Source organism: Carettochelys insculpta, chromosome 30 (assembly GCF_033958435.1).
Source record: "Carettochelys insculpta isolate YL-2023 chromosome 30, ASM3395843v1, whole genome shotgun sequence".
Taxonomy (NCBI): domain Eukaryota; kingdom Metazoa; phylum Chordata; order Testudines; family Carettochelyidae; genus Carettochelys; species Carettochelys insculpta.
In genome coordinates, this window is record NC_134166.1 from 10,556,711 (window position 1) to 10,695,314 (window position 138,604).

At 56.6% G+C, this 138,604-nt stretch overlaps 4 protein-coding genes across 10 annotated transcripts; all 4 read right to left on the minus strand.

Annotated features, from left to right (window-relative positions):
- Window positions 1-205: 205 nt before the first annotated feature.
- CFAP45 (cilia and flagella associated protein 45) lies at window positions 206-30,305 on the minus strand. 3 transcript variants are annotated; one of them, XM_074981149.1, is made up of 12 exons: window positions 30,261-30,305; window positions 29,602-29,727; window positions 20,283-20,419; window positions 14,444-14,588; window positions 13,353-13,520; window positions 12,570-12,748; window positions 12,258-12,387; window positions 11,720-11,866; window positions 10,991-11,104; window positions 7,562-7,755; window positions 6,673-6,897; window positions 206-5,209 (listed from the first exon to the last, which is right to left on the minus strand). In XM_074981149.1, exons 1-12 carry the CDS (start codon window positions 30,261-30,263, stop codon window positions 5,134-5,136), a joined length of 1,644 nt encoding a protein of 547 aa, XP_074837250.1. In that variant the 5' UTR covers window positions 30,264-30,305; the 3' UTR covers window positions 206-5,133. The 3 variants fall into 3 exon arrangements, with proteins under 3 accessions (XP_074837250.1, XP_074837251.1, XP_074837252.1); XM_074981150.1 differs by having other exon boundaries at window positions 29,602-29,723; window positions 30,261-30,281; XM_074981151.1 differs by having other exon boundaries at window positions 29,602-29,677; window positions 30,261-30,279.
- Window positions 30,306-41,068: 10,763 nt separating this feature from the next.
- TAGLN2 (transgelin 2) lies at window positions 41,069-54,807 on the minus strand. Its single transcript, XM_074980617.1, has 5 exons — window positions 54,667-54,807; window positions 43,981-44,176; window positions 43,374-43,548; window positions 42,619-42,721; window positions 41,069-42,122 (listed from the first exon to the last, which is right to left on the minus strand). Exons 2-5 carry the CDS (start codon window positions 44,158-44,160, stop codon window positions 41,981-41,983), a joined length of 600 nt encoding a protein of 199 aa, XP_074836718.1. The 5' UTR covers window positions 44,161-44,176; window positions 54,667-54,807; the 3' UTR covers window positions 41,069-41,980.
- Window positions 54,808-61,447: 6,640 nt separating this feature from the next.
- IGSF9 (immunoglobulin superfamily member 9) lies at window positions 61,448-105,902 on the minus strand. 4 transcript variants are annotated; one of them, XM_074980698.1, is made up of 21 exons: window positions 105,852-105,902; window positions 104,278-104,653; window positions 102,980-103,171; window positions 88,417-88,569; window positions 83,994-84,145; window positions 81,369-81,486; window positions 80,811-80,952; window positions 79,518-79,663; window positions 78,947-79,089; window positions 78,715-78,855; window positions 73,983-74,099; window positions 72,433-72,583; window positions 71,351-71,474; window positions 70,802-70,977; window positions 69,032-69,282; window positions 68,178-68,262; window positions 67,726-67,896; window positions 66,763-66,808; window positions 64,921-66,405; window positions 63,119-63,264; window positions 61,448-62,211 (listed from the first exon to the last, which is right to left on the minus strand). In XM_074980698.1, exons 2-21 carry the CDS (start codon window positions 104,333-104,335, stop codon window positions 61,982-61,984), a joined length of 4,227 nt encoding a protein of 1,408 aa, XP_074836799.1. In that variant the 5' UTR covers window positions 104,336-104,653; window positions 105,852-105,902; the 3' UTR covers window positions 61,448-61,981. The 4 variants fall into 4 exon arrangements, with proteins under 4 accessions (XP_074836799.1, XP_074836796.1, XP_074836797.1 ...); XM_074980695.1 differs by having other exon boundaries at window positions 63,119-63,267; XM_074980696.1 differs by lacking the exon at window positions 105,852-105,902 and adding an exon at window positions 105,421-105,557 and having other exon boundaries at window positions 63,119-63,267.
- Window positions 105,903-123,657: 17,755 nt separating this feature from the next.
- On the minus strand, window positions 123,658-130,127 carry DUSP23 (dual specificity phosphatase 23). 2 transcript variants are annotated; one of them, XM_074981039.1, is made up of 3 exons: window positions 129,973-130,127; window positions 125,820-126,094; window positions 123,658-124,303 (listed from the first exon to the last, which is right to left on the minus strand). In XM_074981039.1, exons 2-3 carry the CDS (start codon window positions 126,087-126,089, stop codon window positions 124,118-124,120), a joined length of 456 nt encoding a protein of 151 aa, XP_074837140.1. In that variant the 5' UTR covers window positions 126,090-126,094; window positions 129,973-130,127; the 3' UTR covers window positions 123,658-124,117. The 2 variants fall into 2 exon arrangements, with proteins under 2 accessions (XP_074837140.1, XP_074837141.1); XM_074981040.1 differs by lacking the exon at window positions 129,973-130,127 and adding an exon at window positions 126,777-126,799.
- Window positions 130,128-138,604: the final 8,477 nt, after the last annotated feature.

Consider the following 138,604-nt stretch of genomic DNA (forward strand, 5'->3'; position numbering starts at 1 on the left):
AAACACAGTGGCTGTACAGGATTTCAGCGTGCTCTAAGTCTGGGGGAAGTGGAGGAGTTGGCGTTACTCTGTTAAGATCCCTGCAAACAGGAAAGGGCTGGCGTAGGAGATGCAAAATCTTAGAGCAGAAGTTCCTGAGCTGCGGGTCTGCAAGGGTATTGCAGGGGCTCCGTGAGAAAGAAAAGCTAAATAAAAGTGATCACAGAAAATAATCTTTAAATGCTTTGGAAAGGTACAATCTATTATTTCTAAATTAAAATATCTTCCACTAATGGTATTAGTGGCGGTTCAAAAATCTACTTTGTGGTTTCCTTTTTCAATGAATGATGCATGTGCAGCTGCTAGAACTGGCTTTGAGTGGGGTCTGCAAACGGTTTGCGGGGGCACGACGGGGGGGCTGCAACAGTGCAAAGGTTGGGAACCACTGTCGCCAAGGATCCATTTTAATTAGTTTTCACTCAACTAGTTAACCGATCCCGGTACGTACGCAGACCCGCCATGCAATGCTCACACCCACACGGCCGGGGTGGAGGCTAACTGGCATTTGTCGCCCTTCTGCTGTAAGTGTGTAGCACAACACAAACCTGTGCTGCCTGAGGCTGAGTTTGGGTGCTGGCGAGTGAACAGTGCTGCTAGTGGTTGGGCTGAGACCTCCCTCTGCCTCCCCTCCCTCTGGTTCATGCCAAGCCTGGTGCAGAGCCATGTGACTTGCGCTCTCCTCTCCCTTAGCCCCAGGCTGTCCCATTTCCAGAGTTCTCTACCAGCTCCGCCTGCACATAGACATATCTTCTTGGAGAAAAGCCAGCGACCAGCCTCACAGCACCTGCTTCCTCCCATTCTCAGCAAGCCATCTACAGGGCACAATAGGCTGCGTGTCTGCTCCAGTTAGCAGGTGGTGGCCAGCCGGGAAGGGAGCTCTGGGTTCCTTTGAGAATGCTGGGTGCACAGCCTCTGAGGCGAGATCTGTAGCTGCAGGGATTTTTTGCGGTCAGTTCCACCGGTGAGAGAGAAACACAGGTGTCAGAGAGTAGGTCCAGGTTATTTCAGAAAAACTATCCTCATGTCTACACAACACAACTGCTATTTTGAAATAATTTCAAAATAGCGGTTGGTTTATTTTTGAAATAGGTAAACCTCATTCTATATAGAATAGTGCCTATTTGAAGAAGGGGCTGTGTAGACCGGGAATAGAGTCAATTTTGAAATAAGCCCTAATGCGTCCAGCGGTTCTGTTTCAAAACAGGGTCCATCATGTGTAGATGCTCTCTTCTGAAATGGCTAAATGCTATTTCAACATGTATTTGGCATGTAGCAGTGTTATTTCAAAATAAACTGTTCTGGAATAGCCCTTGTGGAATAGTTTATTTCAAAATAACACTGCTGTGTAGATGTAGCCTTAGGCTACATCTACGCTACAGATATCTTTTGAAAGAAGTTCTTCTGGAAAATCTCTTCTTTCAAAAGCGCGCGTCCACACACACAAAAGAGGATCAAAAAAGAGAGTGATCTACACATTCGAAAGAGAGTGTCTACACAGCCTTCGCTCTTTTGAAAGAACAGCCCAGGGATCGAGACTGAAGCCTGCTCTTTCGAAAGAAGGGCCCTGCGGAGCGTCTACGCACATTTTCTTTCAAAAGAGGCTTTTGAAAGGGGGTGCTCGTCCTGAAACAGGAAAGGAAGAGTGATTTCGAAAGGAGCATCGCATTCTTTCAATTTACTTTAGAAAGAACGCTTTTTGTGTGTAGACGCTCCGCAGGCTCTTTCGAAAGAGCCCCCTTCTTCCGAAAAATCTTTCGAAAGAACTTGCTAGTGTAGACGCAGCCTTAGGGCTTACATTTGCAGCACTTCCATCGCTGCTGAGAGCGGTGCTGGAGGGCAGCTACCTCACAGGGCAGCTCTTAAGTTCTACAATAGGGCTTGTGGGAATGGGAATGCGTGTTCACGAGACTTCCTGAGTCCCTGCCCAGTGCCCTCTGGCCAAACACCCCTCAGTTTCAGTAGCTCAACATTGCTGCAAGCAGGGGATCATTTGATCTGCGGAGCAGCCACTGTCACCTGGCCAGATGATATGGGAGCACTTGCCCAAAAAAAAACGGGATCGGGAAGGGGGTGTTTCAGAGCTCTGCAGGCTTTCCTGGGGGCAGGGCAAACATCTGTTTCTTGGCATCAGAGCAGCAGAGCTGCTGGGTAGAGTGATCACCTCGGCATTGTGGAACATCCTGCAGGGACTAAAAGCTCTAAAACAGCATGAATGGCTCCTCCCTGACCCATGGCCAGGAAGAGCTGGATGCCTCCTGTGGAGGTACTTTGCTTTTCATGGGCACCTGCAAAAAGGCATTGGCAAGTGTAGATGCTCCCACCGTTTCTGCGCAAAAAAGGGGCTTTTTCTGCTTTAAATGGCAAGCAGAGACCTGCCCGGAGGGTCTGGCCTTGACTTCTCCAAAAACATATAGGGCTGAGGGTCTTGCCCACTGAGGTGTTAACTGATGCACATTTCCTGCTGGGGAGAGCCTGCTAGCACGCAGGTATGGCGCCTGTGGCTGTTGAGCCACAAATGTTCCTGGAAAAGCACTCAGGATTCCTAAGAGATGATGAATCAACACCCTGCACTACACAACATCCTCAAAAGTCACAAACCTGCCACTGACAGAGCCTCTTCTGTCACACCCACTCTCTGCCCAGACAACTCAACACTTTCCGCTGTGTGGCTGGCAGTCGGACTGTACACCCCGTCTTGTTATAACAGACAAGTCTGGGACACTGGGGGCTCTGGGAGGAGCAGCCCTGCCTCACCCAGCAGGGGATTCACACTGTGCTCCAGGGACACATTGTCCCCACTAAGCTATGCAAAAGCCTGGATCTCCTAGCCCTGTGTCCCACCTCCAGAATACCTGGGACATGGGGTGCTCAGGGACAAAGGACATGGCCTAGTGAGTCCTGCGCCCCAGCTAATCTCTGCTGCCACCAACGCTTAGAGAGCCTATTACTTAGGGCAGCTCTCAGGCTGCTCTAGCCTTTGCTAATCTGTTTCCATCTGCCTCAGCATGGGAGAGGTGCCCTGAGGCTGTAGATTTTCACATGCTCACTGATCTGTCCCATCACTCTGCTTGGAATTATTCAGCATAACAAGCCCTGAGCTCCAGGACCCAGGAGCGGGAGGGGTGGCCCAGTAGCCAAGACCTCAGCCCACACTGAAGCCATCTACACAAACAGGCTGCTGGGGCTGCATCTCCCTTGACCAAAGCCCCCATGGGTGACTTCTTGCCTTTCAGTTCCCTGCTCACTGGCTCTCCTCCTCCCAGCCCCAGCCTCTCAGTAGCAGCAAGTGCTTATCACCTGGGGAAGCAGCAGATGTTGTGGAATGAGCTGGAAGGCGCAGCTGGAGAACCTTCTGTCCCTGGGACATGGGGGCCTGGAACGCTGAGTCAGGCAAAGCTTCCCACTCCAACCCTCCTTCTGGAGCAAGGTCCTCCATGCAGTAAGCCTGAGATGCTGGCTCCTGGCACTCCTGCTGTGACACAGCTGGGAGCAGCCTATCTGCACGCAGGGCTTTTGCTATTGCTATCCGGGTGCCAGTCTGTGTTCCCCATGCAACGGGACTCCTCCCTGGATGGACGATCTCAGCGTATACAAAAAAGTGTTTACTCCGCAAAACACCAACGGCAGAACAGAACTGGACAACTGCAGAGGAAAATCCAACTGCACTGTTAACTCTGTGGCTGCTCTCACACCAATTCCTGCAGCCCGACAGAGCCAATGCTGTCCCTGAGGGTGGGGGGCTGGGCAGGAACCTGTCAGCCATCCAAGAGGGAAGCAGGAGCCAAAGACATAGTGTACTGGGAGAACTAACAGGCCAAGAGCTCCTGAGGGGGATCTGGCTGTTGCTACATGGTTTGTACAGCTTTAATGACAAGGACTGTTAAAGCCAGGGAGTGTGCTCAATGCCAGGGGACCTGGAATGGCGCAGAGAGCCAGCCAGTCACCATCACGCCAGGGAAGGGGCCCACCTGTGCTGCATCAAACTCTGCCCATGGGACTGTTTGGGCTGATGTTCCAACATGGATTTCTACCTTGGAGCCAATATTGTCCAGAGGGCAGGGGCCAGAGCTGACACAGACAAAAAGGAAGGGGCCCAGGAGGGGCCAGAGCTCATGCAGGCTGGCGGGCAAGGGCCCAGTGAGGGCTGGAGCTTACATGGGCCGCAGGAAAGGGTTGGGGAGGGAAAGCTCAGTGGTTTGAGCATTAGCCTTGTAAATCCAGGGGGGTGAGCTCAATCCTTGAGGAGGCCACTGAGAGGCCTGGAGAAAATAGATTTAAAAATATATATATGTCAGGGATGGTGCTTCGTCCTGCCAAGGGGACAGGGGACTGGACTCGATGACCTCTAAAGGTCCCTTCCACCCCTGAGATACGTATGCTGCACGATTTCCAGGACTGCATTAGGAGCGTGCAGAGCTCAGGCATGAGAGCAGAACTTCAGCCTTTCCCATTCTCTGCTGATGGATGTGGGGATATGGGAAGGGATCTAGCTCCGGGGGCCTGGTGGGAGGGTCCTTCCCAGCTCCCAGGGACTGGCCAGACTGGCTTTGGCCACAAACCAGCTGAGAAGCCCCTTGTAACAGAGCTGAAAATGTTCATCAGCTCCAGACCCTGCTGGGCCTCAGCTCCTCATCCGGCATCAGCTTTGGATCCTGCTAAGCCTCTGCCCTCCCGCCCGCACCGTGAAGAAAATGCCCATGTATCTTGCCCACAGTAACCGAGGAAGCATGCAGAGGAACTGGGCCTACCTGTGTGCCAGTCCCGGACCTGACACAAGCTCCTCCATGAAAGTGGAAGGGAGGTCTCATTGCTTTGGTACCATTCAGGTACCCCTCTTGCCTGGGGAGCATGGGTGAGCCTCTCTCCGCAGCCCAGGGCAGGGCCGAGCTGGAGGCTGTTGCTCCCACCTTCACTGATGGGGCTGACTCAGGGACACAGAAAACAACGGCTGCCAAAATCTCCATAAATATCTCTGTTCATCAAATGCTCTCCGAATCTAACAAAATATACACTCTAGCCCTGGCGAGGCTGGGCTGGGATTCCTTGCCATGCGCTGGAGCCAGGTCAGGCTGAGCTAGGCTGCCCTGGGGACCCTCAGTGCACAGGGGCTGGTTCAATGACGGCTCGGCGCTCCACCTGGGCACAGTACTTCTCAGGCAGGCCAGCAGCTCTAGAAAGAAAGGCAACAAAGGAAGGGATGTCACCTGCTGCAGGGGTGAAAGGAGCAGAATGTGGAGCCACCACTTCCAGGAGCCCAGTGCCCTGTGCCGGCAGCTCTTCCGGGCCAGCTGTCCCGCCCCCAATCCTGCCCACTGAGACAAACACCAGGCTCACCAGCACACCCCTGGGCAGGAGGCACAAACAGCTGCATGGACAGGATGTAGGCAGGGTTGGGGGCAAGGCAGGGGGGCAGTGCAGCCATGCAATGGGAACTGGTAGCACAGGTTTCCATGTTCTGCTCCTTTTCCTCCTGTGCTTTGGGAGAGCCCTGCAGTTCCACACACACCGATTTAACATCTGCGGGGATAAATTTGTATCCGCACAGGACCCTGACTATATATTAAAGTCTATGTTTGAACAAAGTAGAATCCTAGTGAAGCCGGAGACCAGGGCCAAGGGGACTGCCATTCTCGGTTATGGTAAGCAGATCCATCAAGGCTCAGGAGCTGGGGAGTCAGTAGTGATCATAAACTACTACACATTCATTTGTCTACTACACTCCCGGTCAGCCTGAGACAATGATGGTGCACTTAATGAAAGGTGACAAAGCCACGCGGTGAGCAAGGGGAAGAGGTAGTGACTCAGCTCAAGCTGATGGAGACAGCACGCCCAGGAAGCCTTTGCATTTGCTGAAGCAGGATCAATGTGCTTGGAAAGGGATGCTTTTCCAAGGGTTGCTGGATCATAAAGAGAGGAGCAGTGAACCACTGAGTTATCCTTCATCTGAGGTGCACGGACCGGCAACTGGTACTCCTGGGTGTCCTGACTGAAGGACAGGCAGCCATGCTGGGCCAGGAGTCAGTGATGCTTTCTTCAGCAAACGCTGTGACTTGCTAGATTAACTATGAGTCTTCTAGATGTTCAATAGGATTTATTGTGACCTTTTCTTCCTTTATCTCTCTCACTTAACCTGTGGCCTGTTGCTAATAAACTGCTAATATTATTTTAATCTAAACCAGTCCAGCACTGTGTCTGCAGTGAAGGGCAGATGGCTTTGGGGAAGTTAGGGCCCAGATGTGTGTTGGGATCATCTTACCAGGTGTAACTGTAGTGGATGGGGGCTGTTGTGTTACGGACACACTGCTGAGGTCTGACATGCTGGCCCAGGGCTGCACAGCACACAGACACTCTGAATACTGCCAGTGTCTGCTGACTGTTTTGTGTCCACGCTGTGAGCCACAACAAAACATTTAAGGCCCTCAGGATGAGCAATGACAAGTACTGGTGTGGACTGCACCCCAAAACTTAACGGGATGTCCTGCTGTACAGTGTCACATGAGCAGTGACCCTCTGAGCCCTTCCCACATCTCTTGGCCTTGCCCAGCTCTGGGAATGGGCTGATGTCATGCCAACCCCTGCCCAGGAGCATGGACTCCCAAAGCACAGGCCTCCTGCTTGGACCTGCAAGCTCACCGGAGCTCCTCCATCTTCTTCCTCTTGATCTCACTGATGCGCTCGCTGCGTCGGCGGGCCTCTTCCTTCAGCCGCTTGCCCTCCTCGAAGATGGCGATTCGCTCCTGCACCTGCTTCTGCTGGTGCTCACGCACCTGGCGCCGCACCTCGTTGGCGTGGCTCAGCTGCAGGGCTGCGCGCTGCTCCTGCTCCTTCCGCTCCTTCTCAATCTGCTCCCGCTGGGCTCTGCACAGAGACAATGTGTGGCATGACCTCTGTGCTCAAACCGCTGCCCATGGGAAGGGCCAATAACCCTCCTACCAGGGATCAGCCTCAGGCCATGCTAAGAACTCTTCCATGCAAACAAGGATGTCTTTGTGCCTGCTGCTGGCTGCCCTGGGTGCACGCTCCATGTCACGGCTATATGTCCGGGAAAGCTGGGCTCCCCGGACATATCTCTAATGGGCAGGCTCCCAGGGCAGTCTGACCAGGCAGCTCAGGCCCAGCAATTTGGCTGATGTGCCCATGCCAGCATTACCTGCATCTCCTGGGCTGAGCAGCCAGAGAGCAGAGTGAACCTGGCATACAGGGAGATCTTCCACAGAACTCTGCTCCCAAGGCTGCTCGAATCTGGAGGGGCAGAAATGACAGTGCATGCTGGGTAAAATTTGCTGATCACATGATGAAAGATACACAAAACCCATTGTGCACCTACAGAAAATCCCGGGTCTGAGATGCACCCAAAGGAAGCCCTAGTGCTGAGGGAGCAGGAGATCAGCCCCCCCATGCCTTCTGCACTGGCTGGGACAGAGGGAAGGTGCACAACCAGGGGTGCTTTGCATCATGGCCAGGAACTTAGTCGCTGGACTACCGGGCTCATCAGTGACCCCACCAGTGCTACCCCTCCTACCTGAGGATTCTCTCAAACTCATTGCGGTCGCGCTGCACCTCCACGGCCAGACTGTGCTCCTTGTGGGCGATCTGCTCCAGCCGGCTCTGCTTCAGCATGGCCTCTGTCTCTGCCTTCCTCTGCGCAGCTTCCTTCTCCTTCCGGCGCCACTCACGCTCAGCGGCCTCCTGGTTCCGCTTGGCCCTCAGGGCGTCCTGCCAGGAAGGAAGAATGCTGACTCCCACTGTGAGCAGAGCAGGGCGCTAGCTCCACAGGTCTGACCCCGGGCCCAGGACAGATAGCTCCTGCTGCTGCTGCTCCTCAGGCCCCCGGGCTTGCTTTGTCTGAGTGGCAGAGGAGCCAGCTGGGTTCCGACCTGCCTCCTGGCCTTAGCACAGCACCCAGCTATTTCCACATTCCTACGGCTGATGCAGGAAGGGCTCAGCTGCAGCTGCTGAGCATGGCCACAGCCAGCAGTGCTGAACATCACAGAACTTCCACTCGACTTGGAATCTGAGCTGAACAGAGAGAAGATACAGCACAATGGGTTGGCACCACCTACGAGTGACGCTGGCACTCAGCTCACAGCCTCAGGGTCCTTCAGAGCCAGTGACCATCTGTTGGAGGCTGCGGCCATTCCTCTAATGCTGAGCCTCTGTAGCCACCTCCTGAGCCAGGCAGGCTGCTGGAGGTGTGTAATGGTAGGTTCCTGTGGGTCCACCAAGGGGCTGGCGAGATCTTCACAGCCATGGCCTGCGAGACCTGTTTCTCATCCCATCACAGCAGCAAGGGTCTGGATCTGGTCTCAAGGTGGCTTCTCCAAGACAAGGAGCAGAAATCTCTCAGCCGAGGGCCCTCGCCCTGCAACAGCCCAGGTTAGAGTCCTCTGGACAAAGGTTTCTCATGTCTCCCTTGCTTTGCTGTCAGACTCCACGAGATGTGTGTGATGGCAGCCAGGGCAAGGGCAAGGGTGAGATCTTCTCCCAAGTATGCGGACGGGAAGGCCGCTCAGTCTCTGGTGCCTCACCAGAGCGTTACAACTGGTTTAACAAGGTCCAATCCTCTGTGTCCCCCACTGAACTATCCCACTCCTCACAGCAGCAAGAGTGGACTTAGGGGCTCCCACAGCTCCTGGAAGGACAGCCAGCAGAGAAATGCCAGCTGCTCCAACTTAGGCTGCCCCAGTAGCCCTTGCTAGCCCCTTGCCAGCCCCAGAAAAGGGGAGAGACACCATGTGTCAAGGGAAGCTGTTATTTCCTTGGAATGGGGGAGAGAGTTTGCTTCTGGGAACATGCTGCTGAGCTCCTGGATGCAAGTCTGTTGGATCACCCTTGGCCCCTTGTTTGGCTCCTCCACCCACTGGATCTGGAAAGTGCACATATAATGCACTCTGACCTATGCTGTGGCCAGTGGGTGCGTGCTACCTATGCACCCTACCCCAACAGGGCTCAAGGGACTGGGCTGGCAAGAGGAACCGTTCCCCTGCTGCTCATATTGGTTAGTGGGGGGCTTGACTTTCAAGAGTACTGAGGGAATTGGCAAATGTCATTGCAGATCCTTTGGCCATTGTCTTTGAAAACTCATGGAGATCAGGAGAGGTCCCACATGATTGGAAAAAAGGCAAATGTAGCACCCATCTTTAACAAAGGATGGAAGGACATCCAGGGAATAGTCAACATGGATTCATCAAGGGCAAGTCCTGCCTGACCAGTCCGATTAGCTGCTATGGGCCATGTCTACACATGCCCCATACTTCGAAATGCCCACGCAAATGGCCATTTCGAAGTTTACTAATGAAGTGCTGAAATCCATATTCAGCGCTTCGTTAGCATGCGGGTGGCAGCGGCACTTTGAAATTGACGCGGCTTGCTGCCGCGCGTCTTGTCCAGATGGGGCTCCTTTTCAAAAGGACCCCACCTACTTCAAAGTCCCCTTATTCCCATCAGCTCATGGGAATAAGGGGACTTCGAAGTAGGCGGGGTCCTTTCGAAAAGGAGCCCCGTCTGGACGAGATGCGCGGCGACAAGCCGCGTCAATTTTGAAGTGCCGCTGCAGCCCGCATGCTAACGAAGCGCTGAATATGCATTTCAGTGCTTCATTAGTAAACTTCGAAATGGCCATTTGCGTGGCCATTTCGAAGTTTGGGGCACGTGTAGACGTAGCCATGATGAGGTAACTGGCTCTGCAGACACGGGGAAGTCAATAGATGTTATACACCTTGACTTGAGCAAAGTTTTTGATACAGTCTCCTACAATATTCTTGCCTGCAAGTTAAGGAAGTATGAATTGGATAAAAGGACTGTAAGATGGATAGAAAGCTGTCTAGATGGTCGGACCCAGTGGGTAACAATCAATGGCTCAATGGCTGGTCAGCAGTAAGTTTCAAGTGGAGTGCCCCAAGGGTTGGTTCTAGGACTGGTGTTCAACATCTTTATTAATGACCTGGATGAGGGTTTGGATTGCACCCTCAGCAAATTTGCTGATGACACTAAGCTGGGGGCACAGATAGATATGTTGGAGGGTAGGGATAGGGGTCTAGAGTGACCTAGATAAATTGGAGGATTGGGCCAAAATAAATCTGATGAGGTTCAACAAGGACAAGTGCAGAGTCCTGCCCTTAGAATGGAAGAATCCCAAGCATTGTTACAGGCTGGGGACTGACTGGCTAAGTAGCCGTGCAGCAGAAAAGGACACGGGGACTACAATGGATGAGAGGCTGCATATGAGTCAACAGTGTGCCCTTGTAGCCAAGAAGGCTAATGGAATATTGGGGTATATTAGAAGGAGCATTTCCAGCAGGTCTAGAGAAGTTATTATTCCCCTCTATTGGCACTGGTGAGGCCACATCTGGAGTATTATATGCAGTTCTGGGCCCTCCAGTACAGAAAGGATGTGGGCGCATTGGAGCGGGTTCAGCGGAGGGAAACCAAAATGATTAGGGAGCTGGACCACATGACGTATGAGGAGAGGCTGAGGGATCTGGGATTGCTTAGTTTGCAGAAGAGAAGAGTGAGGGGGGATTTGATAGCAGTCTTCAACTTCTTGAAGAGGTCTCTAAAGAGGATGGAGAGAGGCTGTTCTCAGTAGTGACAGATGGCAGAACAAGGAGCAGTGGTCTCAAGTTACAGAGGAGGAGTGTATGTTGGATATTAGGTAAAACTATTTCACCAGAAGGGTGGTGAAGCACTGGAATGCATTACCTAGGTGGGTGGTGGAATATCCATCCCTAGAGCTTTTTAAGTCTGGGCTTGACAGAGTTCTGGTTGGGACGATTTGGTTAGGGTTCATCCTGCTTTGGGCAGAGGGCTGGACTCTATGTCTTCCTTAGGTCCCTTCCAACCCTAGGCTTCTATGTTTCTATGACTTGGCTGGGTTGGAAGCAGGGCAGGAGGGGCAGGGAGTGAGATGGACTGGCAAGGGGGCACAGGGCAGTCTTTGCAAGCACGTTACCTGCTCTGCTTGGTAATCCTGGGCCTTTTCCTGCAATGCCCTCAAACGTGCCGTTTCCATCTCCTTCTCCCGGCGGATTTTCTCTTGTTCAGCTTCAAACTCCTCTTCCCTTGCCTGGCCCAGGCAAACAGCACCGAGTCAGTGAGCTGCACCCAGACAGTTAATGGTAGCCCTTCTCCACCACGCACCCAGTCCCATAGAATCACTCACATCCAGGAGCCCTCTGGCTGTTGCCCACTCTGACCTCCAGAATAAAGGGGTCCAGAGAACTTCCCCCATCTAATTCCTAAAGCAGGTCTCTCAGCTACACATCCAGTCTTGGCAGTGATGGTGAATCCACCTTGACCTTTGGTAAACTGTTCTCCCGCAGTCTGGCCTACGTCTAGGAGGCAGGAGCTAGCCAGCCAGCCATCCTCCTTCTATTCTCAGTGCAACAATGCTCATGTAGCACAAACAGATGTGTGTTGGCCTGTGGGATATGTGCGTCTCCGCAGGCATGGTTCTCTCCAATCAATTCACAGATGTTGAACCCAGAAGGGACCAGTATCATGATATACTCTCACTTCCTGCATCGCACAACCCACAGCTGCTTGGCCCTCTCTAGTACTTCCTGCATCAGGCCCCGAACTCCAAGCTGAAGTGGGGCAGAACTTTCTTGGTGCCCAGCTGCCCCAATGTACTGGGCAGGAATGCCGCCCAGTCCCTTGTACCTCTTCCCATAGCACGTACCATTTTCTGCTTCTGGTACTCCAGTACCTGCTGGTCAGCCATCCTCTCCTGCGCCAGCTGCTCCTCCTTCTGCCGCTGGGTCTCATCATTGATACGTTTAATTTCAGCCTGCATTCTTATCTTCTGCTCATGTTTGTGCTCCATGTCCTGAACAAGGTATGAGGCAAGGTGGGTTTGAGAGGCACTCAGGGAGGCAGCCACAGCACAGACCCCTTCCTAGACCACTCTCGCTTTGGCATTCACCTGCAGGGATGGGGGCAGCTACTGGGCTGGGGCTGAAGAAGGGCCCAGTCGCTTGCTATTCAGGTGGGCCCCTTGTTTGACCTCAACTGTGAGATTAGCTAGGTTTGGGCTGCCCCTTCCCCTGGGCTCCAGAGGATATTAGAGTGCCACAGTCTGAGACCCCTCTGACAAGTGCAGGAAGGCAGCAGCATACAACAGAGGTCCTTCCCACTTGCACTGCTGGGAGCAAGAGGAGAGTGGCTGAAGGAGCTCAGAAATCACCTCAGACACCTCCCGCCACCTATCTTTCTCTTACCCTCAGGTCCTCCATCTGCAGCTGCTCCAGATAATCCAGCATCTCCTGGGCCTCCTGGTCCCGCTGCTCCGCCTTCAGAGCCCTCTCTTCCTCGTTCTTCTCTATCTGCTTGATGAGATGCTGCCTCCCTCTGGGAACAGGACACCCCAGTGTCTCTCGCGTGACCCAGGCATGGTCCCTGGCACAAACACCTGCTGGGCTGGACTGCCTGCTGCCCACGCTCTATGGCCATAAAGGCAGGTATCCCCAGGTACCAGGCACCCTGCATTGGGTTTCCATGGATTGTGCCGGGAGATGGACATTCCTGCTCACCTGATCAACTCCTGCTTCCTCTTCTGTTCCAGCCCCTCCTGCATCTTGGTGGCTTTCTGCCTCTCCACCTCCATCATCTGGTCCAGGCGCTTCTCCTCCTCCCCGAACTCCTTCTCAATCAGCTGCTTCTCCAGAATCTGCGCATCACGGATCGCCTGGCACTTTGCATTCAGGATCATCTGTGGGGGCAATGAACTGCTCTGGCTCAACCGTGTGAGTGAGGGGAGAGGGAGAGGGCCTGGGGTGGGGAGGAAGACAGTCCAAGGAGAAAGAAACAGAGATCATGATGTAGGAGTTAGAAGAAAGAGTTAACGCTATTCCCAGCTCTGCCACTGACTCTGGTCACTGCCTTGCTGCAACTGGGTTTCCTCATGTCAGAGTACAGCCAGGACTGCACAGTGCAGGAGGCAGGTAATGCACAAAGGGCTTCCCCGCTGCTACGCACGGGCCAGATCCAATCCAGCCCAGGCAGTAGTGACTGCGCATCCTGCTGTCAGGGGGCTGCCAGCCATCCCTGCAGAATGAGTCCTGGTCCCAGTCCTTGTGGACATTTGCACCGTCACAGCAGGCACCTTTGCTGACAGCCATCTCACAGGGGCCAAGACAACTTCGTTCCCTCTCCCCGCACAGCGTCCCTCCTGGGCAGGGCTGGACTTGCTTTGCTTTGGGTAAACCTGGCTCAGAGGGCCATGGATCAGTGGGTACAATGCTGACCTGCTTGGCAGAGGGGCTCAGTTACTGGGGAGAGGGGCAGATTGCAGAGCAGAGACACCAAGATCCCACCTCACTGAGCTCCTTGACCTCCTCCTCCTGCTCCATGCGCATCCTGGTAGCCCGCTGCAGCAGGTACTGGGCTCGCTCCTTGGCCTCCTCTTCCAGGTCGCTCAGCTTCTCCTTCTTCTGAGTAATCCCCTTCAGCTTCATGGCATTCTTGCGCTCATTCACGCTGGCCTGGAGGGGAAAGGCAGGCTGCTGACATCCGTGTTCCTGGCCCTGAGGAGTCCTGCCTGACTCAGAGTGCTGCCACAGGCCAGATCAGCACCACCATGACACAATTTTGGCGGGGGGGGGTTGACAAGCACTTCAGGAACACTGGGTCTGCACAGGGGATGCTGCAGGGAGGCTGCACTGCTCCTTAGGGAGATGCTCAGCTCCTATTGTGCCCGAGACAGGAGAGCTGCCTTGAACCATGGCCCCTGTGATATGTCCCCCAGCCCGTGTCCTGCAACCAGTGGCTTTGTGCAGCAGGTTCCATCCTGAGTTTGGTACCACCCACCCACTCTTTCCACTGCCAGAACTCCCTGACGTGGTCACATTGCTGTCTCTCACGGGGGTGAGGAGTCTTGCTGGGATGTGAACCATGGGAGCTGTGTGATCTCTTTGCCCCTCTGAGAGCCTGGGCTGGCCTCTGTGGGCCACAGGGGCAAGCCCATGGGTCACAATGTAGAGTGCATGTTCCTGGTCTCTACTGCTGACAGCATTTGGGTGGAGAGCTCTTTCCAGAGTTCTGCCAATTGCTATGAGCTGTCCTGAGTCACTGTGGAGCAGCGTGGCCCCTCTCCTCTGACAGAGATGCAGTTTGGGGATAGCAGCATGAACAGTTCCTTGGCCCACAGACATGAGCTTATCCAGGGGCTTCCTCTGTAAAGCTCTATCTGGCTGCTCCAAGCCCCACTCTCTCCCAATGGTCTGCACCCAAGTCCCCATCTCTCTAGCCAGAGCTGGACCCAGCACACCAGGAACATGTGGGGTAGCTGCTGTAGCCCCTTTGGTGGCCCTTCCCCGTAAAGTCAACCCTGCACGGCCATTTCAGACAGCACCATGGAATTTGCCTACAAGCCAGCCAACAAAAGGAAGTGAGAAGAGACACATACTATGAGAGCTTCTTTCTCTGCCTTGAGGGCTGCTATGCTGGCCTCGCGCTCCTCCTTGGTGGGGACTAGGGATGCTGCCTTAATGCGCTGGAAATCCTCTGGACTCATAATGAGGGATTCTCCTGATGGGTCCTCCGCAGGAACGCTGGCAGAACAAGTGAGCAGGGCACAGAGAGATGACATGGATTCTCCCTACCCCTCACCTCTCTCACACTTTCTCATAACCATGTGTCAGCCTGGGAAATGCCTGGTGGCTTCCTGCCTGGAGATCAGACCCTATGGTGGTGCCTGCAAGAGGGGAAGGATTGTGTGAGGTCCTGAGCTAGTCCGCAAAGAGGAATAAGGAGGGCCCTGTTCCACAGTGGGACGGAGGCATTGTCAGGCTAAGCACAGCAAGGCCTAACATGTGGCGCCTGCCACCCAGTGGAACCCACAAAGCCTGAGTGAGGTGCCTGGGCTCTCTACAAGGTGAAGGAGGGGAGATAGCTACTAGAAAACGGGACCCACCAAAGCTAGCAGCACACTAGGTGGGGAGCTGCCTCAACCAGCCATCACAAACACTGACAGCAGGGACATGACCTAAGCCCTGCTCCTCTCTGGGATTTTGGCTCCTTGACCCGGACTAATGGGAGACATCTAATTCTGCCTGCAAGCCACCGCCAAGATACCTCTCCTGGAGTCAGGTGCCTAAACCATTTGCTTCAAAAAGAGTGGCACATGCCACGCCCCACACAGAATGGGAGGGGAAGGAGGCCTCCCTTGCAATCTTTAGCTGCCCTGTGCCAGAGGTGAAAAAGGGGTCTGGGTGTAAACTTATTGGCTCTGCTGTTGGCCTTGGCCCAATAACTCATTTGTTACTCATGCAAAGTGGAACGCTTTCATCTGGAGATACGAACAGCCCTGTGCCAGAGCACCCCAGGGCCTGGTGATTAGGGTGTTCAGGTGAGAGGTGGGAACCCCCTGTTCAAATCTGTTCTCCTCATGGAGCAAAGGGGAACCTGAATGTGGATCTCACACCCTAGGTGGGTACCTAACTGCCTTGACCCCTCCCCCTGGCCAATTTGGGCTTCCTCAGGGCACACTGATCAGTGCAGGCCCAGCAGGCAAGATAGGTTTGAGGATGACAGTAGAAAACAGGCAGGCATCCAGACCACTTATGGAAGCCATGTGCAGGTCCACACACAGAAACTTAGGCACCTCGGGGACTTGTACTGTGAACATGTAAAGAGTAACAGAGAGTAAGCCATGCTAGTCTATACACTATCAAAACAAAAAGCAGTCAAGTAGCACTTTAATGACTAGCAAAATAGTTTATTAGGGCTACGTCTACACATGAAGCCTACATCGAAGTAGCTTATTTCGATGTAGCAACATCGAAATAGGCTATTTCGATGAATAACGTCTACACGTCCTCCAGGGCTGGTAACGTCGATGTTCAACTTCGACGTTGCACAGCACCACATCGAAATAGGCGCTGCGAGGGAACGTCTACACGCCAAAGTAGCACACGTCGAAATAAGGGTGCCCGGCACAGCTGCAGACAGGATCACAGGGCGGACTCAACAGCAAGCCGCTCCCTTAAAGGGCCCCTCCCAGACACAGTTGCACTAAACAACACAAAATCCACAGAGCCGACAACTGGTTGCAGACCCTGTGCATGCAGCGTGGATCCCCAGCTGCCGCAGCAGCAGCCAGAAGCCCTGGGGTAAGGGCTGCTGCATACGGTGACCATAGAGCCCCGCAGGGGCTGGAGAGAGAGCGTCTCTCAACCCCTCAGCTGATGGCCGCCATGGAGGACCCCGCTATTTCGAAGTTGCGGGACGCGCAATGACTACACGGTCCCTACTTCGACATTGAACGTCGAAGTAGGGCGCTATCCCCATCTCCTGATGAGGATAGCGACTTCGACGTCTCGCCGCCTAACGTTGAAGTTAACTTCGAAATAGCGCCCGACGCGTGTAGCCGTGACGGGCGCTATTTCGAAGTTAGTGCCGCTACTTCGAAGTAGCGTGCACGTGTAGACACAGCTTAGGTGAGCTTTCGTGGGACAGACCCACTTCTTCAGACCATAGCCAGACCAGAACAGACTCAATATTTAAGACACAGAGAACCAAAAACAGTAAGCAAGGAGGACAAATCAGAAAAAGATAATCAAGGTGAGCAAATCAGAGAGTGGAGGGGTGGGGGGGAAGGTTAAGAATTAGACTGAGCCAAGTATGCAGACGAGCCCCTCCAGTGACTCAGAAAGTTCCCATCACGATTTAAACCATATGTTAATGTGCTGAATTTGAATATAAAAGTCAGCTTGTCCACTTCTCTTTCTAAAACGGTGCGATAATTTCTCTTCATTAATGGAATGGGGCATTCTGTCAATGACCTAAAGGTATGTGTGTTACAGAAAAGGAATTATCGCTCCATTTTGGAAAGAGAAACATCTGAGCTGGCTTTTATATTCAAATTCGGCACATTAACACATGGTTTAAATCGTGATGGGAACTTTCTGAGTCACTATAGGGGCTCGTCTGCATACTTGGCTCAATCTAATTCTTGACCTTCCCCCCCACCCCTCCACTCTCTGATTTGCTCACCTTGACTATCTTTTTCTGATTTGTCCTCCTTGCTTACTGTTTTTGGTTCTCTGTGTCTTAAATATTGAGTCTGTTCTGGTCTGGCTATGGTCTGAAGAAGTGGGTCTGTCCCACGAAAGCTCACCTAATAAATTATTTTGCTAGTCTTTAAAATGCTACTTGACTGCTTTTTGTTTTGATTGTGAACACGTAAGTGTCTATGGCAGGAGGTGGCAGCTGTGCAGGGATTTGGTGAATTAGTGCCCAAATCTGAACCTTTGTGTATCTGGGCCAAAGTGCCTGGACCTAGTCTAGTGTGGGGAGTTGGCAATGGTGCTTCAGGAGGAGCCCTGTCTGTTTGTGGGGATGGGAGAGCCCAAGACCAAGCGAGAGCAACATGATGCTGTTACCCACTAGGCAAACTGCCCTCACTCCAACAGCAACAGTGGTTCGACCTCTCGAGGGATGCTGTGTAAATGGGAGAAGTCAAACTCCCCTTCGTGCAACTGCAGTGAGAACATTGAATGCATCATCACGTGGAGTCCAAGGACGGCATCAGAGGGGAATGGGATGATATCCACAACGTCCTAGAGGACGCCTTCAAACGTCTGATTGACCTGTAATGTTGCTCTGCAGATGCCATACATATGCATCAAGGTGACAGCATCTGCCTAAGCCCACAGTCTATAAGGCGGCGTGTCTCCTGATTCACATGGAGCTTGGGCAGAACCACATGGTACCAAACAGTACAAGATGCACCCAAGCATTTCCTGTGGACTCTCCACACGTGTGACTGGAATCACAAAACACAGAGCGTGGAGTTCTACTCCCAGTAAAGACATTCAAAACATTTCAGTCTCACACTTGAATTTCCCGACTTTCTTGTGAACGCGGCTGTTATCCTGGTCCTTTCACCAGTTTCCATGGGAGACGATACTCTTCACTGCCTGGCCCCAACAAGAGGTCACCACTGCTGAGCAGTGTCACACTGCTGTTTGGCCTCCACCCCAGAGACGTTTGCATTTCAGCAATGGATGGTGTCATCCATATGCCTAGTTTTATGACAGGTTGTTGAAATTGCCGTGTACTGAGTCTCTAGGGAGAGAAGACACCAGAGAAACACAAGGACACTGTCCTAACCAGGAATCCATTAGTGTATGGCAAACAAGGCTGCTGCTACTAATGCTGGTGTCCTATGTAGCCCAGCACAACCTCCTCACTCTGCAGGGAGAGCAGCGGCTCTGCAGGGGCAGAAGCTGTCGGGGGGTCAGGATCAGGGTTGCCAAGCCTCCCAATCACATGGCATTGTTGCAAATGGCGTAAGGTCTGTCCAGTCAGGAGAGCTGGCAACCATCGGCAGGAGCAGGGCAGCGTGGGAGGCTCACCTCACAAACTCAGAGGAGGCGCGGGGGACAGCGAGCATCATGAGCATATGCCAGAGGAGCAGAAGGCAGCTGCACAGCCAGCCAGAGAGAAGCAGTGCACTGAAGGGGAAACCATTACTTTTCTCCAGCTACCAGCTTTGTGGTCACCCTCTGCTCTTCCTGAGTCCTTTGACCTTGCCTGGGGAGCAAGGACTGCGCACAGCCTCCGGGGGGTCGGGGGGCAGCCAGGGTATGTGGGCCACCAGAGACCATACAGGGCACCCAACTGCATAAGGCAATGTGAAATGTGGGGCAATTTGGAGCCCCACATTTCAAGGTGCCCCACACATCTGGGTATTCCCGTGTTTTGGCAGGGATGGCCCTGATGGCAAAGGGGAACAGAAACCATCTGTGTGCCAAACACATTGCTGACAGGTGACCCTTAAAGGGTTAATATCGCTACATAAGGCAATGTCCTTAAATGGAATGAGCACAGAATGAAGAAACAGGAGCTGCTGAGTTCTAGACCCAGTTCTGCAGCTGACTCACAGCGTGACCCAGAGGAAGCCGATGGTGCCCTCATCTTCCCAGTCATAAAATCTGGCTAATATGGGCCTATTTCCCAGGGGAATTCTATGAAATAAATGACTCTGTATTACTCAGAGACCAGGGTGATGGGTGCGGTATAAGAACCTGAAGAGAAGGGAAGGTGGAAAGCACTTTGAAGATGTTCAGTGCAAAGGATTTAATAATTATTATTAGTAATATTATATGTTGCCTTTCATCCGCCCACATAAACATTGACACCTGCTGAATGATTAAAGACAGCAGCAGGAGCAGCTTGGATTCCAGAAACACTTCAAAGAATGGTTAATAGTAATAATAATATCACTGCTGTACACAGAACATTTCATCCCAAATGATCCGGAAAAGCCACCTTGTAAAATGAGACATTCTCCGGAGGTGCCTCAGTGTTTGGGTGCCCAGCCTAAAACAGCTTGGGTCTGACTTTCAGGAGCTCCCATTGGCTTCTGTTGGTGCTCTCATTGTTTAGTGTCTCTAGAAGCCAGCTTTGAGGGGTCAACATCAGTGGCCACCCTTGAAAATGTTGGTTAACCAAAACAAAAAAGAAATTCAGAAGCACTTTAAAAACTAACAAATAAATTATTTTGTTAGTCTTTGAAGTGCTACTGAACTGCTTTTTTGTTTTGATAGAATATAGACTAACACGGCAATCTCTCTGTTGGTTAACCAGAGTGCCTGGGACCATTTCACCTACTACAATAAAGAACCCCCCTCTAGAGTGGGACACAATGGTTGTTTAACAAGGCACAGCAACACCACACAACATTTTCAAGCCAGGAGGTGAAGAAAGACTCCCACACAGGGTTAAAAATGCAGGGAAAACTTAGGGAGGCGGAAAGTAATTGAGGTGGTATCTGGGCAGGCCAATATCCATATTTTTGCAAAGTGCTGTGGGTTCAAGGCCCTCATCTTACATTTCAGTCCTGCTTAGCAAATGTTCCTGGAGCAATCCACAGCCCTGTCTGCTGTGTGTGGAAGATGCACTATTTTCTGTAGGGAAGCTGCCTTTCACAGGTACAGGGACACGTTGGGCAGCGTCTGAACAATCAGGAAAATCCTTGCTTATGTTTTGTGCTGCTCCTGCCCTTCATATACTATTGACTAGACAAGAAGGGCTTGTAATGGGTTCTCGGACCGGCTCTCACAAGTCACTCCCCTCTACTCATTTCACACCCCACACCAGGCATTGCAGGGGGTTGCCCCTTACTTATCGCCAGGATACAACACAGCAAGTCTAGCACTTTGGCACTTCCACCAGTCAGGCACACAGACTCACAGGGTCCCTGACACACCCTCAAAGCAAAGGCTCACATTCTGGCTTACACAAGATTGCGGATGAGATCCCTGGTGATGAGGCGGATGGTCTCGGGTTTGTGGCCACAGGCCGAGGGTGATTTTGGGACAGTCTGCACATCCTGAAGGATCACGAGGGGGCTGTCAGAGCATGATTGTGGCAGGTTCTGAAAGAAAGAAAGAAAGAAGGAAAGAAGCATAATTTTCTCAGCGTTCCCCATTGCTCCCTCAACAACACACACCGTTGGAACCCAGATGTGCCTCTCCTGCAGCTCCTATGCATGACTGTACTACTGGGAGACCACTGATTGCAGATATGCAGGATCTCACTGACCATCAAGTGCTAACTTACCACAGAACATTCATGACCCTTTCTGGCAAACATCCTGACAGGCTGCTGGGTCTGGGTCAACACCAGCCTCTGTTTAGCTCCAGCCACCAGAACCTGAAGGATACTCTCTGCTAAAAGTCGATTAGGTGCCAGCATCTGCCCTGGCCCATGAACATTTGGTTGAAATGAGTTGACATTGTTCACAAAGCTCCTGCCCAATGCCCCTGAATGGCCTTACTTACTTTGGGGAGGTTGGTGGTCTATCCCCGTCTCTTGCTCGGTAGGGGGCCTGGCAGAAGCATGAAGCCAGAATCAGAAAGGAGCAAGGATGAGTGGGCCCAGGTCTCCCAAAGGGAGACAGTGAGTAGGAGGGGTAATGGGAGAGCCTATGGACATTTAGATTCTGTTGGAGTCAAGTACTCATCCCCTGTCATAGGCCCTGGATCCTGCCGAATAGATTTACTCAGCCCCAGAAATGAACTTTCCCTGAAGCTGATCCAGTCTCCACTCATTTGAGCTCACATTGCCACCTAGTGAACAATCCAAAACACTCCACAGGCGATTCAGCTCCAGCCACCTGAAGGCACTTATGCTGTCTTCTAAGACAAAAGCACAGATCAAAGCAAGAGGTATGTTAATGCACCATGGCTGTAAAAAGTTCAAGTGCTTGAAACCAAGAAACTGAAAGGGGACAGTCTCCATAAGTATTAACTGAGCCACACTGCACATAATGACTCTTGGGAATCAGAAACAGACAGGTGTTGGGATAGCCTGAGCCCCCATCTACCCAGTGCAGAATGGATCCAGTGGTAAATGCAGAGTACTGAACGATGCTGCATTTATAGCACCTCAGAACTCTTTGCAAAACCCATTTGCGGCAACCATTATTATGTCCATTTTATAGATGGAGAAAGAGGCCAGAGAGGTCATACTGGGTCCTGTAGTACTTGCCCACCTGCACAGTGGCTATGCTAATGCTGCTCTGGGAGTTTTAACTTTGGATCATCCTGACTTTTCTGTGGTCTAAATTCTCAAGATTAGTCTAAACTCCTTGTCAATACAGAGCCTAAGCAGTCAATGTGAAGTAACAAGTTTAACTCTGAACTACCTACCCTTTGACACAAGAAAGAAAACAGTTCCTTTATTCCAACCTGCATCTGAGCCAGCCACTCCCAGCTTCTAGCTCCCATGAGTGGGGCCCTCAATTAACATTCCATTGATTGTTACAATAAATGCTCCAACGATAAGGAACATAGCCTGGAAGCTTGTGCGATATCAGATCGTAAACCTGTTGAGGGCTCTTCTGTCTAGCAGTGCCTTTAAGGTTCTAATCTGGCCTAAATCCCAGACTTCAGGCCTATGCTCACTCCCCAGATAAAGCCAGACTTCTTGTGGACCAGCCCCCTAAGAAGCCTGATATATGAAAGGGAAGTTACTGTTCATTTACCCACATTACCTACCTCTGCTTTCCTAACCCAGAAATGGCCAAAAGGGTTTTTTATGTGGTTTGTCACTTAAAGAATCATTTTGGGGGCATTTCACGTTCCCCCTAATTTTTCGCACCCAAATGGAATGAATTTTGTTATGTGCACCAATATGGAGGTGATGATGTCATGGAGGTGACATGTGATAGATAAGTGATACATAAGGGAGATGACTGCCTGTTGTGCTCAGCACTGGTGAGGCTTCAACTGGAGAACTGTGTGCCACAGAGTAGGAAAGATGTGGACAAATTGGAGTGCCCATAAGAGACCAACAAAAATAATAAAAGGTTCAGAAAACTGGACCTCTGAGTAGTGTTAAAAACTGGGCACCTTTAGACTTGAGAAAATGGGGTCCTGATAACAGCTTTCAAGTATATTATGGGCTATTATGAAACAAATTTGTAATCAATTGTTCTCTGGGTCCACTGAAGGTAAGGACAGGTAATGGGATTAATGCCACAAGGGAGACTTAGATTAGATATTGCAAAAAAACATTCTATCCCAAAGGTTTCCAAGACAGGTAATAACTGGTTGGATAAACACCTATCAGGGATGATCCAGGGTTACTTGGTCCTGCCTTCGTACTGGAGACTGGATTTGATAACTTCTCAAGACCCCTTCTAGCCCTGTGCACCAGCGCCTGATGAAATGCATCCTAGAATCCTCAAGGAGCTGATAGAAGAGATATCTGAGCCTTTAGCAATCATTTTTGGAAAATCATGGGAGACAGGAGAGATTCCAGAAGACTGGAAAAGGGCAAATATAATACCCATTTATAAAAAGGGAAACAAGAATAACCTGGGAAACTACAGGCCAGTCAGCTTAACTTCTGTGCCAGGAAAGATAATGGAGCAGGTCATTAAAGAAATCATCTGCAAGCAATTGGAAGGTGGTAAGGTGATAGGGAACAGCCAGCATGGTTTTGTTAAAAACAGATCATGTCAAACCAATCTAATAGCTTTCTTTGATAGACTAACGAGCTTTGTGGATAAGGGAGAAGTGGTGGATGTGGTATACCTAGACTTCAGTAAAGCATTTGACACAGTCTCACATAATATATTTATCAATAAACTACTCAAATACAACTTAGATGGGGCTACTATAAGGTGGGTGAACAACTGGCTGCAAAACCGTACCCAGAGAGTAGTTATTAATGGCTTTCAATCCTGCTGGAAAAGTATAATTAGTGGGGTTCCACAGGGGTCTGTTTTAGGACGGGTTCTGTTCAATATCTTCATTAACGATTTAGATATTGACATAGAAAGTACACTTATTAAGTTTGCTGATGATACCAAGCTGGGAGGGGTTGCAACTTCTTTGGAGAATAGGGTCATAATTCAAAAGGATCTGGATAAACTGGAGAAATGGGCTGAGGTAAACAGGATGAAGTTTAATAAGGACAAATGCAAAGTGCTCCACTTAGGAAGGAACAATCAGTGTCACACATACAGAATGGGAAAGGACTGCCTAGGAATGAGTACAGCAGAAACGGATCTAGGGGTTATAGTGGACCACAAGTTAAATATGAGTCAACAGTGTGATGCTGTTGCAAAAAAAGCAAACATGATTCTAGGATGCATTAACAGGTGTGTTGTGAACAAGACACGAGAAGTCATTCTCCCGCTCTACTCTGCGCTGGTTAGGCCTCAGCTGGAGTATTGTGTCCAGTTCTGGGCACCGCAGTTCAGGGAGGATGTGGAGAAATTGGAGAGGGTCCAGAGGAGAGCAACAAGAATGATCAAAGGTCTAGAGAACATGACCTATGAAGGAAGGCTGAGAGAATTGGGCTTGTTTAGTTTGGAAAAGAGAAGATTGAGGGGGGACATGATAGCAGTTTTCAGGTATCTAAAAGGGTGTCATAAGGCAGAGGGAGGAAACTTGTTCTTCCTTGCCTCTGAGGATAGAACAAGAGGCAATGGACTTAAATTGCAGCAGGGGAGGTTCAGGTTGGACATTAGGAAAAAGTTCCTAACTGGCAGGGTGATCAAACACTGGAACGAATTGCCAAGGGAGGTGGTAGAATCTCCATCACTGGAGATATTTAAGAAGAGGTTAGATAGATGGCTTTCAGGGGTGGTCTAGAAAGTGCTTGGTCCTGCCGTGGGGGCAGGGGGCTGGACTCGATAGCCTCTCGAGGTCCCTTCCAGTCCTACTATTCTATGATTCTACGAATATGTAATTATTGATAAATACTCTATTATTCAATTACAATAGAACTAGCTCACCGGAAGAGATGGAGAAATCCACATCAGAATATCCCATTGTTTAATGGCTAGGATGCTCGCCTGAAAGGTGAAATTTCTTCTCTTTATATCTACCACTTTCTGCATGGATGCCCTAACCACCAGTCTATAAAGCTATTCCCTCTCTTTGCCCCCAGAGCGGTCCCATCCTTCAGATGGTTTGGGGCGGTTGCACAGGCCCCATGCTTTGAGCCAGGCCCAGATCTTCAGGGGTATGGACAGCGTAAGGGGCAAGCACAAGAGTGACTGGACAGGCTCCACTTCACTCCACCCCACATCATTTCATTCTCTTATGCTCCACCTTGCCGTCAAGGGCAGGGACTTGGAGTAAGGACCGGAATGAGGACAGGGCAATGCAGGGGCAAGAAGAAGCAGGATGGGGCTGTCTCACCCTGCACCTCACTGCTCCAGGAGTATTTAATCCAAAGTGGAATGGCTTTAACAGGACAGATTGAGTCCCCTCTCACCCCCACCACATAGCCTAGTGGTTAGGGAACTATTTTGAGAAGCCTGGGATACCACTCCTCAGCCTCAGCCCCCTTTCAGACCCTTTCTGTCCATCAGACACAGGGAGAAATTGAACTAGGGTCTCCTACATCCTAGGTGAGTGCTCCAATTACTGGGCTAAAGTAACAAGGGAAGAGAAAGGCAGCAGCACCACCACCTACACTGCCTGATGTCAGGAGAGAGATGCCCATTCATGCACAGCTAAACAGACTTAGGAGCTTCCTTGGAGCCTAGATATACACTATGAGGTGGGGTTTAGGACACAGTGGCTACGTCTACACTAGCCCCAAACTTCGAAATGGCCACGCAAATGGCCATTTCAAAGTTTACTAATGAAGCACTGAAATGCATATTCAGTGCTTCATTAGCATGCGGGTGGCCGCAGTGCTTCGAAATTGACGCGGCTCGTCCCGACGGGGCTCCTTTTCGAAAGCACCCCGCCTACTTCGAAGTCCCCTTATTCCCATCTGCTCATGGGACTAAGGGGACTTCGAAGTAGGCGGGGTCCTTTTGAAAAGGAGCCCCGTTGGGAAGATCCGCGCGGCGGCAAGCTGCGTCAATTTCGAAGCGCCACGGCCACCCGCATGCTAATGAAGTGCTGAATATGCATTTCAGCGCTTCATTAGTAAACTTCGAAATGGCCATTTGCGTGGCCATTTCGAAGTTTGGGGCTAGTGTAGACACGGCCAGTCTGTCACTGGCTGGCTTAGGAGTCTTAACACCTAGAGTGTCGGGAGCCTGGGGCCTCACACAGGCTTTGTGGATCCCTTTGTTGTTCCAGTGTTTCTAGGCAGCTAACTGGCATTGCAATTGTATCTTTGGAGATCTGGCTCTCGGAGCCAAAGTGGATCTGGGCCAAAGTGCCTTGTCTTCACACTATTTTAACCCTGCAAAAGTAACGAGGGGTCCTGTGGCACCTTACAGACTAACAGAAATGTATGAGCATAAGCTTTTGTGAGCAAAGACCCACTTTGTCAGATGCAGGCCTTTTAACCCTGGGATAGTTCACCTGAATTAGTTAGACTGCACTCTAAAAAAGCGAAGACAAAAAACACTCAAACCTTTTTAATGGTGAAAACAAGAGTTTGGAAGCAATACAGCCCAGATACAAGACAAGATTTAGGCACTGCAAGGCTGACACTGTAAGTGCTCAGCAAATCACTGAAACGATCCACAGGATCTACAAAGCCTGAGTTAGGTGCCAGGAATGGGGAGAGACAGAAACCTGAAAATGTGAGCCACAAAAGTGAGCAGGATACACAAGGAGCCACCAAAGCTAACCAATGCCAGATGCCAATGAGAGGGATGTGACCTAAGCACTGCCTCTCACCATGCACCAAGCACTTCCCTCCTCGCCATGGCTGCAGGGAAACATGTGACATAGAGCTGAAGTCAGGTTGCTTAACCTCCTGAACAATGTTGTACGAGTTAGCAGTGTTACAACTCTTAGCACAGTGACTAGCACACTCGCCAGGCTGTGAGAGACTCAGATTCAACTCCTCCCTCTGTTGGGTTGCATGACGGGATTAGAACAGGGGCCTCTCTCTCAGGAAACTGCCTTAACCAGTGCTTTTTTTGTAACAAAAGAGGTGCCAGTACTCAGCTGGCTTCCCACACCCCCGTCTGCAGCCTATCCCATGGCTGAGGCTGCAGAGGTACCAGTACTGGCAAGTACAAGCACAAAAAATACACTGGCCCTTACCAATGGGCTACCTGATATTCTGATGTGAAGATTTTTCAGCCTCACCCACTGATACTATTCTATTTTAGATTAATTATCTAACCATTAGGCCAGAGTGAAACTGAGTGAGGATGACTCTGTACCCTAGTACCCTTTGGACCCAGGAGGTGGGAAACCCAAGATCCTGTTCCCCTACTCCAGTAACTCTTTAGTCATCCTAAGTAGAACAGCTTCAGCAGGAGAGACCGAGAGTCATGGACAGTGGGTATCATAGTCAGGGGAAGGCAACATCTCCCCAAACTGCCTTACCTGTTGCTACCCATGCTCCGCTGGGGGCTGCCCCACAGTCCAACAACTCCCCAGATCTCTGTACACAGGGGAGGCTGTAGTTGTGCTGCCTGCTGGCCCGTAACTCAAGGGCCAGGGAGGCTAAAATCACACTGTCCGCTGCCTGCCTGGAGCTCCAGGGCCAGGGAGGCTGCATCTGCAGCCTCTGTGTGGAGGTCCAGGGCCGGCTGCAGCTACCCCCACCTGCTGTCTGCACGGAGCTCCAGGAGTGGGGGCCCATAACCACATTGTTTGTGGGGGAAAGAGGGAGGGCTGGGAAGAGGCCACTAGTCAGAGTTGGAGGTGGGGCCTCAGAGGCTGGGTGAGCCTGGGAGTACTTGTCTCCCCCAACCCTGGCGAGACACACTGCTTATGCTGAGGTGCATCCCATCACCATCAAAGAGGAGAATTAAACCATAGTGAGCACTCGAATCACTGCTTCCTCTTCCCCCTAGATTTTGTATGGTGCCTGATGTGGCAGGCTTGTTCTGAGCAGGACTACTGGGTCAGGCAGGCTGAGTGGAGACGCAACTATCTTCCCCTGTTTTTTGGTTCAAAATGGGGCTCAGGCATCCAGATGCCTATAATAAACAGGACTATCCTGTGGGTAGGGATGGGGGGGCAGGACCTATGGCAATTCCCAACCTCCTGTGCAGAAAGCATGGGGCCCTGTCCCTCCTTGGCTCTACCTCTGCCCTGTCCCTTATCCCTCCCCACAGGCAAGGGGGCAAGGGAGTTACTTGGAACCAAAAGCTGTGGCAGCTGTGGCATCAGGAATCATCTTTCATTCCCCTACACTCATGACATGGGTGGTGGGAGCAGCAGCCTGTTCTGCCCTGCTCCACTACACCACCCTCCTGACCTGCTGTGCCTCGCTTCTCTGCAGGCCACAGGAACTGGAGAGGGGCTCTGCTTCCCACTGCTGTGAAGAAGTGAGGCACAGAAGACTGGGAGGGTGGCATGGCACTGCGCAGCAGGGTGGAGTAGGTTGCCGCTTGTAGCCAGACATGAACCCCCCATTAGGCCTTTTCTTCTTCTCCCCCCCCCCCCACTCGGAGAGACAGAGAGAGAAACAAGCAAGGGAGACAGGTAGCCTTTGATGTCCTGGGAACGCAGGTGTGCTGTCTCACCCAGCCTCTCTACTATACACAAAAAACAGACAGTGAATGGGCTAGCTAATGGCCGCCCTTCTGGCTGATCTCGGTGATTGACACGCCTGATCACTACCCCAGGAAGAACGGGGAATCTCCGCCCATCACCTCCAAAGGTGCCCAATTGTCCACAATTCACAGGTGCAAATTGAGCCTTGCACCTTCCCTGGGAAACCTGGGGTTCAAAACACATTCCTCCCGATTGGCCACTTGAGACCAGGAAGAAGCCTACGTGACAAAAGGGGTATAAGAGGGGTTTGGCAGCCCACCCCCCTTTCAGTTTCAATCACCTACACCTGCTGGCCAGGTCTGGAATTAACTCCCGAGACTGGGGACGCCTGGTTTGTATCTACTTCTTCCCAAGGGACTGAGAGAAAGATTCTGGGTCACACCGGATCTAGGACGCAGGGTAAGAATTACACCTGTATTACACTTCTTTCCTATAGGAATTGAGGGAAAGACTCTGGTTCCACCAGGTCTAAGAGGCAGGGGTGAAAATCACACCTGCAACGTGCCTTTCTTGTGTACACATTACTTGTATTAGTGTAAGCTAGCTAGTTTGTCTAAAACTTTTCTTAAGTTAAATTGTGTTGTTTCCCCTTTAAAAACCACGAGTACTAACTTGTACTTTAATCATTTGTCTTAGTTAAATTGTTTCTATCTTTGTATAAATAAAAAGTAACTGTTAAAGCCTCTAAGTGTAATTTTCCTCTTGCTGCTGTACCCGAACTAAACACAAACCAAAGAACCCAACCTGCCCTGGCTGCTTGGTGTAGCTGCTGATGTGGCATCACCCCCTTTGCCCCACCAGACCCTTAGCTGCCACCTGGGCATCGGCTCACACCACTCCCACAACCCAGCTGGTGAGTGCATAGGGCAGGGGAAGTGACTCTTCTGCCTCTGCCACCCAGCCTTTGGCCCCTGGTAACCCCATCTCTCCTGTCCATAGCGCAGTTGGGGTGGCTCTCAAAAGCACAGGGCCTGCGGTAGCTGCCGCAGTTCATCCTATGGACAGGATGGAAGTGAGAATGAAGCAGCAATGCGCATGCCCAGATGTCAAGGGAGTTGACATGTCTTCAGGGTTAGACAGCAGCTGAGCAGGTGTTCTGTAGATCACAGTGGTGCCTAACAGTGAGACACCGACACTTAAATCTGGGGCTAAGGCATCTCATTCCCTTTGTTACTTTGGACCTAAGAGACTAGAAGACAGCTGGATTTACTTAGGAACAACTGATTCTTTGAAGCCGGATTGGAGTAGAGCCACAAATGCAAGCTATAAGCCACCTGTGGGCTGACTGCCCCTGCCTACAGGCTCTAAAAGTCCTCTCCTGTGTCTTATCAATAAAGGATGTGGAGTCGGTGCTTTAGTGGAGCTCTTTTCTTGCCAGGGAAAGAAGGGAGTTGAGGGAGGTATGTTCATTTTTGTTTCTTTCTGGGGTATTTAGAGCTGTGCTTTTGAAACACTGTGTTGTGTAGTGCAGGGGTGGGCAAATTATGGCCAGCTGACTGCATCTGGCCCATTGGACCATTTTGTCTAGCCCTCGAGCCCAGCCGTAGCGTAAAGGATCAATACCAGCACAGGCTGAAAGAGTGGGGCAGTTGCCCACACAAGCTCCTTTCCTTACCTTGGCTATTCCAAACAGGCTCTCATCCACCTCCGAGTTCAAGGCCTTGGTCCTGTAACGAGGGCGGGCCCGTGACCTGTTGGATGCACTGGATGAAGCGCTCATTGAGCCAGGCATGCTGGCTGGCTGGGGAGCAGGGAGAGAACCCAGTCCCTGGTTAGTGACAGCTGGTCCCAGGAAGGGGCAAACACAAGCCTAGAAGCCAGAGGCAGCTGCAGCCTCCAAGGCTGCCATTCCCCTGCCCTCGGGGTGACCCAGAACAAGGGCAGGCGGCGGGCAGCCTGTTCCCAAATCACCCGGCAACCCCGCCGGGCACCTCCCCTGCCCTGAGCGCACCAGAGCGCTGCTGCCAGCCCCGGAGGCAGGAGACGGGCAGGGAGCGGGGACAGGCGCTCCACGGCAGGAGGCGGCAGGGCCGGGCCCGCGGGGAGAGCGGCGCTGGCTGGCGGGGGGAGGCGGGGACTGAGCAAACCCTCCCCGGGCCAGCAGGACGGGGCTCGGCGCGCTGCGGGAGAGGGCGGGGGGTGGGGGAGACTCGCTGCGGGGAGCGGGGAAAGGCCAGGCTGGGGCGGGGGGGGGCGGACCGGGGGGAGGGACGGGGGTGGTGGAGGACCGGACCGGGGGGCGGGGGGGGGGGCAGGCCGGGGCCGGGTTCTCACCATCTTTGCCCCGTTCCCGGCTCGGCGCCGACTCTGTTCCCGGCTGTTGACCGGTCGCCATGGCGACCACGGCCGTTCTCCTAGGCAACCGGAGTCACGCGGTCGGAACGTGGCGGGGCGCGCGCGCGCGCGCCCTTCCCCCTCCCCCAGCGCCGCTGTGACGGCAGGCGGAAGCGCCCTGCGCAGAGACCATAGAGGCGGGGGCGGAGCTAGAGCGGCGCGGCTCTTCCTGCCCTCTCCCGCCTGCATGTGCCCCCGGCCTGCGGCCTTGCGCCCTGCACTGCACTGCGCTGACGCGGGCCGGGCCCACCTGTTCACGGCTCCGGGGCCGCCCGGCCGCTTCGGCTCTTCCTTGTCCCCCCTCCCCAGTCCCTGGGGCAGGCCCCACCGCCGCCAGCGATTGGAAGTGGGTCCTTCCCCCCCTCCGCGCGCGGGCCCAGCCCCTGCACGCCCCAGCACTTACACCCTTCCCCGGTCCTCTGCCCGCCTTTCCAGCTCTCCGCAGCTTCCCTGCTGGGTCTGAGCTCGCCCGGGATTTCTGCGCTAAGCCAAGCGGGGCCCCCGCCAGAGCTGCTTCTCACTACGCATTGGGATGGGGTGTTCCAGCATCGTCTGTAGCTTCTGCATCCCACGGAAGCTGATGCTCCAAAATCTTTGGCGGTCGATAAGGTGCCACAGGACTTCTCGTTGGTCTCGAGGGTACAGACCGACACGGCTCCCTCTCTGATGCTCATCTTCTGCACGGCTTCTTTAAAACACAGCCAGCTTTTCTGGATGCCTTTTAGCCTCATGTTAGTATCCCGGGGCATCCTGCCCAGCCATTTCCCGAGGGAGTCAAAGTCAGCTTTTCTTAAGTCCATGGGCCATATTCTGCTGCTCTTTTCCTCCTTTGGTCGGGACTGTGAACTCAACCATCTCATGATCACTGCTGCCCTGGTGGCCACCCACGTTTATTTCCCTTACCCATTCCTCTGTGTTTGTGAGCAGCAGGTCAAGTTGATCCTGGCCCCTGGCTGGTTCCTTCAGCACTTGTGCCAGGAAGTTGTCTCCAGCATTGTCCAAAAACTTCCTGGATTGTCTGGGCGCTGCTCAGTTGGTCTCCCAACAGATGTCAGGGTGATTGAAGTCCCCCGTGAGAACCAGGGACTGTGATCTGGCAGCTTCCATTAATTGTCTCAAGAAAACCTTGCCGACTTCATCCACCTGATCCAGTGGTCTGTAGTAGACAACCACCACAGCATTACTTTTGTTACTTCCACTTCCAATCTTAACCCAAAGACTCTAAACAGGCTTTTCTCCTGTTTTAATATTGGAGCTCTGAGCAATCATATTGCTCTCTAACATACAGTGCAACTCCTTCACCTGTTCTCCTCTACCTTTCTTTCCATAACTGTTACACCCTTTCAGGACAGTGCTCCAATCATGTGAGTTGTGCCACAAAGTCTTTGTTATTCCACGAGCCCCAAGTTTCCTTCCCTGCTGGGTCCTGAAGTTTTTGTGGCATCTTGAGGGGGCTTCAGCAAGAAAAAGGCTGAGAGCCCTGCAGTATTATTTACTACCCAAAGGGTTTCTCCTCCAACCTTGACAGGAAAAAGCCTCTGAGCAGCTTTATTTACCAAGATGTTGGCCACTCCCTGACAGTCACATGCCTCAGTGCCTCTTGCAGGACAGTGTGAAAAATGTGTGTACAGGTGAGAAGAGGTTAGACTGGGAGGAGAGTCTCCTTCAGCTCAATGCTTGAGAAGAGGGTTGTGGTTCTCTGCCCCTGTGGGTAAAGCCTATGTAAGAAGCTACAGCAAGAGCTGAGGGGTCGCCAGCTCTGGTTTCTTGGGAAAGCAGCAGTACTGGGTTTATAGTGGCATTGTGGTGCTGAGGCCATAATCCATTCCCTGGAACTGAGGGTAAAGAGGGAAAGGTCGGGTCAGGTATGTAATGAGAGGCTGGGGGCAGCTAAGGGATGTCTGTCTGTCCTCAGGTGAAGGTGGCGCGTGTCAGTGTCTGACACCAACTCAATGGCTTGAGGGCACAGCAGACCTGCCACACCAAGCCTGCACTGTGCAGAGGCAGCGAGTGGGAAGTGATGTGGTGTCTGGCCTGACTTCCTCACAGCCACTCAAACTGTTACTTTTCTCACTGGTGTCCAGAAGGCTAGGCCCCCACATGGCACCAGTGCACAGATCGGACGGCTGCTGCCCAGCCTGGGGCAGTGCTGGCATGAGAGTGTTGCACACATGGGTCCTCCATGCATCCACCCTGGCCCTGCCATTATTCAAATGTGGAAGCCAGGACAGGCAAGAGGGAAGAGAGAAATCCTGGACCATGCTGGGCAGGAGGCGCAGTGGCAGTGCCTGACCCTGGCGGACACAGATCCCAACCTGTGGGTGCTCATTGCACATGAGTCTGCTCCGATTTGGCACAGATGGTCCTGATCCTAATCTCTGTGTCTCTCTGCTTGTCTTCAAAACTTGCATGAATACTAGTGCTGTCAATAAAGCGTATTAATGTTTTTCAGAGTTATTTTTAAAATTGTTTAAACAGTTTTAAGCCTGCCCAAATGTCATGCAAATCAGGCCCTGGAAATTCCCCTGAAAAATGTGCAGCTGAGACAGTGGGATGGGTCCCCTTTTGTGGGTGCAGCACATGGCTGAGGTTTGTCCAGCTTTGGCTTTTTTTAGCTGCTTTTACCCACTGTGTTTTCTTTCACATTTTTCTTTTATATTATATCTGACCTCATGTACACTTGTGTGTGTTTGTTTTGCTCTGGGGCATCATGGCTGGGTCCCTATTGGCAGTCACCTCCATCAGCAACATCAGCTCGTAAGTACTGTAAATAAAACCTGTGCAGCTGGGTGAAAGAAAACTTCTACGTCTCTGTCCTTGTTGTTTACAATTGTTCCCCATGAGGGCTCACAATATGTTTGGCACCAGGCCCACAAAAAATTAATCTAATCTAGTTTTGGAGAGCTTAATCCCCGACTCCCTAGATCTCTGCAGCTTTACCTGGTGACAGCTAATCTTACTCATGCAGATGGTAACACAGCTGGGTCTCACTGGTATACTGGGAGAGAGAGAGAAATGGGTATGAGGGAGCCAGCAGCTGAACCCTAAAGGGCTTCAGGAATCCAAACAAATATCTGGACAGGAGGGAGTGGCAGAGCAGACTCAGGATCCTCAAAGGTTGATGTGCTTAAGGAGAGAGGACGGGTTTGTGGTTAAGTTCCTTGTCTGGGTTCAGATCCAGACTTTCAGAAGTGTTAGGGGGTGCCTGACCTTTGCTTCTGCCCCAGGCCTTGCCTCCAAGCCACTCCTTCCCACAAGGTCCCACCCTCTTCCTGCCTCTTTCCACCCAGTTCTGCCCCCTCTGTGTGTGCCACACCTTCACACCTCCACTCCCGCACAGTGCCTCCGGAATGCTGTGAAATTGCTGATTGTGGCCAGCAGGAAGCACAGAGGGAGGAGGAGGTGCTGATCCACGGGGCACACTGGTCCGCTGGAGACCCTAGGAGAAGGGGGAGCTGATGGGTCTACTGGGGGTGCTCAGTGTCCACCAGTTTTTCCCTGTAGGTGCCCCAGCCCCAGAGACAGTTCCCATGGTTCCAATCACACACACGCCACACCTTCCCTTCAGAGAGGAGAATTTAGGACACTCAAGCTGCAATCTGTCCATCTGGACAGGTCTGCAGAGATGTCAGCATGACCTGTGCTAGGTTACAGACAGCTTAGCAACACACCTACTCAGAGCCATCTTCCAGAGACCTCCCCTCAACTTCCACACTCATGGCATACATCAGCTGCAGGGACCAGAAGGGGTAGAGAAGTAGCCAGAGGTAAGAGAGGAAGGAGCTTGGACAGTGTGTTCCCAGAGTGAACAGGGCCTCCCTGGAACAGACTTCATTCTCCTTGCATGAAACAGCTGTGCTGGGGTCTTGCTGCTGCCAACATCAGTCCTGATTGCAACATCGCAGCCCCCTAACTGAGCAGTTTTGGACTGTGACAGGGTCTGTCAGATGGAGCAGGGCTGCCAAAACCATAAGTGAGTGTCCTGGTGCTGGGATGGAAATCCCCATTCTCTGGCATGTGCAGCCCAGGCTCTGCTCCTAGCTCAGCCGCTTAACTGGCCACTTGATTACAGTCTCCTAGTACCTACATGAGGAGCAGGGCCATCCCTAGAGGGGTGCAGGACAAGGACAACTCACGCTGCCATCTCTCTTCTCACCCTTGCTCTGCCCCTGCTTGGCCCCCTCTCCTAGGCCCTGTCCCTGCTCTGCTCCCTCCTGCTCCCCCTTATATCTCTTCTTTGAAGACCCATACCCCAGGCTACATGGTCCAGAGGATTACTGGGTCGTCATCTCTGTGGAGAGTAATTCCATGCTCTAATAATTAGAATATAGCAGTAGGGATATATAACTGACCACTGGACCAGGCTGGCGATAGTGACTGTGAAATGCAAACAGAGATAAGAGAGAGACTATAAAAATAAAAATAAAGCTCAATAATAATGATGGGTTTCAACTCTCCCCATGTTAATGGGGGCAATGTGAGCTCAAGATGAGATGCAGAGAAAAAGTCTCTGTACATCTTTAATGTCTGCTTCTTGGAACAGCTGATTCTACAACCCACAAGGGGAGAGGCAGTTCTTGATTTAGTCCTAATAGGAGCACAAGATCTGGTCCAGAAGCTTGAATGTAGCTGGTCTGCTTGGAAATAGTGAATTAATTAAATTTAACACAACATCCCTGTAGTGGGAAACGTGCCACAGCAGCTCCGCACCGTGGCATTCAATTTCAGAAAGGTGAACTACACAAAATGAGCAGATTAGTTAAACAGAAATTAAAACGTACGGTGTCAAAAGTGAAATCCCTGCAAGCTGCATGGAAACTCTTCAAAGACGCCATAATAAAGGCTCAGCTTACATGCACGACCCCAAATTAAAACAGACATAGGAAGAGAACCAAAAAAATGCCATCATGGCGCAACAACGGAGTAAAAGAAGAAGTGAGAAATAAAAGGCATTGTTTAAAGTGGAAGTTAAATTTTAGTGAGGAAAATAGGAGCATAATCTCTGTTAAATGAAGTGTAAAAATATAATTAGGAAGACTGAAAAACAATTTGAAGATCTGCAAGCCAAGAACTCAGAATGTTATAGCTCCTACCTCAGAAGCAGGAAGACTCCCAGAGCCTTAAGCAGGTGTGTGGGTTGGGGAGGGGAGTAGGATAGGAGGGGGGCTTTGGTCCTGAGCATTCTGGGCACCACCAGCATTTCTTCAAATCACCCACCTCTCTGGAGGGGTGCCCTGACCCCAATCAGTTGCTTTTTCATAGGCATCCCAGCCACCGATTTGCTGGTCTGGCTTTCCCCTGTGAATGTGCCAGATTCATAGGGCTAGTCAGATCAGTGACTAGGGCCTGCACAAAATGCTGCTAGTTAAAGAAGCCAAAGAAATCTCAGCCCAAGCCAGGAAAATTCCTTGCTGGTCCTTGTCACAGTTCAGCAGGCTCTGCGAAATCCCCCACTGCAACTAGATCTAGCTTCTGAAAGTCTAGAATACCTAAAAGCAGCATCAGGTGTGAAGAGCTAGCACCCGTTTCTGGCCAGTGCAATCAGTGGCACTGTGCTGAGGGGAAGGGCTACACTGCAGTAAAAATAATCTGCAGCACTGAATCTCATAGCCTGGACTGCAATGGCTAAAATAGCAGCATAGGTGCTGGGCTGATGCCTGGGCTTTGAGACCATCCTGGGTCAGGCTCCAGTGGAGGCCTAACATCTTCCCTGCAGCTTTATAGCCCTCCAGGGCTGAGTCAGATGACCCAGGCCAGCTGCAGCTTTGTGGTGGGTTTCTTATTGCAGTGTAGAGTGTGCCAGGGGGACCGCAGTGTAATGGAAGACCCAGCACAACTGAGAATGGCTCAACCCTCTGCCGGGAGGCAGAGCTGGTTTGTTAAGATGAGGCCCTCTTCCTTCCTGGGGACAGAGGCTGGCTCAGCTCTTCTCCGGGTTCCTCCAGAGAATGCTAGATGGATGCACACATGAGCACAGGCGTACAAGCTGGAGCTGTGTCCTTATAAATGCTCCTCCTCCACCCCGCCCCTGTGGGCTGCACGCTGGGAATGTCTCATGCACTTCCGTACCCTCGAGTGCCTCTGGTCTCAGGGCCCGCCCTGCACACAGCCCTTTGACAATGATTTTCCACTACGTGAATAAAGGGAAATGACTCACAGGGATATTGTGTCACCTCATTGTCGCTGCTCCCAGCCCCCCATCCATCACAGACGTTAGTCCACTGCCAACCAGGGGCTCTTTAGACAAGGTTAGGAGCCAGCCGTCTTGTCTGGCCAATGTATGTATGTGAGCTGATGTGCACCAATGATACAGTAGAGCAAACACACAGGCTGACACCCCCAATGTGCACACAAGCACACACACCCTGAGTGCAAACACCCAGCCCCGATTTCAGACTCCCTCACACCCCCAGCCTATCCCTTCCAGCGCTACTCACTTCCTATCAGCAGGTCCAGGAGTTAGAGGATGGGCAGAGCCATCCCATCCATAGTATGGTTCAGAGCAGCCACTAGAGGCCCTATAGCAGCCACTTCAACCAGCCTACGGGTGGGACTCATGGTTCCCCAGACAACCCTGGGGATTACCTGGGGGACTTGGCATGAGGGTCACATTGGGCCCCCCTGCACCCACTGTGGTAGCAGGAGCTGGAGGAACCCAGCAGTCTGCTCTGCCATGCTGTACGACCTGTCTCCCAGCCCCAGCCCCCAGAGCAGGGGGGAGCCAGGCCCCCCAGGCAATCCCCTCGATCATGTAGTTCAGGGGAGGGGGCTTTGAGAAAGGGGTACAACAGGGAAGGAGCAGGGGTGGGAAGAGGCAGGGCAGGGCCTAGGGTAGAGAGGGGCCCCAGGCCCACACCTCCCCCGGGGTTGTCGTTGTCAGGGCCTAGGGTCTTTACAGTCTGTGGGTTGGTGAGGTTCTTCACCAGTGAAAGCACTTTACACAAAAATATCCACTTAACCTCTATTTATTAACAGTCATCAAAACCAGAATGCCCATGCTAAGGATTCAATGAACTTGTCTTGATGACCAGTCAAAATCAGGTCCACCTGGGGGACACAGCACCATGGGCACAGGGTTGAGGTCTGGCAGCCCTGATCTTGGAGCCGTGTCCTCAAAAGCATTTTCTTTTAGGCCCCAGTTTATATAGTGAAATTTGAGTCCTGCTTAGCTATACCATAACCAGTGATTAGACTAACATTTTGATAACCAATCCTAACATACTGTAACAGACTTACCTAACCACTCAGCCCCACCACCTTAACTGATTTACACCTAGCAAAATGAATTATACAGCAGTCACAAAACATTAAAGAGCCAAGTATCAGAGGTAGTCAAGTTAGTCTGTATCTTCAAAACCAACATGAAGTTCTGTGGCACATTATAGACTAACAGATATTTTGGAGCATAAGCATTCGTGGGCAAAGACTCATGCATCTGATGAAGCGCATCCTCTGCCTGAAAACATGTTAGTCTTTAAGGTGCCACAGAACTTCGTGTTGTTATTAAAGGGCCAGAGATCATACAAGGAATAGGGGAGTGAGGACCACACTGGTAGAAAAACAGAGACATGAGGATTAAAGCTCTAAATTCTTTAACCATCTTTTGATGTGTTTCTTTACTGGTGTTATCAGGTGCCATCAGGCCAGGATCTCCCTACCAGCCTGGTAGTACAGGTGTGAGGAGGGGCTGTGACTACCTGTTTGTCAGCTCAGAGTGCTGCTCTTTCAGTCTTGCTGCTGATGAAGGCTGTAGGCTTTAGACCTTCCAGCATGGCTACACTTTGACAGCACACAGCCCTTCGCTCCAGGATGGCTGTGTCCACACCAGGATCTGACCTGGTCCAATGGTGCTCGGTTCAACATGCTAGAGTTGAAGTGACACAAATCCTGCATTGCCCTTTGCCATCACCCTGTCTGCTGCAGCCCAGCGCTCTGCTTGAGCCTGTCACTGTCGTCCCACCTGCCCCACACATGCGCACCAGGTGCAGTCTGCCAGCCTAGATGCTGCAGCACAAGCCCCATGTTGGCACAAGTCCCTGACACCAAAGACTTACAGTGCAGGGGGAGAAGCTGCACCTAGAGCCTACGTTCCACACCCACCAAAGGCTGCCAGGTCAGCAGGGTGATGCTTTGCACACCCTTGGCATGGAGGTGAATGACAACGAGGGCAGGGCATCAGGCCCATATGCTACTGTCCTGCCTGACTTACTGCACAGCAATGGCCTGGCCCCGGGTGAGGCTGCTTGCTTGATCCAAACCGATGGAGCCAGAATGGTTTAAATCTGGGACTGATCCTCACTCTGGCCCAGCAGAGGAGGGGGTTGAACGGTGCTAACTCAGAGCAAGCCTCCCCCACAGCTGAGGGTGCCTTGCCCTGGGGCAGCACCCAGTGGCAGAGCCTTCCACCCAGGATTCATGCTCAGCTAAACTGGGTGGTGGCCACCGGGATCCTGGCCCAGGCAGGTCAGTTGTTAGGGCAGCACCACAGCAACACAGTAAATATTTGCTCTGGGAGGCGGTTCCATGCTCAGCCTCTGTGGTTGGGGAGGGCTGCGAATGCCTTTGGTAGCAGAATCTGCCATTAACCAGCACAAGTAGGGCAGTGCAGTGCTGCAGAATCAGCCTGGCTGCAGGAGTGATGCTAGGGAGCAGGGGGTACACTCCCCCCTACACGCTGGTGCTGTTTACCCAGATCCAGCAATCTGGAACACAGCTGTGTGGTGGTGGTGGGGGGGGGGGGGCACAGCCAGCTTGACTCAGGGTTCAGGTGAGCCCACTGCAGCTCCTCGGTAGGGTGGGCTGTCTGCACCTCATGCTCATTGCTGCTTGTGAGGTCCCAGCGTGCGCCCACTGTATCTGAGCATGGGCCATGCTGCCTGCTCTGGCTCAGAGTGGAGTGCTGTCGACTACAGTCAGGCCGAGTGGTGCCTGGCTGAGGGCTCAGGGAGCTCTTGGGCTGCCTGGACACATGTTGGTGGGGCAAAGGGACTGCTGGGCTAGGCTCAGGTTGGCCTGGCTCCAAGCGGAGAGAGCATGGCCAGGAGCTGGCCCGTGTTATTGTGCAGTGCACACCAATTTGTTAAAGGCAAATGCTTCTTAGGGGACAGGGTGCAACTTAGCACAGCACTTTGCTTGTTAGAATTCAGACCAGCCCCCAGGGCCTGCAGCAGATAGAGAACCCAGCTGCCAGCTTGTGCCAGGGCCCCTGCTACCAACTCATCTGCAGGCAGCAAGGCACAACTTTGACTTCAAGGTGGCTCTTTGCAGAGTGACTCCCTCCACCCTTGCTGTCATGGCTACTGCTCAATGTACCAGCATCTCGCTGCTGGCCGATATCCAGGGCCAGCCTGTCCGTTGGGAGATGAGCCATTGTACCAAACCCAGCCTGTGGAGGATGGAAAGCAGGGCAGGGGCTGGTCTGAGCTGAGGAGGGTAAGGGGGCTGCAGGCCTGCAGGGGCCCAGTTTATCCTCACTGAGTGCTAGGAGCTCAGGTTAGCCCCTGGCCCAGAGAGATCACTAGGCAGAGTTGGGCTCTCAGCTCCAGTGGTCTTATCAGAGCAGGATCTTGGCAGAGAGCTGGGCCTGAGCTGCAGCTGCAGAACAAGCTGTGCTCCCGCCTGAGCTGGGGGGCGAGCAGCAGCTCTGCTACCAGCCTTCACCTTCCACTACTCAATGGCAGGGGCTAGCCTGGGGCCCGGCTCCAGCAATGCTGACGTTTTTCCTGGGTCAGTACTGCCTCCAACATACAGTGGCAGAATGAGGCAAGACTTGGCACCTTCCCTCTGTGGCTGCCCTGGCTCATAAGGTAGCTAGGGTAGGGTAGACTCTGGGCCCCATGCTGCTCCCAGTCCAATCCAGGGGCATGGCAGAGCCAGAGCCATTGTCCCTGCTGCCCAAGGCAGCACTGCTGGCCTCTGCTCAGAGCTGCCCATTGCAACCACAACAGCTGCTTTAGCTCCACTGCTCCTCCCAATTCTGCAACCCCCAACCAGGGCCCAGAGGGACCCATGGACAGAACAGCCTGTTCCTCCACCCCCAGGCCTGAGGTGAGCAGCTCCCCCTAAAAGGCAAGGCAGCCCCACAAACACCACATCTGTCTACCAAGAGGGTCACCTAGGACCCATAGGTAAAAGCATTGGTGGGGGACAGAAGGACAGGCCCAGGGACTGTGCCCTCCCCTACTCCAGCAGCACAGCTGGTAGCCCTTACATCATACTCACGTTTCCCACCTTCTCACCTGGGAGATTTCTTCCTCTGGTGTAGCTTGCACTCTGTAGTACAGCCAAGGCACAAGCGCCCCCCAGTGTGCCTGCTCCAAGGTGGCTGTTCAGCTGGGGCATGGCTCCTTCACAGATTGCCCTGACCACACAAGTCCATGTTCAGCAGGGCAAGGCAGGCAGGCCTAGCAGCAGCAGGCTACTCCCATCAGCAAGGGTCTGGCCTCACTCCTGTCCAGGGGCCCCTGGTGCAGCCTTCCACAGGGGAAGCTGGGCCCAACAGGAGAGGCTGGCTGGTCTCCACCATGTTCCCTTCAGCACAGCAAGGCCCTAGGGTGAGCACTGTCCAGGCACTAACACCTCCCATGTGCTCCCCTCTCCCACCCGCAGGCAGCACACCAGGCAGGCGTGACCATCCATGTGAGGCTCAGCCCCCGAACAACCCTGCAGGAGCCGCTCAGGCACCAGTGCCCCCGCAGTGCTCTGCGCTGGGCTTCCCCCATCATGCACAAGGACACAGGGTTACAAAGAAGAGTTGGGTGACCTTTATTCTGATTGGTGACCTCAGATACATTCCACAGTGATCAGAGCACAGGGGACAGCACAGGGGACTGGGCGTGCTGCACTGCTGGAGCAGCAAGGGCTGGGCACAAGGTTGCCAGGAGCACTAAGGGTTACAGGTGCTCTGGACCTGCCAAACACACTTCCTAGCTCCTCCAGCCCCGGGCAGGGTGCAGCACACAGCTGTTCCTAACCCAGGGAGGGCAGGACAAGGCCCTGTCCCTAGCCCCTTGGGACAAAGGAGACAGGTACTGCAGCCCTTTTGCCACGACCTCAGCTGCTGGAGCCTGGGCCATGTTGCAGTCGGAGGCAATGCAGACAGCTCTGCAGCACAAGCGCAGGGTTAGACGGGGCAGCTGCTAGCAGTGCTTGCAGCTGACTGGCTAGACAGAGCCCCGCAAGCACAATCTTTGGTCCCAAGATTACTGACAGTTCAGCAAAGCCATTGCCAAATGGAATGGAAGAGGTGGGTTTGCCACTTGAGACAGAGCCCCAAGCCCTGGGGAGGAGAGAGCTGGCTTTGACACTTGGCTTTGAGGGTTGGGTGGGAGGGGGCAGCCTGATTGGTCCCAGCCTCAGTCTAGGCTGTCAATTGGTCCTTAAGACGATGGAGTTTGGTCCCTACAGAGCTAGGCCTTAAGGCAGTTTGGGGAAGTTGCAGGTCTTGCGCCCCATGCGTAACACGAGAGACAAGGTGCTGGAATGGGGAGCTCTGAGTGCAGATTTGGCACACGAGGCCCTTGCAGGTTTCACTGGGCAGGTTTGTTTGCAGGGGATAGTCAAGGCTCCAGACCCAAATTTTCTAGACTGTAGACAAATATATTAAACCCTAGTGGGGAGGGGAAGAGGCGGTGGCGAGCAAGCCCTGACGGGTGGGCTGATCAGAGGATCTGGCGCGGCATCCCATAGCCCGTCATGCCCGCCTGTGACGCACCCCGGTTGGTGCCCATCTGCAGCCCAATCACATTCTGCCCCTCCTTCAGCTTGTCCTCAGAGAATTCACGGCGGTTCTCCCTGGATTTCCTGGGTGGAGAAGAGAGCTGTTACAGGAGAGAGGGGCTGGGGGCAGCATTGTATGCACTGCAGAGGGGAGACCTAGTGGGGCACAGTGGCTGGGGCTGCTCTGCTTCCACGGCGCTGGCTACAGGGCCCAGTCAGACTGCATGAGCAGATATCCAGCCAGTCTACAGAGGGGTCTACAGACCCAAGTCCCCTGGCCAGCCAGAGACAGAGCCCCAGAGTGGGTACAGGCAACAGCAGGGCGTCGGAAGGTGCTTGCACCCCTTCTAGCCCCCGCTGAGCACAGGGAGGCTCAGCCCAACCCCTGCCTAGACAGGAGAATCCCACATCCAGGGGCTCCAAGTCAGCTCCAGACAAGCAATGCCAAACCCTGACCGCACCTAGGGCTGGGCCATACCTGCACGGCCTGACACCCTCCTCCCCACCCCACCTCTGTCCCTGGCTGCCCTGGGCCTGAGAGCCTGGCTCTATTACTTCCAGAAGGTGAAGAACCACTTACTTGGGGAACCAGTTGGGGTCTCCAACAAAGAGTCCATCTTCCCTTGTAACAGCCAGGCCCCCCAGGTTCATCAGCGTCCTCTGCACACAGGCCATGTTCTTCCCTGGGAGGACAGAGAGCCTGTGAGTGAAACTGAGGTTTGACCTAGGTGCACTCAGCAACAGGTGCAGGCTCTTCAGAGAGCCCAGGAAGCACTTGGGGGCCTGGTAACCCAACCCTACCTCCCACAGGGCCCTGCAGCTCATCTCAATTCACACTCCAGACCAGCAGGCCACATGTAGAGCCCTGAGCAGGGTTCCAGGGTAAATGGTATGTCGAGAGAAGGGTGGTAATACACCACCTCCAGACCAATTCTCCCAGGCCCAAGCCTGGCCCTTGGCTGGGCCAGACCGGCTGCATTTGGCAAAAGGTCAAGCAGGCGCTACTAACACAGCGAGACAGCAGACCCCATGCACCTCTCCCCCACCCCCAGAGACACGAGAGGCAGGCAAAGATCTAGCAGGTGAGCTGAGTCACCACAAGGAGGATCCCCAGCAGAAGCAGAGCCAGCGGAGGAAGCCTTGGGCTAGTGAAGCAAGATCCCACCCGAGCGAGGCGTTTGGATTTCTGCAGCACACCAGGGCTGGATCAAAAGTGGGCAGCTCATAGACTCTGCCTCCTCCAGGTCTTCCAACCCACAGGCTCCCTGCTCATCCCCAGGCCAGCCCTAACCAACCTTGACATCCTGTGCCAACCTCCCCCGCAGCTCTCCCTACCTTCCCAGAGGTCCACGGTCTGGAAGATGTCAGTGGGCACAATGCCGTAACGCTCAGCAGCCTGTAGGAACTGGGCGATCTGTTCCATCTGCTTGAAGGCCATGTTTGAGGCCTGGATCTTGGTGACAGGCTCCTGACCCTTTGGGTAGAGGCTGTTGATAAGCTTGCAGAGGACCTGAACAGGAAGAAGGACAAGGTTAATCCCAGGACTCAGCTAGTGCCCTGGGCTGCTCCCCGTAGCAGCCTCCAGAGCCCCCTGTATCGGGGACAGGGCTGTCAGCAAGGGATACTGCAGCGCAGAACCCCCTGCTGGTTAGCGCTGTGTAGCCAGCATGTGCCCTGGTGCGCTCCAGACCTGCTGAGGGAGACGCAAAGGGCAGCAGAGGGGACCTGGCATCTCTGGTTTCGAGAGCTCTGCTGAAAAACTTTCCTGACCAGATGCCACTGCCACGAATGGCATCTGGTCAGGAAAGCCGGTGACCCGAGACACCTGGAGGATGCTGCCCATCCCTGAGATGGGGATGCCCAGGGCCCAGCTCTCCAGAAGGGAAGGGCCACCCCAGCTGCTAGGGCACAAGGAGGATCCTCCCACCCCAGCTGTACTCACTATGCCGTCTTTCAGCCACTCCTGGAATTTCTCTCGCCCAGGCTCTGGCGCCTGGACGCCTGAACCGCACTGTGCCAGGATCCACTGGGTAAGGATCTGCTCCAGCTCCGGGTCATACTGACGGTCAATCCTCTGCTGCACCTCCCGGCTGAGTCCGTAGGCTGGTCCCTTGTTTGCCATGACAACGGTGTGGTTTCTGCAGGGCCAACAAAGATGAGGCAGGTGAATGAGGCGCCACTGCCATCCGATCCATGAGGCAGCAGCCAACGCGCACCCAGGGAGCGGCAGAGTTGATCTGGGCTGGCTCTGGCTCAGACTGCCCTGGGGACACCTGCTTGAAATCTGGGGTATCTACAAGGGTGAGGCACCGCTGCCAGAGACAGACCTCCCCTCCCACAGGCCAGCTCCACAAGCCCTGGGCACCAGCAATGGCAAGGAGGGGTCTGTGTTTGCTTCACTCTGCACAGACCTAGCCGCCCAGGCTAGCAGAGGGACACTCGGCCCATTTCCTGTTGTCTCCTACCCAACTCAAGAATGCATCAAACCAGTGGGGAGATCATGGGCTCAGCTATTTGAGCCCTGGCTGCCCTTGTCCCCAGTCCAGCCTCCTGCATGCACCCCACACCCCGTTCCCCTCCCAGTGGAGTGGCCAGCAGAACTCCTCCTGCCCCAGCTGAGGCAGAGCCCTAGGGCAAGTGTTGGCCTTGATGAAGTTGTGCTGGTGCCAGGCTGTGTCCTTGCACCATTGCCCAGGCTCTGCAAAGGGCATGTACCAAGACAGGGCTGGGCCCTACCTGGTGCTGCCTTGCAGACAGAGGGAGCTGTCTTCCTGCCCTGGCAGCAGTAAGAGCTGGGGTCAGTTCACCCACACTCAATCCCGTATCCAGGCAGAGCTGGGGCAGAGGAAAAGCCCAGCACCCAGGCTACCAGAGAGTCAAAGTCTTCACTGCCCACATGGGACCAGGGACTCAGGAACTGCCTGTGCTGGCCCTCACTGCAGGGGGTTCCACAGCCCACACCCGCTTCCCCCAGCCTCAGTGCCCATCACCAGCACCCTGCTGCAGAGTGAACCGCTCCCCACAGCATGGGACATGGACTCCCTGCTGCCACTGGCTTGTACCATTCCCAGGGCTGGCTAAGTCAGTGTCCGGCACCATTTCCCTGCCCACCTGGGGCGACTGGCTGGTGGGGGTGTTGGTTTGAGCCTGCCTGCCCATAAGATGCAGAGCACAGGGTGGTGTCCCTGTGGGAGCATGACTCAATACAGCCTCTCCCCTAGCCCGGCGGCTGCCATTTCACAAGGCCCTGGCCCCAGGGGAAGGAAGGAGGCTTTGCTGGAATTTCCTCTGCTGTGAGGGATGGTCAGACCTCCCCAGCTGTGTGGGGCTGGGCTCCAGACAGGGCTTCCCTCACCCACCTCAGCTCCTTTGGCAGTGCTGTACGGTCAGTTCTAGGCAGGGGTCCCTCAGAGCCCAGTTCACAGCCCCCAAACCCTCCGGGCCAAACCCACTCGACAAGGCCAGGGCAGCAGAGACGAGAACATGGTCACTCAGGGTTGGGAGGGAAGCTGCTACTGCCTTGGCTGTGCACAGGCCCAGGCTCTCTCCGGGGCTGGGAAAGTGCCTGCCCCAGAGCCTGTCTTTCCCACCCGCCCCATGCGCTGGATGCTGTATCAGGAAAGTCAATAGCCCTGGCGTCTAGGCACATTCCAGCTCTAATCTTTGGAACGCAGCTGTGTGCTGAGGCCAAGCAAGACATGCCAGGACCTTGGCCCATTCCCAGGCTGCTGAGGCGGCTGGGAGCTGGGAGAGCCACCCAGCCCCACACGCTGCGTGGAGCCTTAGGGGAGCCAGGGCCCCAGGACAGAAGCAGCCTTGCCAGGGCAGAGCCTCTGGCTGGTGCTGCCAGTCCAGCCTTTGGCTGGCTGTTCAGCTCACAGCTGAGACCACATGTGAAGGAATGTCTTCCTCCCCCCACCCCATTCTCACCCCCCGCAGGGCAGTGGGCAGGCAGTCGTGCCACGAGTGCTGGGCTAGGCAGCGACAGGTGCCAGGAGACAGAGACCACACAGAGTATCACCCACCAAGGCTGGGCCAGCCAAGGGCCTGGAGGGACATGGGCTCCCAACTTCCCAACGTGGGAGCGAGACCAGCTGCCCCTGGCGCAGGCTGCAAACGGAGCAGCTGCCGGAGCCCAGCATGGGAACCAGGTTTCTGTGGCACGAGGGAGGCAGAGGGGGCCATGCCCAGGAGCTGCAGAGGGGAAGGCAGGGCTTTGGCAAGGGCAGCTGGATAGGCAGAGCTGTGCCAGGGCTGCCATGGCAGGCGCCGGCAGGGCTGGTGAACAAGGACAGCTCTGCTGTGGCTCCCGGATGGCATTGGATGTGCTGAGCCTGGGAACCCATCTGTGCCTGCAGGGCAGCGCTGTCAGAGTCATGGGGAGAGGGTGTCCAGGTGCCAACAGCGCCTGACCTTTCAGGAACCTGTGGCCCATGCTGGACACCGGGCCCCCCCCGCAGGCACAGGATGACCAGCACCCTCTAGGTCAAGCCCCAGAACAATAAGGGATCCTGCCTGGCCAAGCCCTTGCACCAGACTCCAGGCAAGGCTGAGGCAACGGCCCTCCTCATGACACTGCACCAGCACTTCCTGGCCAGCAACTTATCACCCTTGCAGGGAACTTCCTACCCAAGCACCTCACCCCCGCCCACGTGCCCAGCAGGCCCCACTCACAAGCATCACCCTGCAGCAGGAAGTGGTGTGTGTTGGGGGGGGGGGGTTCAGCCCCACCCCCAAGCTGCTCTGCAGAGAGGCCCCAAGGGTGTCAGCTGGGAAGGAAATAATCAGCATTTGCTGCTCCCTGCTCTGGTGCCAGGCTAGGATTCCCCCTTATTTATAAAGCCCTCCACCTCTCTGACCACACTGCTCCCTTCCCACTTCCCCTGCCAGTTCTTAACCCTGATCCTCAGCTGGCCAACAGGGGCACCTGGCCACCCAGCAGGCTGGCTCCCCACAGCACTGACCCCCCGGCAAGGCCCCAGGTAGACCCAGCACCCACCTGTCCCGTGGAATGTTTCCAGGGTTGAGAAACCCTCTGCAAAAGATGGGAGGGGAGGAGGGGATCACTGTTGAGCAAGTGGGTGACTTAATCATGTCTGGAGCTTGGGAGAGGAGGAGAGGAAATGCTGGAGGGAGCCGGGGACACCCCTTGAGACTAGCCCAGGAGTTCTCAAGCTGGGGATCATGACCCTTCAGGGCTCAGGAGGTCAGCGGGGGACTGGGATTATTGGGGCATTTGTAATAGCGCTAAATAGACATTTAAACTCTTTTCCTGAGGGAAGAGGTCAGGCAGAGGCGGCTGGGTGCTGCTCAGGGCATGCACAGCTCTGGCAGCTGAGGCAGGAGGCTGCAGGTCTGAGCACTGTGCCCAGCCCAGCTGCCAGCGTGGGGGCAAAGGAGGGAGTGAGGGAAGAGTGGGCCCATGACATCTGGGAGGGGCCCCGCCCAGTACAGCTGAGAGCAGGGTCCTCAGGCACAGCCAGGAAGGAGGGGAGCTAGTCCAGAGCTGGAAGGCTGGTATGCTCCCCTCTGCCAGGCTGCAGATGCAGAGGGCAGGGGTCTGAGCCAGCAGCCTGAGCCTCTGTGCCAAGATGACCTGAAATGCTCTTCCCAGAGGTACTTAAGCTGTCTGTTGTGGTGAAGAGGAGCTGGTTTATCCCGAGCCCTCTGTAGGCCTGCAATGGGGGGCTTCACTACAGCTCCCCTGAGGGCTCACCAGCTTCCTGGGCACAAGGGCAGGGGAGAGCCACCCCCAAGCCTGTGCAGGAAGACAGCCTTAGGCGGCTGCTGCTGCCACCCCACTGAGTGTGTTCCCCAGCACTGGGCTTACCGACCATCCTCACGGAGCCAGTTGCTGGCTTCTGCCTGCCTGTCCTCAGTGGTACCCCCAGCCCCAGCCCGTGCTCACCCTGCCACAAGCACGGAGCCCATGTAGCGAGGTGCCTGCACGGCTGAGACTAGGGGGAGGCAGATTTAGCTCAGCAGCAGAATCACCACCTCTGCAGCTCCCTGAAGCGGAGCCGATGCCGAGGCAGGAAAGGTGCAGACACACCCAGCTTGGCACCCTTCACAGCACAGCAGGCACTGCCAAGGGAGCCAGCCCCGTAGGCTGCATCCCCTCCCCGCCACTTGCCAACTCCCAGCCCTCACAGAGCGCTGCAGGCAACTCCTTCCAGTTCGAGCAGCTGGCTAGAACCACCTCCAGGTGGGAACCAGACAGACCTAACCCTGCCTGCTTCAGAAGCACCTCACTTTACCCCCACTTCCCCACCACCCTGTGCAGGGAGCCCAGCCACCAAGTCCACGTGGGCTGGGGACAGCTATGATCCTCCTGCCCAGGTCAGCCCCAGCCAGGCTCCAGGCTCTCGCTGCCATAGCACATGGGCCAGCAGGGGTTGCCCACGGCGGCCCTGGTGTCTAGCACACTTCTGTCTATGGCACAGTCCGTGGGATCAGTCCACACCGGAGCTGAGGGGTGGGGGAGGGAGTGCACCTGCAGCAATGCAGCTAAAAGGAGACCCCCTCACACACACATCTCCCCAGCTGAGAACAAGCCCCTGGCCTACTAGATGAGTGCTACACAGACCATGTCACACCCTCCCCTACACCAGTGCCAGCCCCTCCTCTGTGCCTGGGTGGACCTAGCTCCTTATGACATGCCGGGGGAAAAACACAAAGAGGCACCTAACAGGAGGCCAGATAACTTCTGACTCACTGCTCACCGCCTCCTGGCTGGGCCAGCTCTAACTTCCGCACCCCTCATTTGTTTCACACTCCCAAGCCCAGGACAGTCCAGGGCATGTGGAAACTCTGCCCACCCAGCCCTGCCCTGTGCACAGGCAGAGATGGGCTCAGAAGGCAGCAGCATGGAGTTTCCCACCGGGGGTTAGCTCTGTTCGCTGCATACCAAGCCAGCTGCAGGGTCTAAGCTGAGTCTGAGCCAGAAGAGGAGCTGGTGCCAACTCTCCAATTCATCCTGCCAGGCATGGCGAGCTGACAACACACAGCTTCATCCCAGCACGCCAGGGAAGAAGGAAAGCTACGTCATCTCCTTTCCCAGAGCATTCCCTACCCCTAAGCTACTTCTGCCTGGTGCGCACACCCACCCATGCAATACAGACAGGGTTAGAGCAGGGCTGCCTCAGCCACCACGTACATGGTCACATCTAGGACCAGGGGATGTCATGTCCTTGCAGGCTGGGTGGCCATATAGCAAGCAGGGACTTGGTTATCCACTGGGATCCCTTCCCAAACACCTACTCCCAATGTATAGATGGGACAGAGATAGGAGGGTCAGTAAGCAGGATGAAAGGAGGTGTTACCTCCATAGACGCTGACAAATTGGGACAAGTTCAGAGAAGAGCAACAAAAATGATTAAAGTTCTAGAAAACATGACCTGCAACAGAAGATTGAAAAAACTTGATTTTTTTTTTTTTTTCAGCCTGGGAAAACAAGACAGAGGGGGCATGAAAACAGCTCTCAAGCACCTCAAGGGTTGTTATAAGGAGGAGGGTGAAAACTTGTTGTCCTTAATCTGAGGATGGGCCAAGAAGCAATGGGCTTAAATTGTAGCAAGGGAGGTTTAGGTTGGACATTAGGAAAAGCTTCCTAGGAGTCCGGGTGGTTAAGCACTGGAACAAATTACATAAGGAGGTTGTGGAATCTCCATCATAGGAAATGTTTAAGAGCAGGCTAGTCGATCACCTGTCAGGGATGGTCTAGATGGTGGTTGGTCCTGCTATGAGGGAAGGGGACTGGCCTTGATGACCTCAAGGGTCCTTCCAGTTCTATGATTCTGTATGGCATTATGGAGCCCATAGCCAGCCATTCTGTCCAGTCTGACATCACAAGGGTGGGTTGGAAGAACTGGAGCTGGTTCAGAAAAACGCTCCAAGACCACTGAAGATCTGGAGATGCTCCTTAAAATGAGATTAGACAAGCTCTGTCTATTCAGCTTCATGAAGTGTTTGGAGACCAAGAGTAACTCACTTCACAGAGAGGCAACATCCTGTACCAAGAGATCTAATCTGCCAGATGAGCATCAGCCAATGCCCGGAAACTGAAATCAGCAAAGTGCTAACAGGAAAGCAAGAGCAGACTAATGGAAGGTAATTAACCACTACGCAGACTGGCAAGGGATGTGGAGGACTCTGCTTCACATGGAGCTTTCACATTGAACTTGGACATTCAAGATACAGGTGCTCAGCTGTCAGTTCTGGGTTAGAGGCAGGAATCCTTGGGGCTGAGAGACTGGCTGATGCCAAGCACTCTGACTGCATGATCCCAGCCATCTCTGCAGACCTCGAGATCTAAGGGAACATAATTGTCGTCTAGCACAATCTACCTGCATGCAGAGCATCAGGCTACACTGACCCTTTATTTCCTCTCAGTCTGGAGACTGGCAGCAAACTGGAGACCCTGCACAATGGAACAGGGCCAGGTCCCGCACTGGGGACATGGGCCGTCGAGACAGCACTCCCCCCGCCAGCCAGACATTAAGGTAGCTGTGAACAGCCACTGCCAGAACCCACAAGCAGACTGGAGGTTTGTTTGCATTGTTTACAGCCATTTCTTCACTCACTCATCTGTGCTTCCACCTGGCCCCAACTGGGACCCACAGGCACTCCGAGAATCTGACTGAGGAGGGCTGTTTCCAAAGTCCTCCAACCCCCATGCCACCACCCCCCCACACCCCTGCAGGTCCTCCAACACCCATTTCCACCACAGCTCAGCAGCAGGCGAGCAGCTTGGCAGAGAGAGCTACATCAAGCCTGCGCCGAGGGGCTGACAGCACAAGAGAGGACAGCAGCCCTCTTCCCACAAGGTTAGCCAGACTCCAGGGCTTAGCCAGCAGCTATTGGCAAGGGTTCCACAAAAGGAGAGGCCCGAAGGGGTACACTCAACAGCCCTACCTGGGAAGCCCCAGAACAGGTAGCAGAGCTTCTCGGGGAGCAGAGCAGGGAGCCGCCAGGCCCAGCAGTTCAGCACTTAGGTGGCCAGGAAGCAGTAAGCTCTCAGGGGAACTGATCTACCCACCCAGCACCCCCGCACATCCGTGCAGGCACAGCCAGCTGCAGCTGCTGAAGTGAGGCCGTCCCCACAGACAGGAAACCCCCTGGAAGTGTGGCCAGGTTGCCATGGCCTCAGAACACAAACCAATGACCAACTCAGATGTGCAGGGGCACTGCCATGAGAGGGTCACATGTGGGCACGGCCGAGCACAGGGCCAAACGAAGGGCTCTAGGAGCTGCCAAGGAGGGGAGCTGGTCGGCAGTAAGTCCAAGCCCCATGCTGGGCCCTTGGGCAGAGCCGGCCAGTGAGCAAGCAGCAAGCTCCAGGCAAGGAAAACCACCCCCTCTCCTCTGGAGGTGTTTGGACACAGCTCTGCTGCAGCCTGTGTCACTCCCAACCCCCAAAGGCCCAGGGCAAGGAGCTCAGGTTACCTCCTGGTTGGGGCTGGGGCCGGGCCTTGACCCCTGGGGCCAGTTTTGTAACTCCTCTGCAAGAGGAATAATTTGATCTGCGTGTTTGGGGCGTGGGGTGCGAAAGGGGGCAGGTTTAAAGTATGGGTTGAACAAATAAGTCTCCTACAGCACTGGTGGGATAAAGCAAATTGCTAGTGTTTTTGTCCAGCTGCAGAGGGCAGAGTTCCCACTTCTGTAGGTTAAGAAATAAACTGTTATCGCTCTGCTGTTATCCCTGTTCTCTCTAGAAACTGTAGGTGGCTTTTGAAGGGGCGGGGGGGGGGGGGGGGGGCCTGCAGATTTGCCCTGTGCTTGCTGGTGCAAATAATTGTGTTGTGAAAGGTGGTAACCCTTGGAGGAGTCAACAGAGCCTGCAGCTACAAGCTGTGGGGAGGCCATGATCCCCATGGGGGCCAAGAGGAAGGGAAGGCCTCACCCTAGGAGCCACACTGCTCACCCCCCTCAACCATGCTCACATCCACTCACTGCCAGCCCACGCTCTAGAGGGACTTGTGAGGGAGTGCCAGCCCCAGCTGGGAGGGCCTGCAGCACCTGAGCAGTGAGACACAAGGTGACTCAGACCCACAGCTGCAGCCCCCTTGGCTTTCAGGCCAGCTCTCTGGAGCCTGTTGGCTTCAGGGGGCTTTGCAGATGGGCTAGCAAAGGAGGCAGCAGAGCTTATAGGATGGGGGCGGAGAATCTCTGCCCTCCCCCCTTGAGCTGGGCCACCCAGGATTGGCCCCCCAACCACACAGCTCTTCAGGGACTCCAGGCAGGATAGTCTGCACCTGCCACTCCACAATGGAGTTCCTGTAACTGAGCTTCCACCAGGCAGGAGGCCTGAGCCAGACCAGCATCTCATGAAACTTTACAAGGCACATTTCTACACACACCCTGCCCCCATTCCCTTAGCAGTCAGGGGCACAGCCAGCTGCAGAGAGATGCTCACGACAACGGGAATAAAAATGCCAGCTCCGCTGCTCCTGGAGAAGTCCCAGGGCCTAGCAGGTCAATTCACTTAAGCAGCAGCTGCTGTTTTATGGGGCAGTTTCACTTTATGGAGGCCCCCAATTCAGTAGAAAGCAGATTCCTATTAAGTGCTCCAGGCCAAGAGCGCAGGCTGTTAACACAGCTATTAAACTGCTGCCTGAGGACATGCGCCATCCCTACACGCCCAGGCCCGCTGTACATCAACATTCAAGCACAGCAGAAGCTTGCCAGACTAGAAGCCGGATGCTCACGATGCAGAGCCCCACCCAAAGCTGGAGCCCATGACCCTTTTTTCCTCTGTTGCCATGCTGAAGGCAGGGCTGTTACCTTCCGACCCAGCAAGGCCCCGCTCCCAAGAACCCAGCTGGATTTGTCCTAAGAGAGGTGGGAGAGTGACTGATCGAACCCCATTTATCCAAGTTACCGCAACACCCTCTGCCCACCCCAAGAGCCCTGCTGAGTGTGCGGAGGAGGCCAAACCCACCAGCCAGCACACCCCACCCCATGCTCGTCCCCATCCAATTATACAGCAGCAGCCTACACGGCCTGTAACTGCTTCAGCTGTATCATTGGAGCAGCTGCCCACAGTCAGACTGGTAAAAGGCACATCTGGAGCCCAGCCAAACAGCTGGGGCAACCTGGCAGCAGCACAGGAGCCACCTGGAGGGCTCAGCTGACTTAGCTATTGCCGAGCCCCACCGGACCCAGAACAGCTACATGAGTGCAAATGGCCCCCCGAGACCAACGGGTCTCAGCCTTGCCAGATGACTGTCCCCCTTCCAGCGCTGGCCTTCCGCACGCCTTGTTTCAGCTTGCTAGGAAACTCCTTACTTACAAACCAGACGAAGAGACAAGCTCACAGCACTGACAAGTTGCCAACGCGCTCGTTTACTGAACGGTTACATGATAAATCAACGGAACTATAAACTATCCTACGGCTGTTCCAGGGCACAGTATACAAAGCAGTGCGTCTGGACCTCGCTGGTGTTTTTTTTGACACCCCATAGAAACTAGGCAGCTCCTTAGAAGAGCTGAAATACCCCCCCAGAAGGCCTCTGGGCACCCCTAGGGTGCATGTACCTACATGAGAATCACTGGGGTGTAGCGGGCCTTCCTGGCCTCTCCCCCACTCCTGAATGAAGGGCAACCGAGACAAGCAACCCCCAGGCTACAAACCCAGGGCAGTCGTTTCACACCCCACAGCCCAAGCCGCCTGCTGCGGAGCAGATGCCAGGCACAGCCACACTGAGCAGCCACGGCAGGAGGGGAGGGATTCAGGCGCCCAGGTCTCCCTGGAGCAGCACTAGCCGGCCACATGGCCGGGGGAGGGGTGGGGGGAGCTGTTCCAAACGGCCCATCCAGGGGCACAGGCTTCAGTTCAGCAGAGCCCTGGAACTCGACCAGCCTCGGGGGAACGGGGCCTGGCGACTTTGTGCTTGTTGAGGAGGGAAGAGGCCCCAGGCACAGACACAGTTTGGAGCATGAATTAGGCTGTCCTGCACTGGCCCTGGAGCCACAGGGCTGCTCGATTGCCAAGCCGCGTGGAGAGGGGGGGCCGCAGTCACCGCACACGCCTGGCTCTGCCGAAGTCGCCCGATTGATGAGAAGTTGTAGGACCGGCTGCTGGCTCCAGCGCGGCCTCCCTCCCCGCTGCCCGGGGGTCACGGCCCCACACGGCACCGCAGTTTCTGCGCCGGAGTCTCCAGCGGCGACCGGCTCCGGAAGGGCGAAGCAGTCACAGCTCCAGCCTCCCTCCCCGAGCCGGGGCCACTCGCTCCAGTAACACCCCGCAGCGCCCCCTCGCGCCGGGGCATCCGGCCGGGCACCCCCCAGCACGGCAGAGCGCAGGGTCCCCGGCCCGGCCCGGCCCGGCCCCGCCCCGCGGCAGCGTGCACAGCACCGCACAGCACCGCAGCGCTGGGCCGCGGCCGCCACCGCCCCGACACGTGCGCGGCCTGCGCCAGGGCGGGGACCGCTGGGTCGGCCCGGGCCCAGCTTCCCGTCCCGGGAGCAGCCCCCGCGGCCGGGCGCCCAGGGCAGGAGACTCCGGGGCCCCGCCGCGCGGCACCTGCCGCGGCTTTCGGGCAGGAGCCGGGGAAAGAGCCCGGCTCTCCGCGGGACAAGCGAGCGCCCCCCACCCGGGGACCCCCTCGCGGCGCGGCGCGGCTCTGACCTGCTGCTGGCGGCGGCGGCGGCGCTCTGGGATGGCCGCGCCCAGCCCGGGCGGCTATTTGAGGGCTGATGTCAGCGCCCGGGGGGCGGCGCCGGGGGACGGGAGCGGAGCCCGGGAGTGGCCGGCCGGGGAGAGCTGCCCTGCCGCCCCCGCCCCCGCCCCGCGGCACCTCCCCGGGAGCGGGGCTCGAGCTGCGGGGGCCGCTGCGGGCGTCTGCCTGGACCCCCAAACCCCTTCAGGCTCCCGGCCCTGCAGCCAGCCGCGGGGGTCGGTCCGTTGCTGCCCCCCCCCGGGAGCTTTTACAGCCCCCCCGCCCCGCCAGCGGGACGGGCCCAAGCGAGTCTCTGCGGCTCTCCGGACCCCGAGACCCTCCGCCGGGACCCCCACGTCTGAGCCCCGCACAGCCCGGCCGGGGCGGGGCTTAGAGCAGCGCGGAGAACGGGCCCCTCCCGGGTTGCGGGACACCCCTCCCCCGTGCCTCTGGGGACTGGTGCCGGGGGGACTGGCACCCACGTGCGGCTGATCTGGCTGAGTGAGTCCCATCTCAGCTCCGGGCCATGGCTCATGGGAGCCTCTTCTTTGCCGGGCTGGAGCCCCCTTTGCTTGCCCCCCTGTGGCTGGTCACAGCCCGCCTGCGACCAGGTCACCCCTTAGTGCCTCTTGACTGGGCTAGGCCCAGGCTGGGCCCATGGGGCAGGTTTTCAGTCCCTGGCTCGTTCTGCTGGCTCCGCTTGGACCCTGTCCCATTTGTCGGCCCCCTGGAAGCCTAGGCTCAGGATCCCTCCAGCCGTGGCACCAGTGCCGATCCGAGGGGCTGGGACCTCTCTGCTTGGACCCGGGATCCCCGTGGTCCTGCCTCCCAGGGTCACATTCACGCCTCGTACTCGGAGCTCGTGTTCAGCTGAGTATCTGCCACTCAGGGCCATTCTGCCAGTCCCGCGAACCGTGGCGCCACCCCAGCTGCCCAGGGCCAGGTGCAAAGGCAGCAGGGATCCAGTTCCCCACCCCACCACCACACGGCGGCAGGAGCAACAACCTTCCCCCAGCTGTGCTGTGCCGCGCCGTGCCACCCTCCCGGCCCACTGGGCCTCGCTTGTGCACAGGGGTGAGGAACAGAGCACTCCTCCAGCTCCTGCTCTCTGGGGAGAGGTGAGACATAGGGGGCTGGGAGGGCAGAACAGGCTGCCACTCCCACCACCTGCCTGGTGAGTGGGGGGGGTGACCCCCCACTGCCTCTGCTGCACCTGGCCCTTGGCTCCAAGTAACACTTTTTGCCCTGGTGTAGAGGAGTAAGGGAGTGGGGCAAGGCCTGAGGTGTGGGGGCGGGGTTTGTCTTGACCCCATGCCTGGGGCACGTGGGGGGGGTTGCCCTGACCCCATCCCCTCCCTCCCTCAGCATGGCCCTGCCACCACGCCTTTTCAGGGTGCCTGCTTCCCAGGAGGGAGTACCCCAGGGTGTAAGTACAGCCTACACATTGTTCTTAGCTGGTCACTTTTAGCCATATCAAAACACACGTTGTTTGGCTTGCTCCCAGATTACCAAGGAAGACTGTCAACATTTCCTTTCTGCTCACATATCTGGTATTCCAAGGTTGCTCTCAAGGCCTGAATATTACTGAAAACTTCCAAGCCTGGTACCAGCCTTAATCCATCTCTGTCTCAACTCTGGCCACACAAAAGGACTCACCCCGCAGACAACACGGTCTTTGCCCATGAAAGCTTATGCTCCACAATATGTGTTAGTCTATAAGGTGCCACGGGTCTTCTTGTTGCTTCAATTCAAAAATCCCGCTCTTTCTTCCCATATGCTCACCTGGCAGCTTGCCAACTCAGGACCCCCTTTCTCTGGCTTTAACCCTCTACAGGCAACCTAGTTAACTGAAAACTGGGATTCTAGAAAGGGATAGTCCTCCCATCCATCACACCCCCCCCAAATCACAGATGGTGCTGGCCAGCCTGGTCCACACTGCCTCTGATTTCCTCCTGGAGGTCTAAGAGAAAACATAGTTAATGGAGTACATGCACATAGTAAATTCAGTACCGTGTGAAGAGCCAAACAAGATCCCTCACAGACATGGATTACCATGGCTCAGATTACAGAGACAGTTTTAACTGACTGAGTACATGAAGCTCTCCTGGGAGACTTCATCAGCCACTTTGTTAGAAGCTCCTGAGATGTGTTGTGTACCAGTCTTGGAGAGCTAAACTCCACCAGAGAAGTTTCTTGTTAATCGCTTTGATTGTGTGGAGCCACTTCACAGCAGGATGGTCCGTCTGCAGAAGAAAGCGTCGGCTCCAAACATATGGTCCTAGCATCTCTAATAGATGCAATCAGGTTATTTTTTTTTATTTTGAGTTTGGTGCAGGACTTCTCAGGCTGGCTGATGTACCCCTCGTGCCCTGTAACTTTTAAACTGAATCCCAGGGAAGTAATTCTGTGTGTTTTATTTTTTTTTTTTTTAGTTGCTCTGGAACACCTAGCAACCAAGTATACTTAACAAGTATGTCTTCTTTGTTTTGCCAACAAAACCACCCTTGTTAAGGCGAAGATTTGATTCCTGTGATGTAGAGGAGGTTCTGTGTGTATCCAGGCCTAAGACCGAGATATCGCAGTTTGTTTTCTCTTTATTTTCAAGCTGTCTCCTAAAGGAGGGTTAAGAGTGTGGGGTTACCCCTGGGAGATATCCCAAGTGTGTCTTCCTGGGGTCTAAAAGGGCAGTTTTCTCACTTGGGTGGTGGCAGCTATCTCCCAGGGTCAGGGAATCTGGGACCTTGGGAAGCTTTTAAGCAGAAGTGTATATAGAAGTCAGGTATTTTTAAGGTCTCTTGTTGGGCCCCAGGTTCTGCACTCAGTGTCAGAACGGGATCAGCCTTGACAACGTCCATTCCAATCAGGTGTGCGCACACCATGTGCACAGATATTGGAAACTTCTTCCCCAGCCACCACCATTGGAGGGGTTGACCAGCCCCTTTCTGGCACTCTATGTATAATCCCAGCAACCCAGCTGCCCCACCCGTTTGGTTCCTTCTTGCTGGCTATTCCAACAGGAGAGAAGGAGGGTCTGAAAGAACCACAGTTACAAGACGGTGAGTAACTGTCTTTTCTTCTTTGAGTGCTAGTTCACATCCATGCCAACCTCTTGCCCCCAGAGGTGGGGTTGGAGTCACGGACTCACGGATTGGAGGGCTGCTCTCCTGACAGCTGCATGAGTTCTGGCGTGCTGGTCGATGGCGTAATGCTGATTTAGCCACACAAGTGCACTGGCCCCTAGAGCTGCAATGAACGTGATTTGCCACTAAGGCCAGGTCTGTACTGAGAACTCCCAGCTGGTATAACAACCTCATTAGGGGGTGCTATAGCCTTTCGCTGGGCAGGCCTCAGCCAGGCGTTTGTGTACCCCAGGGGACTCAGAGGTCGTCTGGGGGCACACAACCCCTTTAAGCCATGTTCTCAGCCTGGGGGTTGCTGCTGCTGGGGTGGGGGGCTCAAGGGATGCGTTAGGGGTGTTGCATGCACAAGGCCAGCATTAGAGGGTGGAAAAGGTCCACGGCTGCCTGCCACGGAAGGCCCTGCAAAGCCCAGTCACGTGCTTCAGCCTCAGTGCTGGGGCTCGGGCATCAGCCGAGGGGCGCACGTGAAACGCAGGCTCCGGCAGCGCGCCGAACGGCAGGGGTAAGATTCGGGCTGCTGTGGAACGTGGGAGGTTGGCAGCACGTCTGCAGTCGCAGAGCCTGTGAGGCGCCTGTATTTGTCTGATTTTGTAAGCAAGTCGTTTCTCAGCCAGCTGAAACACAGGGGCACAGAATCAGCTTCGTGAAGGACGGTGGGTGATCAGTCCTCAGCCACTCCCCTTCCACCAGAGGCCCCAGCCCCCTCTATGGCCACAGCCCAATGTCCACCCCACCCCCACAATGGGGTGCTGGTCCCCAGCTCACGGAGCTCTGGGAAGCCAGCGAGTGGCATGGCTGCCCTGCCCCCAGCCTGCCTTCCCCAGCCCCCAGCGTCCCCCCGGTGCTGAGGCAGGGGCTGGGGATGCTCACGCTGTGGTGAGCTCCAGCCCTCGTGGAACAGCTGGCACTAATATGGGGCCAGACCTAGAGCAGTAGTGGCTTATACACCCCCCAGCTGCCACCCCAGCCAAGCTGTGTGCTGGGGAGGGGTGGGGGTGCCATGTCTCCAGGCAGATGGCACTCCGGCTGGCTGCAGCACCATGCCCAGGCAGGTCATGCTCCAGGCCCTGCCCTGCGAGATGCTGGAACCAGCACTTTGATGCCCATGTGCAGAGAGAACAGGGACATGCCCCCCACCCAGCAGCTGGAGACCCCAGGTCTGTCCCAGAGGGTGTGTACAGCACCTGCTGCCAGGGGGCAGCCTGGAGACCGGGTCGGGGGCTCTGCTCTTGCTTGGTGAGGGTGGCAGCGGTTGGGCTTGGGCAACAGCCAGGGGTTCTGCCCTCCCCAGGGTCTGTGGCTGTGACTCCGTGGCAGCCCCAAGGCACAAGTGGCACAACCCCTCCCTGGGCTGGCACAGGGGAGGGGGCAGGGCTGGGGGCGGCACATCCACTAGCGCAGTTGCTCTGTAGCCCTGGCCCGAGCAGGACAGTGCTCAGCCCCAGGCTAGGTCCTAGCCAGGCCTGGGGTGGAAACTGCTGGCTTCTTTGGAGATGCATGGTGGGGTTGGGGGGCACTGGTGCCAGAGCTGGGGGACGGCCCAGCAGCCAGGCCCCCCTTTTTCCCATGGGGATAGCTTGTTGCCCTGCCAAACTGCTGCAAGCCTGAGGCAGGCGTGAAGCGGAGCTGGTAGGGGCCGTGCTTCGCAGTGGCATGGCCCCCTCGCCACACCCATGTTAAAAGGGGGGCCAATGCTCGCCCCCACCCCCAGCAGCACCCTGGCCCCAGTCCCAGCACCAGGGCCCCCCCGCCAGCCCAAGGCAGTGTGCGGCTGTGGGCTGGCTCAGTGGGGATGTGCCAGAGAGCAGTGCCCTGGTCTCGGCAAGGGGTGTCTGTAGCCTGGCAGAGGCTGGGCAGCAGCACAGCCTGGGGCTGAGCAACCTCTGGGGTGAGGAGGGCTGCAGGACCCCCAGGTGGCAAGCTCTGGGGCTGCTACAACCTGGCAATGGGAGCACTGGGACGGGAGCTGCCTGACCAGGCTCCCCAACACCTGGCAGGGATGCCCAGCTCTCTGGGCTGGGCAGCTGAGTTAAGCAATGGGGACCCAGCTGGGGGGAGGGGGCAATATGCACTGGGGGCAGCATGCTGGGGGACAGATGGGGGAAAGCACCCCTCCTCCCCAGGGATTCCCAGGCTGCTCCTGCCCTGGCTTGGGAGAGCCCTGGGGAGGGAAGCAAGGGTAGGGACAGGGCAGGAGGTGCTGCAGGAAAGTCTATGGTATGGGGGTGGATCAGACAGACACTGGGGGGGAGCGGGAGTGGGGGTAGGGCCAGGGCAAGGGAGGTTAGAGGTCAATGGGGGGGCAAGGGGCTGGGGAACACCATGTGCAGGGAGGAGGGGGCTGCTGGAGGGGCAGGGAAGGCTCTTGGAGTGTGTGGAGGGAGGAGCATGGGGAGGGCGCCTGTGATGAGGAAGGGGCAGGCCCCTGGGTTGGGGTGACTGGGAAGTGGGGGGAGATGGTCTATGGCACAGGGACATGGGCAGGCTGGGGGTCCATGGGGCAGAGATTGTGGAGGGGAGGACGAAGGAAAGCCCCCGCTGTCGGAGATGGGATACTGGGTGGGGAACACAGTGCAGGGCATGCAGAGCAGTGGAGGGTACAAAGGGGGCAGCAGGTGCCCCATGTGGGGAAGGGAGGGGTCCATGGGGCAGGGCCAGGCAGAGGTCAGTATGGGGGAGGGAGGGATGGAGGGGCCCATGGGGCAGGGCCAGGCAGGGGCCGGGGGGTGGCAGGCTCCCAGTATGGGGGAGGGAAGGTCTGTGGGGCAGGGCCAGGCAGTTATTATGGGGGAGGGAGGCTCTGTGGGGCAGGGCCAGGCAGTTATTATGGGGGAGGGAGGCTCTGTGGGGCAGGGTTTTAGTCCCTGGCTCTGGGGCGCCCCAGCCCAGCCCCTCCCCCATCACGTGACCTGCCCCACCATGGCCAAATTTGGGACGAGAGGAAGTGCAGCACATCCGCCGGCAGCTGTTAACCCTGCCTGTGCCAGGAGTCGCTCCAGAGCTGGCGCTGCCTGGGGCCGCCCCTCACTCGGGGCGCTGGCCAGGGAATCACGCAGCAGCAGCCTTGCTGGATTTCACGCTGCCAGCCCTGGGCATGTGCACACAGCCCAGTCCGCCGGGCGCCCCTCTGCCCACACGGCCCTGGAGGCGCCACTGCCAGAGGGGAGGGGGCACCTGCCAAGCCGAGGTGAGCCTGAGCTAGGCACAGGCCCTGGCCCTCCTGAGCCAGGGCAGCTAAGTGCAGCAGCTGGCTGCGAGTGCAAGACCACAGGGCCCCCGCCCAGCGCAGTACTCAGCCTTGCCCAGCACCAGGCCAGGAGCACCGCCCTCAGTTTTCAACTCCCAGCTGGCCTCATCACTAGCCAGGTGCCCCCAGCTGCAGAGGCAGGAGGATCTATGTGCCACTGCCAGGCTTGTCCTGCCCTTGCTGCAGGGCCCACAAGCAGGCCAGACCTGCAGGAAACCGTGGCGCGATACCAGCTGTGTGCCCAGCTCAGAGGGGGGAAGGCACTGTGCTGCACAGGGCCAGGAGCTGGAGAGGGGGTTCCCTTTGGCCAGCCTTGGCCCCTTTCCCCTCCCAGCCCGGTCTGTCACTCACGGGCAGCCAACGTTGATGCAGTTCTCTTTATTCTGTTACAGATGCCTCTGGGCTCCACCCAGCCCCCATGAGGCTCCCTTGGCCCATGGCCCGGCCCTGTCCTCGGGTGGCACAGCCCTAGAGCATGTCTCCTGGGGCCGGCCCATGGGAGATCCAGGTGCCCAGGGCCAGCAGGAAGGGATGCAGCCTGTGGCAAATGCTGTCTCTGGGGTAGGGGCTGGGCCTGGGCTCATCTTGCTCCACAGCTGCCGACCCATGTGCTGTACAAGGGTCTGGACTGGCCTAACTGCACCTCGTTGGCTGCGTGCCAGGCACAAGCTCCCCCCAGGCCTAGGAGAGCCCGGCAGATGGGCTGCTGGAAGGGGCTGCTGAGTCCCGTCCCAGTGTGCATGTGGGAGGTGCTGGCTGGGCCTCAGGCAGTGCCAGCAATCCCAAGGTGGGGTGTGGCATCTGCCCAGCCGGGTGCTGCGGAGACATTCTGCCCCCCCAGCCCACTCTTTGCCAGCTCAGCCATGCCAGGCTGTGCCCGAGAGTGGGGTGCATGCCTCAGAGCAGCGTGGCCTGCTCAAAGCGCTCCTTGTAACTGCGGCTGCTGGTCCGCTGCCTGCGCTGCTGGACGGCCTCCCTGCGGCGCCGGTACGCCAGAAACTCCTCCCGCAGGGCCGCACAGCGAGCCTCCGGGCTGGCCAGGGCTGGAGGGGAGCCTGGCGCCTCCAGGGTGTCCACCGACTTGGAGTTCCCTGGGGAGCCACTGCCATCACTGGGAGCTTTGGCACCTGCAAGCCGGCAAAGGGGACAGATCAGGGAGGGCTGGAGAACAAAGGATGGCCAAGGGGCCTGCTGGGGTGGGGAGGTGAGGGGTGCTGCAGCAGGAGATGCTTCTGCCCTGGGATACAGAGGGACCAGTGTGCTCTGTGCTGACCAAGTTGGACCGTGCTGTAACTTTCTGTTCTCTGGGCTAACCAGGGACTGTGCCAGGCAGCTAATAAACCCTGCTGCTTCCCTTCCGCCCGCACCGCCTGGGGGTCCCGGCACACACTGCAGGTGGGGGCACTGCTCCCTTTAGGAGTTCAGGTCTCCCCGGGTGTCCATCGCAGGGCGACGCTCCAAGGTTCGGTCCCAGGAGGCGGTGAAGCCAAGCGGCTTCTCCTCGTGAGAGCGTGACCCAAAGAGGCTGACACGTTGAAGGGCCTGCCCAGGACTTTCCTAGAGCACCCGACCTGCATCTCTGTGACAAGCCCACAGCCCTGATCCCCTAGGCCTCGCAGCTTCCAGTGTCTGGCTGCTCCTGTGGTTCACATGATCAGCTGCTCAGGCTGGGCCACGTGAGCCCCGGGCAAGACTTCTGGGTGTCTCTGCACGGCTCATTCAGGGACATGGTGGGGGAGTGCAGGGGAGTTTGGCTGGGGTTAATCCCAGAGCCCTGGAACCCAAAGCACACTACTGACGTTATTTGCTTCCCCCAGGGAGATGCAGCCACCTCTGGGGTAGGATGTGGCAGCTGTTTATACTCACACCCTCATGCCCCGCACAAGAGTCCAGGGCAGGGAGGTAGGAGCCCCACAGGCCCCTGGAACAGCAGAGAGGCCTCAAGGGCAGGACGCTGGGACTTGGTGGTCGGGGTGCAGGCAGGAGCTCCCTGCCGCTCTGCACATGGCACTGCCCGATGCTCTGCTCACTCACTCTGCCGCTCCAGCTCCCTCACAGCGATGGTGGAGATGGGCCGCCTGGGGTCCCCGCTGCGGTACAGCTGCAGTGCCTCCAGGATGTCTGATTCCAGCGCAAACTCTGAGTCCCACTCGTAATTCTCATCCACAGACGTATTCCTCCTGCTGGGCAGAGGCACGGGGGTATGTTAGCAGCTGGGGCACTGATGGGAGCCAAGGCCCACTGCTTTGAGGAGAGGGCAAAACGGAGAGCGAAGGCTGCCCCACTGCCACCCCAGCACTGCCCTGGGGCCAGCAGAGCACAGCTCCATGGCTCAGAGTGGGAGCGAGGGCCCAGTGTCCCACCATCGCAGACCCAGGGCATGGCTTGGGCCCAGGGCAACACCTACCGGTCAGGCCCAGGAAGCAAAGCCGACTGCTGGGCTCAGCCTGGGCTCTCTGACCTGCACCCGGAGCCGCACACTGTCTCCCAGCTCATTGGCCGGGCACTCCCTGCCTGGCCACTTGGGTCCCCAGCCAGGGAGTGAGTGTCCCCCGACATGGCTTCCTTCCCCACCGGTGCACCTGCTGCTCCCTGGGCTGCACAGGAGTTGCCCACAGCCAGGTCTGCCACTCAGCACGTGTCAACAGGCAGCACTGAGCACCTGGACAGAGACGGGAGACAGCTACCTCAGGAACCTGGATGGGCAGCAATCCTTCCCACAATGCCCTGCGGGAGCCGAGCTGGGTACAGTGCCTCCCCATAGTGCCCTGTGGGTGTGAGCTGGGCTGGGTGCAGAGGGCCCCCCAGTGGCCCTGGGGTGTGAGCTGAGCTCTGTGTGGAATACCCCTTGGAAGAGAGCAAGCTAATCACTTGTCGTGGGGAAAGCTTTCTGGGGGGCCAGTCCAGCCCCCTTTCCCACACGGAGGGTGCTGAGTGCCTGTCCCTGAAGTGGCTGGCCGGCCCTGCTCCCAAGGGAGGCACAGAGGGGCCAGCGGAGAGCAGCAGGTGGCTGCGGGGGTGGGGCGGGGGGATGCTGAGGAGCCCCAGGAGCTGGCTTGAAGCACATTTCAAGGGACCGTTCCAGGTGGAATCATAGCTTCATAGGGTGGAAGAGACCTCAGGAAGTCATGGAGCCCAGTCCCTGCTCCACAGCTGGTAACACCCCTCCAGCGTGGAAGGACAGCATGGGGGCGGGGGGGTTCTTCACAAGTAGTAACTCATTGTAATAAGCCTCACATCCGGGGCGGTCGGGTCCCTGATTTCTAGTGTCAAGGACACGCTGCCCCACGCGAAATCTCCAGGAATTTCACAGGCTTTGTGCTCTCTCTCTACCCCACGGACCAGCCACCTGCATGGTCTGCCCCTTCCTGCAGAGGTCTGGCTGGCTTCCACCCCACACAGCAAAGCCAGGGCAGGCTGGGCCCCCCACTCCACCGCCCAGGGGACAAAGAGCCTAGCAGCAAGGCACCAGCTCCTGTGAGCACTGGGAAGGACAGACTCACTCATGAGAGGAGAGGGCCAGTGGGGGCTCTGCCCGCAGCAGCTTAGGCTTGTCTCCAGCCCCTGCAGTGGGCAGTGCTGTGCTGTGCTGGGGCTCTTTATGGTCCCCTGGCCACACAGAAGGGCGTTTCACCCTTGGCTCGCTGCGAGGGAAGGGGCCGGGCAGGGTGTTTGGGGCCTTGGTGGCTAACGTGACAGCCGCTGCTTTCCAGGCTGGGAGTGCCAGATTTGGGGTGCCCTCGGATAGCTCCCCTCAGCCCCAATGCAGCACTGGGGCTGGGACTAGAGCCCAGGAATCCTGGGTTTTGTCCCCCATCCTAGCCTCCGGGGCTCACCTCTTGCTGACAGTGGCGATGGCCAGCTCCTTCCTCGGCCTGCCCTCCTCTGCCACAGAGCCCCCAGACTCGCCTCCGCTCTGCCAGCCAGCTGGTTCCCCTAGCGGGGAGCTGAGGTAGGTGCCTGCCAGTGACAGCGCCAGCGAGGGGGGTCTCAGGAAGGACACGCTTCCCCGGCCGCTGCTCTGGCTGGTCAGGCTGCCCCGCAGCAGCTTCTCGGCGGTGGGGTCCTGCAGGCAGAGGGTGTCCAGGGCTGGGTGCTTCTCAGGAACCTGTGCTTCCAGCAGCACTCCTGGTTGCGGCTGCCCCAGCAGGCCCAGGGCCCAGCTGGGCTCCGAGGAGATGGATGTGCACATCGGCTCAGTCCTGCTGCTGTCTGTGGGCACCAGGGACTGTTCCTTAGCCTGGAGCAGGTCAGAGCCGGGGCTGGGGTAGCCCGGCCACACCGTGCTCCCGGGCAGCGCGGCCTTGGCAGGGCCCACCTGTGGCTCTGGTGGTTTCAGGAGCGCGTTGGTGGTGGGCTGCTCCAGAGGAGCCTCTGCGGTGACATGTGTGTCCATGTAGTCCAGGCAGGCCGCCCCCTCCCTGCTCTGGATGGGAGTCCCCTCCCCTAGCAGGGTGGCCTCTGTGCTGTCCGGGGCTGGGGGATTGCGGGGCTCTTCCTGCAGAGGCCAGTCCCCATCCACGCTCATCTCCTTGAAGAACGGCAGGCTCAGGTATTGCAGGATCCCACTCTGGGCCGAGGAGCTGGCTCTCTGCTGGCTGCTCGGGCACTCAGAGCTCAGTGGCTTGGGGCCAGCCAGAGGTGGGGTGCTCGGAAGGCTGCTGAGCAGGGGGGAGCCCTCAGGGCCTGGAGCGTGGCGCAGCAGGCTGGCTGGGCTCTGGCAGCGCCCCTCACCCCACGGGCCAGCCCGCCCCTCCTCCCCAGCGCTGCAGGGCAGGGGCGCTGGGGAGGCCACGGGGCTGATGTTGACGATGCACAAGGGCTTGGCTTCGTCCATGGGGCTGCTGCTGCTGTAGTCGAAGTAGCGGCCCTGGCGGTACCCAGAGGACTTGGCTTCTCTGCGGGCCTGGCCCGTGGGCCGCAGGGGCACTCCCCTCTGCCAGATGGGCTCCTCGGCCTCCGGGACAGCGTACACCTGCAGATAGGGTGCCGGCAGGCTTTGCTCAGGCAGGGCGGGGGCAGGCTCGGGGTACAGCTCCATCTTGGGGGCGCAAGGGAAGACCTCCCAGGGCTGCTTGTCCGTCTCCACCACAAAGCGCCCATCGGGGCCCCGGGAGATGCGCTCCAGGGGCCCTGCGTCGCCGATATGGCTTTCGTACAGCGTGTACTTAGAGCTGGTCCGAGGGCCACTGGCCAGGGTGAGGCCCAGACTGGTGCCGGCCTTCTCCCCCCACAGCAGGGTGCGGCGCCAGCTCTGGTAGGGGGAGGCATGCAGCTTCAGCTTCCCTATGCTGTCGGGGCTGCCAGAGCCGTGAGAATTTCTGCCGAGAGAGAGAGGAACTGCTGGGGGGACGCCCGGACCTCCAGCCTCCTTGTTCCCCCACCCAACCTGACCGGCACATTCACGGCAGAACGGAGGTCAGCCCCTGCCCCCCACCAGCCCTGAGAGGAAAGGGTCTGACTGCAGGGCTGGGGAGCAAAGTGCACCCCACAGCGTGGCCAGTGTAGGGGTGGCCCCTTCACTTCAGCTGCACCCCAGTGGCCAGGTTCCAGTGCCCCCGTCCCGCTCGAAGCCCCTCCCTGCGTCAGCGGGCAGCGAATGAGGGAAGCAAAGCAGAACGGCGTGGCACAGGGAGCGTGGGCGGGACAGGATGATGCCATGGAATGACACAACTTACTGTGGAGGTGGAAGCTTCTTGCCGGGGGAGTAGACAATTGGTGGATCTGGAAGGTTATGAGAACACAGGGGGATCACATGGCAAGCAAGTCAATGAGCAATGAGGAGGCTGCAGTGGCCCACACCTGCCCTTGGCTCCCAGGCACTCCCCCAGGGCCCCCAAGGGTTGGGGGAGGGACCTCCTGCTTGGGAGCAACTGGCATAAATTCCCCCAGCGCCCACAGCCACTTGACAGCCATCGGGGACGGGTTATCGGCCTTACTGCCCTGGGGCTGGATCAGAACTAGTGCCCCCTAGAAACCCCCTGTGTCCCATTTCCCACCCAGTCCCTTGGCCTCCCCAGCCCTTCCCAGTAGGGGACGTACCCTGGGCAGGTTTTGCTCTTCTTGGAGGGTGCAGCAGATGAAGGGAGGGTAGAGGGGCAGGGATCAAGGGGATCCCAGACCTCCTCTACTCAGGAAAACAGCACCAGTGTAACCCTGCGAGATCAGCGACTTGGGACAGTCTCCGGGGATAAATCGCTCCACCAACTAAGAACGACCTGGCACGCTCTCCAGGGATAGTGGCTCACTACAGTAGCCGGTTGTTCTTTAGCCTCCCAATGGCTGCAGCTAACCCGCACCAGCCCCGATCAAACACAAGCCAAAGGGGGAAACCGCACCACTTTGAAGTCCCGCCTTTGGCCACACCGGTCGTGAGGTCGTGAGCACCCCGTGCAACCTGACCCCAGCACCCCACTCCTCTGGGCTCTCCCCACCCCACCAGCTCAGAGAGGCTGTCACACAACCTGGGTTACATCCCCACTTCCTTTCCCACCTGTGTTCCCACCTGGGCCACCTGCGTGGGAAATGACTCCTGACCCACATAGGACTCCCCGCATCAGCCATTGTGTTTCTGGGTCACCCAACAAGGCTCCCCCTCCTGCCGTGCTCCTGGCCTCGGCAGCTGCAGGCCAGGTCCCTACCTTGTCTGCGTTTCCGCAGGCGGGCAGCACGCCGGCGGTTCATGACGCAAGCCACCATGGTGCCGAAGATCACAGCTACGCTGAGGAAGCAGACGCCTCCAATGACGCCGGCTAGCACGGGCTGCGGCAGGAGCTCGGGCAGCTGAGTGCGGGATGGATACACCTCCATACCTGCACAAGGTGACAGAGAGAGGCCTCAGACAGACCTCAGGGGGAGGGGTTGTCAGGCTCCTCCCTTTGGGGGCAATCAACCCCCAGACACTCACCTACTGGCAGGAGGGGCCCTCTGCTTGGGCACAAGGCCCAGTTCCATCGCTCGTCACTCCCTGCTGGCCTGGTTCGGGTGCAGGGACTTAGGCCCATGGCTGAGGGGGCAGCACAGGAGTCCTTCCCCTGCACCCCGAGCACCCTGCCAGGGCACGGCAGGCTGTGCAGGAACGCGCAGAACTCACCTGCCGTGGAGACGTTCACAGTGTTGCTGGGGTAACTGATGTAGCTGCCGGCAAAGGCCACCAGGCGGAACTCGTAGAAGGCGTCCTGGGAGCGCAGAGAGGCAGCGTTAAGGGTGCAGCCCAGCTCTTCCCCACTGGCACACGGCCCTGCCCACAGGCAGCTCCTGCCACAGGACCCACAGTCTGCAGGGCCACAGCAGTGTACGCAGAGAGCCGAGGGGTTCCACCCCAGCACTGGATGCACCGTCTGAAAGCACCTCTGAACGGGGCACTGACACTTGAGGACAAGCAGAGCCCCTTCCGGCCAGCCCCTTCCAGGACATACGAACTGCCCGGGGCCAGCACTGGAGAAGAGCAGAAACCTGTTCCCACTCCCAGTGGCCCGCTGGGTGAGAGGACGTGCCATGACCCACCGTGACCTGCGCCCACCAGGCTGTGTGGGCCCCTGTTTCCCTTTCGGGGCCCGCTGTTTTCCTGAGAGCTCAGCAGCCTGCAGAGCCAGGGCAGAGACTCCACAGTGAGCCCTGTGAGTCCTGGGCCCAGGGCTTCCCTCAGCGCGGGAAGCCCCAGGCATCAGCCTGGAGAGCTGGGAGCCGCTGCCATGTGGCGCTGCCCTCCCCTCCAAGGTCCACAGAGCCAGCCAGGGGCAGGAATGCCAGCAGAGCAGCGTGAAGGAAGCTGTGAAGCAGGCTGGGTGTGCTGTCAGCTAGCCCCATCCTTGAGCCCAGGGCGACACCCTTCCCAGCTCAGTGCCCAGGGCTCGGGCTGCCAATTGCAGCAGTGCTGGGGGAGACCCTGTCTAGAAAGACTCAGAGCAAGACCCAGTGGCTGGCAGGTCGGGGACTCCCACAAACCTTGATGAGTCCTGGCACCAGGACCTGGGTTGTCGTGCTGGGGATGGAGCCATCCAGGACCTCCCAGCCGCCCTGGTCCTGCCGTAACTCCAGGGCGTAGCCGGTCAGGGCCACGGAGAGCTGCAACGGGGGCTCCCACTGCAGCAGGACCCCGCGTGAGGTCTCATTGGCTGTCAGGGACTGTGGGGGGGACAGAAAGACAGGGGCGGCTGTGGTGGGTGGCTCAGGAGGCTCCTCAGTCGTCAGGAAACCTGAGGGGAAAAGAGACAGTGATGAACGAAACCAGGGAGGCCCCTTGGGGGGAGGGGAGTCCCTGGGGGTCTATTCAGGGAGTCCCTGGGGCAGCCATTCGGGGAAGAGGGGCCCCCAGCAGCCAGTTGTGGGAGGGGAGCTCCCAAGGCAGCCATTTCATAGAGGGGAGCCCCTAGGCACCCATTCGGGGGAGGGGAGCCCCCAGCAGCCATTCGGGGGAGGGGAGCCCCAGGGTGGCCATTTGGGATAGTGCTGTGGGGGAGCTGCGGGGCAGCCGTTTGGGGAAGAGATCTTGGGCAGGTGGCTGGGAAGCATTTTCCTTCCTCAGTGATTGGCACCTCCCTGGGGGCAGAGCTGGACCAGCTCAGGCTGGGGGCAGGGCAGGGTGGCCTGACAGCCCTGGTATCAGCTGAGAGAAAGGGACTCTCTCCCAGGAGTTCCCGGGGTGGCCAGTGGCTGGTGAAGGTGAGGGTGAGGTCCCCTCTCCAGGTGGCAGCACTGTGTCCAGGCGTAGTGGTGGGTGTTCCCAGGGGAGAAGAATTGTTCCCGGGGTAGGAGGGGTCTGGCAGTGGGGAAGCCATTCCCAGGCTGGTGGGAAGACCTATTCGTGGGGGAGGAGGGCACTGGGGTGGAAGAACCATTGCCAGCTTGAGTGGGAGATGCCCATTCTTGAAGGAGGGAGTACTGGGGGCAGAGGCATTCCTGGGGGCTAAGGCAAGGCCTGGTTCTCAGGGGGGTGTGCAGAGGGAGAAAATTAATAAAAAAGTTAATTGGAGACACACATCTCCTAGAACTAGAAGGGACCTCGGGAGGTTATCTAGTCCAGTCCCCTGTCCTCTTAGCAGGACCAAGCACCACCCCTGACATCTATCTGCCCCAGTCCCTAAACAGTCTCCTTAAGGATTGAGCTCACAACCATGGGTTTAGCAGGCCAAGGCTCAAACCACTGAGCTATTCCTCCCCCAACATGCACCTGGGGCTGGCAGAGGAGGAGGAGAGAACCCAGTTCCCAGGCTGTGCATGGTGAGGGCATGGCTTTAAGGGATGCAGACGGAGGGGGAGCTGTTCCTGGGCTGGCAGCGGGGAAGATGGGAGCCCAGTCCTAGGGATGTGGGTGACGGAACCGCTCTCAAGGTTGCCAGGGGCAAGCGGGTGGAGCAGGGAAGAGGAGCCCAATTCCCGGAGATGCTGGTGGTGGGGCTGGGTTCTCAGGGGCACAGACAGTGGGGGAGCCATTCCTCGAGCTGGAGGGATCAGAGAAGGGAGCCCGGTTCTTACAGGTGCTGGTGGGGCAGGCCCGGTCCCAGGATGCAAGTGGTGGTGAGGCCGTTTTCAGGGTTGATGGGGGCAAGGAGGGAGCCCAGTTCCCAGAGGCACTGGGGGTTCGGGGCCCAAAGCTCAGGAGTATGGGCGGGGGGGGGGCCATCCTCAGGGCTGACAGCGGGAGGAGGGAAGCCAGCGCACATGGTTGCCAATGGGGGTCGTTACTTGGGGGAGGGGCACCCAAGGTTCTCTCACCCAGGGGGAAGGAGGTGACGATCTCACTGAAGGGCCCGCTGCCCAGCTTGTTCTGGGACAGGACACTGAACTGGTAGCCGGTGGCCGGCTGCAGGTTCTCCACCACGAGGTGCCTTGCCCCCACCGGCACCGTCAGCGACACCCAGTCATGATGGGGCCGGTTCAAGTGCTTCACCCTGAGGAGACAGAACAGGTGAGCTGGAGTCACTGCCGGGGTCCAGCCCCACACCAACCCCCTGCTCTGAGAACCTGTGCCTGGGAGCCCCCCCCACTGGCCCCTCCCGAGGGTGCAAGGACACAGCCTCCACCTGCTGGGAGTCGGGAGCTCCCATGTTACGTCTGCTCTGCATGGGGGCAAGGATCCGCTGGCCTGTGCCATGGGCTCTGCAGGGAGCCGAGAGCCCCCCACCCTCCAAGTGTGGCCACACCCAGGGCCAGCGTAGGGGTACGCCCATGCCGCAGGGGCCAAGAGCTCCTTCCCAGCGTGCCCACACCCAGGGCTGGCCTGTGCCATAGGCTCTGGGGTCACGCGCTCCTGCTGGCACTCACAGTGGGGTGTACCAGACGCTGAACCTCTGGAAGTATCCCCCGTCAAATCCCGGCTCCCACGAGACGTTGGCGGCCAGCAGCAGGGGCAGCACCGAGACGTTGGTGACGGCATGAGGGCTGGTGCCTGGTGGAGACAGCCATGGTCGGGGTGGCGTGAGCCAGGAGCCATCTGCACAGCTCTCCGAGGGCTCAGGTCCTGGCTGGGAGCTGCAGGGGCAGAGCGCCACCGAGCCTGATTGTCCCCCCTCCCGATGAACGGGCAGGTGCCAGGCACAGGGTGGGGACCACCTCTGGCTGTGGGCTGCTGAAGGGAGGGGCTGTGCCAGGAGGTGTGGCTGGGAGGCTGCTCGGCTGGGCACACCACTCCCACGCCCCTCCCACACTGGCAGCCCCTGGCAGTGCCCAGCGGAGCAGGGCACAGGCCGAACCCAACACGGATTCCAGGGCGATATGGGTCTGGGATGAGGAGACCGGGTGTTCGTCTCACGTAGGTTAGACAAGGCATTCCCGTGTGTGGCACGAGCCGCCTGCCAGGCATGCGCACAGCTGCCCCCCCGACCCCCACGGCCGCTTGACCCCACCCTGAGCCCCCCAGCCACCCACCCACAACCTGACCCCTCCACAGCCACGCCCCCCACAGCTGCCCAACCCCCCCCGGAGTCCCCCACAGCCACCCATCCCCACCTTGACCCCGCACCCATGGCCACCAGCCCACCCACAGCCACCTTTCCATACCTGCGCCCCCCCGCCACCCAGCCCCCACCCTGAACCATCCCCACACGCAGCTGTCCATCCCCACCCTGACCCCCCCCGCCATGCCCCACACACAGCCACCCATCCCCACTGAGCCCCCCAGCCACCCCCCAGCCCCCACACATGCAGCTGGCCCCTGAGCCCCCCCCACAACCGCTCACCCCAACCCCGAGCCCCCAACCCACATGCCACCACCCACCCCCACATACACACTACCACTGCCTCTCCTGCATACGCACACACAGCTTCCTCCTCCCAGTCCCAATGCCTTGCCAGGCCTCCTGCCCACCGCGGGCTGCGGGCGGTCATGCCAGCAGGGCCCAACTCACCCAGCACGTAGACGGAGGTGGTGGTGCTGATCTGGGCCACCTGGTTGCTGGCCGTGCATGCCCAGGCCCCGTGCTGCTCCTTAGTCAGAGGCCGGAAGACCAGGCTGCTGTTCCCATCCACCTGGGCGCCGCTCTGCCCTGGGCTCCCCAGCTGCAGAGCAAAGGCAGAGCCATGCTGAGACCAGCAGCCCAGGCCAGCCCCACCCCAGGGGTCCTGAGCCCACCAGAGCCATTGTCCTTCTCTGCGGGAGGGACTAAGGCAGGCTGGGCTGCAAACTGAGGGGGGCTGAGCCCCACACGTGCAGATTAGGGGCGGGGTGTCAGGCCAGCAAGCAGGCACAGACTGGGGGAGAGGGCGGCACCCATCTAGGTGAGCGCAGTGGGGGGCTGAGGAGAGTCCAGGCCATAACCCAGCCAGTGCCCAGAGCGAGCTTGCTTCCCATGCACCAGGGCCAGGACCGTATTCATCACCAAGTGCCTTGCGCCTGCTGCCCCAGAGGCAGATGGGAAAAGTGCAGCCCAGGGAGGGGCAGTGGCAGAGCTGTCCCATCCATGGGATGGTTCGGGGAACTGCCCCAGGCCCCACACTTTGCAGGACAGCCTGGGGGACTAGTGGGGGCCTCGGGGACCAGAGATCAGACCTGCCCCCTCACGCAACTGCAGCGGGAAACAGAGCAACAGGGCCCAGCCCTTGCGACTCCACCAGCTCCCAGCCCCGTTGCTTGGGGGAAGGGGCGGGACGGTCACCCGTGCTCACCGTCTGGGGGAGCACACCAGCCCCTCCCCACCGCACACACCAGCAGCGGGACGCAAAGCGACACGGTGGGGAGAGGGTGGAACGGGCTGGGCTGTGTCCAGGGTCGCTCTGCTACCTGCCACCAGGGAGCACAGATGGCAGCCTGCTGCCAGAGCCAGGCCCCCGGTAATCCCCCGGGCCGGGTAGCTTGGGGATGGGGGGGAAGGGGTGGGACCCCAGGTCATGTCATTCGCTCCCCCTAGGAATGGCCCTACACAGCGTCTGGGATGATGTCTCACTCAGAGTCAGGGCAGAGCAGGATCAGGACCGCAGAGCCCGGGTGCACTGCTTTCCCAGGGGAACGGGGCTGCCTGGAAGGAGACCCCCACCCTGCGCTCGGGAAGGGCTGAGGGGGTAGGCAGAGCCTGAGGAATAAATAACAGGGTCACCCCCATTGCCAAGGCTCTGCCTATCAGGCATGAGCTGCAGGGGGCAGCTGGGCCGGGCCCATGCTCCTGCACAGGGGAGCTCGCAGCCCTGTAGCACTGAGCCCAGTCCTGCAGCAGAGTGGGTCAGCTCGCGGAGCCTTGCAGGTCTGGGCTGCGTCACACTGCTGCGGGAAATCTGCTGGGGGGTGGCCCTGGGCCAAGTCCCCAGGGACTAGGCAGTGACAGCTCGTAGCCACAGCAGCCACAGGCTTAGCTCCTCGGAGCTAGCACCAAACCACAGGCAGGGGAAAGTGAGGCCAGGCCAGTTCCAGAGCCCAGGATCCCCAGTCCGGTCCCATCTGAACCCAGAGCTGCAACCTCCCTACCTTTGTCCAGGTGATGGTAGGTGGGGGGTCTCCCTGGGCAGTGCACGGGATCACCAGCTCCCGGCCCACCTCCTGGAAGTACTCCTCCTTGGGGCGCAGGGTGAACACGGGAGGCTCCTGGAACACACACGTCGGGGGCAGCTCAACATCCCAGTCAGAGGCAGGGGGAGCGGGACAGGCAGGCAGAGGGCTCGGGGCTCAGCAGCTTAGGCCAGGCAGGAGGTGGCGCTGGCCCGGACCCAGGGGCTAGGACTTGGAGCGGGCCAGGGAGCAGAGCAGACAGAGAGCCCTGCACAGTAGCTCTCAGGGCTGAGTGCCACTACCCAACTTCGCTGAGGATGCAGAGATGGGGGCACAGGGCGGCAGCAGGGACAGGGCTGCTCTAATGGGGCCTGGACGTCTGCCCCAACTGGGCACTTAACTGTGGGAAGCAGACCCACAGTTGCAGAATGTCCCAGCCGGTTGGAACCAGGGACGTCGGTGGGGGAAGGTATGAGAGGGAGACAGAACTCTGCTCCACCAGCCATAGCAGCTCAATCTGGGCCAGCAGGGAGGGACCCCCCTCTGCCGGTGGTGGCAGCTCTATGCTGGACTGCCAGGGAGAGGTGCTCCCCTCCACCGGCCCCAGCAGCTTCAGGTCCTGGGGAAAGGTGTCTCTCTCTCAGCTCGGCAGCCCTGAGGCCCTGGGCGAGCCTGATAGGAAGCTACACAGCTGAACAGCTTAGGGGGAACGTAAGCCACCAGCTCAGCAGTCTCCTGGGAGTGCGGGAGGGGCTCTGACTCCACGTGGCCTTCGCTGCCCTGATGCTCCTGACCGGCACAGGCCCAGAAAGAAGAAGTTACCACCTCCGGCAGAGCCCTGACCGCCGCTGCTCCCCTCCTCTGGCTGTCACCCGCCATCCCGCGTCCTCTTCCTTTCTAACCTCGCTTCTTCACTTTCCCATCGCTCTGCACCCGTCTCTCTGCCCACGCAAGTCATGGCGGGCTGGGGTGCCCATCAACCTGAGCTAGCGTCCGCGCAGACCCTGCCACTGTGCACCAAAGATTCCCTCGTGTGCTTTACTTTACTTCTGTTTCCAAGCACGGTCCATCCTGGTGCCCTAGGGAACTTCATGTGCTGCAGCAGGGTCCACCCCACCAGTCAGTGAGTGGTGCTGGCGTGCGATGCTCCAGCTTGCCACAGAGGACAAGGTATTTATCTTGCACAGCAACCGGCATTTGAGATGTTTGGTACCTGGGGGTGCTCCAGGTGAGGATACACGTACCCATGCACTTTCGATTCGGGGCTTTTGTGCTAGCTGTGCTCACAGTTTCTCCCCTGTACCTTATGCCACTCATGCTCCAGTACAAGGGCATATAGGGAGGGGTGAAGGCAGCCCGCCACAGTCCATTCTCAGCCTCAGAACTCAGTAACAGAGAGGTAGACGGGTTAGTCTGTATCTTTGAGAACAACAAGAAGTCCTGGGGCACCTTATAGACTAACAGGTATTTTGGAGCATCAGCTTTTGTGGGCAAAGACCCACTTTCTCAGACGCATGAGTTGGGGGCGGGGGTTTCAGATGGGTATTTAAAGAGGGGGGTCCCAATAAAAAGGAGGGCCGGAGCTGACACGGTCTATTCTGTCAGGGTGGAAAAGGCCCATTATCAGTTGTATACATCAAGAGAGGAGAAAAAACAAGTCAGATCAGTGGGGGGGTGGATGTGGCCTATTGTCAGATTCTAATCTGGAGGTGTGAACTTCCATAGCTGAGAAACTGCTTTTGTAAGTGGCTAACCACTCTCAGTCTCTGTTAAATCCTTGGCTGATGGAATCAAATTTGCAAATAAATTGCAGCTCAGAGATTTCTCTCTCCATTTAATTTTTGAAATTTTTTTTGTGGTAGGACTGCTACTTTTAAATCTGTAACTGAAGCTACGTCTACACGTGAAGCCTACATCGAAGTAGCTTATTTTGATGTAGCGACATCGCAATAGACTATTTCGATGAATAACGTCTACACGTCCTCCAGGGCTGGCAACGTCGACGTTCAACATCGACGTTGTGCAGCACCACATCGAAATAGGCGCTGCGAGGGAACGTCTACACGCCAAAGTAGCACACATCGAAATAAGGGTGCCAGGCGCAGCTGCAGACAGGGTCACAGGGCGGACTCAACAGCAAGCCGCTCCCTTAAAGGGCCCCTCCCAGACACAGTTGCACTAAACAACACAAGATCCACAGAGCCGACAACTGGTTGCAGACCCTGTGCATGCAGCATGGATCCCCAGCTGCCGCAGCAGCAGCCAGAAGCCCTGGACTAAGGGCTGCTGCACACGGTGACCATAGAGCCCCGCAGGGGCTGGAGAGAGCGCGTCTCTCAACCCCTCAGCTGATGGCCGCCATGGCGGACCCCACTATTTCGATGTTGCGGGACGCGGATCGTCTACACGTGCCCTACTTCGACGTTCAACTTCGAAGTAGGGCGCTATTCCCATCCTCTCATGGGGTTAGCGGCTTCGACGTCTCACCGCCTAACGTCGATGTTAACATCGAAATAGCGCCCAACACGTGTAGCCGTGACGGGCGCTATTTCAAAGTTAGTGCCGCTACTTCGAAGTAGCATGCACGTGTAGACACAGCTTGAGTGTCCAGGGAGATTGAAGTGTTTATGTATGTTACCATTCCTGATGTCCGATTTACATCCATTTATTCTTTTATGTAGAGACTGTCCAGTTTGGCTAATGTAAATTACAGTGGGGCATTGCTGGCACATGATGGCATATATTATATTAGTAGATGTGCAGGTAAAGGAGCCCCTGATAGTATTGTTGATGTTAGGTCCTGTGATGATATCGCTGGTGTAGATATGTGGGCAGAGTTGGTACTGAGGTTTGTTGCAGGGATTGGTTCCAGGTTTAGAGTTACTGTGTTGTGATCTATAGTTGCTGGTGAGAATTTGTTTAAGGTTGGCAGGCTGTCTGTAGGTGAGGACAGGCCTGCCTCCCAAGGTCTGTGAGAGCAAAGGATCATTGTCCAGGATGGGTTGCAGATCACTAATGATGTGTTGGTGAGGCTTAGCTGGGGGCTGTATATGATGGCCAGTGTTGTTCTCTCATTTCCTTTGCGAGGCCTGTCTTGTAGCAGGTGGCTTCTGGGTGGCTGCCTGGCTCTGCCATTCTGTTTCTTCACTTCTTTAGAGGGGTATTGTAGTTTGAGGAAAGCTTGGTAAAGGTTTGTCTCTGTCTGACGGATTGGAGCAAATATGGTTGTACCTGAGGGCCTCGCTGTATACAATGGATTGTGTAGTATGCTCTGGATGGAAGCTGGAGGCATGTAGATAAGCATAGCGGTCTGTGGGTTTTCAGTATGGGGTGGTATTAATGTGCCATCACTTATCTGCACAGTAGTGTCCAGGAAGTGGATCTCTTGTGTGGCCTGGTCCAGGCTAAGGTTGATGGTGGGGTGGAAACTGTTGAAATTAGGGTGGAACTCTTCAAGAGCTTCCTTCCCATGGGTCCAGATGATGAAGGTATCATCAATGTAGCGCAAGTAGAGGAGGGGCGCTAGGGGACGAGAACCGAGGAAGTGCTGTCCCAGGTCAGCCATAAAAATGTTGGTATACTGCGGGGTCATGCGGGTGCCCATAGCAGTGCCACTGATTTGAAGGTATAAATTGTCCTCAAATCTGAAATAGTTGTGGGTGAGGACAAAGTCACAAAGCTCCGCCACCATTTGTGCCTCGATCTCATCAGGGATAATGTTCCTAACAGCTTGGAGTCCATCTTCATGGGGGATATTGGTCTAAAGGGCCTCTACATTCACGGTGGCCGGGATGGTGTTTTCAGGAAGGTCACCAATGCACTATAGTTTCTTAAGGAAGTTAGTGGTACCTCAAAGAAAGCTGGAAGTGCTGGTAGCATAGGGTCTAAGTAGAGAGTCCACAAATACAGACAATCCTGTGGTGAGGGTGCCAATGCCTGAGATGATGGGGCATCCGGGATTCCCAGGTTTATGGATCTTGGGTAGAAGGCAGAATAAACCTGGTTTGGGTTCAAGGGGTGCGTCTGTGTAGATTTGTTCCTGCGTTTTTATAGGAAGGGTCTTGAGCAACTCTGCTGATAGGAATAAGGGGATTTCAAAGTTGGCGGGGTCCTTTCAAAAAGGACCCCCGTCTGGACAAGCCGTGCGGGAGCCAAAAGCTGCAATTTCCAAGTGCCGTGGCCGGTGGAATGCTAATGAGACGCTGATATGCATTTCAGCGCCTCATTAGTATCCTTCGATTCGGCCATTAGCACGGCCATGTCGAAGTTTTCTCTCTGTGTAGACATAGCCACTGTCTTTAATCCCACCTAAAAACTGTCAAACAAGGATATTTTGCCAGGTAAAAATTCTACAGCTAAGTGGGACAGGTACAAGAGTTACTACAAACATACAAATCTTAGTCATTTGAAATGGAGACTACTAAGTAACTCCTTTTCTTAGGTATCTGTAATGCACGGTTAAAATCCCCCTGGGAGTTTGTTATGGGCCTGTGCTGGCCAAGATCTCTGCACTCAAAAGCTCTAACCACATCTGACCATTTAGTTCTGTACGACCACAGCGTCATGTTCGCACCTGAAGTTCTCTGGGCCCACTGACTACAACAGGATGAACACACCAGGGGGCAGGGCTGCGTGGGGCCATCCGGCACCTGCCCCAGGCCCAGCCATGCCTCTGCTCAGCCAGCCTGAGGAGCAGGCCGATCCCTCTCACCTTGAGTATGACGCGGGTAGGTGCGGAGGGGCCAGCCGTGCCGTAGCTGTTGTAAGGAGTGCAGGTGTAAATCCCCAAGGCATCATCGTTCCCTGTGGCGATGACAATGGACCCATCAGGTGCCATGGACCAGCCAGGGAACTGCAAGGGCAGAGACAGGTCAGCACGCAACCCCCTGCCTGCAGGTGTGGGCCAGAGGCTGAGTTTCCAGGGAGCCTGGCACAGTCAGTACCTTATCAAGCTCCAGGGGATGCCCGTCCTTGGTCCAGCTGATAGAGAGAAGAGGAGGGTTGGCTCTGGTGGGACACTGGATCATGCCCTGCATCCCCATAGGCAAGAGGGTATCCGGTGGCATGTTGGTCACCTGGGCTGGATCTGCAAGGAACCAACAGGCATCACATTGTCAAGGCCTGGGTGAGCTCAGCGACCCACAGCGCAGGGGCTGGGACACGGGGCGTGGCAGCCATGTGGGTAGTGTGCTGCCAGCCCACAGGCAGGGACGAGCCCTGGTAGGAGCAGCACCAGGAGCTGTGCATTCTCCCAGTCATACCCCAAGTCAGAGCACCTGGACAGGGAGGCTGGCTGAAGGCCAGGGAAGGGCATGAACTGTTCCCTCCCAGGCTCCAGGCCGTGAAGCGGGAGGTCGCAGGCCAGAGGCATTTCCCCGCCCCACCGAACAAGTGGGGCCATCAGGGGCACAGGAGCCAGGATGTCTGGGTAGGACGGGGCCCCTGAGCAAGGGCAGAGTGGGGCATGGGCGGCCCTTACGCAGCATAGGGAGGGAAGGGGCAGCTGGACCTTACACAGCACCGTGAGAAAGGCTGAGGCAGAGGGTGGTCTCCCCAGCCCATTGCTAGGAACACAGGTGTATTTGCCAGCGTCGTCCGGGGTCGTTTTCTGGAGCAAAAGGCTCCCGTCCACCAGGACACGAACACGAGACTGCAGGTGGCTGGAAGGGCGGGAGGGGGCAGAGTCAGGAGCCTGGCAGGAGCTGCCCCAGTGAGCCAGAACCCAAACCACAGGTAGCTTCCAGAGTAGGGTTCAGGGCACAGCCGTAGCTCCCAATTTATCTCACTAGCTCAGCAGCCCCTAAAACCACCCATGCACTGGAGCCCAGCCACAGCCCCCATGGCCACGCTCACAGCCTCACCATGGCACCTGGCCGCTGGGGCCCAGCTTCTGCCCCCACGGCCATGCGAATGGGCTCCCGTGGTCCAGGGAGCTGTGTGGGGTGGGCAAGGAGTGAGTGGCTGTGGCGGCGGCATGGTGAGGTGTGAAATTCGCCAAAGGTTTGGAACCTCCCGAGGGGTGAAATGCTGGAACAGGCTCCCCAGGGAGCAGTGGGGGCCACAACCTAACTGGTTTCGAGCCTGAGCTGGATCAGTGTTAGGAGGGATGCTCAGAGCGGAGGGCTTGCAATGGCGGGTAGCCGAGGTGTGGCCAGCGACTAGGTGGGGAGGTGTCAGATTGGAGGGTCTTGCTCACAGGCTCAGGGCCTCAGTGATCACCCTCTTTGGGCTCGGGAAGGAATTTCCCACAGGTCAGACTGGCAGGGAGCTGGAGGGGGGTTCACCTTTCCCTGCAGCATGGGGCGCGCGTTACCGGCAAACACACACTGGTGTAAATGGTGGCTTCTCTGTAACTCGAAGGCTAAAACCCATGATCTGTCGGTGTTGGGGCCCAGCAGTTCACAGACCCAGGCACCTCGGGGCAGACTGCAGCAGTTGTGAATGTGAACAAATTGCTCGAGCCCTGGGAACTCTGCAAATTTGGCGCTGGCGGCCTGCAGCATGCAGACTAGCCGCTTGCCATGGCCCCTTCTGACCCGAATGTCTACGAGACTTGTGCACGTGCAGCAGGGGGAGAGTGCACGGGTGCGCGCACGAGTGCACTGGGGGAAGCGGCAGCACGTGAGCGCAGAGGCGTGCGTGCATGGGGGTCTGCCTGTTAGCGTGAGTGCAATGGGTGTGTGCCGGTGAACGCACAGGGGCGGGCGTGTGTGCAGAGACATGGAGCCCCCCCCCCGTTCCCTGCCCACCCCCACAAGAGACAGTGCTCACCCCACCTGCTGCCCCCACCCCCACAGCACCATGTACCTGAGGTGATGGACGTTGCTGTCCCCCTGCAACCAGCTGTAGGCGAGGTTGCCGGGGTAGGCCTCGGCCTGGCAGGCCAGGAAGGCATCCTGGGTGACGTTGACCGTGACGTTCTGAGGAGGCACCACGATGACGGGGGGCCCTGGTGCACACAGGGGGCAGAGTGAGGCTCGGGGCAGAGCTTGCCTGACAGGGAGGGGATGCGGTGACTGGACCCATGGGACACAGAAGGTTCCCAGAGAGGCTTCAGTTCTGCTGCAGACTCAGAGAGGGGAGTGAGCGGGATCCAGCTGTGGGGGATGCGAGCGGCTAACAGGGCCTCAGGGGGCTGCGGGACGGGGAGGACCAGCCCTGACAGATCTTTCTTTGGGCCGCACGTGCGGAGGGGGAGGCCAAGTCCAGCTAAGAGACTCCGCACCTCCCTGCGTGTGTGTGTGTCCTCGTGCATGCGCACACGGAGCCACTCCTGCTCGGACAGGCTGCAGGTCTCTGCCGGACCACATGGCAGGACCCCGCTGAGCACGGAGAGGGCCACGGACACCTCCCCCCCCACCGTACCTTGAACCAGCAGCCGGGTGGTGTGTGTGACTGAGCCCTCCTTGCTGGAGGCGTGGCACGTGTAGGTGCCAGCACTGGCCCGCTCCACGCTGGCAATCCTCAGTGTCCCATTGCTCACCTGCGAAGGCACAAGCAGGCACCTCATCAGCCTGCTTCAAACTGGGAGGTGGCATGTGTAGAAGCAGCCGGAGGAATTACACCAATAGGCCTGAGAGGGAGCCGGGCTAGTCTATATCCTATCAAAACAAAAAAAGCCGTCAAGTAGCACTTTAAAGACTATGGCTCTGGTCTGAAGAAGTGGGTCTGTCCCAGGAAAGCTCATCACCTAATCAATTATTTGGTTAGTCTTTAAAGTGCTACTTGATGGCTTTTTTGTACAAAGAGGCCTGTGCAGGGCTCTCATACAATCCCTCCCCGGGGAGGCAGGTGGGGAAGGAATTCCTCGCACACTGCAGAGTGGCCACTAGGGGTCAGAGCAGTCACAGTCAGAATCAGGAAGGCTCTGGCCGTGGGGAACAGCTCCCCCAGCCCTGCCCTGCTCAGGCACTCTCCAGGCTGGGGACAGGCTGACTGGCCCTGCTATAGTTCTGTGCTGAGCTGGGTAGCTCCCGGGCAGGCAGAGAGGGGCCCATGCCTCAGGGGCTCAGCTAGGCCCTTGGTGCACCTGTTTCCCTTCCCCACCTGCAGCCTTGCCCCCAGGCCTGGGAAAACTCTGCCGTCAGAGGCGTGATATGGGCAGCTGGTGTCCCAGCCGCACAAACGTTCAGGGCTTGGTGCTCAGCTCCAGCAATGTCTCCGAGTCTGAAAGCTGCTTCATGAGGCAGCAGACCCACAGCAGCTGATCCCTGGCCTCTCTACCTGGGCAGCAGGAGGGAGACGGGAAAGAGGGGGCGATATGGTTGGCAGCCCAGTAAGGGCAGCAAGAGGAGAGGATGGACCTTGCACCTGACCTGCTGCCTGAGAGGGCTTCTTGGGAGAGTGTCTTGAGCACGGCTGGCCGACCTACAAGGAGAGGCTGAGGGATTTGGGGTTATTTAGTTTGCAGAAGAGAAGACTGAGGGGCGATTCGATAGCAGCCTCCAACTGCCTGACGGGGGCTCTTAAGGAGGATGGACAGAGGCTGTTCTTGGTGGTGACGGATGGCAGAACAAGGAGCAACGGTCTGAAGTTACAGAACTGGAACTGGAGGTGTAGGTTGGATATTAGGAAAAACTATTTCCCCAGGAGATGGTGACGCACTGGAACGTGTTACCTAGAGAGGTGGTGGAATCTCCATCCCTGGAGGTGTTTAAGTCCCAGCTTGCCAAAGTCCTGGCTGGGAGGACTTAGTTGGGGTTGATCCTGCTTTGGGCAGGGGGTTGGACTCAACGACCTCCTGAGCTCCTTTGCCGCCCTAGGAGTCCATGATTCTTAGGGGAAATGGCACCCTGGGCAAATTTACATTTTGGTGCTCCTGGGGTTGTCATGCCCCACTCCCCCACTGGCCCTGTCCCACCTCGGCTCCCTAGGCACCCCACATCCCCCTCCACCAACCCCTGCGCCTCACTCTGTGCCCTCTGCTCCCCTTGCCCATAATGCCCACACCTGTGCCCCAACCGCTGCACTGTGCCCCTTCACTCCCACCCCTTGCACCTCTGGAACCCCCTCCTCTCCCCACGTGGGGAACCGGCCCCTTGGGGAAGCACAAAGCCCCTGGCATTGCTGCTCACTCCTACATGGGGCTGCTGCTCCGACACCCCACACAGCCCTGGGAGTAACAAGGCCAGGGAGGAGAACACAGCCGCTGCTGCCTCCCCACAGCCCAGGTGGGGGAGTGACCTGAGTGCCCTGGGGTTGTGTACTGGGGGAAGGGGGAGATGCTGCAAACAACCATCAGAGGCCTAGTACCTCCCTGCTCCACACCCCCAGGGCCTGAGTGGTCCTGAACGAGGGAATGTGCCAGCCCAGGGAGGTCAGGCCTCCCCTCTTGGCCATCACCAGCTCCCTGCCACCAGGCTGCCTGGGGTGCTCCTCTCCTGGTGGGGACCCTGCTGCTAGGCTACCAGAAGGCTCCCCACCACAGCCTGGCTCCCCGCTGCCACAGGGCTGCCAGGAGACATCCCTGGCCCTGGCTGGGCTCTTCCTTGGGGCTGCCAGCAGGGATCCCTGCCTTGGCAGGAATGCCCTGACAAGAGCTCCCCTGGCAGGAGTCCCTGGTCCAGCTGTGGCTCCCCACTGTCGCAGGGCTGCTGCCAGGGATCCCCGACCCCAGCCAGGCTCCCTACAGTAGGGCTCCCTGACCTTGGCTCCCTGCAGCAGGGCTGTCAGCAGAGCCTCCCGCCAGCCGGACTGGCTCCAAGCAGTGGGGATCTCTGGTCCAGGTGTTCTCTGGTCCAGCAGCATCCATGGTTGTGCCGGACCACAGACGTTGCTGGACGAGAGTGCGCGGGGCTTGCATTCATTCTGGGCCCCCACAAAAATGATGGGGGAATTGTCTCCCCTGCAGAAGGCCATCCTTCTGCCTGTGTGAGCCCTGCCCCTCCGTAATGCCTGCTGGGGGGAGGGAGCCCCCAGTTCCCAGCACTTGGGGAGAAGCAGGAGACAGCCTGGGAAAGTGCCAGGATCTCCGCCATCAGCCTCCCTTACCTGCACCTTGTCTCCGCTGTGGATGGCCAGGTCATTCCTCTTCCAGACAATGACTGGCTGGGGGTTGCCGATGGCTGAGCAGGTGAGACTCAGGGGTTCTCTGTCTCGCACCTCGACAAGGGCTGGCGGGGTCCCTAGGAAGGTGGGGGGAGCTGTGGAAAGGACAGGAAACAGAGCTCCAGAACTGTGCTGCTGGCCCCAGGGCAGGCCGGGATCCCCCATGCTACCCCCGCCCCCCGCTCTGGCTCTGCTGCAGCCCCAGGCACTCAGTCTTTGTCCTGATGTGAGCCAAGGGCTGAGCCAGGAGGGCTGGGTCGGTTCCTGGCTAAGGGAAGGGTACAGTCTAGGTCTCAGGGAGGGGAAGTAGGGGCGTGATGGGTGATCTGGAGTCTGGTCCTGTTGGTGGTTCTGGGCACACTCCTTTCTCTCCCTCCCCTCAGTAACCCCACCAGCCCCTGGGCAGTGCTGAGGGGGCAGGGTGTGGGCAAGGGAGGGCACAGCTGGGCTGAGAAGGGACTAGGGGCTTCCCTGGCAGCTGGAAGGGTCAGTGAATGGGAAAAATGGGCAGGGTTGTTTCAGGCTGGACAGTCTGTTGTGCGACCCAGAACCAGAAGGTTTGTTCCCTGACGCCTCACACGACAACAGAAATAAATGAATAAATAACAGCAAAGGGCCAGATCCCCAAAGGGCCAGCGGGGGAGCTGCCCTGGTAGCCTGTAGCAGCCTGAGGGACATGATGTGGGGGCTGCCCTCTAATCTTTTCCGTCCGAGGGAGGAATACATTTTATGTCCTCTGAGACACATGCGACTGTGCACCGCCAGCAGCAATAAGAACCGAGCTGTGGGCACCTTGCTAATCAGCCAGGCAGCATTTCAGTCGCCCTGGAGTGAAAGCACACAGCTTTGGAGAACTGAATGAGCCAGTCTCAGTCTTCGGGATTCTGCATTCCAGGGCTTTGCACTCTCATCTCACCCTACTGGGGAGCTGCCCCCTCTCTGCTGAGTGCCAGAACCAGGTGGCCCCTCCGGGAGCAGAGCAGCTGGTGCTGACACGCCCTGCCCTCTTCCCGCTGTGGGCCCGAGTTGCTGAAGGCTCCTCTGGCAGGAGGGCAGAACACGGACACATTGCGCTGTGGGGCAGGGTCTGCCTGTAGGGAGATGCCACCCTCCTTGGGACAGGACCTGGGTCCGCTGCACTCAACTGCAGAGGGCCTGGGCACTGTCCATACTGCACCCCAGGCACTCAGCTCTGCTGGTCGCCAGGGTCTGGGACGTCTGGGACCCTGGGGCAACAGCTGGTTTCAGTGGCGAAGGGGAGGGGAGGCAAAGTGGGGCTCGTTCCATCAGGCCTGTGCCGATGGCTGGGCACCTGCAGCCCGGGGCAGGACTGCTGGGCTGAGCTGGGAAAGAGGCATGAGGGCACCTCCTCTGCCTCCCCAGCTGGATGGGATGGAACAGGGCACAGGGCATGAAATACAGGTGGCTCCCAAAAGCAGAGGGGAGGGATCCGCCCTGGAATCCAGACTTCCCAGCCCCAGGGCTGACTGGTGCACTGAGACGAGGCTGGGCAGCCATAAACGGGCCCTTCCTGTGCCCCCAGCCAATGAGTGAACTGCCCAGGGTCCAAGGGTCAGGGCCCAGTGCCTGGGAGGTTCAAGAGTTAATGCTGTTTGCTCAGGAAGGTGGATCTGGCTCAGCCCTGGTCTGGTTGCAGGCTTCTGGGTAGGGCAGCGGAGGTCAGGGCCCTGGATGGGGCTGTCTGCTCCAGGAACAGCACCCACAAGTGTAGGCAGGGTGACCCCCTCCAGGCTAGGGGCCCACAGGGATACCCTCCCCCCTCATGTATGCAGAGCTTCTTGGGCTGCACAGAACTGGAACAGGATCCAGCAACCCAGCCACGGGCTCATGTGCCCAGATCCGGTGCAGAACGCTGACTCCGAGGGCTGTCATGGCCGTGCAGCCCGGCCAACAGCCCCAGGGCTAGCCTGGTGCGTGGGCACAGGAGATTTATGCCCACATGTCCCCTGGGGTGCCTCAGGCATGTGTGCAGGGTGCCCAGAGGCATCTCAGGGGGGGCTCAGTCTGGGACCCTGTCAGATCGTGTCGACCTTGGAGCCCTGGCCAGGAGCGTGGGTGGGAACATGTGGGCAGTGCAAAGCCGGGGTGGGCTCATTATCTGGCCAAGCACAGCAGAGCCTCTGGGCTGCTTCCTGCAGACACAGGATCTGGATCCCAGGAGGTAACTCGCCCCCCGTGGGGCAGGGTGCAGCCAGGCCCCTGCCCTCAGCTCCCCAGCTCTTGGTGCAGCAAGCTGCCGGCTGCTCTGCTCCTGCGAGGGGCAGGCTGGGGAGCAGTGGGGCTTTCGAGGGAGGTGGCTCCCAGGTTTCAGGGAGGCAAGAGGAGGGAGGGGCCATACCGGGGCCTGCCTCACACCGCCCCTAGGCCAGAGCACACAGGACTGTGCCGCTCCACTCCGCTGCATTCAGCTCATTCTTCACAGGGCTTGCTTCCTCAGCCCAGGGAGGGTTGGGCCTGGACATACAGGAGGGGGATGCAGGGAAAACTGGGGTGCACCTGCTGTGGGGAGGCCTTGGGCCCGCAGTGTACTGGGAGGAAGGAGGAGGGAAAATGGGCCCAGAGTGTATCCAGGAGAGCAGAGTCAGACCCGGAGTGGGGTAGGGGGACAGGGGACAGAAGTTTGGAAGGGGGGCAAGGCCCAGAGTGCAGCGGGGGGAGGGGGCTGGAAGGAGGTTCCAGCCCAGAATAAGCCCCGCAGGGGAAGCACAAGTGACGACAGGGAAGGCCAGAGGCGGGCGTCCTCCTGCCTGCCCAGCGGCTGGCTCTCTGCTCAGCTTCTCTGGAAGCAGCCTGGCACTTCCCTGCCCCCCCAGCGTGGGCCAACAGGGCCTCGGACCACGGGTCACGCAGCTGGTAAGGGATTTACCACAAGGGGAAGGGAGACCAAGGCCTGCACAGCGTGAGCCCCAGGGGCTCCCTGGAACAACTGCACTGGGCAGAGCCACCTCCTGCCAGGGCCCAGCCCAGCTCCTGCTATTTCCACATACCTGCTGGCCCCCATCACACCAGCCCCACTGCCCCTGCAGCACTCCAACCAGCCAATGGGGAGAGGTGAAGAGCCCAAAGCCCGGCTCCAGGCCAAACGCAGCCCAGCCGCACGCCCTGCGTCCCCAACCCCTGGCACGCCACAGCCCCTCCCGCACCCATCACCAGGTCACAGCAGCTGCTTCACCTCTGCCGAAGGACTTGGGAACCCCACAGTCCAGGCAAGACCTGGGATCCTGCACCGGCAATGCCCATCTTCCACCCCGACACATGGCATGGAGCCACCATGGCCCCAGCAGGCTGTGCCCACCACTGCCCCTGCCATAGGGCCGGCAGGGCCCCACAGCAGTGCCTCTAGGAAACTAGGCCCTATGTAGGGGAGGCAATGCCTCCTTCTGACAGAGGTGGGGAAGCTGGTGCCAGTGACGGTGCCTCAGAGTATTCTAATAGCTGCTGGTGCCAGGCAAACCTTGTGCCCAGAGGGAGAGGGTACACTGTGAGGGCTGGACACACCTGGCCTGGGGATCCAGACACAGCGAGGGCTGGATATGCCTGGCCCAGGGACCCAGACAAGGCAAGGGCCGGAAACACCTGGCCCAGGGGCTCCAGACACGGCGAGGGACAGATGCGCCTGGCCCAGGGACCCAGACAGGGCGAGGGCTGGATACTCCTGGCCCAGGGAACCAGAGAGCCCTGTAACGGCGTAGGGCTGGATATGCCTGGCCCAGGGACCCAGACACAGCGAGGGCTGGAAACACTTGGCCTGGGGACCCAGACAGGGCAAGGGCTGGACACACCTGGCCCAGGGAACCAGACAGCCCTGTAACGAGGTAGGGCTGGATGTGCCTGGCACAGGGACCCAGTGAGCCCTGTAACGGGGTAGGGCTGGATGTGCCTGGCACAGGGACCCAGTGAGCCCTGTAACGGGGTAGGGCTGGATGCACCTGGCACAGGGACCCAGTGAGCCCTGTAACGGGGTAGGGCTGGATGTGCCTGGCACAGGGACCCAGTGAGCCCTGTAACGGGGTAGGGCTGGATGTGCCTGGCACAGGGACCCAGTGAGCCCTGTAACGGGGTAGGGCTGGATGCACCTGGCACAGGGACCCAGTGAGCCCTGTAATGGGGTAGGGCTGGATGCGCCTGGCCCAGGGAACCAGAGAGCCCTGTAACGGGGTAGGGCTGGATGCACCTGGCACAGGGAACCAGAGAGGCCTGTAGCAGGGTGGGGCTGGATGTGCCTGGCACAGGGAACCAGAGAGGCCTGTAGCAGGGTGGGGCTGGATGTGCCTGGCATTGCCTCTCTCTCTCCCTGTGCCCTGCCTCCCCGCCGGAGCTCCCCAGCGCTTGGCCTGGCACATACCATTCACAGTGAGGTGGGTCCAGGTGCCATTCTGGAACTCGTCGTCGTTGCTGTGCCTGTCGAGGAAGAGGACGCGGCACTCGTACCAGCCCTGGTCCTCCGCGCGCAGGAGGTCGATCCGCAGCGAGGCGCCTTCCTGGATCCGCACGCGACCTGCCGGTGCAGAACCTGCCTGTCACGGCCATGGCCCGCCCAGCTGCCGGGGGCAGCGTCAGACGCCTGCAGAGGAAGCCTGGACCCGCCACGTGCTGCAGGGCACATGCTCAGCCTGTGCCAACCCCATCGGTGGGCTGGGGCAGTGCCAGCGCAGCACCTCACCCCCCTTGGCTCCGGATCCGTGAGCTCTATCCAGCCCCCACTCAGCACATCCGGGGCTCTCCCAGCACAGCCTCTTCCCCCAGCCTCCCCTGCCCAGCCACAGGGGCCAGATGGCTCCTGCCCCAGGCTGAGGCCCTGCAGCTCAGCCTCCTGGCCTGCGCCTGGCTCGGGGCTGCATGCTCATCCACACACTCAGCATTATGAGGGGCGAGCTGGCAGTGGAGGGCAGAGGCAGGAAGGAGGCTGGAGGAGAGGGTCTAAAGAGGGGCCCCAGGGTTACCCAGCTCCAAAATCCCTGCCCGGGACCTGCCCCTCCCCTGGTACCGGCCTCCTCTGCCAGCTGTGACATGAGAGACCCCGGCTGCAAGCCCCACAGGTTCTGTGCACTGCATGCCCCCTCCCCAGCAGCTGCTGCTTCTGCAGGGAGGCCCCTCCCTCATTAACTGCCAGTGCTTCCCCTTTCTAGCCTCTGCCTCACCCTCTCCCTTGGGGACCTCGTGAACCCTGTCCCCCTGCAAGCCTTAGGCCCCTGCCTCCCAGCAGCACTTCCCTGGCCCCTCTCCCTCTACCCCCACCTTCAAATGTCTGAACCATTCACCCCTTCCCCACATCCCTGCCTCGCTCTGGGGCCTCACGAACCCCCATGAGTCTCTGGGGCTTCTTCCACTGCATTAACTTTGGCCCCTTCCCAGCAGTCCCCACCCCTGCCTGGAGTCTGAGGTACAAACTCCCAGCTCAACCCCATCTCCACCCCCCACCCCCGCAGGGGCTGTGGGCCCCAAGCTTTGAGTCCCAGCCTCCCTGCCCCACCACATGTGCTAGGCTGGGTCTGGAGCGGGGCTTTGGCAGAAGCCTGCAAACCAGGCCCGCAGGAGGGCCAGTGTCTGGAGCTGCAGGGCCCCCAAGGTGGGCCGGTGCACAGCCTCTTTTACGAGCAGGATCAGAACCCTAAAGAGGCAGCAAATGCAACCCCCTAATCCCCAGGGCTATTATCAGAGCCATAATCGGCTCAGGAGCGCGACTGGCAATTGGCTCAGCCCAGGGCCCGCGGTGCACGGCATGTGCCCAGGCCCTGCTACACACTGCAGCCACGCTGCTATACGCCTTCCACAAACACACACTACTCCACTTCCCTGACACGCACAAGAGGGCACAAGTACCTCATTTCTCCAACACATATGGCTAAACAACCCTCCTGCTCACCACTGCTACACACAGCACACTCTGCACTGCTACGCACCAGCACACAACACACACACATTCCACGTTTGCCCATACAGACCCTGGTCCGTACGCACGCAGACGCAGGACCCGTCAGCAAAGTCATGGGCGTGACAAGACACGCGAGGGGTCGTTCAGTGTTAATACCATAGATGGTCTCTCCGGGCGAGAGAGACATCTGCTCAAGACTCGTACGTGTACGCCCACGCCTGCATAAGTATGCACACATGCTTCTGTGCAACCCATAAACACATACACATTGCCGCCTGCCCATCGGCGTGCACACCACCTCCCCGCCCGTGGTCACATCGCTGTGCGTACACATCAATCTCCCGACACACCTACCCCGCACACATCCAGCGTGTGAGCACACCCACTTTCTCTCAACATAAGTAACTGCCTGCTTCCCTCATTGCACACACACAATGGCCTGCCCACCTTGCCGTCTCTGAGGCTCGCCTCTTTCTATGATGGTGCTGACGTGGGCTGCACGAGTTACACACCCCACAGACCCATCAGGCTCCCAGCACTACAGGTCATCACACAGTCCCTCTCCCACATGGAGACGGGATCCGTATTAGGTCTCTGCAGGATGAGAGGAAGAGTCGGTAACATCGACACACAGCACTGTGAAGGACCAGCTCAGCACAGTCCCATTCCACAAGATTCCCTTGGCCTGAACAACCATCAGAGGCCTGGTCCATATCACAAAGTTTTGTGTGGGCAGCATGTCTGTTAGGAGTGTGAAGAAAAAATGAGCCCACACCTCTGACTGCACAGCTGTGCTGGCAGAAGTCCCTGGGATAAGTAAAGATCAGAGATCTGCTGAGCAATGTGAGTGAATTCCTGGCAGTGAGGACAGATGCTGTCACCTGAGGGTACTGAAGGAATTTGCAGAAGAACTCTTAGAGCCAATGGCAGTAATGTTCACAGGCTACTGGAGGACAGGAGAGATCCTGGAAGGCTGGAGAAGGGTTAACCTAGCTTTAAAAAGGAGGGTGGAAGCTGGGGAAGATCCAGTATAGATCAATCGGTGGGAACTCAATAACTGAGAAGCTACTAGAGCAGGAGTGGCCAACCAGTTAGGGATGAAGAGCCAAAATAGCTGTGGATAGAGTGCAAAGAGCCACGCACTGTCTATCTATCTATCTATCTAGATAAAAATAAATAAATAATATGTGGCTCAATACCCTCCCACTCCCCCAGAGCCAGGCACCCCCAGCCTCCCTGCTCTAACCCTAACCCTCCCCCTCTCCCAGAGCCAGGGCACCCCCTGCCCTCCCAACTTTCTGGAGCTGTCACCACCACACCCTTCTCCTGCCAAGTGCTGGGGTATGTGTCCAGAGCAGTGGGCAGCACTCCCAGTGCATGGCTCTGAGCAGGATCTGTATTTCACAGCTCAAAGAGCCGCATGCCGCTCAAGAGCCATGCTTTGGCCACCCCTGCACAAGAGCAATGGATAAAACATTTCCTCAGCAAATAGCTGGAGAATGAAGGGGTGATCACTTTCAGCCAGCTTGAGCTTATCAAGAACAAATCATGCCAAACCAGCTTGATTTCCTTCTTTGGCGGGGTAATTGGTTTGGTGGATCAGGGGCATGTGGTGGGAGGTAACCATTGGATTTTAGCGTGGCTTTTGGCACAATCCCCCGTGACATTCTCATAAGTAAGCTGGAGAATGCTGGCTCAGCAGAACTACCATTAAGTGCATAATTGGTTAAATGACCACACACAGAAAGTAACTATTAATGGAACAATGTCAGATTAGAAGAAAGTCTCAAGTGGGATTCCACAGGGATCTGTTCTGGGTTCAGTGTTCTTTAACATCTGTATTCATGACCTGTAGGTAGGAACAGTTACTACACTGCTACACTGATAAAATTTGCAGGTGACAGAAAGCAAGAAGTGGCTGCAAATGCTTCAGAAACAGAACTAAAATTCGAAGGGATCTCGACAAATTGGAATCCCGGCCTGCAGACAACAAAATGAAATTAATTAAAGACAAATGCAAAGTGCTGCACTTAGGGAGGAAAAACTAAACACACAAATTCAGAACAGAGGGTAGCTGGCTGAGCCGAAGCAGTGCTGAGAAGGTTCTGAGAATGCTGGTGGATCACAACCTCACCATGGGCCAGCAATGGGATTATGATGGTCTGTAGCCTTATGTTTACGTTTTCTTAACAAAACTATAATGGATTCGGTACACAGTATGCGTCGGGAGATGTCATCCAGAACCTCACAATTTAATGACCACTTTTGTCCTAGTGAAACGTGTGTAGCGACACTATGTAAAGTTATGTTTCTGCTGTGTAACACTACTGAGCCTTGTCCCAAGTTTAGAAAAGCAGGTACAAACCAGTTCCTCAAAGACAAACGAAAAACTGATGCCTCAGCCTGGGATCAACAAGATCAAATGGACTATCTCCTGGTTAAGTGGCTATTCTTCGGCAGGAAAAAAGGTATGAGCAAGAAGTCTACATTTTGGTGGAGAAAAAGCTGGAGTTTCCTGTTCCCACAGACCTCATGTCTCTTGAAACTCAGTTGGAGGTGACTTTCAGAGAAAGAGAGCTGTAAAAAAGGGGAACATACACCAGGAAATACTTCTCCTTCTCTCTGTTCATGGTGTAAACAACAGCTGCCTAACAAGGAACAGGAACAACAAGGAAATTAACACTGAACTGAACTGGGGGAGAGGCCCAGTAAGATAGTTAGAGCATGTGGTGAGCGAAACCTTCAGTATGAATTCATTTACCTTGTTACGTTAGCTATTAACTGTGTTTTATCTTTTATTTGCTTGTAACCATTGCTGACTTGTATGCTTCATTACTTATAATCACCTAAAATCTTTCTGTAATTAATAAACTTGTCTTATTGTTTTATCTAAAGCAGTGTGTAGCTGGAGTGAAGTGTCTGAGAAATTTCATTTGGGATACCAAGTTTTATGCATATAATTTTTTATTAATGAAATGATAAATTTTATATGAATTCGTATTGTCCAGGAGAGTGCTGGGCAGTACAAGACGCACATTCTGGGGGGAGAGGCTGGAATGGGAGTTTGCTGGTGTTCCCCTGCAGCGCACTTCGTGGGTGGCTGGCTGGCTATAGGACCCACACAGAGCAGCTGGGAGAGATTTGTGTTTTGGATGGCATGTGCAGGCACATCAGGGCTGTGTCTACACGTGCCCCAAACTTCGAAATGGCCATGCAAATGGCCATTTCGAAGTTTACTAATGAAGCGCTGACATGCATATTCAGCGCTTCATTAGCATGCGGGCGGCAGCGGCGCTTCGAAATTGACGAGCCTTGCCGCCGCGCGGCGCGGCCAGACGGGGCTCCTTTTCGAAAGGACGCCACCTTCTTCGAAGTCCCCTTATTCCCATGAGCTCACGGGAATAAGGGGACTTCGAAGTAGGTGGCGTGCTTTCGAAAAGGAGCCCCGTCTGGACGCGCCGCGCGGCGGCAAGGCTCGTCAATTTCGAAGCGCCGCTGCCGCCCGCATGCTAATGAAGCGCTGAATATGCATGTCAGCGCTTCATTAGTAAACTTCGAAATGGCCATTTGCATGGCCATTTCGAAGTTTGGGGCACGTGTAGACGTAGCCCAGGAGCGAAGCAATGCAAAAGGCAACCCAGGCTGGGGAACTGAGGGGACAAAATTGTTCAACAGTTTAGAATGAACCCTGGGGAACGAACGTCACGATGATGTTGCAAAAAAAAAAGCAAATTCAGTTTGGGATTGTGTTAAAAGATGCATAGCATGTAAGTCGTAGGAGGTGACAGTGCTGCTCTATTTAGCACCAGTTAGGCCTCAGCTGGCATCCTGGATCCAATTTCAGTCACTAATATATAGAAAGGATGTACAGAAATTGGAAATGATCCAGAGGCAAGCCACAAAGACGATCAAAGGGACGGACTATAGCCATGTGAGCCAAGGCTGAAGGAAAGGGTGTATTTGCTTGGGAAAAGAGGAGATTAATATTGTGGTCCTCAGATACTTGGAAGGCTGCCATGTAACAGATGGAGGAAAGTTGTTCTCCTTTGTCATCGAGAGTGGGACAAAGGCAATGGGTTCAAACTACAGCGGAGCAGATTTAGATTAAATCTCATGAAAAGCTTCCCGACAGTAAGAACAGGACAATGGAATGGACTGCCTAGGGAGGCTGAGAAAGCTCCTTCACGAAAGGTTTTCAAACGGAGGCTAGATAACCATCTGTCTTGGATGGTTTAGGCAGAACAAATCCTGCATCTTGGCAGGGGGTTCGACGCAATGACCTGTGTGGTTCCTTCTAACCCTAGGATTCTAAGCTCTACTGGCAAACCAAGCTACCACCCATGTCACAGAGACCCGCTCACGGGGTTTAGGTGTGGCAGGGTGTCCAGCTGGGTGGGTGCTCATTTCTCAGCAGTGTCCATTCCTGACCAGGTGGCATGTTGCTACATGCTCCCCCCACCCACCAGACATGTTTGCACTCTCACGTACATGAATACTCCTGTGCTCAATACCCCTCTGCCCCAAGCCCTACTCTCAATCCCCTCTCAGGCTGGGCGCACCCCAGAATTTCACTGGGATTCCCCATCCCTGCACCAGCCCTTAGTAGAGGTTGACAGTGAAGTGGCTTTGCTAACCTACGCTAAACTCCACAGTCCTCGAACTAGAAATTGGTAAAACTGAAATGTACCCAAGCTTACTCTCAACTACGCAACCGAACTTGCAGCACCCACGGTGAACGGCACCGGCTTAGACCAGCCGGTAGAGCAGACCAGAGCAGAGCATGCCCAGGAGGGCCAGTAACGCTGTCATGCCTAGAACTCCCCATGCTGTGGCTGACTGCCACAGGGGCTGCATTGCGGGAGCGGAAGCAAACAGCCAGTGCAGAGAAGCGGCCAGATCTGCATCCAGTTCTGGGCCTCCCCAGGACAGAAAGGATGTGGATGCACTGGAGCGGGTCCAGCAGAGGGCAAGGAAAATGATTAGGGTTCGGGAGCACATGACCTGTGGGATTTGCAGAAGAGAAGAGGCAGGGGCGATTTGTGAGCAGCCTTCAACTTCCTGAAGGGGGGCTCTAAAGAGGCTGGAGAGAGGCTGTTCTCAGTAGTGACGGATGGCAGAACAAGGAGCAAGGGTCTCAAGTTACAGAGGGGGAGGTGTAGGTTCGATATTAGGAAAAACTATTTCCCCAGGAGGGAGGTGCAGCACTGGAATGTGTTACCTAGAGAGGTGGTGGAATCTCCATCCCTGGAGGTGTTTAAGTCCTGCCTTGACAAAGCCCTGCCTGGGATGATTTAGCAGGGGTTGGTCCTGCTTTGAGCAGGGGGCTGGACTCGATGACCTCCTGAGCTCCCTTCCAGCCTTAGGATTCTAGGATTCTATCCCGGCCCTGTTGTAATGGTGCCCACTGCAGGTGCATCGCAGGCCCAGTGTCCCCTGTGCCAACCCCTTGCAGCTGTCTGGCAAAGAGGACACGGCTCCAGAAATTCTGCTCTGCAGCCTGGATCAAGCGGAGCAGCTGCTGGAACTGCTCTGATTTAGGCCCAGGGCTGCTGGGAATCCCAGAGTCCCCCACCCCACTCTGCCCCTTCTGTGCTTGCCTGCTGAGAGGCCCACAGCCTCCAGGCACAGGTGGGGGAGGGGAGGAGCAATGCTGGTGGGTATCACACTAGGGCAGGGCCAGGTGGGGGTGGCTTGTAGAGTCAGCAAGAGGGGGAGCTGCAGGAGAATCTCCTCCCCCATCCTGCTGCAGCAGCCGGTCTCCAAAACAAAGGCCCCATTGGCAGGACTAAGCCCTGCAAAAAGAATGCAGTGGGGACCACTTGCCATTCCCCTCCCCCAGCCCCACCCCCCCATAACCCCCATGCCCCACCCACTCCTTCCTCCTCATTCACAAGAGGATTGGCAACAAAACTAGATTGACCTTAACGACCCCAGCCTTGCACTGCTTAGCAACCGCAGTTCAAAAGGATGCAAGGGAGGCGCCGGGTCCCCCATTGGCTGCTCCTGTGTCTGGCGGGAGTGGCGGGTCAGGGTGGGGGAGAGGGCGAGGCAGGGTGGCTGGAAGGGGGGAGCTGTACTTAAGGACACGGGGAGATGGGAAAGGGGGAGGAAAAGGAGGGCAGGAGGAAGAACTGTTCACAAAATGTGCAGCAGCAGCACCGTTATCCCAGGTGGGGAATATGGCAGCTGCCCCCGCTGGGCCCCACACTCAGCTCTCTGCAGCGGGTTGGGAGTAGCTCCCCAGCCTGGCTCTACTCCGCCTTTGTCCATGGTGTGCAGGCACCCATTAAATCCATGCCCAAGGGGCTCCGAAGGCGCCCCAGTGCACCCCATGGAGCTATCCTGATGGAGGCCGGCAAGATCCACCAGCCCTACAAGCCCCAAGGAAGAGAAGCTCCATGTCCTGCTTTAGCCAGTACCGTGGGAGTGGGCTGCGCCCAGCTGCCAGGCAGAGACAGAGGACAAGAGGCTCAGACTTTAAGGCCTGGATTAGCAAGGCCTTTGTCTAGTGGCCTCTGGGTGGGGAAGTGACTCCTGGCCCCCAGGCCCCCAGCTGGGCTTCATAGGGAGCCCGACCAGCAGCCCATGGGAGCACTGAGAAAACAGCCTTCTGAGAGACAGCAGGAGTCACGGTTTGCCCCAGGTCTGGCAATGCACCTGCCTCACCAGCACCAGCTGTACACTGGACAAATGCCTTTCCTGGTTCCCGGGCATCAACTCGGCCGGCACAGGCTGCGCCACCTGGCTGCCTCTGCTTCTGCCAGAGAGGTCAGAGCTGTGACCCCCCACTCCCAAGCTCTGCTGCCCCTCCCTGAGCGATCCCATGGCAGGTGACCCTAGTGTGCAAGGCAGCCAACCCAAGGAACAATTTGAACCGGAGAGGGATGCCAGGGCAGCTCAGGGTGACCAAGAGGGGGCAGGAAGACACTTGGGCGCACTCCGAAGCCAAGCAGGGACACTCCCAACTCAGCAGGGTTGGAAGTCCCTGGTGCTCAGCAACGTCAGACTGGCCTTGGTAGAGCAACAACCCATGTGTCTGCCTGATAGGAGCCTTGGCCCATGCCTCTGTCTCCACTGCCCCCAGCTGGAGGGTGGGGGGGGACTCTGGGGTGTTCGTGCCAAAGGCCAGCAACCAACTGCTTCAGAGAGCAAGATAGGTACTGGTGGGTTTGGGTGGGAGCCCTGGGGGCAAGAATGGGGACAGTGGGGATTGGGCGAGGGCTCTAGGGGACAAGGCCAGGATGAGGGTTGGGGGCTGGGGTTGGGTGAGGACTCTAGGCGACAACGCTGGGTAGGTGGGTGATTCCTCTGGGGGCTGACAGCCCCAGCAAAGGCCAGGGGACAGCTGAAGGCTCGGGGGAGCGGGCAGCTGATGCCACAGTGGTATGGTGTGAGCATGGCACATACAGAGTTAGGTGTCAGGCAGCAGAGGGCAAGGGGTGGGTATGTGGGAGGTTGCGGGACGGAAGCAGCATGGTTTGGGGCGAGGGGTTGTGGCACACAGGGTGTATCAGAGCAGGAGGCTGGCAGGGCCAGAGGCTGTGACAGGTGTGTGTCAGGGACGGGGGGATTTTGGGGCGAGGGGAGTGATACGCAAGTGGGTGTCAGGATGGGGGTGTGGCACGTGGGTTGTGTCAGGGCAGGGGAGTGATATGGGAGTGGGCGCTGAGGTTGTGGCACGAGCTGCGTGAGAGACGGGGGCTGTCGGGGCGAGGTGGGTGGCAGGGGAGTGGGGGTCAAAGCGGAGGTTGGTGGCGGGGGGTGTATCAGCGACAGAGGCTCTCGGAGAGGGGCTGTGCCACATGGGATGTCGGGGCAGGGGGCTGTCAGGATTTAGGTTGTGGCACGTGGGGAGGGATTCCGGGGTAGCTCAGGGTCCCCAGCACGGCTCTGCTCTGGGCCCAGCACCTCCCTTTCCCCCTTCACCCTCAACCCCGGTGTTGGGGGTGGGGCCCGCCCCGTAAGGGGGATGTACAGGAGACTCTTCCAGACCCCTCCCAGCTGCTCCTGCCACCAGCCAGAGCTCTCTGCAAAGTGCCCTGTGGGAACTGCAGGAACCAAGCTGAAATCCCAACCTGACAGCCCTGGTTAAAACATGGGTGCCTCTGCCAGGCAGCCCCTCCCCCCCCGACTCCTAACTCACCCCCCGGCCTCCAGGGATGATTGAAAATAAGCAGCCAGTTGCCATGGGGACAAGAGAGTCATTGAGTTGCCCCCCCCCCCCCCGCCCTCATCCCCAGCAGAGCTATGCCTTGGATCCAGCCCCTCTCCCCACAGCACAGCTCTGCTCTGGACCAAAGACTCTCCCAGGCCCCCTGTCTCCTGGACAAAGTGTCCCTGGCAGCCCCCACCCCACCACCCTGCAGCCAGTGAGCCTCCCAGCTGCACCCCCCTCTGCCCTCTGGGCAGGGTCTATCCGGCCAGCCAGGCCTTCCACAGGCCAGCCCCAGGCTCTCTCCGTGCACCCCATGAGCCAAGCCAGGCTCTTCTCTTTCCTCCCTCAGCACCAGGAGAGGGTCCGCAAACCCCTCGCTGCCCTCCCTTTGCCGAGGTGGTCCCCAGTTGCGCGGTTGCTGCCCCCGCAGGAGCGGACCCTGCAGCATGCAGGGGCTGCTGGGAATTGCAGCATTCGGCAGCGCTGGCCGGGGTAGGGGGGAGATACTCCATTATGGCAGTCACTGTTGGGAGCAGAGAGACGTGATACACCATCCCCCCCACGTGCTCTCTGCAGCTTCCATGCCTGGCACTGCACTTGCCTCAGGGCTGATGCACATATAATTACAGAAGTGCAGCCACCTGGGAGGTGGGGGAGACACCAGTCAACACAGCAAACACTGCCAAGAGGAATTTTCTGGGATCTTGAACTGCCTGCAAAGAGCAGACAGAACCCAAGATTTGTAAAGCCTCCTTCAAAAGACCTAATGGCCCAGGACAGAGCCCTGGGAGAATGCGGCATTGACCATCTAGCTTTGTATTACGGCTGCAGGGAGCTGGGCCAAGCCACACTCTTAGCAAGCTGGGAGCCTTGGCTCAGCCGCAGCACACTGGGGGACTCCTCAGCACTGACCCCAGCCCTGGAAACTCACACACCAGGAATAGCAGCCACAGCTGCAGGGAGCCAGGAGCCAGCTCAGAGTGACAGACGGAGAGAGGGGCAGTTCTCTAACCAGGGAACCAACAGGACTGGGCCTCTGGAGCCCAGAGCCCTGCCAGGCAGAAATGCCAGAAACCAGGCCTCACAGCACACTTGGAGCCAGCGTCCCAGGAAAGATGGGGGGTGAGGGAAGCAGGAATCGTTGGTCTCTGTGGAGCTAGGCCAGAGTGCAGGGGACAAGCCAGTGCGAGAGCATCTCCTGGTCATGAGTGAGCACCAGGAGGCAAAGACACCTGGGCACCTGCCTACCCAGAGGGCTGATGGTCACTGTCCTTAGTGATCCAGCTTCACCGTGTGTGGGCCCTGGGCCGGGGAGGTGGGCCCTGGCCCAGGAGGAATGCCTCCGCTGCTGTAAACCAGGTGCCCTGCTGGGGAAGCAGAACCGCAGACAACCTGGGCATAGGCTCCCCTCCCATGGCCAGCCATGAAGAACCAGCATGTTGAATGGCAGTGTGACCAGGGACTCTGTAGAAAAGAAAGCCCTTTCCGCCCCCACCCTCCCTGATCCTTAGAGGGCAGCCCCATAGTCCCAACCAAGGATGCAGCAGTGCATGCTGGGAGCAAGCCCCTGGCTAATAATGTACACTCAAAGCAGTATCTCGCTATTCAGCAGATCATTCTCTTTGTAGATGCTCCCTCATTAGCCCTGCAGAATCAGCACAGCCACCGAGAGACGCTGGCTTCCAGCCTGGCCCGGGCTTCACCCTGGTTGTGGTGAAGTTAGGCAGACAGGTGGAGTTAGCTCCCTTCTGAAGGCAGAGCTTTTCTGGTGGTGATCTGTGCGTGTGCAGAGGAGCCTTGCGGGACTCTGGCGAAGACGCCTGGGGAGAGCACTCCGTCCTTGTCAGCTCAGCAGAAGAGCTGGGCCCCGCTTTTCAGATAACTATTTCTACCCACTCCCCCGCCTCCACTGGGGTGTCTCTCCCACAATTACAGCTGGCTGACAAGCAGTGATCATTTTTCACCTAAATCCTCCCCAGCTCGACCCACGCTGAAAGCCACAGGCTTCTCAGGGCTGCACTTGGGTGTCCAAGACACCAGCCTGGGCGTAGGAGGGATTTAAGTGTTTTTTTAAACGCACAGGCCAGTGACTTTTTTGCAGCCAGCCCTGTTCATGCTGGAGGGAAACTCCTGCTACTGCTCATCGGTGCAGTCCAAGCTGGGCAAAGTTTGGGTGCCCCGGCTCTGTCCCACCCCACGCCGGGGCTGCTGGAGCAGCCTTAGAAGCAGCCTGGGGGAGTTGCTGTAACAACTCTTTGTTGGGATGTATTTTGTGTTCATGCCTCCTACCTAGCCCTCCTGCACTGCCCCAGTCAAAGCTCGCCATGTTCCCTGCAACAGGATCCTCTCCCTTTGAGAAAGAGAAGATCCTATTGCTGATGCTTCTGCGTTTGCAAAGAGCCCGGAAATCTGCTGCTGTTCTGCTTTAAACACCCTCTGAGCAGGAGAACATCCCCCTCCCACGCCACTGCCCACTCCCCAGCAGCTTCCCTCCAAATCCCACACTGCCCAGTGCTGCCAATTAGCAGCTTTGCCGAAATCCCCTCCCCAGCCGCAACCTTCAAGTGACCCACCAGGCAGGGCTGAGTAGGCAGTGCACACAGGAGGGTTCAGACCGCTCTGCAGGGCCCCAGGCACAAAAGCGAAGGGACAGGCGGGCCCAGCCCCGGCGCGTGCGTGAGTGTGAGGGGGTTCGGCCACATCTCCCAAAGAGACTTGAGTTCCGTTTGTCCCCAGATACCGAGCAACTCTCTGAGCTGCTGTTAGCTGGGGCCTGAACAGGTAGGAAAATGCCCAGTTCCACCGTGTTCTAGGACTTAGTTCGCTCCCATAGGGGGACCTGTCTGGTACTCACGGCAATGAGGGTGGGGTGGAGAGCAAGGAAGAGTGGACGTGTCAGGCAGGCACAGCTGATGGGCAGCACTCGACAGAGCAGACAACGGATGGGGCAGTGAGCTGAGGGGGATGGTTGTGACAGGAGTGGGGACAAGGGGCTTGTGGAAAGAAAAGCTGAGGACAGGGGGTAACACAGGGGCTGAGGGCTGTGACGTGGGGGCAGTGTGGATGCACGAGGGGGCTGTGACACAGGGCACTGCAGATGAGGAGCTCAGGGCTGTAACAGGAGCCAGGGCTATGAAGAGACATGCAGGGGGAGTGTGTGCGTTGAGGGGAGTAACACTGGGGCTGGGGGCTGTGACGCAGGGCATAGGCCGTGACCGTCTCACAAGAGCCCATGCTCAGCGCTGCGCTCAGGGCTCTGGAGCCCTGCTCCCTGTGGCTCTTCCCACGGGATCCCAGCAGGCCGCAGGCGGCCCAGGTGGCGGTTGGCTCCCAGGCATCGACTTCCCTCAGCAGCAGCAGGCTCCGGTTGGGATTATGGGATTAGCATGGAACAAAGATCTCAGGAGCAGCACCAATCTGACCTCTGCCCCTGGCAAGAAAGAGCCTTTGTGTGGCCCAGGCCCGGGTGCCAGCTTCACCACACAGCACAAAGGGGCCAGCGGCTGGTTCAGGCCTCGACCTTCATCTGCTGCCTGTTCCGCTCCCGGCAGCCGCAGCCCTGTGATGCACCCCCCAGCCCCTCCCCAAGTTCTGTGCTGCAGAGAGTCCAGCTCCCCCGCACCGCCTGCTGTGCAGTCCTGAGCGGAGCCTGAGAACACGGGTCCTTGGCAGCCCTGGCCGGGGAAGGGCAGGGCAAGATATTTCCTCCTGTTTCTCCCTTGCTGGGGAAGGGACTAACCCATGGGCTGGGCCTTCGCCAAGCCAGATTGGTCAGCAAGACACACACCTGCAGCAATGAGTGTGCCTCAGTGCAAGGCAGAAACAAAGACGTATCACGGAGCCACTCCCGCTCCAGTGCAGACACGGACACAGACTCAGAGCCAGCCCAGCGCACCTGTCTCACATTGCTCCAGACAGGCCTGTTCCTGGGCTGCAGGGAGGGGAGTCCTCCCTGCAAGGGGAAGCTACCAGCATATCCATCAGGGGAACCTCACATCAAGGGAGTTTCCTGCCTCAGTGGGTGCACTGCCCCACCTGCTCCCTGCCACGCCCACAGCTGAGCTGCGTGTGGCAGAGAACAGATGCACCTGCCCCCTCATTTTGCATCAGCACTGAGTCTTAGGCATAAGAGGGCCAAGGAGGGAACCCGGCCTGGTACCATGCAGCTCCTCACAGCCCTCCTGGGGAGCTGCCAGCTCCCCCCTCCCCAACTCCTCCACATGCCCATCCCGACCAGCCAAGAGACCCAGACCAGTCAGTCCAAGCCGCAGGGAAGGACCCTTTCGCCTCCCTGCCTTGCCCCATGGCCGCCCCTTCCCCGGGCCAGGCCTTGGGCAGGATGGGAGCCCTCAGATGCAGTGCTGCACAGCCCATGGGGCGTGACTAATGCAGCCTGACAGCAGCAGCCCTGGGCTGGGGCCTAGCTGGGGGTGCAGGGAGGAGCAAGAGGTGGACAGAGCACTGGTGCATTGTACACACAGGAAGAGCCACAGGCAACCCAGCCCAGAGCAGCCAGACTGGTCACCAGATACCACAGTCACGGGAAGCAACAATTGGGGCTTGTGCCAGGAAGCTCCTCTGGGCCCCAAGGCGGGACGGGCTCAGCTCAGGAAAGGCAAACGCCAGCACCCAGACCTCACCTCAGTCACCGGAGCACATGCCACAAAACCAGCCCCAGGCAGGCTGGCACGGCCTCAGCTGCATTCCACCCCACCAGACGTCTACTGCAACATACATCTGCGTCCCCTCCGGTACTCCCAGCCCCTTCGGAGTCCTCCTACCCTGATACACACCAGCATCCCCTTGCTATGTCCCACCACCTTGGGCTCTCCCAGCCAGCTCCCCGCTTTCCGGCTGCCCCAGTGAGCACAGACTCACCCACGTACTCCGGATCCACGCGTGGGGAATAGCGCCCAAACTTGATGAAGATGGGGAGCAGGAAGCCGAAGCGCACCCACTCGATCACGTAGAGAGGGGGACGCGCCGCATCTGCGTTCAGAAGGTCACAGCCGAGGATGACGCTTTCTCCCACGCGCCCAACCACAGCCTGAGACTCTGCCTGGCCGTTACCTGCAGGGTCAGAGCAAGAGATGGCTCACGTTCATGGGGAAGATGAGCCCTGAGCTGTAGCCCACAGCCACCTGCAGAGCCCCTGCCATACCCTGGGGCTCAGCCAGAGTCATAGTGGGCCCCTCATTAGCCAGCCAAGCCCTGGGTTGGGGTGCTCCCTCGGGTGTCCAGGTTAGGTGAGGAGAGCCCATGTGCTCTGTGCTCTCAGAGCAGAACCCAAAACCCTGCAAGGGGAGGGCTCCTGCAGCCACATCTTGGTGGCTCCTGAAGAGCAGCTCACACTGCTCTGCTGAGGAGGGAGTCCCATGGATCGCAGATCACCAAAAGGCAGAGAAGGGGAGACATAAGGCCATGTCCTGCCCTGCTTTACCTGGGGCCCTGGCTTTGCTGTGTGCGCAACACCGACAGAGCACATTCCAGCCCTACATCCCAGCGGCCTGCACACAGAAGGGCACCGTCTTTCCCCATCTTTAGAGCTCTGCATAGATACAAAATCTGTATCCACACTGGATCCACAAACGTGGTCCACAGATACCTGCATCACTGCAGAACGCTGGGCTGAGGGGAAAGGAACGGAGGGCGTGTGATGCGGGGGGTGGTGGTGGGGGGGAGATGTACTGCACTTCTACCCCAGGCCCCCTGTGGTAAGGAATAAGGCCCTCAAATTACCCTGCCGGCTGCCTCCTGGCACTCCAGGGCAAGGGAGACACCAGGGCCCTCAGGGATCCAGCTGCTACTGCCAGCCGGATTGAGCATCCCCAGCAGAGTTCCATTAATTTAACCTGCTGCTGGGCAGGGCACCACCACCCCAAGGGGTGAATGTCTGGGATTCTCCCCTCTCCCTCCTCTTCGGCAGCATCGCCGTCTCTGCAATCCAGGCACGTGGTCCCGTGGTGGAGCATTATCCTTCTGTGTTGCTCTAACCATGCACTCAGCAGTTCCTGCACCCTCCCTGCTGCATACCCTGAGCTCTGGGGCCCGACCAACATCCATTTAAACCCACAGAAAGGTTCCGCTGGGCTCAGCGGCTCTGGGTCAGGCCCCTGGTGCACAGACTCGTGGATCTGCATGCACAACACAGCATGGATGGGCCTTCGTGCACTTACCTTCAGCAAAGTTCTTGGCGAACAGGCTGAGGTAGGCAATCCATAAACACCAACTCATAGCACAGTTCCCTGGGTGGCTGTATTGTACCACCAAGTCCTCCTGCTGGCCGAGCTCCCAACCAGAGACCAGGCGGAGGAGGGAGCAGCAGCTGACTGCTTGATGGGGCGGAAGGATCTGGTGTCGGTTCCCACAGTGGGGCCCGTCAGGGCCAGGGCCCTCCTTGCCACTGTTCCCTAGGTTCTGCACTCTAGCAGCCTGATGGGAAAGTGCCACTCCTTAAAGTAAGAGGAGCAAAAGTCCAGGCAAGCTCCAGCTTGGGGCAGCTCCCAGCTGCACCTTGATCACCTCCTGGCTAGCAGGGACTGGGAGCAACGCCTAGGAAACAAACCAGCATAAAGCCTACTGTGAGCAGCCAGTCACCAGCAGGCAGACCTGAGGGGCTAGGTGTGCAAACATGTCCCTTCCCCAGCTAGAGACAGCGCAGCGGAGTACTCCGCAAAGACCTATGCCCCATTTGCACCTCTTTCTTCTCCCTACTCTGCCATAGGAAGCCCCCAGCCAGCATCTGTGGCGGGGAAGTAGGAGGCTGACTAGGGGGCCTTCACTCCACACCCAGAGATCCTCCCCTGCAGCGGCTGGGGGCTCTCCCCTTCCCAACACACACCAGCTCTCCCCTCCAGCTCCTTCTTTCACCCTTCCTTTCGCTTCTCTTTTCGTGGCTTCTCTCCCACCCAGGTTCCCCGGCGCTGAAACCCTTCTGGGTACAAGAGCTCCCCAGTCAACCCCCTGGGGTACATTACCTAACCCCAGCCCAGCCCAGGGATCCCCTGGACAGGGGATGAGGGCCCCGCCAGGAGTCCCTGCATTCTGCTGTGCTCTGTCTCTTGCCAGAAGAGGACTGGGGTAATGACAAGCACCTGCCCGCAGGAAGCCTCCCCGCTCGGTGTCCTGGTGCAGGGGACCTGCCTCTGCCTCCTCCTGCCCTGGTGCTGGGATGTGGCTCGGCAGATCCCGACAGGGGAAGCTCTCGCTGTGCTTCCCCACCCGGCCGTTCCCTGCCAGCCCCACGCCTGGCCCGGGGTGCTGCTGGCCAGGCCTCCCGGGCCCTGGCTACGGGGGGCAGCCCCGAGCCGAGGTCCTACCTGGCCGCGGCCTTTGTTCTCGGTGCGGATCCGATTGCCGCGCAGGGCCCGAGGGGAGATTCCCCTCCCTGCTCTCATGCGCAAAACAACCCAACTAACTTTCCGGCGGGGATGGGACGCGCCCGCAGCCAACGGCGCAGCCCCGCCGCCCCCCGACCGATGCAAAACATTCAAAAACAAACACGGTGGCGTCGCGGGGGGGCGGCCGGCCGGCCCCCATTGGCCCGGGCTCGCCCCCCAGCGCAGCCCTCTCCCCGTGCGCTCCCTCCCGCCGGCTCCCAGCGCCTCCCCCGGGCTGGCCCGACTGGCTCCCTCCAAGTGCTGGAGACCAGCCCAGCTCGGAACCCTGGCGCGCCGGGACCTCCCTCCGCTTTCCGAGCCCGCAGCAGGACCCAGGAGTTCGCCCCCCGCCCCCGCTCCCCAGCGGATACCTGCGGGCGCGCTCGCCATGGCACGGCTCAGGGGCTCCTCCCCGGGCGCCGCGGGGCCCCGCACCCCGAGCGCTAGCGCAGCCCCCGCGCCATGGCCCGCCGGCGAGTCACCCCCCGCCCCCTCCCCGCGGCTGTGCCCGCACCGGCAGGGCCTCCCCGGGGCCGCCGCCGCGCGAGCTCCCGGAGCCCGGGGGCGCGTGGTGAGGCCGGCGCGCAGGAGGGAGCCAGGGCCCGATCCGGGCCCGATCCCGCGGGCCCGCTTGGAACCAGCAGCACAATAGGGGGCGGTGCCTCCGCCCCACAAGCTGCCTGTTGCCATGGGAGCGGCCAATGCCCGGCGAGAGCTCCGGGCGCCCTCCGGGTCTCCAATCGCCTGGCCGCGCGGCCCCGGGAGCGGGCGGGGGTGGCCCGTCCCCGGCTCCGCCCCGTGCCCGCCGGCTGCCCCCTGCGTGCCCGGCCGGGCACGGCTGCAGCAAGGCGCGACGGACAGAGCCCGACCGCTGTCGTGCCAGCGCCGGGCAGCCTTGGCCACCCCCGGGCTGTCCTCCCAGCCAGACCCTCCAGCTCCCGCCCGCCCCCGGCAGCCCTACAGCCGGGGGGGCCAGCCCCGTGCAGGACACTGTCGGCTGAACAGCCCCTCCCCACCCCCTGAGACTCCTAGGGCTGGAAGCGACCTCTGGAGGTCATGGAGTCCAGCCCCCCGCCCCAAGCAGGATCGTCCCAGGCAGGGCTTTGTCAAGCCGGGACTTAAACACCTCCGGGGATGGAGATTCCACCACCTGTCTAGGCAACGCATTCCAGTGCTGCACCACCCTCCTAGCTTAACAGTTTTTCCTAATATCCACCCTGCTCCTCTCCTGCTGTAACTTCAGCCCATTGCTCCTTCCGTCACTACTGACTCCTTCCCACAGAGCACCCGCTGGCCAGTGTCGCCCTCCCCTGCAAGGGGTGAAAGCCTCACGGCCTTAGGGCATTTGCAGCTAGACAGAATGGAACACTAGGAGCCAGGTCCTGCAAGGAAGAGGGACGTTCGGGAGCCAGCCGGTCTCTCTCATCCCGAGTCCTGGGATGGTCTAATTCAGCGGCTTCCAGGACAGGGCAAGGGCTGCTCGGGCCTGGCCATGAGACTGGCAGAGGCCTAGGAGGGGCCACTCTGTCTCCCCCCTCATCCTGCCAGTCACCAGGAGAGGAGCGGTCTGGGTCTCCCATTCCCCTCCCACTTCCCCAGCTCAGCTGCCCTGAATGGTGCCTGTCTTTCCTGCTCCTAGGATGCCCATTAGGCCTCATGAGCACCCCCCCCCCCCGAGTTCTGTATAGCTTGGAAGCTTGTCTGTGCCTCGTCCACCAACAGAAGTTGCTTCAATGACACGCATTATTTCACCCACTCTTTCCTCACCTGAGACCGACACAGCTACAAATCTGTCATACTTGGCACACACCTCTGTGCCCTGTGCCCTGTGCCAGTAGTAGTACCCCTGTCTGAAATGTATCCCTGGTCCCCCTCCATGCTCCAGCCCCCAGAACTCACTCCAGGGCCAGAGGCAGCTGTGATGTACAGGTAAGGGTGACAAGTATCGGAAGGGTAGCCGTGTTAGTCTGGATCTGCAACAGCAACGAAGGGTCCTGTGGCACCTTATAGACTAACAGAAAAGTTTTGAGCATGAACTTTCGTGAGCACAGACTCACTTCATCAGATGCATCTGAAAAAAAAAAGTTCTTTGCCCACGAAAGCTGATGCTCCAAAATATCTGTGAGTCTATAAGGTGCCACAGGACTTCTTGTTGTTCTCGAAGATACAGACTAACATGGCTACCTCTCTGATTTAAGTGAGGTGTAACTTGGTGGAATGCAAAACAGATCTGACTCCTGAAAAGGGTACAGTGATCTGGAAAGGTTGAGTGGCACTTGTTTCAAGACCTCAGATTACATTAGGGCCACGTTTCTCAACCGGTGGTATGTGTACCTTTAGGGGTATGTGAGAGAAGCCTGGGGAACTTACAGGTTTTTTTTTAAAAGGGGTACTTAAGGGATTTTGAAACAGCAGTAGGCCCTGTGGGGGATGCAGGGGGATACCTGTGTCCCTGGAGCAGTCCCTGGGGGTTGTATACATTGCAAGGGCTTGGAGAGCAGTGGAGACACAAGGTGCTTGGAAGTTGTCTCTGTCTTGGTCTCAGGAGCCATCCCCATTGGGCTACTTTGCTGCCTCACAGCTCATTAGGCAGTCCCTGCAGCCAGAGGTGTGTGCTGGCTGAGCGGGTCAAGATAACGACCCGGCTGACACAGGACTTGATTAATAAAGAATTAAAGGAGAGTAATATAATTAATGCCAATCAACAGGGGGTTATGGAAAATAGATCCTGTCAATGGAGCTGAATATCATTTTCTGATGAGATTGCGAGTATGTTGATAATGACAAGCGTGTCGATGTAATACACTTCTGTAAGGTGTTTGAGTTGGTGTGACTCAATGTTTTGATTTAAAAAATTACAATGCTATCTGCTTTGACACATGACCCTTGAGAGGGACTAAAAGCTGGTAACTGACAGATCTCAAAAAGTGCAAAGGGAGTCACCATTGGATGGGGATGTTTCCAGTGTGGCCCCACGGGGATTGATTCTTGGCCCCAGACTGTTGAACACGTTTATCAATGGCCTGGAGGAAACTAAAATCATCACTGACAAAGTTTGCAGATGACACAAAAATTGGGGGAGTGGTGAGTAACAAAAAGGACAGGTCACAGACACAGGACAATTTACATCATTTGATAAATGGAGCACCTGGAAACAACACGCATTTTAATATGGTGACATGTGCACCTCTCCATCTAGAAACAATGTCGCCATGCTTACAAGATAGGAGATTCTATCCTGGGAAGAAGGCAGGGCTCCCTGTAACCAACATAAGAACGGCCATACTGGGTCAGACCAAAGGTCCATCCATCCCAGCAGCCTGTCGGCCGACAGTGACCAGTGCCAGGTTCCCTAGAGGGGGTGGACTGAAGACAATGATCAAGCAATTTGTCTCCTGCCATCCATCTCCAGCCTCTGACAATCAGAGGCCAGGGACACCATTCCTACCCTTTGCTAACAGCCTTTTATGGACCGAGCCTCCATGAATTATTTCGCTCTTTCTTAAATTCTGTTATAGTCCTAGCCTTCACAGTCTCCTCTGGCAAGGAGTTCCACAGGTTAACTATGTGCTGCGTGAAGAAGAACTTTCTTGTATTAGTTTTAAACCTGCTACCCATTAATTTCATTTGGTGTCCTCTAGTTCTTGTATTATGGGCACAAGTAAATAATGTCTCTTTATTCACCCTCTCCACACCTGTCATAATTTTATATTCCTCTATCATGTCCCCCCTCACTGTCCTCTTTTCTGAACTGAAAAGTCCCAATCTTTTTAGCCTCTCCTCATATGGGACCTGTTCCAAGCCTCTAATCATTTTAGTTGCCCTTTTCTGAACCTTTTCAAGTGCCAGGATAACTTTTTTAGGTGCGGAGACCACATGTATTCAAGATGTGGACATACCATAGATTTATATAGGGGCAGTAAGATATTCCTTGTCTTATTTTCTATACCTTTTTTAATAATACGTAACATCCTATTTGCCTTTTTGACTGCCTCTGCACACTGTGTGGACGTTTTCAAGGAACTATCCACCATAACTCCAAGATCTCTTTCCTGATTAGTTATAGCTAAATTAGCCCCCCTCATATTATAAGTATAGTTGGGGTTATTTTTTCCAATGTGCATAACCTCACACTTATCCACATGAAATTTCATTTGCCATTGTGTTGCCCAATCACTCAGTTTGCTGAAATCTTTTTGACGTTCTTCACAGTCTGCCTTTCTCTTGACTATCTTGAACAGTTTAGTGCCATCTGTAAACTTTGCCACCTCAGTGCTCACCCCTTCTCCGGATCATTTATGAATAAATTGAACAGGATTGGTCCTAGGACTGACCCTTGGGGGACACCACTAGTTACCCCTCTCTGTTTGGAAAATTTACCATTTATGCCTACCCTCTGTTTCCTGTCTTTTAACCAGTTCTCAGTCCATGAAAGGACCTTCCCTCTTATGCCATGACAACTTAATTCACATAAGAGCCTGTGTGCATGCACGCCTCGGTGCACATAACAAAATTTATTCCCCCCATGGATGGAAAAATTAGAGGGAATCATGGAAACTGACTATTAAAATGATTTGAGGTTCATGCTGGATAACCTGATGAACTTGAGCTCCCAGTAGGATGCTATGGCGAAAGGAGGATACTGGGATGCATAAACAAGGGAACCTCACATAGGAACAGAGAGAGATTTTTACTGTTGTATTTGGCTCTAGCGTGGCTGCTGCTGGACCCCTGTGTCCAGCTCGGGCGTTCACAGCTCAGGAAGGCTGTTGATCAGCTGGAGGGGTCAGAGAAGAGTCACGAGGAGGATTACAAAATGGACCTGAGAGCGACAGACTCCGGGGCTCAGTCTGTTAGTCTAACAGGTGACTTGGTAAGAAGGGCAGGGTTGGGCATAAAACGGCCCGTTGGCTGGTTCTGGCCCATGTAACATTTCTGTCTGAGCCACGGGGTCTGACACACGTCTCTGTGCGTCAAGGGTCACGCAGATGTGTGTGACCACATGTGTGGGAGACTTGCATGTCTTTGTGCATGTGCAATGGCTGTGTGTGAGTTGCCTCTGAGTGTCGGATGTCAGCTGGGCTGGGCTCATGTGCAGCCGGATGCTGCTTGGCGCCGGGAACAGCTGTGTTCTGACTGACGTGACCTGGAAGCTGTTGTGACAGCACAAGGGGCTGGGTGTGTAACTTGTTCCTGCTGCACACCCCAGGCAGCCGGTCAGCGTGCATGGCAGGGCTGAGACAGAGCCAGGGAGCACTGCGCAGTGGCTCATGCTTTGCCTTGGCGGTGGGCAGCAGTCCCTCCCTTTGTCACTGCTCTGCCCATCTCCTTGAGCCCAGGAGCCTGTTAAGGACAGAGCTCCGGTCAGAGTAGTTAAGAGTATGTAATACGGCGTGTAAGCAGCTTTCCTGCATCTCTGGGCCCATGTGAGTCAGGCAGCTCTGGTGGGCTTAACAGCTGTTGGTGGAACCACTCCTGGCTCAGCCCTGCCCTTCCCACGGCCTTTCTTCCGGTCACAACCTTCTCTAAGCCCAGGTTCCCCCAGGGCATGTGGCCTGAGGATAAACAGAATCTTCCCTTCTGCCAACAAGCTGCCTCCCCGTCCCACCAGGTCACAGCTCCCAGGATCTGACATCACAACCCGTAATGCCACAGACAGGCGACATGTCTAAATGGGAGGGAACAAGGTTCCAAAAATCAGCTCCGTCTCCGGGTGAGAGAGACACGCTCTCCCCAGCCTCGGGTGGATCCTTACCAACTGGCCACCTGCCCCAAGCATACACCTTGGTCAGGAAATGCCATCCAGCCTCCTGGGGACCACAGGGAGAGGCACACAGCTGTCGCCTTGACCACGCTGCTTTGGGCACAGCTGGCCAGACAAGGGACTGCTGTGGAGAAAGGCTGGGACATTCACCGCCTAGGGTATGCTGATATCAAGGTACCACTATCCCCACAGCTAGTGCATGCATGGCCACCTCCCGCTATGGTGTGCTGGGCCCTGGGCAGGAGAGAGCTCCAGATCCTGGGCTCCAGAGATGATGGCTCCTGCCACTTGAATTATATGAGCCTCCCACCCCACCTTAGTGCAGCCTCTCAGGGCTGTGGCACCACGTGCACATGCAGCTTTGGCAAAGAAGGGGTTGATGCTGAGAGTTTCCCAGAGCTGGCTCTGCTGGCACCTCCTGGCCCAGAGGCCCCCTCACAATAAGTACCAGGCATGGTCGGGGGAGAGCAGATTCCTCTGGGGAAGACCAGAAAATGCAGGTGTCAGCAGAATGGCCGTTCCCATCCTGCACTGGGCATGCACCTGCCCAGAGAATAGGGACAGAGTTGCAAATGCCGGGGTGGTGGGTCTGCCCAAGCCAGCGCAGATGCCTTCACCCTCCATGTCCTGCCCATTAACAGCTGCCCGCCTGGACATGCTCTGGGTGGGTAGGGGCTGCTCCCTGAGCTGGGGACAAGTTTTTCTGTCTCCAGAGCACGTGGCAGGAGCATCCCTTTGTGTAGCCCTGCAGCCAGGCTCAGCTCCCAGCACCTGCACAGCAGTCCCACAAAGGGCTGAGAGGGGGTGCAGGGGATGGAACATGCACAGGGAAAGTGCTCTGGAGATCAGAGATAAATGTGGGATCAGCTGTTGCAAGGGAGTCCCCAGGGCTTACCCCCTGCTCTAGGCCAGGGATAGAACTATCCTAGCTTTGGGATAATTACACCACTGACCTCCACATGGTGTGCTCAAGGGATGTTCCCTCAGTCTCCAAGCCATCACCTTTCCCCAGGCAGGGATCTGTGTCCTTCTTCCTCCTGGCTAGTGGTAGTGGCCACAGCTGCCCTGCAATTCACCGTGATTCTTCCTCACAGGCCTGTTAGGGTGGATCCCCACTCGGACACTCTGAGTGCAGAAGGTGGGAGCCTGCAAAAGAACTTCAAAATACCTTGTCTCTATAGGCTTCTGCTTAATAAGCTTCCCAAGGTCACAGATTCCCTGATCCTGGGCAGTAGTTGCCACCACTCATGTGAGAAACCTCCTTGAAAACTCAAGAAGGTACGATTGGGATTATCTCCCTGCGGGGTAACCCCAAGCTCTTAACTCTCTCCATGAAGATAGCCTGAAAACAAAAGAAAGAAATTAAGCAGCAATCTGATAGCTGACCTTTCCCATCTTAGGCATGCAGATGCGCAGACCCTTCTCTAGGACACGGGAATCAAATCATTGCTGTAAAAAAGTAATTTATTAACAAAATAAAAGATAAAGTATATCAAGAAAGTGTTAAAGCGCAGAGAATTACTTCACAAGGATTCAGTTTAGAAGTGCCAGTGTAGGGGGGGAATACCTCAACCAGCTTAAAAAGTTCTGCACCAAATCCAAAATAAAAAATAACTTGATTGCGTCTGACTAAACAGTTCCTTTCTACTTACATATCTGTATGCCTAGGTTGTGTTGTGGCCTGAATATTTACTAGATTCATTAAACCTCCTCAGGATTAAAACATCTGAGTCTTTCTGCTCCAGTCACACAAAAGAAAAACCCCTTAGCAGGCAACTGCTTCAATTTAAACAATTCCTCCCTCTTCCCATTGGCTCACTTGGCTGCTTGCCAACAGAGAATCCACTCTCTCTGGGTTTAACCCTTTACAGGCATTCATTCATGACAAGGCTGGACCAGACATCTAGCCTGTGTGTGGCTCTTGCAGAAGAGCTGGCAGCATGGACCACACAGTCCTTCCAAAGCAGGCCAACACGGCTTGCAGAAAAGGCCATAAGTGCTTCATCAGTAGCTCCCACCAGCCCTTACCCGTCCTTGGCAGGGCTGGTGCCCCAGGATACAAGCTTATCCTGGTTTGCTGACTTAAGCCAATGGGCCCTCTCTAAGTATTTTGAAATAGATGCTATTCCTCGTACAATGAGTTTTACCAATTTTGAAACAAGCCAACTGCTATTTTGAAATTATTTGAAAATAGTGCTTGCATTGTGTAGATGCTAGGATGGTTATTTTAAAACATGTTTGCTGTGTAGATCTACCCTTAGTAACCAGCCCATAAGCATATCTTGGAACCAGTGTCTGGCCAGCATTTTGCCACCCCACACCCACCTCATGTAACACAAACTAAAAGAGTGAAAGGCCTTTCTGAAAGTCCGAGTAGATTATGTCCACTGGATCACCCTTGTTCACATTTGTTAACACCTGAGAGACTTCTAATAGATTGGTGAGGTGTGATTTTCCTTTACAAATGCGGCATTGACTCTCCCCCAACATATGGTGCTCATCAGCATGGCTGATAACTCTGTTCTGTCCTTTAAATGTCAACCCATTTGACCATTACTGAGGTTATGTTCACCAGCTTGTAGATGCCAGGATGACCTCTGGAGCCTTTTTTCAAAAAATGGCATCACATTGCTATCCTTCAGTGCCATCGCTATCCTTCAGTCATCTGATTTAAGGGGTGGGTTGCAGCAGCTGATTTAAGTGACAGGTTACATACCACAGTTACAGAAGGATAGCCAAGTTAGTCTGTAGCTTCACAAATCACAAATAGTCCTGTAGTACCTGAAAGATAAATGGATTATGTCAAGAGCTTTCATGGGTAAAGCCCACTTCCATCCATGCGCACTCGTAACAACTAATTTGTCTTAACGGTGCTACACAACTGCTTGTTCTTTGTGATACCACAGGTAGTAGTTCTGCAACTTCTTATTTTTTGTTCCCTCAGAATCCTTGGGTGAATACCATCTGGTTCTGGTGACTTTTTAATCAATTCCTTCTAAACCCTCCTTTATTAACATCTCAGAACAATTCCTCAGGTTTGTCAACTACACAGAATACCTCAGGTGTGGTAAGTATCAGAGCGGTAGCCGAGTTAATCTGTATCTTCAAAAACAACAAAAAGTCATGTGGCACCTTATAGACTAACAGATATTTTGGAGCATAAGCTTTTGTGGGCAAAGACCCGATTTGGAGTTATGCTCCCAAATAGCTGTTAATCTATAAGGTGCCACCGGACTCAGGTGCGGTAATCTTCTTCCCATCCTTCACAGTGAAATCTGATGCAAAGAATTCATTGACTTCTCTGAAACAGCCTTGTCTTCTACAAATGGTTTATTAGCACCTCATCCTTCAGTGGTTCCACAGCTGGTGTGGCAGCCTCCCGGTCTCTGATGTACTTAGAAAAATTGCTATTTCTGTGTCTTTTGCTAATTGCTCTTCACGTTCTTAACCTGCTTAATTATATTTCTACACTCAACAGAGTTTAAATTTCTGTTTTCTTCAGGCTATGTCTACACCGTAGGATTTTTCAGAAATAACTTGTTTCAACGTTCTAACGTTGAAATAAGTTATTTCTGAAAAGAGCATTCACATTGCAAGAGCATTTCGCAATGGAGCGTTCACACTAGAGAGGCCAGTTTCAAAATAAGAGCAATGATAGGATGCCTCCCTGGAAGCCAATTAAGTCATAATTACCTTTGCTGAGTGCACAGTGAGTCAATTTCAAAATTGAAAATGGTCGGGGGGTGGTGGTGGCAAAAGTTGTTTGTTTGGTGGAGTTACTATTTTGAGTTAAATGCCCTGTTATTCCAGAACAACAAACTTGGCAGTGTGTATGTAGAGGTTTTCCCACCTAAGAAAAAAGCTTTTTTTTTTCCCCCATCCAAAAGAAAAAAAAAAAAAAAAGGACAGGCAAGCCCTAAGGGTTTTACTTCCAAATTTTAATGAATACCTTTTGGACTCTAATCGCCTCTTTTACTCTGCTGTTTAATCTGGGAGAGCATTTTTTGTCTTATTGTTCTTTTTGATTTGGGGTACCTAAGGGAGTGGGTCACTGTCCCACGCAATGGGGCCGAGACCACTGACAGAGAGAAAGACCAAGTATCCTCTGCAGCAGTGTTTCTTAAATGTTTTGAGACCATGGAACATCGAACTAATATTTTGATGTGGAAAACCTACCACAGTTTTCTTTAAAAAATTGTTGTCAGACCAAAAACAAACAACCAAAAAACCAAACAGCAACATATCCAGCTGTGATGGAGTGGGGGATACCTGTGTGTGTGTGTGAGTGGCTCACAGAGGGTGTGGGTCTCCTGCTGAGGGTAACCTTGACGACCAGGTAACACCTTTGTACTTGAGACAAAGGAGGAGGTGGAGCCTGAGGGGGTTGAATTGGAACTGGGAGTTGGGAAGCAGTTAGTCTGGACTGACAGAGAGAGAGACAAAGGAGGGGGCAAGGCCCCGGCTCCGGGGGCCCCTCGGGGCCTCCTCTCCCCAGCATGGATTGGACTGGCTGTCTGCCGTCTGCACTGACTCCTCTGTACAATGCTGTGTCCTGCTGGCTAATAAACCCGCTGTTCTCCTGCTGAGTGAGAGTCACTCCTGCCTGCACACGGTGTGCAGAGCTTGGGGGACTGTGAACCCCATCACACCAGCAAAACCAAAATGAAGCAATTTAGTCTGGTATCATAGCAATGAAGCAATGATTTTAATAACAGAAAACACAAACCATCAGTGTATTTTTCCGGACGCTCTTGGCACACCTGCGAGTTAAGAGCCACTGGTCTGCAGCCTTAGCTGAGAGGCAGTTGGCTTTTACCTCAAACTCTAGAGGCTCCAATACAATAAACCCTCGATTTAACGGACCCCAATATAACGGGCTGCGGAAATAATGGACACTTCTGCCAGCTCACCCTGGCTCCCACGAAATAAATACCAGCAATTCACCAGAGCTGCCGCCAGGGCTGGAGGAGCTGCCGGAACAGCTGGGACTGCCGGGGCCACCACAGAGGCTGGGACCACCAGGGCCAGAGGAGCCGAGGGAGGGGGATGGTGCTGTGGTGGGGTGCCGGAGCTCTCCTCCCCCAGTCCCGTGGGCATGGTGCATGTGGATGCCTGGCCACTGCTGCCTGCAATGGGGCTGAGCAGCAGCCGCCCTGTGTCAGAGGCTGCAGCCTGGGGGTGGCCACGTTCCACCTTCAGCTCAGAGCCAGGGGCCGGAGGAGCCACAGCGCTGAGAGCCGCAGGAGGCGCGAGGAGTGAGGCCGGCATTCAGCTCCTCTCCTGGTAACTGGGAGAGGGAGATGGAGATGTGAGGGGAAGAATGGGGCAGGAGTGGGGAAGGGGACAGGAGTGGGTGGTGGGCTGGGAAGGTCAGCGCATCGTCGTACAGCGTAACCATTTGGATGTAACGGACTTTTGGCGTTGATGCACAGCCCTTCCCCCCATTAGGCCGTTAAATGGAGGGTTCACTGTACTAAACTCCAGGGGTCCCAGGTCCAAATCTGCCTGTTAGTCTATAAGGTGCCACAGGACTTCTTGGTGCCTGTGGGCAGTTACACGTTCATTTTCAGCCTGTGTCGCAAGGGCCGGCCGCTGCAAACAGCACCTCCTGCTGGCCCTCGTGAGGATTTGTGCTGCCAGCCTGCACTGCCAGTCCCACCTGGTTTTCTCTCCAAGTTTTGCTGGGCTGGGCTGGGCTCACTCCTACCTTTGCTGCTTCCCTCTTTGTGGACTGGCCTATGTGTAGATCACTAAACTCCCCTTCTGGAGAATTGCCAGATCTGCTGCCCAGCTGGTGCATCCAACCCTCATTTCACATCCCAGTGGCTGAGAGGGAAATCCAGGCTCACTGTGTTCCAGTCCAGGGACCCTATAATAAGCAGCCACAGCCCCTGTACAGCTCTACCCCTTCCTGCTTTTTCCCCCACTTCTTCCTACTTATCTGGCTACCTTTCTTTCCCAGGTTTGCCAGCCTCCAACACCCCATTCAGGAAGTAACTGCAGCTGACTCCCCGGCCACCTTTCCCAGCAGCAGCCAGCAATCTGCCTTTCTCCAGGCCCTGGCTGCTCCTGCACAGGTGAGCCTGTCCTTCATTAGCTGCCTACAACCTGAATGCCCTTGCTTGAGGCCTGATTAGCTGATTGGGACTCGTGGCCTATTTGGGGGAGTAACCATGGCTGTGTCTACACGTGCCCCAAACTTCGAAATGGCCATGCAAATGGCCATTTCGAAGTTTACTAATGAAGCGCTGAAATGCATATTCAGTGCTTCATTAGCATGCGGGCGGCAGCCGCGCTTTGAAATTGATGAGCCTTGCCGCCACGCGGCGCGTCCAGACGGGGCTCCTTTTCGAAAGGACGCCACCTTCTTCGAAGTCCCCTTATTCCCATGAGCTCATGGAAATAAGGGGACTTCGAAGTAGGCAGCATCCTTTCGAAAAGGAGCCCCGTCTGGACGCGCCACGCGGCGGCAAGGCTCGTCAATTTCGAAGCGCGGCTGCCGCCCGCATGCTAATGAAGCGCTGAATATGCATTTCAGAGCTTCATTAGTAAACTTCGAAATGGCCATTTGCATGGCCATTTCGAAGTTTGGGGCACGTGTAGACGTAGCCCATGAGGCTGGTCTGATGGGGGTTTTAAATAGTTTCCATGAGGCTTGCAGGCATCTCACTCACCTGGCTGTTCCTTTTAATTCCCAGGAAATTAGCTTCCTCCTTTCTCTGCAGTTCCCCTTTCTAGGGTAAATGTGATTGCAAGGTGTTTCTTTGCATGCACCCCACCCCCCGGATGTTCAGTTTAATTACATTACCGTCACTGTTGCCAAGTGGTAGGACAGCCCTGCTGTTATGCTGTTGTTAGTCGAGCACGGCATTGCTAGGCCTAGCTAGGCTATGGTACTGCTTGAGTCACTTCAGATTTTTATTAGATTCTTCGCTTTCTTTCCTGCATCATGCCACTCCCCCGACCAGCATCACCTATCCTGACAGTTCCTATATATTTTGCAGCTTGTGTCCCACTAATATCATCATTCTGTCAATACATTAATAGCCTCATTTAATGTTCACCCATCTTAGTATTTAGATGTTTAGCATTTGTATTCAAACGCTTACAAACTTTGTCACTGTTTAACGTGTCTGCCTTCATGTGATGTAACTGAATGAGACTCTCGTTTGGCTGGTTCTGTTTGTTTCCTACCTGTACTTTATCAACTTCTATTCTCTACTGTTTACTAAAACATAAACACCCTTGACTATATGAATACTATTTAATAAATTCTCACCTAAGGGATGCCCGCGGCTGAACCGTGTGCTCCTGCGCACTTGTCAGCTTCCTTCCAGCCCTTGGTTTAAAACTCCTATCTGACCGTTTTAATGTGCCATGCCAATAAGCTGGTTCTCTTTTGGTTTAGGTGGAGCCCTTTCTTCTTGTATGGGCTTCCCCTCTTGCAAACCCCCACCCCCGGTCTTAGTAACACTAAAATCCTCCTCCGTACCCCATCTCACTCATGCATTAAGACCCTGAACTTCTATCTGAAACTGGCCCCATGCATGGGCCTGTAAGTAGAGAATCCACCAAGGGAATTCCTGGACTTTAATCTATTACTGAGCAACCTAAATTTGGCTTCCAAGACCTCTATCCTACCAGTTCTTCTGTCACTGGTACCTACCTGTACCACAGCCTCTGGCTCTCCCAGCACTGTCTACCAAACTATGGTACCAAGACATCTCTGGGGGATATGTGGGAGAAATTGTGTAATTTTTAAAAATCATTTTCTTTATTGCATTTTCTTTATTGCATTTCATAAGAAGCTACTCATATGAAACTAAAACTCCACGGGGATTTGTTATATAAAATAGAGTGGTAAATTTACTTCAAGATGTATGCATGAGAACACATGTACACAGAGATACTGATGTACAGAGCCTCACCCCTAGTCACCATACAGCATGGGCTCAGTTAACCAGGGGTTGGATAATTTCCCCCCACCAGCCCCCTGGCAACTGGGAAATTGCTTCCAGCAGCCAGCCACCAGCCCTGAAGAAGGGGCCTGTGAAGCCGGCAGCCCCTTCCCCACAATTATCCAACATTTTCAGTTATCCAACCATCGGTTGGTCCTGATTATGTTGGATAACTGGGGTTTCACTGTATATTACTACTGCAGTCCTTTATATTATGCATGTTTGTGTGTATTATAATTTGTGTACTGGGCATTAAAAGGGTTACAATATAAAACCTGTATTCTGGTATGGGTATGTGGGCAGCTGGTAAATTTGTAAGTGGGTATGCAGTGATAAAAGTTTGGGAACCTCTGGTCTAGATGGTTTGTGAGATCCACAACCTTCATAGCTGACAAGCAATTCACCATGCTGTTCTCCTGGTTGTCACAAACCCAGATATCTGTATTCTAATCTTTGAGTTCCCCATTACTACTGCCTGTTTCTTCCTCATAACTGGGATTCCCACCCCTGGACAGGTACCCTCAGTGAAAGTGGACACAGAATCACAGGGCTAGAAGGGACCTCAGGAGATCATCTAGTCCAGCCCCCTGCTTCAAGCAGGATCAACCCCTACTAAGTCATCCCAGCCAGGACCTTGTCCAGCCGGGACTTAAAAACCTCAAGGGATGGAGAATCCAACACCTCTCTAGGCAACACATTCCAGTGCTTCGCCACCCGCCTGGTGAAGAAGTTTTTCCTAATATCTAACCTACACCTCTCCCTCTTCAACTTCTGACCATTACTCCTTGTTCCGCCATCCGACACTACTGAGAACAGTTTCTCACCCTCCTTTTTAGAGCTCCCCTTCAGGAAGCTGAAGGCTGCTATTAAATCACTTCTAAGTCTTCTCTTCTGTAAACTAACCAAGCCCAAATCCCTCAGCCTCTCCTCATAGGTCTTGTGCTCCAGACCTTTAATCATTCTTGTTGCCCTTCACTGAACCTGCTCCAGCAAATCCACATCCTTTTTATACTGGGGGGCCCAAAACTGGACACAATATTTCAGATGTGGCCTCACCAGTGCTGAATAAAGAAGAGTAACTACTTCTCTAGATCCGCTCGAAATGCTCCTCCTAATGCACCCCAGTATGCCGTTAGCTTTCTTGGCTACAAGGGCACACTGTTTACTCATATCCAGCCTTTCATCCACCATAACCCCTAGGTCCCTTTCCATCGTACTGCTGCTGAGCCAGTCGGTCCCCAGCCTGTAACAATGTTTGGGATTCTTCCGCCCCAGGTGCAGGACTCTGCACTTCTCTTTATTGAACCACATCAGATGACACCACAGCATCATCTGGAAGGAGGGTCCCAACTATGGGATTGTTTCTTTCTCCTCCAGCCTCGTGTTCTCCTTCTGCAATTTCCAGTCTTCTTAGCTGCACAGGTGGTCTCAGACTAGCAGGAGACTGATCTTCTGTGTCTGAGGCTATGTCTACACTAGACATAGAAGTCAACCGCTGGTACGCAATTTTAGCGATGCCAATTGTGTAGCTATAATTGATTTATCTGTGGTTGACTTCCATGTTTGTCCACACAGCGGACTGTGTGACTGTTTCTCCTGTCAACCATCCTCATTCCTCGCATCTTGCAAGAAGTACGGGGTTGATGTTGACTCCTGGGAGCATCATTTCACGCATGCACAAAATGAAACCCCGGAACATTGACCTTCTGCTGTGGTGTGGCTCTAGCCCCATAAACCTCCTTGCTGCATCTGTCTCCTTGTGCTTCTCCAGTTCAGCCACTCTGGTCTCAGATTCTGTATGTGGTCTCTTGAGGCCATGAGCTCCTTGAACAGAATGCACACGCAGGCCACAAGGCAGGTAACCTACATGCTGCATTCCATATTGGGTGTCCCCTCCCTGCTTACTGCTGAACTCCGGCCTGAGTTTCTTTTCCTCCTGCAGTCTTGGTGGGGAGTTTTTGTTGGGGGGAGAGGAAGCTGTTAATTGACGAGAGTTCAGAGATTGCTAATCAGGTGTTTATCGCTCCCACATTCCTTCTCTAAACTGCATGGCAAAACACCCCTTTCACTAGCTCCTGTGGTCATTCAGGAGCTGGTGCTTGTTCCTCCTGAGTGGCTCCTCCCCTGGTTAAGGGACCTTGAAGGGATGAAAGGTCAGAGGCCGTGGGAAGCTCTCAGCTTTGCCTAGCAGGCCGCTTGGCTCAACACACAGCCCCCAACCAGAGCAGACTATAAATGTGAACCCAGCAGGTGCACAGCAAGCAAACCAGAGCAGGGAGCAGAGTCAGATGCTTCCAACCAGAGCACTGCTTGTCACCCTGCCTGCCAGGACCTGGCAAAGGGGAGGTTGAGAGCCGAAGCCCCTGAGATTCTGGTTTCAGGGGGTCACCATTGAGCATTGGCCAGGAGGGCTCCCGGTGGAGAAAAGCCACCCGAACTCTTCTCCGACTTGCTAAACACCTGTACGGTGCCTGACGTTCCTGACACAGCTGAGAAAAAACCGAGCAAAGGGCTCCTCGAATGCACTGGCCAAGGGCCACCTGCCAAGACCAGCCATCCCACCTCTGTCAGCTATTACTCTTCCTGCGCACCTCCCAGGCCTTACCAGCCACCACTGCAGGCCAGGCATCTATTTCACACTGGCCCCCTGGGAAAAGTTAGTCAGGGGCCACAAAAGTGAGGAACAAACCCAAAACCGACTGACCAACTCTCACAGGTGTGGCCCCAGCTGAGAAAAAAATAGACATTCAACTCACCACCATCTAGCTCCACCCAACCCTGGGGCCACAGTGGTCAATATGGTCGTCATGCACCGCATGTGGCGAACGCGACAGCACTTTGGGGCAACTGCGGCTCTGGAGCCATTTGCAGCTCTTGGACCCTTTAAAGGCAGCTCCTCCGAGAGCCGCACAGAAGTGCTCTCCGCCTGGTGGGAGAATGGCATGGTGACCCCAGCCCCAGATGCTCCTCCAGCCCTAGCAGCAGCTCTGTCCCCAGCTGCAGCCGCTCCTCCAGCGGCTCTGGTCCCAGCAGCCACAGCCCCCATATGCTCCTCCAGTGGCAACTCCGGCCCTGGCATGTCCAGCTCCGGGAGCTCTGGTGAGTTTCTGGCATTAATTTGGTAAGGGAGTCTGGGAGTCCCTGGCTCTGGGGAAGAGCTTTTATTTAGAGGTGGGGTTGGGGCAGCCTGGCTGGGGGGGCGGGGGCTGTGGTGAATATAGAAAGCCGACAACCACAAGTGTGGCAATCTTTCATTTACCATTGGACATTACCGAAGAGGGTGAATAAAGAGACATTATTTACTTGTTCCCATAATATCAGAACGAGAGGACACCAAATGAAATTAATGGGTAGCTGGTTCAAAACAGGTGGCCCTGGCCTCAGTCAAAAGCTGGGGATGGATGGCAAGAGACAAGTCACTTGACCACTATCTTCAGTCCACCCCCTCTGGGGCACCTGGCGCACTATGATTCTATCTGTACAGCACCTGGTGCAGGGCGAACCTGGTCCAGGGCTGCCGCCTGTAGGAGCTCCTGCAGCACCGCAGCTAACAAACCGCCAGGACCCAGGCTAGTGGGCACCACTACAATGAACATTTACAGTCTGAGGCAAATGTAGCTCTGGGGTGAAAGGCTCCCACAGGCCCACTCCCTTCTCCCGGCATGAGGAACGCCCAGGCCCCTTCTCTGGGGTTAGGCAGAGCTGGGGGGTGGGGAACGGGCACAAGCAGAGCCCCGCAGTGCCCAGAGTTGATTGGTTTGTATTTAGGGCCCAGCATCTGCCAAGCTGCCTGGCCCACAGCTCTTACTCCCGTCTGGCACGCGCTAGACAGCCTGGTGGGCAGCTCCGCTCTGTGGCTCTGCCTCTCCCAGGACAGCTGCGCTCAGCTCGAGGGCTACGACATCAAATGTGGGGGCCCTGGGGTGGGGGAGTGGCCCAGAACCTTCTAACAGCCTGGCCCCCTCCTCTCCCTGCACAGGACGGGAGGTCGTTGCTCTGTGACACCCTTGGGCAGGTGCATTCCAGCTTCAGCAGCAGGGTGATGCAGGGGGCCAGATGGGAAGTGCCCCTCCACCCTGGCCTGAGGCTCCCAGCCTCTTGCTGGCCTTGGAGAAGCTAGGCTGTGTGCAGGCGAAGCTGCGCTGCAGCAGCAGATCCTCTCCTGCCAGGCCTGCAGCACCGAGTGCCCACGGGCGCAGGATGGAGCTTGGTGCAGCACGACACCGCTGGTTGTTCTGGACCTGCAGCTTCTGGCTCCACAGGCCGGGGGCCGTCACTCACTCTGCTAACTCCCCGGGGCCAGCAGAGAGCGACCTGCCCCACTGTTCCCCAGCCCCTTCACCCCTGTGCAGCACGGGACACGCTCATAAGAAGCACTAGCTGCGGCGGTGCTCGGGGGAAGCAGGCGTAACCCTTCCCCTGTCCTGCCCCTGCACCACTCACAGACCACGAGGGCAGCCAACAGCACCTTTTATTCAGGGCAGGAGGGAGGGGGACGACACACTGGCAGCAGCTCAGAAGAGTAAAACCCCCAACACCTCCAGGCTCACAGCCAGCACTGGCCAGGCCGGGCTCCAGCCAGTGCACCCTGCAGGCACAGGTACCTGCCCCTCCCTAGGGCCTGGCTTACCCAATGCAGGGATCGCGGGGTGGCCTACAAGGCTCCCGCTCCCACAGAGCTGCCCCTCGCTCCTCTCCGATTCAGGTCTCACTCTGTCTGCCTGGAGTAAATGGGGCTGGGACAGCTCCTACCCCAGGACAGGCAAATGGGCTGAGAACAAAAGCTGGCCTCGGGCTATGGGCCCAGCTCCCACGCAGCAGCCAGGCTCTCCCTGCTGAGAGGAGCTGGGAAGGTCCCCTGTGGGGCCCTGCTGCGGAGCACCTCCCGCACCCAGGGAGAGGGGCGCTGCTGCAGCTATTTGATGTGGTGGTGGAACTGGATCACGGCTTTCTCCTGCTCGTGCGTCTCGATGGCTCCAGGCCGGATTCTCCGGAGCTCGTGGATGGCGTCGACCCCGGTGAGCCTCTGGGCTTTCACCAGGTAACAGGCCAGCATGGTTCCCGTCCTGCCAAAGCCCAGCAGGCAGTGCACCGCCACAGCCTGAGGGGAGAGCACACGGGAGGGTTAGGCCAGGCCTGGCAACTTCACCCCCAGGCACTCCCCACTGCCTGGGAGCAGGCAAGAAGCCCAGCACAGAGCAGAAGGGCCAGGCCTATCTCCAGGTTTGGGTGTTCCCAGCCTCAGAGGCCTGGCCGGCCGGAAGCCAGAAACCCTTGTTATGCTGCGGGGAGAAAAGCCCTGAAGCCGAAGGAGATGTTGTCCTCCAACCACCCAGCACCAGGCGCTCCTTTGGGGTGGCAGCAGCCGTGGGGAATGCCCTGGGGCTGGCACTACAGGCTGGCCGGCTCCTTGTGAGGCCCTGTCATTTTTCACAGCACGAGCCATGTTCACAGTGACAGCTGCCCAGGGGTCTGCACAACCGGTTCCCGTGATGGGCAGCCAGACCCCAGAGGGTGCGAATGGCCCAGCGCCCCCAACCTCAATGCTGGGAGCTGGTGCAGAGTAGAACTGGGTCCTGCCCCACTAGAGGGGGAAGGAGCTGTAAGACCTGCCCAGCCTCAGCATCCCAGCATCAAGGAATCCCCCCAACACCCTGCAGGATGTTTGGGAACCTGCTCTGCCAGGGCCCTCCATGGTGGCTGATGAGCTGCCTGGGGCCAAGCCCAGAGGCAGGTGCTATGGGCCTGTTGTATGCCAGCCCTTTGCCCCAGGCAAAGACTTGCTGTAGCACAGGCTATGCCAATCCTCATGGGTCTGGGCAGCCAGGGAGAGTCCCGGTTATTGTCCCCACAGCAGAGTCCTCACAACTCCCACCTGCCCCGGGGGGCTGGGCAGCGTTCAGCCCTGCCTGTCCTGGGTGAAATCAGAATGGCACAGCCACATGTGCCCGGCCCCAACTGCCCAGAGGGGCTGCCACCCCACTAGCAGCCAGCCCTGGGAAGCTCCTGTGGCCAGAGCACGTGGCAGTGACACCAGCACGAGGGATCTGGCCTGTCCTCATTGCTGAGTGGGGGGCAGGCTCAGAGGGTATGCTGGGAAGCGGGACTTCAGCGCTGCCAGCTCGGAGGTTGGCCCCTTAACTTGGACTCGCCCCAGGGAGCAGCGGAGTCTGGGCTCGAAGCAGTGCCCAGACTTATTCAGACCCCCCAGCCTCGTCCCTGAGGCTCAGCCCAGGTGTGTGGGGGGGTCCAGCTCCCCACGCCCTGTCCCTGGAACCCCCTGACTTCCTGCCGCCCATAGGGTCAGCATGGCCACAGCTCCGTGCACCCCACTCCTGCCGGCTGGGCAGTCACTGCCACTCCCGCACGTGCTCACTCCACAGCGTGCACCATGCGGTGAGGGGGCAGGGCACATGGGCACCGCTGCACCCCCACCCCCACTGGCAGGAGGAGGTAATCAGAGCTGCACGGAGCCCCAGAGGGTCAGGTCCTGAAAGGGAAGAGCCCGGGGAGAGTGGGAGGGGCACTTGCTGACATCACCACCACAGTCTCAGGCCAGCAGCCAATCAGACAGAAGGGGTATGCGCGTGCGGGGGAAGGTGGCGGACAGGCCAGACCTCGCCCTTGGCGTTGGCGTCCTCCACGACCCGCAGGAAGCGCTGGATCTGCTCCAGGGAGGGGGCGCAGAAGTCCGGGATGCGGAGGCGATGGAGCGCGATGCCGGGGCAGGTGTCGTGGTAGGGTGGGCTGCGCTCGCTCAGTGACACCAGGTGCCGCACGCCGTGCTCGTGCAGGTACTGGTAGTGAGCAGGCAGCCGGGGCATGGCCAGCCCGGCCAGCTTGCCGGGCACCACCCAGGAAAAGTTCGGCGGGACGGCCGATGCCATGGGTGCTGCAGGCGGACACAGCAGGGGGTTAGAAAGAGCCCTGTGTGCTGATGTGTTCCTAGCACCTTCCACCCACACCCTAACCTCCAGCCAGGCCCCTCCATCCGCATCCCTGGTTCCAGCCTGCCCCACATCCTCATTCCTCCAGCCCGGCCCCTCCATCCCCATCCCTGGTTCCTGCCTGCCCAACACCCTCATTCCCCTGGCCCCAAAGGCTCCAGCCTCTGCTGCTCTAGGGCATTGGGGGAAGGTGGCACCATCTCCCCTTGTCACCCCACAGGCTCTGCAGCCTTCCCCAAACTCTCTGGCAATGGGACCAGACACCTGACTGGCCAGCCTGTTGTTTGATGGAGCTGGGTGGGGAGCAGTTCTCACCACGGGCTCCTGGCGTCCCTGGCAGACCCAGTGGCAGCCCCACGCTGTCTACACATGCGCAGGCTTAAGGGACACAGGACCCAGACAAGTGCTGATAAAGTGGAGTGCAGCCAGGGGACGGCTGACAGCCAGATGCCGGGAGCTCTGTGGATAGAGCTACACAAAGGGAAGGTGAATGGGTGATGCTGGCATGCCTCCGTGGGAAGCAAATCATTGACTAGGGGCCTGGCAGCATCGCAGAGGGCAGGGAGTTGAAGCCAGACACATGCGGACTGGGGAGAAGGCATCTGTGTGTCACAGCACATCATTTACCAAGGGATGCAATGGATTCTCCGTCGCTGACCCAGGGCTGGACCGAGGCGAGATATTCCCCTCACAGCTCTGCTTTAGGAATCATTTCGGGGCAGGTCTCTGGCCGGGGTTACCCAGGAGTCAGACTAGGTCAGTGGTCACCAAGAGGTCGATCGTGCTCTCTGATGGCAGAAGCACTAAGGCAGGTTTGCTCCCTGCCTGCCCCAACCCCAGCCCCATGCTGCTCCTGGAAGCGCACTGCTCTGGCCTGCAAGCACCCTCCCCACACTTCCCATTGGCCAGGAATGGGGAACTGTGACCAATGGGAGCTGAGGAGGCAGTGCCAGCAGAGAGGAGCACTATGTGCAGCCACATGTCCCCTGGGGCCTTAGGGGTGCACCGGTCCCTTGTGGGAGCAGCATCTTGGCATCAGCCAAGGGCAGGGGGACTAAGGCTGATGTGCTGGGTCCCCGGCAGGCCTGGGCTATTCGGGGATGGCAAGATGCCCTGCTGGGCCTGAGATGCCCCTTGTGCCACCTGTTCTCTGGGAGGTAGAGGAAGAGCTGCCCCGCACTGCAGGCTGACCCCAGAAAAACTGGGGCAAGAGGAGAAGAAACCCAAATGTAGTCCCAGGCCTGAGCCCACATTTTCGCTGCCCCAAAGACGACGCTCAGCCTGGAAGGCAGCCCGAGGACACACCTGCGCACAGGCATCGTCGCACCCTCCCTCGCCACTTCCTCAGCCCTGCACACTGTGCGCCTCAGCCAGCGGATGCGCGGGGAGCCTGTTTCAGCTCCCGAGGGCGGGTGAAACAGGGGAGAGGAAGCCCAGACTCCCTGCGCCAGGTACATCTTGGCTGCTCCCTGGCACTCACGTAACAGCACGAGGGGGTGACTCGGGCACTGCAGAGCAGCTGTTCCACACCCTGTGGCACAGCCTAGTCAGCGGTGAGTCCCAGACCCATTATCAAACACTTGCCGCACAGCCGCTGACAGCTTCATTTCCTTCTAGCTCTCAGAATAATTAGCTAGTGCATTGGGTGGATCTCAGAAAACGTCACCCCAGCCCCATGGCTCTGCCCTGCCCAGGTACTGTTACAACAGACATTTACCCTTTACAACACTTGTTAACTACTTGCTGCAGTAATACCATGTGCTGGGGAAGCCTCCAGGGACCTGAGCCTTGCTGTAAACCCAGGGGTCTGATGCCTTGTTTTGCATTATGGGAATGGAATAAGAAGTCCCCTCTGCTTGCCTTTGAAATCTCACCCCAAAGCCTCTAGCCCCTGGTTTCCCAAACTGGGGGGTGTGAACAAATCCCGGGGGAGGGCGTGAGGCAACCCAGCCGCCTCCATCATTCCCCCCCACAAAGAAAGAGCCAGCCTTGGCTTCCGACTCTCAGCCCCTGCAATTTTACGTGGGCGACCCAGCACAGCCGCTATGAAAAGCAGGCAGCCAATGAATACAGATGTGGAGCTAGCTACTTTCTGTACAGGTGAGGGAGTGTGGATTGTGAGGAGGAGGAGGATGGGGTAAGATGGGGGGCTGGGGGTGCCTGGCTCAGGTGGGGAGGATAGGGTAAGAGCAGGGGGTTTGTAGGAGAGGAGGGGCTTGGCTTGGCGGCTGACCCCAGCAGCACGGGGCTCAGGTGGCTCAGGCTGGAAGGCAGGCAGCTGGCCCCAGCAACGCAGGGCTTGGGTGGCTTGTGATGGCAGGTGGGTGGCTGGCTTTGGCAGTGTGGGGGTTGGGTGGGTGGCTGGTCCTGGCAGCACAGAGCTTGGGTAGGCAGCTCCAGCAGCGCAGGTCTCAGGCACACAGGCAGCTCTGGCAGCTGGCCAGCTGGGGTTGCACCAAGCACCCACAAGGGGCCAAGAAAAACTATTTGTGCTTATTTTTAATTTTAAATAACATTTTTATGTCAAGCTTTTATGTTTGTTTTAAATTACAGACTGAATTTTTTTACTAACGGGGGGGTTGGATGATGGTAAAGAAGAGGTGGGGGGGGGGGGGGCGGGAGAGTTTCTCAAAAATCAAAAGAGGGGGGTGTGATGCCAAAAAGTCTGACACTCACTGGGTCTAGTCCCTCCAGCCCAGCCTGGACTTTCTGTGCCTGTACCAACTGCAGCAGCTGGGACAGAGCTCTGTCCCACCATCCTCTCACAGCAGCTGGGGCAGGAGCTGTCCCCCACCGTCCTTGCTAACCACATCCCAGCAGCCTGGGGCCTGTGCCATAGAGGGGGTTAGACTAGATGGCCACAATGGTTCCTTTTGGACATGGCTCTATGACACAGAAATCTGCCTCTGGATCCTGCAGCCCGTGTGATGCCTGACAAGGGAGGGGGCAGCATCCCCAGGCACCAATCCTGGCACTAGACAGACGATGGGACCCACTGGGCTACAGGCTTTGGACTCCATGGTGGGAAAACAGCTCTGAGCTAAGCCATGTCCACGGGCCAGCCTGGGCCGTGCCCTCAGAGTTGCAAACCCAGTGCCTGGGGGTCTGACGCAGGCCACGAGACAAGTGTCTGTGAGGGGCAATGCCTGGCAGGCATGGCTGGGCACCCCTGAGCCTGGAGCAGAGGGGCAGAGCCTGGCACAGCTAGGCTGGCACCTCCCAAACTAGCACCTCCTGCCTACCACTTGCACCCACACAGCCTGGCATCCATAATCCCCTGAGCAGGGCAAAGGGCTGAACTCAGCAGAGCTAAAACCCTTTGAACTAGAACCTGACCCCTGGGCTGCCATCCCCCAGCCCAGCATAGCTGGCACTCCCCCAGCCTGGCACCCCTATACCCTAGCACCCAGAGCCTGGCACCCCCACTTCCCCCAGCCTGGCACCCCTATACCCTAGCACCCAGAGCCTGGCACCCCCACTTCCCCCAGCCTGGCACCCCTATACCCAAGCACCCAGAGCCCCTGCGCCTGGCACCCCCACTTCCCCCAGCCTGGCACCCCTGTACCCAAGCACCCAGAGCCCCTGAGCCTGGCACCCCCACTTCCCCCAGCCTGGCACCCCTATACCCTAGCACCCAGAGCCTGGCACCCCCACTTCCCCCAGCCTGGCACCCCTGTACCCAAGCACCCAGAGCCCCTGAGCCTGGCACCCCCACTTCCCCCAGCCTGGCACTCCCTGCGCACACCCCCAGCCCTGCCCGCGCCGCGCTGCAGCAGGCGGAAGCCGCGGCCCCGCTCGAGGCCCAGCCCGCCCGTCCCGGTACCTGCGGCCGGGGCGCACGACGCGGCCTGCGCAGCCGCCGGAGCAGGGAGGGGCCTGGCTGGAGCCGCTCCGCCTCGGGTCCGCGGGCTCAGCGCCGGGTAGGGCCCGGCCGGGCCGGAGGAGGTTTCTGCAGGGGCCGGAAACTGCTGGTGTGTCACTGCGCCCCGCCCCGCCGGGTAGCGGCCCGCAGACCCCTGCTGCACCCCCCTTCCGCAGCCCCCCCAGCCCCCCGCTGCACCCCCCTTCCGCAGCCCCTCAGCAGCGCCCCGTAGCCCCCCGCTGGGTTCCCCTTCCGCAGCCCCCCCCGCTGCACCCCAGCCCCCCGCTGGGTCCCCCTTCCGCAGGCCCCCCGCTGCGCCCCCAGCCCCCCGCTGCACCCCCTCCCGCAGCCCCCCAGCAGCGCCCCGTAGCCCCCCGCTGGGCCCCCCTTCTGCAGCCCCCCCGCTGCGTCCCCAGCCCCCCACTGTACCCCTCTCCCGCAGCACACCACAGTCCCCCAGCAGACCCCCTCCCGCAGCGCACCGCAGACCCCTACTGCACCCGCCTTCTGCACCTCTCTGCTGCACCCCTCTCCTGCAACCGCCCAGCAGCGCCCCACAGCCCCCTGCTGCGCCTCCCTTCCGCAGCACACCACAATCCCCCAGCCCCCCACTGCTCCCCTCTCCTGCAGTGTCGTGCAGCCCCCCAGCTGCGTCCCCTCAGCCCCCCACTGCGCCCCTCTCCCACAGTGCCCTGCAGCCCCCCCTGCAGCACTCCAGCCCCCCACTGCTCCCCTCTCCTGCAGTGCCCCGCAGCCTCCCTCCCCCAGCCCCCCTCTGCGCCCCTCTCCCGTAGCGCACAGCAGCGCCCTCCACAGTGTCCCCTGCAGCGCCTGCAAGCTCCCTGCAGCACACAGCAACCCCCGCTGTGCCCCCTGCAGTGCGTTGCAGTCACTGGTGTGGCAGTGGGCACCAGCCCTCAGCCTGGGGGCCCAGCAAAACCTGCCGGCTAGTGAGCTGCAGTGACCCCCGTACTGCAGTCCCCGCAGTGAGCCACAGCCCCCAGTGTGTCCACTGCTGCACCCTCCGCAGCCCCTGCAGCTCACCACAGGCCAGAGCCCAAAACCTGCAGGGCTCCTTGCCAGGATGGACTGCCCCCGAGTCACAGCGGAGCAGGGGTTACTGTCACTCTGCGGAGGGGAAGAATGAGGCACAGGGTGGGCGCCATATGCCTGCCAACCAAGGGCAGTGGGAACCCCTGGGCGTGCGCATCCCCATTGGGCTGGGCCATGTGTTCAGAGCGCTAGGCTGAGTTCTGATGGGGGGGTGCAGGGGTCTGATAAGTGGTCGAGGGTCACCCTGCTCTCTGGAGGGAGTGCGGGGTCTGGGAGGGAGGTTGGGTGCAGAACGGAGCTCGGGTAGGGGACCAGGGTTGCCAAGGGAAGCAGGGTTGCCAAGGTGGGGGGCAGGTGCACCAGGGCCTGGCGTTTCCAAGGGGCAGCGATTGGAGTGCTGGGCAGATGCACCACTTTGCACAGCCCTGAGGACTGCAGGGAGGACCCAGTATCTCACACCAAGGTGTGCTAAGGTAGGACCCTCAGTCCTTCCCCTCTTGCCCAAGGCTTTGCCCTTTCTAGGGGCATGGAGTAGCCCTCCCCCCTCCACGGTCCCCAAGCCCACGGTGGCGGCAAGTTAGGGTGTCTGGAGTCTGAGAGGGAGTGTGGGTGAAGGAGGAGGTTGTGACCTGGGGCAGCATGTTGGGGGACAGGGTCTGCGAGGGGATAGGAGTGCAGGGGAGGATTCTGGCCTGGAGAAGGGGTGTAGGAGGGAATGCGGGGTCTGGGAGGGAATTGGGGTGCCCTGTGCCCCCCATCCCATCTCCCTACAGAATCCTCTCAGGGCCCCCAGAACAGCTGATATTAATAATTAACACCTCACAGAGATGCCAAGAGCCGTTCACCGCTGACAGCGGCAGAGCGCTCAGGCTCTCTGCAAGCTCAGGCAGTGTTACGCTGCCAGTTACCGCTGGGGCAGCTCCCTGCTCTCCCAGTGATGGGCTCGGGCAGCATCGCTGTGGTGATCACACCCCCCCCAGGTTTTTAGCTTTTCTTTGCAGCCATGAGGACTAACTACCTTTGCTCTAAGGAAAGTGGGGACCGATTTATGTCACTGTGATATCATCACATGCGCAGGAACTCTCCGAGAGAGGTTGCAATAGGTACAGAGCTACGTGCTCTATTAACCCATGGTACATTGCATTGAATGGGGGCAGGGGTGCTGGCTGCCCACAGCTGTGCCGATGTAGCATTTTATGTGTGGACAAACCCTCAGCAACTGTCTCTGAGAACTGGTGAAGGGCAGAAGAGATCCCAACATCCCGGGAAAGGGAAAATAGAGTAGTGAGTGGCCCACGTAAAGGGGAATAAGGAGAACTCACGACATTATAGGCCTGGCAGCTTGAGTTTGGTGCCTGGAAATGCTACCGTTACTTAACCCTTGTACTCTGCAGGGAGCATAGGTCATCTACAAGTCTCCTCCGCTTCACTCTGTCTTGGACATCTGATAGAACACATAATAAAATAATTTGTAAGCACCTAGAAGATCATAAGGTCAACAGTCAGTATGGATTTGTCAAGAACCAAGCATGTCAAACCAGCCAGATATCCTTGTGTGCTATTCCCAATGGTGCAGTCTGTACTGTTGAGCAGCTGATCCCCAATTCTCCAATTTGGGGTGCCTTTTGCACTGCTTCAATGTGTGGGTAGCCACTGTCGGTCTGCCTGCCCACAGACTCCAGCATGTAAACAACCCCCCGCTGTACTGCATGAGCTCTCGCCAGCCAGCCACGCACCCATGAATTATATTACACAGTGCTGCCAGTACATTCCAAATCCCAATCTTTCCCCCAGCAATGTGTTCATTACTGCCCAGTACCTTCCTGGACAATACAAGCTCATAGAATGGCCATCATTCTAGTCAGGATCTCTCCCCCCGCCAGTGATGCTTCCTTTGTTTTTCAAATGTTGTCAATGAGTAGAGATGAAGGGAGAGATGATTTGTGTCCTCTGTTCTCGCTTATTCCGTTATTTTCCTCTTCTAAAATCGTCTGCAGCTGAGGGCCCCAGCTGAAAGTCTGTTTGCACGGGAAGCCCCAGACGTTCCGTTGGCAAGATGGAAATTTCTCATTCACACCCTTCTTTCTGCCTTGTCTGCTTAACCAGGTGATTGTCCATTTGATTATGCTGGCACCTGGCCCAGGCATCAGTTTGCCTTTTGTCTCTTAGGAACTGGTTTGTTCCTGCTTTTCTACACTTGGAATATGACTCTGCAATGTCATAAAGAACAACCACATAACTTTACAAATAGTGTTGCTAGGTGTATTTTACCAGCACAGTTATGACTAGTAAATTATGAGTTTTCAGGTGATCCCAACACAAGGCCAACTTTGTACAAAATGTATCACGGTTTTGTCCAAGTACTTTGATACTGTCTCATGAGCATCTCAAGCAAACTCGGGAAATATAAACTAGAGGAGCCTACTACAGATTGAACCTCTCTAGTCCAGCACTCTTCCATTCGGCAAACTCCGTAATCGGGCATGATTTTAGTTAGCCAGACCACCACTTATCATGGCTATGGCCAAGTTTCTTGTGGTCCCACAGAGTTTTGTTTACAACCACCAGTCCTGGCTCTCGGTGTTGGGCGCTGTTATTTAGCTGTAATTTACCTCTACGTTTCTTCTAAGAGCCAAGTGAGCAGTGGAAGAGTTGGTAATGTGCTAGAAAATATTGACCTCCTTTCATCTGGCAAATTCTCTAGTCCAGCATCCGTCAGGTTGCAAGAGTGCTGGACAAAAGAGGTTCAACCTATGTAAGGGTAGGTGCACTAGGGCTGGAAAATCATAATCAGAAAGTAGTTGTCAAAGGTTCATGCTGCACTGTGGAAGACAGGATTAGAAAGTGGAAAAATAGTTTGAAATAGCAAGGATGAAATTCAGTAAGGACAAATGCAAAGTACTCCTCTGAGGAAGGAATAATCAGTTACACATATTCAAAATGGCAAATGATTTTCTTGGAATGAGTACTGCAGAAAAACATCTGGGGAGCAGAGTGAGTCACAAACTAAACACAAATCAGCAAAGTAATACTGTTGTAAAAAAAGAAGCAAACATAATTTGTGGATGTATTAATAGCAGTGTTATAAGAAAGATGCAAGAATTTTTCCTGTACTGGACAGTGAACTGTAAGTATTTGCTTTAATATGTGGCCTGACTTTGGTGCCTATCCTCTGGTTCAGGCCCTAAATTTTGCACCCAGCATGGGGCCCTAGGTGTGCTCACTCTTTCTCTACTATGTTCTCCTGCTTTATGGGGCAGATGTTTATCCAGGCCCACCAACATGGGGGACAAAGTTGTCCTGAGGCCTGGTGATTCTAAGGGGGTCCCAGCCACCACCGCTGCTACTGCCACCAGAGTGCTCCAGAAGGCATTCCGTGGAGCTCTGAGGTAGGGGGGCCAGCACTGCGACCGGGTGGTTCTTAGGGCTGGCTGCCATGGTCCCATCCCTTCTGCCCCAGGCCTGGCCACCCATATGCCTTTCTCCATAGCCCTTGGTGGTTGTTGGCCCTGCTCTGGGTATGTGTCATTGTTGAAAAGCACACTGCATGGACGGAAAATCCCCCCGTTGGCTAAGCACTGTGTTCTGGCCATTTTGTTTTACCCTTCCGTCCCTTCCTGTCCCATGTGTCCAATGGCAGCACATTCCCTCATGTGACCTGTGGACAGTTTCCGTCGCTCAGTTGACCTTAGCCCCATGTTGTAAGCCTGGGAAAGTTCTCTTCTTTTTTTTGGTGGGTGGGGTTTGACTGAGGGGTGTGTTTTTAAAGTCATTTTGAAAAGCTGGGAGAGGCACATACAATGCATTCCACAGTTCTACGTACACGAGGAGAAAACCAGGAATTTGGAATAGTGACATCACAAATGAGGCCTTCACATACACATTTCTTGTAATTAGTTACTTCATGGTACTAACCACCCACCCTGAAGATTGCCCTTACTGCTAGTTGTCACCATCTGGTAAGTTTTGCTGGGCCGGAGACAGGAGAGGGTAATTCTTCAGATCCATTGGATCAGCCTCTCACTGGGGTTATGTTGTCAACAACATTCCTGACATAATAAGCAGTGCGTGGGGCTCTTTAGGTTCTCAGTGCTCTATGACACACCAATGGTTCATGTAGATCCAGTTCTTCCTTGTAGATGTGAAAGATGGGTGTTAGGAAAAAGTTTCTGACTGTCAGGGTGGTCAGATTGCCTTGGGAGGTTGTGGAATCTCCATCCCTGGAGATATTTAAGAACAGGTAAGATAAATTTCTTTCAGGGATGGTCTACACAGTACTTGGTCCTATCATGAGGGCAGGGGGCTGGACTCGATGACCTTTCGAGGTCCCTTCCAGTCCTAGTATTCTATGATTCTAGATGACCTATTGACTGGACAGTAGCAATTTACCAAATAGTGCTGTCAGGATCCAATATTGGAGTTCTGACGCTGAACAAACTTGTTTTGAGTAACACACACCTCAGATAGGACTCTGTGTCACTGGCCCCAAATTATGACCAGAACTGCCACGAAATGGAGCTATGCTGAGGTGATCAAACTCAAATGCAGAGGAGACGAACGCAGGGTATGGTGCGGTGTTAAAGTTACCCAGAAGTCTTCTCCCTTTATATGTTGTACTCAGCTGAGTGCATTTACTATACACCACATCGCACATTTTTGACTTGGCTTGGTAACTTTGCAGAACAATCTCTGCACAGAATGTGCTGCCTCCTTGCTAGCCACGATTTGACTTTCTTTTTCCTTCATCTCCACATTCTTTGTCCCTGCTTGTCTCGTTCCCAGCCTATTGATTTCTGCATGTTTCCGCTTTTATCTTAGTTGGCTCAGACATTGCCTTGGTTTAGCGACTTTCCTTATTTAGCACAAATGTTCTGTTTTCAACCTAATCATTTATTTCCTTCCCTGATCCTAGCTTTCAAACAGGAGGCTTCATGTCTGGCCAGGCCTCACTTACGTTTCCCTGCTTCTTTCTTTTTATCTCAGCATTTGTTTCCCTTGAATCTTATTCCCATCTTTCTGTGCTCTCTTTTTCAAGATGGTCACCTGCCAGCCTATTTCCAAGATCACAGTGATGGTAAACATTGGAAGCACCATCAATATTAGGCTTAAAGCCTGAACCTTAAAGTTCAAGCTAGGGCCACCATATCTCCCTGTCCCAAATATGGGACAGGGAGATATGTGGGGAGGGGCTGCTTCTCCAAGCCCCAGGGAGCTGGGAAGGAGGTGGCAGCTGTCGGCACTCCCCAGGAGCCTCATGGAAGCCACAGCTGCTGGCACTCCCCAGGAACCCCAGGGCAGCCGCAGCTGCCAGCCATCCCCTGGAGTCCTGGGGGAAGCTGCAGCTGCCAGCCTCCCTGGAAGCCCTGGGGAAGCAGTAGCCCCCTGCAGTCCCTGAGCCCTGGGGAAGCTGCAACTGCCTGTGCTCACCCTGCTTCCCGGAGTCTCAGGGAAGTGAAAAGGTCGGCGTGGGTGTGGAAGGAGACACGGCCCATATACAGGACAGTGAGTCCCTTGTAAAAAATAAGTCCGGACGCCTTTTTGGTGTTCCAAATACAGGACTGTTCTGCACAATACGGGATGGATGGTCAGCTTAGTTCAAGCTCATCTCCTCTGGCTAGTACAGCCCACAGGGTGTCCCCACTGCCCAAAGAGAATCATCCCCAGTTGCTGGTTTCTTGGCTTTTACCTAGGCAATGGGCACCAATTGCTCCGTTTTCTTTTGTATCGAATTCTTGGCGTCAATGGATGAGAGGGTGCAAAGAGATCCATCCCCAGTGATTCCCATTTGCTGTTGTCTGTCGCAGCTTCTGTTGCTTTTTCCTTCATCACCACCCTTGGCCAGATGGTTTGGGTCCCAATCCAACTCAGCCAGGTGAGGTTCAAACAAACGCTCCCCTGGCTTGGTGTTGTCCAACAGTGCTCACAGGGGTACTCCTGTAGGATGGTCAGCCCCATAGGTGGAGAAGCAGGGATTCCATGCCACTGAAATCTGATCTGGTCATCCCTCTCTATGGACAGAGGGCATGGGGATGGGGATGGAGATGGGGATGGGGGAAGCTGGGCCAAGGTGTGTTGGGCCTGGCATGTGAGCTGTCTGTTCCTGAATGGAGGAGTGGAAGGGAACCTGCTGAAAACTCAGCTTCAGGTCTCATGGCCCTGTGTGAGCAAGACAGAGAGCAGAGTCCCAGCAGAGATGCAATGTCCCTGTGAGATGAGGCAGGGGATAAATAGGGTCTGGAAAGGGGTCCATCTGCTGGGGGGGAGTGGGGACTGGAATCGTCCCCCCATCACCTGAACTGTTGGCTATCAGGGCCCCTCTGTAGCTCCATACCTCCACTGTGGCCCTGGCCTCCACCTAAAGTGATGGTAGCAAGGAGCACCCTCCCTTCCCAAGGAGGCCAAATCAGTGGCCTGGGGTTCAGCAGGTGTGGCAAAGAGGCTCCCCTCCACTCAGGAATAGCCAGGTGCTCCTTGCCACTGCAGCCTTTTCATTCCCTTAATTGTCCCCTCTCTTGTCTGGTCAGAAATCAGGAGAACCCTCTGACCTGGGATGGTGAGCAGGTCACCAAGGCAGGGTGTGGAATTCATGCACAGGTTAGACAACCCCCTAGCAGAGATGACCTAGGTTTAATTACTCTTGCCTCAGTGTGGGGACCAGGTGAGGTGAGGACCTCTCAAGGCCTGACTTTGTTATGAGCCTAATAACACTGACATTTTGAGATCTAAGAGCGATCTAGGGTCTAATCCCTTCAATCCAGGCCACACTGATTAAGCAGAACACTTGCTTTCCAGTCTGTCAGGTGGCTCTAAGTCAAGGGCCTCATAGGAAGCATAGTTACCCCATGCTCCATCTTAGCTCTGGAATCCAGTGATTTGAGCATTGGCCTGCTAAACCCAGGGTTGTGAGTTCAATCCCTGAGGGGCCATTTAGGGATCTGGGGCAAATAGATTAAAAAAAAATCTGTCAGTGATGGTGATAGGTCCTCCTGCTGCGAGGGAAGGAGATTGGACTCGATGACCTCTGAAGGCCCTTCTGGTTCTGTGAGATAGATGTATCTCCATTGGAGCAGGAAAGGTCCTGACACCTCATCAGTGTCAGAGATGGGAAGTACAGAGGCCCAGCCTGTCCTGCAGCGGGTGGGGGGGACTGTCCTGCCCCAGGCTGCTATGAAAGGAGGGGATTGTTCCTCACCAAGGCAGTTTGGGTTTTGTAGAACCTGAACCAGCCTGAGAAAGAAATAGCCCCAGAAATGTCATTAGGGCTGCCCAGTGATTCCTAGTGCCCTTCCAGAACACAGAGAGTGGCTAACCTCAAACCTCCGAAACCCATGAGATCTGTGCAATGCTCACATTGTAACCTTAACTCTGCCCCTGAGCTGCCACTGGGCTACACGGAGTAAGAGCAGCTCCACATTCCCCCCTCATCCCCTAGATACAGCTTGCAGCCACATGGGGGAGAAATGCTTCTGTGAACCGTCACCAGTGACATCCTTTCCCAGGGCAACAGCCAGCACAAGGTCTCTCATTGTCTTCTGTCCTT

What these genes read in the sequence shown, in the direction of transcription:
- CFAP45 (XM_074981149.1), bottom strand. An exon ending in AGGAAGCAGGAGTTGATCAG is followed by an intron (nt 12,388 to 12,569) that starts GTGAGCAGGAAT and finishes TCCTGTTCCCAG; the next exon opens with AGGGAGGCAGCATCTCATCA. An exon ending in TGCAGATGGAGGACCTGAGG is followed by an intron (nt 11,867 to 12,257) that starts GTAAGAGAAAGA and finishes TACCTTGTTCAG; the next exon opens with GACATGGAGCACAAACATGA.
- TAGLN2 (XM_074980617.1), bottom strand. Translation starts at nt 44,160, where the DNA reads ATGGCAAACAAGGGACCAGCCTACGGACTCAGCCGGGAGGTGCAGCAG. An exon ending in AGTGGCTGAAAGACGGCATA is followed by an intron (nt 43,549 to 43,980) that starts GTGAGTACAGCT and finishes CTTCCTGTTCAG; the next exon opens with GTCCTCTGCAAGCTTATCAA. An exon ending in GACCCCAACTGGTTCCCCAA is followed by an intron (nt 42,123 to 42,618) that starts GTAAGTGGTTCT and finishes TTCTCCACCCAG; the next exon opens with GAAATCCAGGGAGAACCGCC.
- IGSF9 (XM_074980695.1), bottom strand. Translation starts at nt 104,335, where the DNA reads ATGAGTTGGTGTTTATGGATTGCCTACCTCAGCCTGTTCGCCAAGAAC. An exon ending in CGTGGATCCGGAGTACGTGG is followed by an intron (nt 88,570 to 102,979) that starts GTGAGTCTGTGC and finishes CTGCACCGGCAG; the next exon opens with GTCGCGTGCGGATCCAGGAA. An exon ending in AGCAACGTCCATCACCTCAG is followed by an intron (nt 79,664 to 80,810) that starts GTACATGGTGCT and finishes CCGCCCTTCCAG; the next exon opens with CCACCTGCAGTCTCGTGTTC.
- DUSP23 (XM_074981039.1), bottom strand. Translation starts at nt 126,089, where the DNA reads ATGGCATCGGCCGTCCCGCCGAACTTTTCCTGGGTGGTGCCCGGCAAG. An exon ending in ACGCCAACGCCAAGGGCGAG is followed by an intron (nt 124,304 to 125,819) that starts GTCTGGCCTGTC and finishes CTCTCCCCTCAG; the next exon opens with GCTGTGGCGGTGCACTGCCT.